At 45.3% G+C, this 144,179-nt stretch overlaps 1 protein-coding gene across 1 annotated transcript; it reads left to right on the forward strand.

Moving 5' to 3' along the window:
• The first annotated feature begins 9,768 nt into the window (after positions 1–9,768).
• On the forward strand, positions 9,769–66,998 carry LOC147993112 (uncharacterized). Its single transcript, XM_087539227.1, has 7 exons — positions 9,769–10,357; positions 10,547–10,593; positions 46,388–46,788; positions 46,870–47,389; positions 47,836–48,112; positions 48,190–48,359; positions 66,606–66,998. Exons 1-7 carry the CDS (start codon positions 9,769–9,771, stop codon positions 66,996–66,998), a joined length of 2,397 nt encoding a protein of 798 aa, XP_087395353.1.
• Positions 66,999–144,179: the final 77,181 nt, after the last annotated feature.

The following is a 144,179-nucleotide window of genomic DNA, read 5'->3' on the forward strand; positions in this document are numbered from 1 at the left end:
GTCATGAACCATATTGATTCGAATGTTAATGAATCTGAAGTTTGACATTCACATCTTTGTCACATTAGTTTCGGTGTTATGACGCGGCTAGCCAAGTTGGATTTAATCCCAAGTTTCACCTTAGCCAAAGGTTGTAAGTGCCTTTCATGTGTGCAAGCTAAGCAACCTCGAAAGCCTCACAAGGCCGCGGAGGAGAGACACTTGGCAGGATTAGAACTCATACATTCTAATCTTTGTGAGATGAATGGTGTGTTGACTAAAGGTGGAAAGAAATACTTCATGACATTGATAGATGACTCCACTAGATATTGCTATGTGTATCTGTTAAACACTAAAGGTGAGCCTCTACACTACTTTAAAATCTATAAGGCAGAAGTTGAGAAACAACTTGAAAAGAAAATTAAACGAGTCCGGTCAGATCGTGGTGGAGAGTACTTCTCGAGTGAGTTTGATTCTTTCTGTGCGGAACATGGCATTATTCATGAGAGGAAGCCTCCCTATTCACCCCAGTCAAACAGGGTTGCCGAGCGGAAAAACCGTACTCTAACTGATTTGGTTAACACGATGTTAGATACATCGGGTTTATCCAAGGCATGGTGGGGGGAGGCTATATTGACGGCATGTCATGTCCTGAATAAAGTTCCTACAAAGGATAATGAGATCAATCCCTATGAGAAATGGTCAAAGAGAAGGACAACACTCTCATACTTGCGTACTTGGGGCTGTTTGGCGAAAGTTAATGTGCCGATCCCCAAAAAGCGTAAGCTTGGACCAAAGACTATGGACTGCGTTAATTTGGGTTACGCTAAGAACAGCGTTGGCTATAGGTTTCTAGTAGTGAAATGTGAGGTACCTGACCAGAAGGTCGGTACAATTATGGAGTCTAAGGATGCTACATTCTTCGAGGATATTTTACCTATGAGAGATATGCAAAGCACTTCTAGACAGGAATCTGAGGAGACTCCTGAACCTGCCATTCCTATGGAATATTATGAACAAACACATTATGGAAATCCTGAGGAGGATGACGACGAAACCCTTGGTAGGGGCAAGAGACAAAGGACTGCAAAGACCTTTGGTGATGATTTCTTCGTGTACCTCGTGGATGATACTCCCACTTCTATTTCAGAAGCGTATGCCTCTCCAGAAGCTGACTACTGGAAGAATGCGGTCCGTAGCGAGATGGATTCCATCATGGCTAACGGGACATGGGAGATCACTGATGGTCCCTATGGTTGCAAACCACTAGGGTGTAAGTGGGTGTTCAAAAAGAAGCTTAGGCCTGATGGTACTATTGAAAAGTACAAGGCTAGGCTTGTGGCCAAGGGCTATGACCATCAAGAAGAGGAAGATTTCTTCGATACTTATTCACCTGTGGCTAGACTGACCACCATTCGAGTATTACTCTCGTTGGCAGCCTCGCACGGTCTTCTCGTCCATCAGATGGATGTTAAGATGGATTTTCTAAATGGAGAGCTAAGGGAGGAAATCTACATGCAACAGCCTAATGGCTTTGTGATAGATGGTCAGGAAAGAGAGGTGTGTAGGTTGATAAAATCTTTATATGGCCTGAAACAAGCACCTAACCAATGGCATGATAAGTTTAATACAATTCTGACATCTGTTGGTTTCGTTGTTAATGAGGCTGACAAATGTGTATACTATCGCCATGGTGGGGGCGAAGGAGTTATACTGTGCTTGTATGTTGATGACATACTGATATTCGGAACAAACCTCAAAGTCATTGAGGAGGTCAAATAGTTTCTATCTCAGAACTTTGAGATGAAAGACCTTGGTGTGGCTGATGTTATCTTGAACATCAAGCTACTGAGAGATAATGAGGGTGGAATTACACTTCTGCAATCCCACTATTTTGAGAAGGTGTTGAGTCGTTTTGGATATTCGGACTGCACGCCATCTCAAACACCATATGATCCTAGCGTGTTGATTCGAAAGTCCAAAGGCATGGCTAAAGATCAATTGAGATACTCTCAAATCATTGGTTCACTGATGTACCTAGCGAGCGCAACGAGGCCTGACATGGCGTTTGCTGCGAGCAAACTGAGCCGATTTGTTTCCAAACCGGGTGATGTACATTGGCATGCTGTTGAGAGAGTTATGCGCTATCTGAAAGGTACTATGAACTATGGACTTCACTATACCGGATACCCGTCGGTACTTGAAGGGTATAGTGATGCGAATTGGATCTCTGATGCTGATGAGATGAAGGCCATAACTGGGTATATGTTTACTCTTGGAGGTGGCGCTGTTTCCTGGAAGTCTTGCAAGCAAACGATCTTAACGAGATCGACAATGGAAACAGAATTAACAACAATAGACACATCTGGTGTTGAAGTGAGATGGCTTCGAGATCTTTTGATGGACTTGCCATTGGTTGATAAACCGGTTCCGGCTATCCTTATGAACTGTGACAATCAGACTGTCATCACCAAGGTGAAGAGTTCAAAGGACAACATGAAGTCCACCAAACACAAAAGAATGAGATTAAAAGCTGGTAGAAAATTAGGAAACTCCGAAGTGATAGCGTTGGACTATGTCCATACGGCTAAGAATCTGGCAGATCCCTTTACGAAAGGGCTATCACATGTTGTGATAGATAATGCATCGAGGGAGATGGGTATGAGACCCACATGAGTTTCCATGGTAGTAACCCAACCTATGTGATCGGAGATCCCATGAATTAGGACCTGGGAAAACAAGCCAGTGGTGAACTGAGGAGAGTAACTATACTAACCCACTCCGTTGGAGATGCAATACTCTCGATACTGTATGGTAGGATGACTATTATCTTAATATGTTCCAAAGCTTATGTAAGCAAGATGCTATCCTACAGAGAGATCTTTGGAGGAACACACCTATGTGAGCCCGACTGCTGGTCACAGTCTATGAGATTGGGGTGATCTCTAGTAAGCTCATGAATAGGCCAGGAGTGTGACTTATATGCTCCACCCGAGGGGTCAGCCTTCGGCAGCCTAGTACTAGTAAGACATGTAGTGAAACTTCTTTACGCCAAACTGACAATTCAAGTCATAGTCCATTGCTCAATTGTGAAGGAGTGTAACTACCTGCTCTAGGTGAAGTTCAACCTTAACAGGTCTTCACTGACACACTGGTATATCGAAACAGCAATTGGAACAGAGGACACAATGGGCCCTCGAGATCTGGTGGGGGATTGCTGAAATTTGAGATGGGCTCTAGGCCCATATAGCAATTTCTGAAAAATCTCTAAAGGCCCATGTGGGTTATATGGCACTAGGTGTAGTGGGAAGTTTAGTCCAACCCCGCTAGTGGAAGGAGAGTTGGAGTGGTTTATAAGGGTTTCTCTTCTACATTCTATTGGAGCTTGAGAAGAGAAGAGGCCCTCACGCACTCCTCCTCCGCCGCCCGCCTCGCCACGCCACGCCTCGTCACGACGCGCCGCGGGTTGCGGGATTGAGCCGAGCCGAGCTCACATCTACGCGCTTATTTTTGCCAGTCACTAACGGAGAGTTCTCTGATAGCTGGGCCACGATCTGAGACGTCGGATCATGGGCTGTCACGGACTCGGACGTGGGTCGAGCCCACGTCTCTCCACGCGGCTGCATCTATATAAGTGTGCGGTGTCTCCTAACCCTAGCCGCTACGAACAGATCACATCTGCTCCACGCGCACGCCCAGCGTCGTTCCCTTGCTGCTGCTGCCGCCGGTGACTCCATCCTGTCCGCCGCGTACACGGTCGACTGTAGAGCAGGTCTCCGAAACCATGCCCTTCTGGTTCATGTACGGGGTGAGGGGAGAATAGGTTTTTGGGCAGCGATTACGCGACTGCTCGCTTCCGATCGTCTACTTCCTCTACGTTCGTGTCGCCTTCATCATCACCATGTCCACCGACGCCGAACGTGCCGCCGCCGAGAAAGCTGAAGCCGACAAGAAGGCCGCCGAGGACGCTGATGCCGCCACCAAAGCTGCGGCCTCTGCATGGCCTACTGGAGGGTATAACTCGTTTATCCGGCTCCTACTGTTTTCTGTTTTAGCCATGCTAGCATTATACGTAGATCTTTCTGCAATTAGCGTAGTATGTGCTAGCTTAACGGAATATCAGTATGTGTTTATTTTTGTCAATGCCATGCTAGTGATTGACTCGTGGATTAATTTAATCGAGAAATTGCCTATTTACTCAACAGTCCAAAAAACTGTTATGTGTAGGAATTTTTTGGCAAGTGGCTTTGCCGCTGCACTGAAACCGGATAAGTTTACCGGTACATACTTTAAGAGTTGGCAGACTAAGACCACGTTATGGCTCACGGCTATGAACGTGTTCTGGGTCATTAGTGTCTCCATGGGAACGATTGCTCCTGAACAGGAGAAGGCATTTAAGGAGGCTACCATTGTGTTTCTCGGAGCAGTTCTTAGCGTGATTGGAGATAAATTGGTCGATGCATATTTACATGTGCATGTCGCCAAGGACTTGTGGGAGGCACTCGAATCTAAATTCGGGGATGCCGATGTAGGGAGCGAGATGTATATTATAGAGCAGTTCCACGATTACAAGATGGTTGAAAACCGTCCTGTATTGGAGCAGGCTCATGAGATAATATGCATTGTTAAGGAGCTTCAACTTCTTAAGTGCGAGTTACCGGGCAAGTTTATCGCGGGCTGCATAATCGCTAAGCTCCCTAATTCCTGGAGGAACTTTGCCACCACTCTGAAACATCAGAGGCGTGAATTCTCTGTGGAGGATGTCATTGGCCATCTGAGTGTTGAGCAGAATTCAAGGGCAAAAGACTCGTATGGAAAAGGGACTTCTGTCGCCAACATGGTGAACCAGAGGAACCATAACTCCCACAAGCCCAAGGGAAAGAACGGTGTCCAACAGAATACCGACTTTAAGAAGAAGAGTAAGAAGACCTTCAAGAAGAAGAAGAAGGATGAGGGTTGCTTTACTTGTGGTTCGGTTGAACATTGGGCCAATAAGTGCCCAAACAAGTACAAGAAGCCAGGACAGGACTCCAAGTCTGTCAACATGATTGTGGGCAACAATGAGAATGGTGCATCTGGGTACGGTAATTCATTTACTGTTTTTTCAGTGTTTCAACCCAACGATTGGTGGGTGGACACAGGTGCAGGTGTTCATGTGTGTGCTAACATTTCATTGTTCACTTCTTACCAGGCCACAGGCCACGGGTCCGTATTGATGGGGAATGGCGCGAGTGCTTCTGTTCATGGTGTTGGCACGGTCGATCTGAAGTTTACTTCGGGAAGGATCATGCAGCTGAAGAACGTGCAGCATGTCCCCGCCATCAAGAAGAACCTCGTTAGTGGCTCCCTTCTATGTAGAGAAGGGTTTAAGTTGGTTTTCAGGTCTAATAAATTAGTTGTTACGAAATATGGACTCTTGGTTGGAAAAGGGTATGAGAGCGGAGGGATGTTCCGCCTTTCCCTCGCAGATTTTTGTAATAAAGTCGTGAACCATATTCATTCGAATGTTAATGAATCTGAAGTTTGGCATTCACGTCTTTGTCGCATTAGTTTTGGTGTTATGACGTGGCTAGCCAAGTTGGATTTAATCCCGAGTTTCACCTTAGCCAAAGGTTCCCAGTGCCTTTCATGTGTGCAAGCTAAGCAACCTCGCAAGCCTCACAAGGACGCGGAGGAGAGACACTTGGCACCATTAGAACTCATACATTCTGATCTTTGTGAGATGAATGGTGTGTTGACTAAAGGTGGAAAGAAATACTTCATGACATTGATAGATGAATCCACTAGATATTGCTATGTGTATCTGTTAAACACTAAAGATGAGGCTCTACACTACTTTAAAATCTATAAGGCAGAAGTTGAGAAACAACTTGAAAAGAAAATTAAACGAGTCCGGCCAGATCATGGTGGAGAGTACTTCTCGAGTGAGTTTGATTCTTTCTGTGCAGAACATGGCATTATTCATGAGAGGACGCCTCCCTATTCACCACAGTCAAACGGGGTTGCTGAGCGGAAAAACCGTACTCTAACTGATTTGGTTAACACGATGTTAGATACATCGGGTTTATCCAAGGCATGGTGGGGGGAGGCTATATTGACGGCATGTCATGTCCTGAATAAAGTTCCGACAAAGGATAATGAGATCACTCCCTATGAGAAATGGGCAAAGAGAAGGAAAACACTCTCGTACTTGCGTACTTGGGGCTGTTTGGCGAAAGTCAATGTGCCAATCCCCAAAAAGCGTAAGCTTGGACCAAAGACTGTGGACTGCGTTAATTTGGGTTACGCTAAGAACAGCGTTGGCTATAGGTTTCTAGTAGTGAAATCTGAGGTACCTGACCAGAAGGTCCGTACAATTATGGAGTCTAAGGATGCTACATTCTTCAAGGATATTTTACCTATGAGAGATATGCAAAGCACTTCTTGACAGGAATCTGAGGAGACTCCTGAACCTGCCATTCCTATGGAATATTATGAACAAACACATTATGGAAATCCTGAGGAGGATGACGACGAAACCCATGGTAGGGGCAAGAGACAAAGGACTGCAAAGACCTTTGGTGATGATTTCTTCGTGTACCTCGTGGATGATACTCCCACTTCTATTTCAGAAGCGTATGCCTCTCCAGAAGCTGACTACTGGAAGGATGCAGTCCGTAGCGAGATGGATTCCATCATGGCTAACGGGACATGTGAGATCACTGATCGTCCCTATGGTGCAAACCACTGGGGTGTAAGTGGGTGTTCAAAAAGAAGCTTAGGCCCGATTGTACTATTGAAAAGTACAAGGCTAGGCTTGTGGTCAAGGGGTATGACCATCAAGAAGAGGAAGATTTCTTCGATGCTTATTCACCTATGGCTAGACTGACCACCATTCGAGTATTACTCTCGTTGGCGGCCTCGCACGGTCTTCTCGTCCATCAGATGATGCTAAGACGGCTTTTCTAAATGGAGAGCTAAGGGAGGAAATCTACATGCAACAGCCTGATGGCTTTGTGATAGATGGTCAGGAAAGAAAGGTGTGTAGGTTGATAAAATCTTTATATGGCCTGAAACAAGCACCTAACCAATGGCATGATAAGTTTAATACAACTCTGACATCTGTTGGTTTCGTTGTTAATGAGGCTGACAAATGTGTATACTATCGCCATGGTGGGGGCGAAGGAGTTATACTGTGCTTGTATGTTGATGACATACTGATATTCGGAACAAACCTCAAAGTCATTGAGGAGGTCAAATAGTTTCTATCTCAGAACTTTGAGATGAAAGACCTTGGTGTGGCTGATGTTATCTTGAACATCAAGCTACTGAGAGATAATGAGGGTGGAATTACACTTCTGCAATCCCACTATTTTGAGAAGGCATTGAGTCCTTTTGGATATTCGGACTGCACGCCATCTCAATCACCATATGATCCTAGCGTGTTGATTCGAAAGTCCAAAGGCATGGCTAAAGATCAATTGAGATACTCTCAAATCATTGGTTCACTGAGGTACCTAGCGAGCGCAACGAGGCCTGACATCGCGTTTGCTGCGAGCAAACTGAGCCGATTTGTTTCCAAACCGGGTGATGTACATTGGCATGCTGTTGAGAGAGTTATGCGCTATCTGAAAGGTACCATGAACTATGGACTTCACTATACCGGATACCCGTCGGTACTTGAAGGGTATAGTGATGCGAATTGGATCTCTGATGCTGATGAGATGAAGGCCACAACTGGGTATATGTTTACTCTTGGAGGTGGCGCTGTTTCCTGGAAGTCTTGCAAGCAAACGATCTTAACGAGATCGACAATGGAAACAGAATTAACAACATTAGACACATCTAGTGTTGAAGCGAGATGGCTTCGAGATCTTTTGATGGACTTGCCATTGGTTGATAAACCGGTTCCGGCTATCCTTATGAACTGTGACAATCAGACTGTCATCACCAAGGTGAAGAGTACAAAGGACAACATGAAGTCCACCAAACACAAAAGAATGAGATTAAAAGCTGGAAGAAAATTAGGAAACTCCGAAGTGATAGCGTTGGACTATGTCCATACGGCTAAGAATCTGGCAGATCCCTTTACGAAAGGGCTATCACGTGTTGTGATAGATAATGCATCGAGGGAGATGGGTATGAGACCCTCATGAGTTTCCATGGTAGTAACCCAACCTATGTGATCGGAGATCCCATGAATTAGGACCTGGGAAAACAAGCCAGTGGTGAACTGAGGAGAGTAACTATACTAACCCACTCCGTTGGAGATGCAATACTCTCGATACTGTATGGTAGGATGACTATTGTCTTAATATGTTCCAAAGCTTATGTAAGCAAGATGCTATCCTACAGAGAGATCTTTGGAGGAACACACCTATGTGAGCCCGACTGCTGGTCACAGTCTATGAGATTGGGGTGATCTCTAGTAAGCTCATGAATAGGCCAGGAGTGTGACTTATATGCTCCACCCGAGGGGTCGGCCTTCGGCAGCCTAGTACTAGTAAGACATGTAGTGAAACTTCTTTACGCCAAACTGACAATTCAAGTCATAGTCCATTGTTCAATTGTGAAGGAGTGTAACTACCTGCTCTAGGTGAAGTTCAACCTTAACAGGTCTTCACTGACACACTGGTATATCGAAACAGCAATTGGAACAGAGGACACAATGGGCCCTCGAGATCTGGTGGGGGATTGCTGAAATTTGAGATGGGCTCTAGGCCCATATAGCAATTTCTGAAAAATCGCTAAGGTCCCATGTGGGTTATATGGCACTAGGTGTAGTGGGAAGTTTAGTCCAACCCCGCTAGTGGAAGGAGAGTTGGAGTGGTTTATAAGGGTTTCTCTTCTACATGCTATTGGAGCTTGAGAAGAGAAGAGGCCCTCACGCACTCCTCCTCCGCCGCCCGCCTCGCCACGCCACGCCTCGTCACGATGTGCCGCGGGTTGCGGGATTGAGCCGAGCCGAGCTCACATCTACGCGCTTATTTTTGCCAGTCACTAACGGAGAGTTCTCTGATAGCTGGGCCACGATCTGAGACGTCGGATCGTGGGCTGTCACGGACTCGGACGTGGGTCGAGCCGACGTCTCTCCACGCGGCTGCATCAATATAAGTGTGCGGTGTCTCCTAACTCTAGCTGCCACGAACAGATCACATCTGCTCCACGCGCACGCCCACCGTCGTTCCCTTGCTGCTGCTGCCGCCGGTGACTCCATCCTGTCCGCCGCGTACACGGTCGACTGTAGAGCAGGTCTCCGAAACCATGCCCTTCTGGTTCATGTACGGGGTGAGGGGCGAATAGGTTTTTGGGCAGCGATTACGCGACTGCTCGCTTCCGATCGTCTACTTCCTCTACGTTCGTGTCGCCTTCATCATCACCATGTCCACCGACGCCGAACGTGCCGCCGCCGAGAAAGCTGAAGCCGACAAGAAGGCCGCCGAGGACGCCGATGCCGCCACCAAAGCTGCGGCCTCTGCATGGCCTACTGGAGGGTATAACTCGTTTATCCGGCTCCTACTGTTTTCTGTTTTAGCCATGCTAGCATTATACGTAGATCTTTCTGCAATTAGCGTAGTATGTGCTAGCTTCACGGAATATCAGTATGTGTTTATTTTTGTCAATGCCATGCTAGTGATTGACTCATGGATTAATTTAATCGAGAAATTGCCTATTTACTCAACAGTCCAAAAAACTGTTATGTGTAGGAATTTTTTGGCAAGTGGCTTTGCCGCTGCACTGAAACCGGATAAGTTTACCGGTACATACTTTAAGAGTTGGCAGACTAAGACCACGTTATGGCTCACGGCTATGAACGTGTTCTGGGTCATCAGTGTCTCCACGGGAACGATTGCTCCTGAACAGGAGAAGGCATTTAAGGAGGCTACCATTGTGTTTCTCGGAGCAGTTCTTAGCGTGATCGGAGATAAACTGGTCGATGCATATTTACATGTGCATGTCGCCAAGGACTTGTGGGAGGCACTCGAATCTAAATTCGGGGATGCCGATGTAGGGAGCGAGATGTATATTATAGAGCAGTTCCACGATTACAAGATGGTTGAAAACCGTCCTGTATTGGAGCAGGCTCATGAGATAATATGCATTGTTAAGGAGCTTGAACTTCTTAAGTGCGAGTTACCGGGCAAGTTTGTCGCGGGCTGCATAATCGCTAAGCTCCCTAATTCCTGGAGGAACTTTGCCACCACTCTGAAACATCAGAGGCGTGAATTCTCTGTGGAGGATGTCATTGGCCATCTGAGTGTTGAGCAGAATTCAAGGGCAAAAGACTCGTATGGAAAAGGGACTTCTGTCGCCAACATGGTGAACCAGAGGAACCATAACTCCGACAAGCCCAAGGGAAAGAACGGTGTCCAACAGAATACCGACTTTAAGAAGAAGAGTAAGAAGACCTTCAAGAAGAAGAAGAAGGATGAGGGTTGCTTTACTTGTGGTTCGGTTGAACATTGGGCCAATAAGTGCCCAAACAAGTACAAGAAGCCAGGACAGGACTCCAAGTCTGTCAACATGATTGTGGGCAACAATGAGAATGGTGCATCTGGGTACGGTAATTCATTTACTGTTTTTTCAGTGTTTCAACCCAACGATTGGTGGGTGGACACAGGTGCAGGTGTTCATGTGTGTGCTAACATTTCATTGTTCACTTCTTACCAGGCCACAGGCCACGGGTCCGTATTGATGGGGAATGGCGCGAGTGCTTCTGTTCATGGTGTTGGCACGGTCGATCTGAAGTTTACTTCGGGAAGGATCATGCAGCTGAAGAACGTGCAGCATGTCCCCGCCATCAAGAAGAACCTCGTTAGTGGCTCCCTTCTATGTAGAGAAGGGTTTAAGTTGGTTTTCAGGTCTAATAAATTAGTTGTTACGAAATATGGACTCTTGGTTGGAAAAGGGTATGAGAGCGGAGGGATGTTCCGCCTTTCCCTCGCAGATTTTTGTAATAAAGTCGTGAACCATATTCATTCGAATGTTAATGAATCTGAAGTTTGGCATTCACGTCTTTGTCGCATTAGTTTTGGTGTTATGACGCGGCTAGCCAAGTTGGATTTAATCCCGAGTTTCACCTTAGCCAAAGGTTCCAAGTGCCTTTCATGTGTGCAGGCTAAGCAACCTCGCAAGCCTCACAAGGCCGCGGAGGAGAGACACTTGGCACCATTAGAACTGATACATTCTGATCTTTGGGAGATGAATGGTGTGTTGACTAAAGCTGGAAAGAAATACTTCATGACATTGATAGATGACTCCACTAGATATTGCTATGTGTATCTGTTAAACACTAAAGATGAGGCTCTACACTACTTTAAAATCTATAAGGCAGAAGTTGAGAAACAACTTGAAAAGAAAATTAAACGAGTCCAGCCAGATCGTGGTGGAGAGTACTTCTCGAGTGAGTTTGATTCTTTCTGTGCAGAACATGGCATTATTCATGAGAGGACGCCTCCCTATTCACCCCAGTCAAACGGGGTTGCGGAGCGGAAAAACCGTACTCCAACTGATTTGGTTAACACGATGTTAGATACATCGGGTTTATCCAAGGCATGGTGGGGGGAGGCTATATTGACGGCATGTCATGTCCTGAATAAAGTTCCGACAAAGGATAATGAGATCACTCCCTATGAGAAATGGGCAAAGAGAAGGAAAACACTCTCGTACTTGCGTACTTGGGGCTGTTTGTCGAAAGTCAATGTGCCAATCCCCAAAAAGCGTAAGCTTGGACCAAAGACTGTGGACCGCGTTAATTTGGGTTACGCTAAGAACAGCGTTGGCTATAGGTTTCTAGTAGTGAAATCTGAGGTACCTGACGAGAAGGTCGGTACAATTATGGAGTCTAAGGATGCTACATTCTTCGCGAATATTTTTCCTATGAGAGATATGCAAAGCACTTCTAGACAGGAATCTGAGGAGACTCCTGAACCTGCCATTCCTATGGCATATTATGAACAAACACATTATGGAAATCCTGAGGAGGATGACGAGGAAACCCTTGGTAGGGGCAAGAGACAAAGGACTGCAAAGACCTTTGGTGCTGATTTCTTCATGTACCTCGTGGATGATACTCCCACTTCTATTTCAGAAGCGTATGCCTCTCCAGAAGATGACTACTGGAAGAATGCGGTCCGTAGCGAGATGGATTCCATCATGGCTAACGGGACATGGGAGATCACTGATGGTCCCTATGGTCACAGTCTGCTGGTCACAGTCTATGAGATTGGGGTGATCTCTAGTAAGCTCATGAATAGGCCAGGAGTGTGACTTATATGCTCCACCCGAGGGGTCAGCCTTCGGCATCCTAGTACTAGTAAGACATGTAGTGAAACTTCTTTACGCCAAACTGACAATTCAAGGCATAGTCCATTGTTCAGTTGTGAAGGAGTGTAGCTACCTGCTCTAGGTGAAGTTCAACCTTAACAGGTCTTCACTGACACACTGGTATATCAAAACAGCAATTGGAACAGAGGACACAATGGGCCCTCGAGATCTGGTGGGGGATTGCTGAAATTTGAGATGGGCTCTAGGCCCATATAGCAATTTCTGAAAAATGTCTAAGGTCCCATGTGGGTTATATGGCACTAGGTGTGGTGGGAAGTTTAGTCCCACCCCGCTAGTGGAAGGAGAGTTGGAATGGTTTATAAGGGTTTCTCTTCTACATGCTATTGGAGCTTGAGAAGAGAAGAGGCCCTCGCGCACTCCTCTTCCGCCGCCCGCCTCGCCACGCCACGCCTCGTCACGACGCGACGCGACGCGGGTTGCGGGATTGAGCCGAGCCGAGCTCACATCTACGCACTTATTTTTGCCAGTCACTAACGGAGAGTTCTCTGACAGCTGGGCCACGATCTGAGATGTTGGATCGTGGGCTTTCACGGACCCGGACGTGGGCCGAGCCCACGTCTCTCCACGCGACTGCATCTATATAAGTGTGCGGTGTCTCCTAACCCTAGCCGCCACGAACAGATCACTTCTGCTCCACGCGCACGCCCACCGCCGTTCCCTTGCTGCTGCTGCTGCTGGTGACTCCATCCTGTCCGCCGCGTACACGGTCGACGGGAGAGAAGGTCTCCGAAACCACGCTCTTCTGGTTCCCGTACGGGGTGAGGGGCGAATAGGTTTTTGGGCAGCGGTTACGCGACTGCTCGCTTCCGATCGTCTACTTCCTCTACGTTCGCGTCGCCTTCATCATCACCATGTCCACCGACGCCGAACATGCCACCGCCGAGAAAGCTGAAGCTGACAAGAAGGCCGCCGAGGAAACCAATGCCGCCACCAAAGCCGCGGCCTCTGCATGGCCTACTGGAGGGTATAACTCGTTTATCCCCCTCCTACTGTTTTCTGTTTTAGCCACGCTAGCGTTATACGTAGATCTTTCTGCAATTAGCGTAGTATGTGCTAGCTTGACTGAATATCAGTATGTGTTTATTTGTGTCAATGCCGTGCTAGTGATTTACTCGTGGATTAATTTAATCGAGAAATTGCCTATTTACTCAACAACCCTTGCCTTCGCTCGGCCTCAATCTTCTGGACTCCGCTTCCGTCATGGTTTTCAGCCTGCCGCCGAGCTGCCCGAGCCGACTCCGCTTCCACCACGAACCGCCTGGATCCACCACCGGTGCGGAGCTCAGCCGCCCACCGTCAAACGAGCCGCCGGCGCAACCATGACCCGCCTCTTGCCTTCGCCGCGGACGCGGCTGAAGCCCACCTGAGAGCCGTCCCGATCCGGCCTCGCTGAGCCACCAGCCTCCGCCGACGCGCCCCCGCTGTGGCCGGCCTCACCCTCCGCTGATCGCCCTCACCGGCGCGTCCTTGAGTCGCCTCCTTCACCGAGCCGCCGCCTCATTTCAAGACGCACTGAAACCAAATCGCAGAGGTGCTTCTACGGTTCTGGGTCAATAGACCACCACCGCGGGCATACAAACCTGCATTTTCTATGAAGTTTTGATCAGTTGAGGGAGTAACAGGGGATTCACGGATGCTACGATCATCTGTCGTCTGAACAAAAATACGAGGTGTTGTTTTTCCTATGTATTTTATCAGTATATGTTAAATCATCCAACAACAATTACTTGGTCTTGTAATATTTTCGCAGGACCTATAAAAAGGTGTTACCTAAGGGGTCCGCGTCAACATCACTTTTTCACTAGTGCTTGTCCGTGCTATGATGCTCGACGGATACACGTGCAAGTCGCCGCCCCGGTGCTCGGATTACATCCGTCCGCGCCTGCGGCTGATTCGTGCATCTGCACTGGTTAAACAACATCACGTTTGACTCGCCGTCCGCGCTTCTTTACAATGTCACGGCCGACTCATCGGTGGTCCGGGCGAATCAGGACGACTATTAAAACTAAAAGGGGTGGTATTATACCGTGGAGGCACGTTCGGCTATGCCGCGCAGCTTCGCGAACACGCGTATCACGGTCCGGTTTACATCAACGCACTGGCCGACTCGCCCGTCCGTGCCACCTTACAACGCCACAGACGACTCGTCTGTCCGCCATTGCCGCCGGTTCATGCGTCCGCGCCAATTTACAATGCGGAGGACAACTTTCTCGTCTGCGTCGTTTAAAACGCCGTGGCCGATTCATCCGTCTGCTCGCATGGCCGACTCGCCCGTGATTGATTTCAGTTTCACCGTGGTGATCATCAACTCCGCGGTGGATATTTTCTGGCTTAAACATATCAGGTGAAATCCATCCATTGTATTTTCATATTATATATTGCTTTCTTTAAAAGAGCAATTACTCTGGCTTGCAAGTTCTTCAATGCAGGACAAGTTATATTACTTGGTCGTTGAATGACTCATACCGGTTTACATCACGGTTAAATATGGAGAATCTCAAGCCAACTCCTCGAGTCGTCTTGAGACTCAGGGGCTACAATGACATGACTCGGGAACTCCGGGTCATTGGAGAGAATGATAACCCAGTTCCGGAGGCCACCGTCATATTGATGAAAATTTAAAGGCCGTCAGAATTTTGCCGGTTCAAAATAAAGATTCCGGTTTAAAATCCGGTTCAAGAGGCACCTCTCTCCCGCAAAGCTTTGAAGCTCTCAAATCCGGCTCAAGGTAAATTTGTCTCTTACAAAGCTTTGAAACTCTCAATATCATGTTTAAAAGTTTCCGGCTCAAAAAGAATTCATCTCTCGCAAGTTCGAGTTCTCAGAAAAATTAAAGGTTGCCAAAGAGAAGTTGCTGCCGTGATGCGCGGTTCAAACATGGGCATCCTGCCTTATTGATTTATCATATTATTGATCACTTGGGGTTTCCTGATCAAACATAGGTGTATTCACCAAAGAGAACATAGCGTTACTACCCTCTTGATCCGGCTATCAAGCCAATATTACATAAGAGCACAACTCTGGTTACTTCGGTAATCCAGCTATCAAGCTAATATTATCATAAGGGGCCAAAGAGAGTCTGTCGCACAGCACAACCCAAACATGGGTATCCCTTGAGCATAACTCATAATATCACTTGGGGGCTATGTTCGAACCATAGTCACACCTCTTGATTGGCGTAAGGCCACCAGGGAAATCACTTGGGGGCTTGGTCGTATTCGAACCATAGCTACACCTCTTGATCGGCGTAAGGCCACCAGGGAAGTTACTTGGGGGCTCTTTGCTTCGCAACGAACTAAGAGTCTGCACCCTTGTAATAGGCTATCAAGCCAGGCTTGGAAGCCAGGTGTACGCACCTAAAACCCCGGATTAACCTGCCTTATTTAAGTAAGTCACTCCGCCCAGGTAAACCTGGTACGACCCGCGAATGTTTGACAGTCAATCTCATAGACCCTGAACTTGTCAAAGTTAAAACGTGATTGGTTAAAGATTGAGGTCCATCTTAAGAGGCTTTGTGAAATGGTTAATTCAGTGGCCTGGCAGCCCATGAAAAGCCTCAATTTGGAGCCTGGCAGCTCGTAAAAAGCCTCGCATGTTCTTTTTTGAGTTCTATTTGCCAAGTTTTTTCGCCTTTGTTGAGGTTCATAATATCTGCTGATAAATCGGCGTCCTTGACCTGGCTTGGCTTTCAACTACAAGTTGTCAGTACATGATCAGTTATAAACCGATGTTCATTGACCTGGTCTGGTTTTGACTAACAAGTCGCCAGTGTTATAAGGAAAATCCGGTGTTTATTATATCCCGGTACAGTTTATTATCATAATTTGGCAAATTAAGGAAGGAGTTCTCAAATACCCAAGATTGGGTTTACCACCCTCACTACAAGAATTGGTTAAACCAACGAGGTGATTCAATGTCACAAGTATCATCTATGTCATATTTGATTATGTTCAATTACAGCTTTGGTTATAAACCCTGGCTATTTATATGGGCATTATGACCCGCCCTGCGGTAAACCGCCAAGGATTCTTGTGATCTACTTGTGTGCAAGATAAGAATGCATTCGGGTGGCTACTGACCCTGGCTTTCGATGTTAAGTCGCCAGGGCATATGTTATTTACACTTTTGTGCAGGATTTGGAGAATTATGACATATAAATTCAAGCTCATCATCCTAATTGATACATCAAAAGGGTTATCCATTTTGGATTTTCTCAAAAGCTATCATGCGTCGGGTTATAAAAATTCCGTCTTACAATGAATGCGCATTAAGTCCCCATCGGCCAAGTGCCGCCGAGTATTTAAACTCTGGATTTACTTATCACCTGGTAAGATATTCATATCTTTCATAGCCAAAATTGGTTGGATTTTCATGATGATATTGAATGATTGAGGTTTTAAAACCGGATTATATTATTCAAATCTTCAAATAGCCAAACATGGCTGATTTTTTATGGTTATCAATAACCAGTATTATGATTGAGGTTTTCAAAGTCGCTTTAAGCGCAATGGCTATTATCTTATAAATCTATCTATATCTATCTATCTATCTATCTATCTATACCTATACTAATTACAGACTGCCTAAAAATTACCATGTTAATTAGAAATTAGGAGCCGTTAATCTGTGATGGGACCAAATTATTACGGTGTAGATCTATCGATCTATGATTTACGTTAATCTTGCTGGGACAAAAAAAACCCTCACCCAAATCGGTTTTGCATTGCATCCGGTCAAGAGAGTCTGCTTCATTCACGGCTCCTAGGTAGCGATCTAAAATCTATATCTATCTATCTATCTATATCTATATCTATCTATCTATCTATACCTCTATACTAATTACAGACTCCCTAAAAATTACCACGTTAATTAGAAATTAGGAGCCGTTAATCTATGATGACCTATCGACATATGATTTACGTTAATCTTGCTGGGAGAAAAAAAACCCTCACCCAAATCGGTTTTGCATTGCATCCGGTCAAGAGAGTCTGCTTCATTCACGGCTCCTAGGTAGCGATCTAAAATATAAAGGAGTACATACGTATTGTACTTCAAAGACAAGAAAACCTACAGATTAGATGCAAAGGAAGAGGCCGTCTCCCTCTCTCCATCTCTCCCCGAACCTCTTCTGCCCATTGGCTCGTGCTCCTCCTCCGTCTCCTTCGTCTCGCTACTGCCCCGACTCTCCATGGCCTATTCTAATGTAATCAATTTTTCTTTGTTAGAGTTGAAGTGGACAATCTATTAGGAATAAGGATACTGTATACGTGCATCTACAGGTCAATCGAGTCAGTTTTCCTCCAACGCCTCTTTTCTCTCCCACAATCTAATGAGATTTTTTGTTTTGGTTTTTGGTCGATTTGAAGTGCACGTTCGATCAGGAGGCTGTATCCCGGATGTTGAGGGCAATCGAGCCAGCGTTCTTGCTCTTTTCTCGCCACGATCTAATGGAATTATTTAAGAGTTCAAGTGCAGGTTAGATCTGAAGGATGTGTACGTGCATGTTCAGGACCTTCAGGCTTCGGCTCAATTGATCATGCTATCTACGTGTGCATCTCATCGAGGAACTACGTGCTAGCGCGTCAGGAAGGAATCAATCCAACTTGCGCCATCGTGCCGTTACTGCCGCTCTGCCAGTGGTGTGCAACCAGTGCAACTCGGGGTATATTAGCTTCACCGGTGCAAGAACCTATGAGGCTGTCGGCGACCATGTTCCTTTAATCTTGATTGAGGCCGCCGCTCCATCTTGGCTGATGCATGCGACTACCTGACTCACACTCCAAACCCTATTCAAGTTCATCTCCTGACCTAGACCTAAGAAGTCAGCTTGATCCATAATGTTTTATCAAGAAAAACTAGCTTTTTCCATGTCTATCTTTCAGCACTTCTCTTTATCAGATTACATGTTTTGGGGAGTGGAGGAGAACCAGCTAGGAGCTCGGCATTGCCTATAGTGGCACGCATGCAGTAAGTTTTTGTTAAACTGCATCTACATCAACCAGCCATGAGCCCGTTTACGTACATTGTTTATAAGAAGCTTTACGCAGATGTCTTCCAATGCTACCCGTTTTGTTAGTCAAAACAGTTAGTTGACCGTTCCTATGGAGAGATTTTTGATTTTTTATGTTATTTCCTCTGAGTAAACGCTAATTGTTAGATTATCTGCATGGTACCATGGTATATATATTATACAATTCTGTCTTTCAGTTCTAAAAGCGGGATGCTTACATTTAAGTTTTACAAACTTAACAAATTTCTCAAAATTAATACAGTGCATAATCTTTTGGTAGATCAGTAGTAAGATTCTAAAACTGTTGCCCATGCAAAAATTAAACTAACGTTTTATCAAGAAAAACTAGCTTTTCCATGTCTATCTTTCAACACTTCTTTTCTCTTTATCAGATTATATGTTTTGGGGAGTGGAGGAGAAATAGCTAGGAGCTCGGCATCGCCTAAAGTGGTACCCATGCAGCAAGTTTTTTTTAAACTGCATCTACAAACTTAACAAATTTCTCAAAATTATTTCTAATACAGTGCATAATCTTTCATTGGTAGATCAGTAGTAAGATTCTAAAACTGTTACCCATGCAAAAATTAAACTAAATGTATGGCGTATTTAGTTATACAAGTACATGCACACAAGACGTACATTTATTGTACTCGAAAGAGGATCCAGATGTATGTTTTTGTAGTATTAAACATTGATCATCCCAAAGTTTCCGGCAATTATAATCATTAAATTCATATTCCCTAGGATTGTTATGCATGACCTTTTCTCTGCAATTACAGTGTTCAGATTTTAGAGATGCTAGCTTTGTTAACATATTTTTAGCTATGATATCAGCATGCCCATTTAGTGAATTCGGTATTTGATATGGGGAGCTATGTGCATTGATAATCATCCAATATTGTCAGCTAACTATGTTTTTACGAAATTGGCAGATTAATGTGTTCCACTGTGCGCAGCTAAATGCTTACAGTACATGCATGGCACTATATCTACTTCTGAAGACAGTATTCCAGACTAGGAACCGTAAAAACTATCATGTGACCAAACTTAAACACTCCATACTATTTGTAATTAAGTAGATTGCAAATATGATGTATAATCCTCATCTAAAATTTTCAAGTGATTTTATCGACATCCAATTTCAGGATGGTCGCTTTATTGATCACAATTTTTTTGGGGAAAACCAATCTATATATCTGTTGTTTCTCTGTGCGATGCACATGCTCTTATGTTTGTTTTTGGACTGATTCTACATTGTTTTCTTGCAATACTTACAAACTCAAGTATACTTATTTGAAATTATCCAGTACATCTTTTATATGTCCTCTTGCATATATAGTGGATTAATCCAGAACCTAAACTGATGACTAATATGGAACCTATATTGGGCTATTTCTCTAAAGAAGGCTAGGCGACCTGAACTTTTAGCTTGGGTTCCAAAGAAGTTACTGAATGATCTTTCAGTTTCATACCAAGCTGAAATAATGTAGCACTATGACAATAATACTCTGCAGATTTCTACCATACAACATGATTAAATTTAGTCTGTTACTACTACATACATGTAAGCACTATATTGTTTTCTGTATGTAAATGACATGTACAGATGTCGTTGTGACTAAACCATCCATTTCCACATTACCAGCCCGAGGCTTCCATCGTAACACTCTATAGGTATCCATCTACTGTCCTATATCTACACACAAGCTCCTCTAATAGATTGACTCCACTGGCTGTGACCAATCATGTTTGTGGCCATGATGCAGACATTTTCTCTCACAAGAGCTCTTCTCAATTCCTTTATATGATACATTTAGATGCTACTTTTCTTATAGATGTATTGGTTTCTGCAGCTTCCATTGACTGCTGCCTTACAGAGATCTGATGGTTCGGTGGCTTGAGTCGCTTATTTTGGAACGGAGGGAGTAGTTCATGAAAATCAAACTTATAATTACATAAATTTATATCTAATACATTGGTGCCCCTATATGTTTCCTTGACAGTTTCAATACAAATTTGTTTCCTACATACATGGAGATTCATCATTGCCGCTTGCTGGAAATAGTAGCACAAACCTCATGTAACCAGTCACCATCAAGATATTTACAAATTATGTACGTAGTTATTTATGGATGATAATGGCGATTGACATATTTCAGGCAGTTAGTGGATACCTCACACTATGTCGAATATTTTTCTACAGATGGTCTTCTCCGGATGAAGCAATCTCTTTTAGGAGGCCGGGCGCTGTATGGCTAGAGGCATAATCCATACATAGAAGAGAAGACGCCATCCACCGGTGATGGCATAAACACGTGTGGTGTCAAAAGCGCCCCTGCAAGGAGGATCTGGCGGCAGATCGTCAGGCACAGATGCTAGCTAAGCGAGGATATCCAAAACCCCAGAACCTTGGCTTCTCGATAGCTTGCAACAGAAGTAGCGATCTAGGAGAGCTTCCTGAACATACAGGAGGAAGGAGCAAAGGCCTGCTCGTGGGATAAGGAGATGGTTACCTAAGATCTGATGGTATCTTTTTTTTCGTGCTTCTTAAAGACAACCACGTTGTCCATCAGATCTTTCTCTTTCCCTCCATAATACTCGATGTGGTTGATCATTTGTTAAGTGATCTAAATGGATTAATTGATTAGAAGTAGAACCTATATGGCGTTCTCATATCTGAGTCATGTTTCAGATCATGTATTTTAAGCTGGCACATGCCACCTCATGCTTGCAAATATTAAATTCTATAGCATTTTCATGCAATAAAGCAGATTCAGAAGAAACAAGGTATATGATATTAATATACATATATTATTAACAACTTCCAAATTTATATTAGGGATCTTGGCCAGTTCAATACTGGATGGTGTATTGTTATTTTGTATTCCCGTTTTGTCAGTTAAATGTAATAACTTGCAAATTTATATCTGGGAACATGTGGCTCATGGACCGTTCAGTAGTAGATCATGGATGGTTGTTTCATATGCCTACTATGTCACTTAAATATTATGAAAATCGGCTCACATTACATATGATTGAAATTGAAGCATGCATGCATGGGTCTCTATTTCTACATCCTCCCTCGGTCTCAAAAGATAGCATATGAACTCATTTAAAAGTCAACTGTTTTGATGTTTGACCAAGTATTTTATGAAAATAGAAAATTTTAGCATTGTCCCTCTTACCTCCCCTTTTGACACGAGAGATAAGAGTACATACTAGATCCAAACCATTGATTTGATTATGTAGTGGTCTGATTTACTTTTACCTTCTTACCTCCCATGTGAAAAGAGGGGATATGAGAGAGCATGTTAAAATTACTCTATGAAAATATAAGCAACTACAATATTGAATAAATATATTATGAAAATATATCTACTGATGAATATATTGATATTGTTTATCTTCATATTTTTCTGTAAACACTTGGTCAAACATGACCTTTTATAGGTTGTCACGTGTCAAGTTGAGTACTGGATCAAAGAAATAAAACTATCAATATTAGAATGTAAGAATTAAGAAGTTCCATTGTAAAAGCACATGTGACTTAAAACCTAATCATAAGTACATAGTTTGATCTATTGTATTTGCCTGAACCCCTTTAGAGAATATTAGTAAGTTTCTACCGAAGTGCACTATATATTTTGATAATCAATTGTTGATATTGGCCATTCCTCTTCTTAGCTGCAAACATTTTGGAGGATCTAAGTAATTTTCTTATATTTTCCATTCCTTTGCTTAGATGTAATGGTCTAATATAACGTGTTATTTTGAAATAGTATATGAATCATCACGATATACTTATTCAACATGCTAGCCCGTGCAAGTGCACGGGTTGACGACTAGTAGATATAATTTATTCTACAATTGAAAGAATAGTCCCGAGTCGTTGCAGGCTTACGACCCGACACTTGGGGGCTACACTATTCAAGTTAAGATTACATTAAATATACAAGTCTCATGTCGCTGCAAGCATGCACCATGACACTTGGGGGCTAATGTAAAGTCATTATTTGCTCACCTTATTGAAGACCCGACTCATCACATTGTAATGAGCCGGCCCTTGGGGGCTACCAATTGCTCCTATCAGTGATTCAAGGTACACAAGTCTTAATCCGTTATATTCAAGGGCCCACTGCTCAGTTGGTAAAACATAAAGCTCTTAACCTTGTGGACATGGGTTCAAGACCCATGGTGGAGTTACATCATATGTTGTTATTTTCAATGAAGCATGATTATATTTATAAAGTCCCTGCTCATTATTGCATAATGACCCGGCCCTTGGGGGCTACACTGGTTGAAGTTTTGTGAGCATCAGGCAATTACAAGTCCCAGGTTGCTGCAAGCATGACAACCCGGCACTTGGGGGCTACATAATATGGAGTATTCAATTTTTACTAAGTGACTGGGATGAACAACATGGATTTCTTCTTAAGAGGCAATATTTATATTGAAGCAAGTCGTAAGCCATTACTTTGTTCTTCTCAAGACTTGGGGGCTACAGGTAATATGGATATAAGGGAGAAAAATCTTCAAATTCTCAGTTTTGAATAAACTAGATGGACCCGGTGTCTGCAACAATCATAATCCGGTGCATCAATAATCATGAACCGGCGTTGGCAACAATCATGACCCAGAATTATCAGTTTTTATAACCCGCCGATTTGGGAAATTATAGCTTGGCAAGTGCTACATTTTCAAGCCGGCTGAATATCAGTTGAATATTTGAAGACCAATATTTTTGTCAAGTCAGAGCATTGAAGGCCGACTCAAATGGATTCTTTATTTACAATATTTATTTTACAAGCAAATTGATTATGAAGCTGGTCTATTGACTCGGATTTTCTAGAAGGAGGAAATGACAAGGACTTGTGGATGATCAGGTGCCGGTTTACGAGAATTCTTAACCCGGAGCACAACTTGTCAAATTTGTTCTTGTATTTATTTTGCAGCATAAGTTTACCATGGATAAATCCAAGCTAAACTTGGGGGCTAATGTCGGGGATATACCCCGCGGCGTAAACCGATCGGAAGTATAACCCGGTCAGACTTAGCATTTTCATTGATAACCCGCCGGAGTGGCGACTCACGGATGGCCCTAACGGCGGGTCAGATAGAATACTAGGCCCAAGGCCCAGAAGACCGACTCATGTTATGGTGGGCCGGTTTACGAGGAGAGGCATAAGGAATATTCTCCCACCAAGGAAGCAAGACTAGGACTCCACTTGTAATAGAGCAATCCTAATCCTACTAGGATTAGTCATGTAACCCTGCCCTTCAACATATATAAGGAGGGGCAGGGCTCCCCAAAGAGGGGGAAGGAAGAAGAAACAATCTCTAGGGCTAGACATAGAGAGCCGGTTTACCGACGACTTCTTCATGATCATAATGAGATCTAGCCACAAACAACATGTAGGGCTATTACCGGATGATGTTTCCCGGGGCCCCAAGCTGTCTAAATCCTTGTCTTATGTTGCGTCTCTCGATTCCGCCCAACCCCTCTCAAGCTACCACATAGATGCGTTGGCCTCGCGACTAAGTCCTCACACTACGGACATCTGCCGTGACAACTCCACGACAGTCGGTCATAATCTTCTTGTCTTGTGTTGCAATTTTTAGTGTGAAACAATCATTGCATCTCCTGCCACTAAACATATCTAATAGGAAATGTAAATGTTTTTCACACATGAAAATAAGGCATAGTTTTTCACTAGTAGAAAAAGGGTCAAACATGAAGCACATTAGTGCCGGTTTGAATTTGAGCCGGCACTAATGTGTACATTAGTGCCGGTTCCAACGGCTAGCCGGGCCGCTCTCATTAGTACCGGTTCGTGGCGAACCTTTAGCATCGGTTCGTGCCACGAACCGGTACTAAAGTGAGTGGTGGCAGGATGTTGTCTGTCCGGGGCCCCTCCAGCACCTTTAGTACCGGGTCGTATCACGAACCGGTACTAAAGGTCGTCCTACATAGACCCTTCGTCCACCTGAGCTCGCTCTGTTCTTCCCCTTTCCCCTCTCCTCTCTGTTCTTTTCCCTCTTCCTCTCAAGCTCATCACAAATTTTGCCCAAGATTTGAAGTCCCCCATCCAATCAAATGATCACAAAGGTTAGCAACTCTTTCCTTTCATCTCTCATTGCTAGATTAGCTCGTGCAATGCTTTATATAGTGATTGCTTTTTGAGTTTAGTAATTTGGGAGGAATTATATATATGTGCTAGTATTTGATTTATATGCAATTTGAGGTCAAAAATAACACTTAGTTTTGCATATGTAGGTGTGGTTTACTTAGTACCTTCTAAATCTCCGTCATAACCACCATCGATCGCTTGCAACGTCCCGTCGCCGGCACCACCTTGTGGTGAGCCTCTTGTTCATGAAGTTTTATATAAAAAATTGATGTTTGTGTGATTTGGATATATAGTTACTCGTATAATTATCTTACCCATATGTTGTTTGTTATGCATAGTGCCATGGTTTTGATATCCGTCCCCGTCGGCCCTCGTCCAGGTTATGATTCGGATGTGGTATATTCTCTTTTAAAACTATCCATTGCATTTCGTGTTTATGACAAATTATGCCCATCAAGTTGACATAGACATTTCTATGTAGGAGGTAGTTGAACCCGAAATTCCAACCGACCCTATTGTCGAGAGGTTAAATTTAGTTGAAAGAGAAAACGAGGATTTGAAGAAAAATTTGAAAAGAATTGAGGGGGAGAAGATGGAATTGGAGTTGCATGTTGCCGATGTCGTCGCTGATCACAAGATTAAGATGGAGAAAATGCGCTTGAAGATTAGAAAGATTAGAAAATATGCCATTCATAGTGAGGCTTGGTATCATTATGCTGTTGGATCAATTGTTACCTTAGTTGCGATCTTGATCGCATTTGTTGTTGCATTTAAATTCTTTAGCTAGAGAGTTATTTTTTTGTTGCATTGAAATGTTGTATGCTCTTTATGCATGAACTTTATGTATGAACTTTATGTATTGTATTAATTTGATGTTTTCGGTGCTGTGTATTGAAGATGAGCCGGCAATGGATGTACGATGACCGATGCTCTCCCGAGTTCATTAATGGCGTGTGTACTTTTCTGCTTGCGGCTGAGGCAAACAAGCGAGCGGATGGTTTTATGCATTGTCCATGTGCTGACTATAAGAAAGGTCACAATTACTCTACGTCAAGAACCATTCACGTCCACCTGTTTGAGTCCGGTTTCATGCCCCACTATAATGTTTGGACCAAGCATGGACAAAGAGGGGTTATGATGGAAGACAATGAAGAAGAAGAGGACGACGACAGCTATCCTGGCCATGGGTTCCCTGAATACGATGATACAACAATGAGGGAAGAAGCTGAGCCGGTAATGCGGGAAGAAGTTGAGCCGGCAATGCGGGAAGAAGCTGAAGAAGAGGCATCGGATAAGCCCGTTGATGATCTAGGTCGGGCCATTGCTCAAGAAAGACCAAGTACGTAGTGATTGTATTCTAGATCAACCGATATGATTAACCCATTTATTTTTCATGTTCATCTCCAATGAGTTGTGCTCAATCTGCAATCTAAGTAATTTGGAGCTATTATACTATGTATAACACACTTACCATTTTATCACGATAATTCTATGTGCATTATTTTGAGAATGTTATGCCATTTCAGTTTAGAAGATATTTTCTATCGTTTATAAGTACTAGCATTTTGTTCTATTGTGCTTTATATTATGGTATCTTATGAATGCATAACATGATTTTTATCGGGTATCTTCTCTGCCTAGAGCTGCCGACATCGACTGGAGGAGCGATAGACTATGCACTGATTCGAGGATTGCCGCTCCGGTAACGGATTGTTCAGCGGCCGCCATGACTGAGGGAGTCCCCATTGCAAAATACAGTTGTTTAGTTTTTCTTCCACCGGCGCAATCCACTCCCAATCTTGAATTACGTTTGTGAAGAACATCCGGATGGTTACTTCTGCTCACTCATCAAAATGTCCTCTTGTTTCAGGTGTAGATGTCGTGCGGTATTCATAGCTCAAGGAGATCTCAAACAACTTCCGGATGGAGGGCTTGACGATGTCGCGGCGGTTTGTCATTTAGAATAGTTTTCACCCATCTGAAATGTGTTCTACTCTGTCTAGCTTGTTGTTGAAGATAAGAATAGTTGTGACCTCTGAAAGGCAGGAAGGCAGTCAGTTATTCCAACCTAGTTCTCAGCAGGCCGGCAAACTCCTCATTTGACCATTAGTTGTTGCGATTGAAACTATATCATGTGGCCGGTCATAATCTTCTTGTCTTGTGCTGCAATTTTTAGTGTGAAACAATCATTGCATCTCCTGCCATTAAACATATCTAATAGGAAATGTAAATGTTTTTCACACATGAAAATAAGGCATAGTTTTTGTACATTCTTTTGTATCATATTCTACCGGAATTACTATACAATAAGACCTGCTCAACAGAAACCAAGTACGTAGTGATTGTATTCTTGATCAACCGATATGATTAACCCATTTCTTTTTCATGTTCATCACAAATGAATTGTTCTCAATCTGCAATCTAAGTAATTTGGAGCTATTATACTATGTATAACACACTTACCATTTTCTCACGATAATTCTATTTGCATTATTTTGAGAACGTTATGCCATTTCAGTTTAGAAGATATTTTCTATCATTTATAAGTACTAGCTTTTCGTTCTACTGTGCTTTATATTATGGTAGCTTATAAATGCATAACATGATTTTTGTCGGGTATCTTCTCTACCTTGAGCTGTCAACATCGACTGGAGGAGCGATAGACCGTGCACTGATTAGAGGATTGTCGCTCCGGTAACCGATTGTTCAGCGGCCACCATGTCCTAGGGAGTCCCCATTGCAAAATACAGTTGGTGTGTTTTTTCTTCCACCGACGCAATCCGTTCCAAATCTTGAATTCAGTTTGTGAAGACCATCTAGATGCTTACTTCTGCTCACTGATCAATATGTCCTCTTGTTTCAGGTGTAGTTGTCGTGTGGTATTCATGGATCAAGGAGATCTCGAACAACTTCCGAATGAAGGGCATGCCAATGTCGCGGCGGTTCGTCATCTAGAACCTACATGCATAATCCAGCAACAATTGTTACCCATCTGAATGGCATTCCGCTCCTTCTAGCTTGTTGCTGTAGATAACAACATTTGTAACCTCCGAAAGGCTAGCAGGTAGTAATTTAGTCCAACCTAGTTCTCAGCAGGCTAGCAAACTCTTCTCTTCACCATTAGTTGTTGCAGTTGATATTATCTCATGTAGTCGGTTATAATCTTCTTGTCTTGCGTTGCAATTTTTGTGTGAAACAATCATTGCATCTCCTACCAGTAAACCTATCTAGTAGGAAACATGTGTAACACCCCGGATGTAATTTTCCATATTTGCAAGCCGACTCTTATCCCTTTCTTATTCAGTACATGGGATGTGTAAAGATTACCCCTCTTGCAACATGCCTACCATGCGGCTATGCCTCTAAGTCGTGCCCCGACACGTGGGAGATATAGCCGCATTGTGGGTGTTACAACATGTAAATGTTTTTCACACATGAAAATAAGGAAGATTTTTGTACATTCTTTTATACCATATTCGGCGGGAATTACTCTACAATAAGATACGCTCAATGCAAACTAACTACACAGTTATTGTATTCTAGATCAACCAATATGATTAACCCGTTTCTATTTCATGTTAATCACAAATGTGTTGTGCTCCATCTGCTTTCTAAGCAATTTGGAGCTATTATACTATGTATAACACACTTAACATTTTAGTACGATAATTCTATGTGCATTAAGTTGAGAATCTTATGCCAGTTCAGTCTAGAACATATTTTTCTATCGTTATAAGTACTAGCATTTTGTTCTATTACGCTTCATATTATGGTATCTTATAAAGGCATAACCTGATTTTTATCGGGTATCTGCTCAGCCTGGAGCTGTCGACACATCGACTGGAGGAGCGATAAACCATGCGCCGACTCGAGGATTGCCGCTCAAGCAACCAATGGTTCAACGTCCGCCATGACTGTGGGAGTCCCCATTCCAAAATAAAGTAGTTGAGTTTTTTTCTTCCACCGACGCAATCCGCTCCCAATCTTGAATTACGTTTGTGAAGAACATCTAGATGCTTACTTCTGCTCACTAATCAAAATGTCCTATTGTCTCAAGTGGACTTCTTGCGTGGTATTCATGGCTCAAGGAGATCTCAGACAACTTCCAGAAGAATGGCATGCTGATGTCACGACGGTTCATCGTCTAGAACCTGCATGCATGATCCAACAACAGTTGTTACCCAATTGAATGGCGTTCCGCTCCATCTAGCTTGTCGATGTAGATAACAAAAGTTGTAACCTCCGAAAGGCAGGCAGGCAGGCAGGCAGTCAGTTAGTTCAACCCAGATCTTGGCAGGCTGGCAAACTCTTCTTTTCACCATTAGTTCTTGCAGTTGAAACTATCTCATGTGGTCGGTCATTATTTTCTTGTCTTGCGTTGCAGTGTTTTTAGTGTGAAACAATCATTGCATCTCCTGCCACTAAACATATCTAATAGGAAACACGTAAATGTTTTTCACACATGAAATAAGGCATAGTTTTTGTACATTCTATTGTATCATATTCGGCCAGAATTACTTTCCAATAAGATGCGCTGAACGCAAACTAAATACGTAGTTACCGTATTCTAGATCAACTGTTATGATTAACACGTTTCTATTTTGTGTCCATCACAAATGTGTTGTGCTCAATCTAAAATAGAAGCAATTTGGAGCTATTATACTAGGTACAACACACGTACCAATTTAGTACGATAATTCTATGTGCATTAACTTGAAAATGTTATGCCAGTTCAGTTTAGAAGATATTTGCTATCGTTTATAAGTGGTAGCATTTTTTCTATTGTGATTTATATTATGGTATCTTATAAATTCATAACATGATTTTATCGGGTATCCGCTCTGCCTGGAGCTGTCGACATCGACTGGAAGAACGATAGACCATGCATTGACTTGAGGATTGCCTCTCCGATAACCGATGGTTCAGCGGACGCCATGACTGAGGGAGTCCCCATTCCAAAATACAACTAGTGAGATTTTCTTCCACCAACACAATCCGCTCCCAATCTTGAAATCAGTTCGTGAAGAACATCTGGATGCTTACTTCTGCTCACTGATCAAAATTTCGTCTTGTTTCCGGTGTAGTTCTCACGTGCTATTCATGGCTCAAGGAGATCACGAACAACCTGCAAATGAAGGGCATTCCGATGTCGCGGCGGTTCATTGTCTAGAACCTTCTTCCATGATTCAACAACTGTTGTTACCCATCTGATTGGCATTCCACTCCATCTAGCTTGTTGTTGTAGATAACAACAGTTGTAACCTCCGAAAGGCAGGCAGGAAGTCCATTAGTCCAAGCTAGCTCTCAGTAGGATAGCAATCTGTTCTTTTCACCATTAGTTGTTGTGGTTGAAACTATCTCATGTGGTCGGTCATAATCTTCTTGTCTTGCGTTGAAATTTTTAGTGCGAAACAATCATTGCATCTCCTGCCACCAAACATATCTAATAGGGAACATATAAATGTTTTTCACACATGAAAATAAGGCACCATTTTTGTACATTCTTTTGCATCATATTCGTCCGGAATTACTCTACAATAAGATGCGCTCAACGCAAACTAAGTATGTAGTTATTGTATTCTAGATCAACCGATATGATTTACCCGTTTCTATTTCATGTTCAGCACAAACGTGTTGTGCTCAATCTGCAATGGAAGCAATTTGGAGCTATTATACTATGTATAACACACTTACCATTTAGTATCATAATTCTACGTCCATTAAGTTGACAATGTTATGCCACTTCACTTTAGAAGATATTTTCTATCTTTTATTAGTACTAGCATTTCGTTATATTGTGCTTTATATTATGGTATCCTATAAATGCTAACATGATTTTTGTTGGGTATCTGCTATGCGTGGAGCGGTCAACATCGACTGGAGAAGCAATAGACCCTGCACTGACTCAAGGATTGCCTCTTCGGTAACCCATGGTTCAGCTCCAATAGACCCTGAACTGACCCTTCACTAAGCGAGTCCCCATTCCAATATTCAATTGGTGAGTTTTTTCTTCCACCGATGCAATCCGCTCCAAATCTTGAATGCAGTGTGTGAAGAACATCTGGATGCTTACTTCTGCGCACTGATTCAAATATACTCTAGTAATTAGGTGTAGTTGTCGCACGGTATTCATGGCTCAAGGAGATCTCGAACTACTTCCAGATGAAGGGTATGCCGATCTCGTGGCGGTTTGTCGTCTAGAACCTGCGTGCATGACCCAACAACAGTTGAAACCTCCAAAAGGCAGGCAGGCAGTTAGTCCAACCTAGCTCTCAGCAGGCTAGCAAAATCTTCTTTCACCATTAGTTGGTGCGGTTGAAACTGTCTCATGTGGTCTATCATAATCTTCTTGTGTTGCGTTGTAATTTTAGTTTGAAACAAACATTGCATCTCCTGCCACTAAACATATCTAATGGGAAACATGTAAATGCTTTTTACACATGAAAATAAGAGACAATTTTTTTACATTATTTTGTATCATATTCGGATGGAATTACTCTACAATAACATGTGCTAAATGCAAACTAAGTATGTAGTTATTGTATTCTAGTTCAACCTCAATGATTAACCTGTTTCTATTTCATGTTCATCACAAATGTGTTATGATCAATTTGCTATTATACTATGCATGACACACTTACCAATTTAGTACGATAATTCTATGTGCACTAAGTTGTGAATGTTATGCCAGTTCACTTTAAAAATATTTTCTATCATTTTGTCAGGACCCCGATTGTAAGTCACACCGATCTAGACTGTAACACCTCATATCACTTTGCGGCCTCACGCACGGTATTCCCACGGGTGTCGCCTTACCATGGCCCGGGACCGTTTGCACCTTTTGGCTCACGTATATGATAGTGTCGCTAGCATCCATATGACAGGGAACCCGGGCCGACATGACTAGTCGTGAACCCAAAGTGGCACTAACTTATGGGGACAGGCATACATGAATCAACATCGAGCATGTCGGTCAGTAGCGTGCGAATCCGGGCTGTAGCACTGGGCTAACAGGACTCTAGTGAACCGGGTTGTAGCAGGCTAGGTAGGACTCCAGATGTCACCGCATGACATTTCCCCGAAGGGACAGACACAGGAACAAACTGAATGACATGCCGGCCAGTCAAGTGTTCCGGAGCAGTAGTGTTGGGCTAGCAGGACTCCGGTGAACCGGGCTGTAGCGTACTACTACTACATTTCCCCATAAGAGAGGCTACCAAGGATAAACAACTAGGTTGTCGGATCCCACACATACCAAGCATTTCAATCATACACACAATATGCTCGATATGTGTAAATACAACATGGCATCACAACATAACTCTACGACTCAAGTATTTATTCATTAGGCTCCAAGGAGCGAGATATTACAAACATGGGTCTCATGACCCAACATTTAGAGCATACAAGCAACAAGCACATGCGGAAGCTTAACATGTCTGAGTACAGACATCTATAAATGAAAAAGGCTGAGAAGCCTGACTATCTTCCAGATCCTGCCGAGGGCACAAGACCGTAGCTGAGGTAACAAGCTAAACGTCGAAGTCCGCACAGAACTACTAGCGAGACAAATGTACCTAGCAAGACTTACATCAGAACTATCTACATATGCATCGGTATCAATAAAGGGGGTGGTGGAGTTTAACTGCAGCAAGCCAGCTTTGACTCAGTGGCTAACCTGAACTACGACTGCAAGTAACTCTTTTGAGGTGGTGCACACGAGTCCACATATTCACCATATCAATACTCCACTATGGATCCGCTCCCATCTCCATACGAGAACGCCATCCATCGCACTCACGCTTATCTGGCGCATTTTAGAGTATCCACCTTCACTTGTCTATGAACTATGCAAGGGGTCCAAGTTTCCATATCCGAGGAATCCGGCTATTCGAATAGATAATGATAACCCTGTAGGGGTGTACTTCTTCACACACGCTCTCGCCACTTATCGCCCTGTACACGTCATGTACCTCGGCAACCTTCAAGCGGAAACCGGGCGAGGGAGTCGGCCACGACCTGACTAACCAACAAGTCTCTAGTCTAGGTGTATCGCCTATTCGGGTTCCATCCGCAAGGAGATCCGGCCGGGGTGTCGCTCACGGCCCCAAACGATGTGTGCAGGGTTCCCAAGCCCACCATCTGGGTGCCACTTGGTACACCGTGCCACTGTGCCTAGTCTGTCCAAAGCCCACCTGTACCGGGTGCCACTTGGTAGAGTACTAACACTACCTACAAACACCAGCAACTAGTTGCAATTCCTGGCACTGGTAGAAAAAGGGCTTGTTGTCCCGGTTCATAAGGGCCTTTACTCCCGGTTCTGGAACCGGGACTAAAGGGTCGGTACTAATGCCTATCCCTTTAGTCCCGGTTCTGGATTGAAGGACCGGGACTAAAGGGCGCGGCCACGTGGAGCTCCACCTTTAGTCCCGGTTGGTGTTTTTATGATTTTTTTTGAAATTTTTTTTGAAATTTTTTTTGATTTTCAAATTTCTGAATTATTTTAACCTATAGTCTGTAATCACCACCCCTCATCACTTCTCAATTTATCCTCTAATCACCCCTCATCATTCCAAATCATCTAACTTTCCGAACGGTCACCCATCCTCCCACTCCCCCAGCCTGAGCACGCTTAACTTCCGGGTTCTATTCTCCCTCGCTCCAAGTCTGCACTTGTTGTTTTCCTGACAATACTAAGATGTCGATCCTATTAACCTTCAGGAATTTTGCTTTAGCATGAAGTGACACATTTCATAGTTTTATTTTGAAACTATTGTTTTAAAATACAATAATTATTTAGAAACACTAATATTTCTTGAATAATTAGTTTGACCATTGTTTGACCACAGTTTGACCACAGTTTGACCAGATTTGACCAAAATTGAATAACGGAAATAATTATTTAGTAACACTAATATTCTAGAATAATTAGTTTGACCATTGTTTGACCACAGTTTGCCCACTGTTTGAATTTTTTTCGATTTTTTCACTCTAGGTCTTAAAAGGCCCGTAACTTTTTTCTATTAGGTTTTTGAGGATTTTGGAAATGTTTAACGGGGTTCGCCCGATTAAATTCGGATGTAACTTTTCGAGTAGATGATTTTTCATATAAAAAACTTTTTCATCCGAGTTAGTATGCAAAAGTTATGCCCATTTTTACAAATTTCAGAGAGATTTTGTAAATAAAGTCAAAATTCACATTTGCAAATTTTCCCAACAACTAGACCACATATCACATGGGAAACTTATTTTCTTTTATTTTTTTGACATTTCCATCATTTTCTTTTATTTTTTTAAAACTGAAAAGGCGATCCACGGTGTGGGGGTGGGGGTGGGGGTGGGGGGTAGAGTTTGAAAATGGGACCTTTAGTACCGGTTCGTGGCACGAACCGGGACTAAAGGTCTCAACCCCATTAGTTCCGGTTCGTGCCTCAAACCGGGACTAAAGGTCTAATCTTTAGTCCCGGTTTGAGGCACGAACCGGGACCAATGGTTGTAGGCCAGGAGCGAGGCCCATTGGTCCCGGTTCATCCCACCAACCGGGACCAAAAGGTCCAGATGAACCGGGACCAATGGCCCACATGGCCCGGCCGGCCCCCTGGGCTCACGAACCGGGACCAATGCCCCCATTGGTCCCGGTTCTAGACTGAACCGGGACTAATGGGCTGACCCGGCCTGGACCAAAGCCCTGTTTTCTACTAGTGTGTACAGAGATCGAGTTGATTAATAAGCCGAGAGGGGTCGAGTTACCGGAACCCAATGTGTGGTAGTAACTGTTCATGGATCACAAACACAGAACTCAGTTCCTAAGGACGGCTGCAATGAGACAACCCACCATGTAGTCCTACATGGCCTCTCACCGCTACCTTTACCAAATCGTGTTCACACACTTAGCTCTCAACAGTAGGACATGTTCACCATATTCCAATTCATCCCCGATGAATCAGACCTGAATCAACTCTAAGCAGTAGCAGGCATGACAGACAAACATGAATGAGTAGGCACATCAGGGCTCAAACAACTCCTACTCATGCTAGTGGGTTTCATCTATTTACTGTGGCAATGATAGGTCATGCAGAGGAAAGGGGTTCAGCTACCGCAGAATTTAACAGTTGAATCGTTGTTGTCCTAATGCAGTAAAAGAGAGCAATAGCGAGAGAGTGGGTTTGTATCAGAATGAACAAGGGTGTTTAGCTTGCCTGGCACTTCTGAAGATAATATAGTTGTTCATCGGTGCCATCGATCACATCGTCGGAACCACGTCTAGGGGGGGGGGAACAATCACCGGCAACACAGAAAGAATATAATCAATGCAATGCACGATATGATGCATGATCATGACATGTCAATATGCTGTGATTTGTACTAATGCATCTAGCAACAATTTAAATGAAGTCCATATGAACCAAGGGTTCATATGCAAACTCCATAAGGGGTATTTAAAATGCCATTATCATGTTTTCACTTATACAGGGGGTATAAGTTGGTTTAACATGCATGAAAGTAGCATAAATGGATAGATTGAATTTTTCTGATAATTGTTCATATATAAATTATTTCATTTGGAGTTACGGTTGATTTTCTATGATTTTTAGAAGTTTTAACTATTTTCTGGAATTTCTAAATCATTTCTGAATAAGAAAACCAAAAAATAATTTACTACGTCAACATGACGTCGGTGTGACGTCAGCAAGTCAACATGACCGTTCCTGGTCAAATCTGACAAGTGGGTCCCGCGTGTCACTGTCTAGGCTAATTAACAAAGTTAGTTAACACTAAACTAATCCTAAACCCAGATTAATTAGGGGCCTGGGCCCACCTATTAGTGACTCAGGAGGAAGTCAACCAGGGTCAACCCGGGTCAAACTCGCCGGAGTTGACCCGGCGCTCGTCGCCGGCAAGGCCAGAGACGGCGGAGGGGCTCTGGATTCCTCCTCCGGCGACCAAACGGCCGGCGGAGGGCATCTACGCGGAGTTGGGACTCGCCCGCATCCATCTGTGCAAATGGCAGGGGCTGAGGTGGCCCGAGCTCGTTGGAGGCAAGCTCGCAGCGGTGGCCGGAGTTCGGGCCAGCACGGGCGCGGGGCTACACTGGGCGAGCGAGCGAGCCGATAGGCCGGGCGGGCTCCTGGGAGATCCGCGAGCTCGTGTTTGTGCTCAGACGCGAGTTCGGTGACCTGCATTGACGGCGGCGACAGGCGCGGCGGCGGCGAGCTTTGGCCGCGGTGGCCAGGGGGGCTAGAGGAGGGATTCGATGGCGGGGAGAGAGGGGTTGGGAGCAGGAGCTCACATGGAGGCGGCGCAGTAGGTCAGTGGGCTCGGGGACGTCCTTGACGGCGCTAATCGACGGCGAGGGGCTCGGGTGCCCGAGGTTGAAGATGACCGTGATGACGATAAAGCAGGGCCTCCCGGCGTCCTGTAGCTTGATTGGGAGGACGAGGAGGACGCGACGGTGCTTCTGGGCTGCTCGAGGGGACGAGGGAGAGGCGATGGCCGCGGTGATGCTCATTGGTGGTGGCGGGCGTGTTCGGTGAGGAGAACAGAGGAGGGGGAGGGTGTTCGGGGGAGAGAGGGAGAGAGAGGGCGGGGGTGGGGGGGGTCAGCGGGTTCCAGACGGCCACGGGGTGGCGATCCCCAGCATCGCGCTCGCCAGGGAGGGCCAGGCAGGCAGCTGTGTGCTGGCCCGCGCGGGCGCCGTGCTCGGCCTTGCCTCTCCTAGTAGGCAGAGGTTGAAGACTGGTATGCCCCTGGTGGGCTGGGCCGAAACTGCTAGGCCACCAGGTAAGTGGGCCTCAGGTAAGTCTCTGCTTTCTACCTTTTATTTCTATTTTCTATTTTCTGACATTTGTTTCTGATTTAGTAAAAATACTAAATCAATTTTAAACTTCATGAAAATAATTGTGTCAACTAAGTGGACTTATACAAAGCCACACAACAATTTTCAGAATTATTGAACATATATTTATATATATAATAAATATAAATCCAATTCAAATAGTTATTGAATTAATTCCAAATGCCCAAAATAAATATTTCTGAGACTCCAAAAATATTGGTTTGGGTTTTACCTCTTGCTAATATTTTTATAGCTTGACAGGAACATTTTCTTGGGTTTATTTGAGACAATTTTTAATGTTGATCATTTTTGTAAAAGACTTCTGAGGCTTTCCAGTTTCCCCAATTCAACTTTCAATAAAATTTAAACATGATGCAACAAGATCAAGCAAGGACAACAGGGGCTGAGCTAGGGCTGTGACAACTCACCCCCGCTAAACAAGAATCTTGTCTCGAGATTCAAGACGTGAGGTAAGAAGACAGAGTGGTCATAAAGCTAACACGATCTTCATGATCCGATTGCCCTCATCGAAGATGTTGATTCATTGCTTCAAATTGATCTTGTCTGCCTTCTGGATCTTCATCGAACATGATGACGACAGAAGAAACTCTATAGGAATCGATCTTCCCGAAGATCGAACAACTCACGATCAACTTATGGGGTGAGACGTGGGAACATCTCTTGAGCTGAGACACAAAACACATATCGAGAGGGGAGGAAAGAAACAAATGACGAGGTTTCAATTTGGCAGGCTACAATTCCCCACTCGAATAAGATGGAGCATGAATTTCAATGTAGCAAGGAGATATTTGCCATGATTTCGTAATGTGATACCTCGGGGAAGGTGACTCGTAGAATTATTCCCTTAAGTGGCAAAAATAATTACTTTTGATACAAAGATCATTGAAACTCTTTATACCAGCCTAAGGTAATCACAATCGATCATTTGAAGGAGTTCAAAACAATGACATACTCGGACTAGAATGGATGATGTGGACTCCCTTGTTGAAGACAATGCAATGGATGATTTTTCTTATCATCGGAAATGGATGGGACCCATGGTAAGTCCACTTTTGAAGATGATCCTGAACAACAACTACTGAGGTGCAAGCTGGGAACAAAATGCGAATGTTGGGAATGATTCTGGTAACTGGGGAAGAACTCAACAGTCGAGAGTGAGTCCACTGTTTGAAAAGGTTATAACATAACCGAGGAAACTGGAAGCAAATCCTAGTTAACGCCAACGGTAAAACCTAGTGCTTGCGCGTGCTCTCAAGAACTTGAGCATCTCCATATTCATCAAGGTTTTACCAATATCCGTGTCAAGGATCCTGGCAACACAACATACCACCGTGATGGATGATGCAGATGCAAAGGAAGATAACACTTTCTCAGATTTCACCTTAGCGAGGCCAAGGGGATAAAAACTGGATAATCGATTGAGAGACATTTAGCACTCCGCTTCTAATGTTCTCCTTGATGTGCTAGCACAACCCATTTATTAAAATGGTTTGGTACCTAAGACATCAAGTAAAAGGTCGGACTTCGGAAGCACAAAAATCCATAAGGAACAATTATTGGAGTAATCCCTACGAAATCCTTATGGGGAGGTGGCCAACTTCTTCAATCAAGATACTACAATAATAGGTCTTCCGGCTGGGTGTGTCAGCCACAACATCCACTTTACCAGGTTATAGAGGGACCAATATTATAGCTCTTGGAAGACGGTCCAACCATCATATCTGCCTGAGATTCAGATCTAGTTGGTAACAGGATATTCCAGATTCACCGAGACTAGAAGAAAATGAAAGTTTGCAACACAAATCGACAAGACGATGTTGCGAGATTCTTGGGAAATGAACTATGATAGTAAGCTCCAAAACATGAGCTGGTTCTGCTACACACATGTGAACACGTTGTCCAAGACAAGAATGGCTACATAGTAGTCTTATAATAAAACACTATCAAGTTCAGGTGGGGAACCATCATCGAGGATATCAAAGTCCTTGCATAAGGCATGCTCTTAAGAAGGAACTCCTTCTCCTTGAACAATTTAATCAGTGGCTTGGTGTGCTAGGAATACATATAGAATGAGGGTTGCAAGTCTCCAGACCACAAAATACTTTGCACATATGCATGATTGACTTGGGATGGTTCCAGAGGAAGCAAAACAAACCTTTCTCAAATTCATGGCGGCAACTTGCATCAAGTGCACGTGAATTAGGGGAAGTATCTTCTTTCATCCAAACATATACCTCATGAACGGGACACGAGGGCAACGCTTCCAAAGTTTCCAACACTAGCTTAATGTTCAACATAACTCATGGAAAGGATAAGGATGTTGTCGATGGGCTCAACAACAATTCATCCATGTTTCCATATATATGGAATCCCCCAACTATGTGAACAAGATGATAGCATTGGTCAGACCCAAAAGATATAATGGCGTATGCTCGAGGGATCAACCACGAGTAAGACAACATTATGAACATCGTTGGTTCTGATTTGATTTGATGATAGCCCATACTCCAATCAAAGTTTTGATATGAAAATAGGTCCAACAACTGATCACAAGGACCAATCGATGAAGATATCATCTATCTTCAACACACGCAAATATATCCCTTGAGATGAACTAAGCTGCCAAGCTTTTATATTCCAAATCTCCAAGTTATTGTTTAGCTTAACCAACTAGCTCAGGGGGGTAACCGACACAGATTCTTGGAGAATGGCTGGTTTCCAAGAAACCAACTTGATCACGAACTCCACATAGCGGTCAGGTGACAACCTGGTAATACTTCCGAGAAGATATTCGAAAAATCACGAACCACCGACGTGATACTAAGCTCGAGATCAATCTTGCTTTTCAAGGCAAGACGATATGATCAAAAGAGCAAGGGTTTCACAAAATCCTAACCCGTTGATCAAAGAGTGCACCAGGAAATAAGGACTAGGTAGCACGATCAACCTTAGGGTGATGATTCAATAATCAGCACACTAAGAATGATATTAATGTCCATTAACTACCAAGCAAAGGGTTGCTAGGAGTATTGATTTCACACATCACAATTCACTTATCGGCATTCCGGTTACAATAACACGGAAACCGAGGAATGAACAATGATGGCAAGAAGTATCACTGCAACAAGAATTTATAAGAGTTTGTGCAATTATCATGACATTCCTAGCATTAAGAGGGCAATACTTCAGGGTCGAACATAATCAAAAGCTGGATTGGCATTTTGATCTGCGGAATACAACTGCTTTGACCCAATCCTAGATATGGATGAGGTACTGGAGTTTGTTTCTCCTAGTCATTCTGAAATAGAACGGCTCGACGGACCACAAGAATAACAGGCACCAATGAACGAATGCTCACATACTCTTGACTATCAATTGATAGATGAAGGTCAGAATATAACTTAAGGGGGACAACTCAAAGGAACATATAACTTTCTGAGTTGTGGATGCATAGATTAGTATGTCGAACGAGTTCAACATATTTCTTCTGGATAACCCATGCAGAAAGGTAGAGCTGGCAGAATCATAATTATGAATGGAGAACTCCTCAGGAGTACTCTAATGGTGATCTTTTTGTTCAAAGAACTTTTGCCTTAATGATTCATGGTATTTGGAAGAAGGAAATACCACGGACCTCGAGGACTATCGCAAAGGTTACTAATATCCTAAAGGAACTAGCAACAATATCAACTCGAAGTGAACAGCGTGATACTTGGGTCAAGAACACAGGAGTCGAATACCTACTACTAAATGGCATCACGGGATGCTTTCAAGAATGATGGCCAGAATCATCACACTGGGGATACGAAAACATTGCTAAATTCTCGAGGACACCTAGGGTCATAATACTAACTCCAACACACACGTCAAGGCAACGGAGTACCTCAACACACAAATTAGTGTGCTTAATCTGGCCCAAAATACAACGGAACATGGAGGAAAAATTTGCAAGTGCATCAGACTATTTAGAAACCTGGGATGACTCGGACAGCATAACGGCTGTAAATGCTCAAAATGATTTGAGACATCCTGCAAAAATGGTGGCATGACCACTCAACATCACAATATCATGGTTCTGAGGCCAGCTATGAACATATGGAAGTAGTAGGAACTGAACTGAGGCTTGAACTCAAAAATCCTAGGCAACTACAGTTTAGTAACACGTCATCCTGAGAGATAGAAGAGAAGCCTAGTTCTTAACCCCGTAGAAAAGACAAGATGACTCGGATCAGAAGGTCATGAGGATAAGGAGTAAAAAGAGCCTTACGTCCCCATCCACAATTAATTCCCTTATATAACTAAAGCATTTCTAGACACGACTTCGACCAGTTTGGCTTGGTAATCCTACAGGCAGTCAGGCTCTAATACCAAAGCTGTCACGACCCCGATTCTAAGTCACACCGATCTAGCCTGTAACACCTCATATCACTTTGCGGCCTCACGCACGGTATTCCCACGGGTGTCTCCTTACCATCGCCTGGGACCGTTTCGCCTTTTCGCTCACATATATGATAGTGTCGCTAGCATCCATATGACAGGGAACCCGGGCCGACATGACTAGTCGTGAACCCAAAGTAGCACTAACTTACGGGGATAGGCATACATGAATCAACATCGAGCATGTTGGTCAGCAGCGTGCGAATCTGGGCTGTAGCACTGGGCTAACAGGACTCCGGTGAACCGGGCTATAGCAGGCTAGGCAGGACTCCGGATGTCACCGCGTGACATTTCCCCGAAGGGACAGACACAGGAACGAAGTGAATCACATGCCGGCCAGTCAAGTGTTCCGGAGCAGTAGTGCTGGGCTAGCAGGACTCCGGTGAACCGGGATGTAGCGGACTACTATGGCTCATGGAATCACAAGACTACATTTCCCCATAAGAGAGGCTACCAAGGATAAAAAACTAGGTTGTCGGATCCCACACATACCAAGCATTTCAATCATACACACAATATGCTCGATATGTGTAAATACAACATGGCATCACAACATAACTCTACGACTCAAGTATTTATTCATTAGGCTCCAAGGAGCGAGATATTAAAAACATGGGTCTCATGACCCAACATTCAGAGCATACAAGCAACAAGCACATGCGGAAGCTTAACATGTCTGAGTACAGACATCTATAAATGAAAAAGGCTAAGAAGCCTGACTATCTACCAGATCCTGCCGAGGGCACAAGACCGTAGCTGAGGTAACAAGCTAAACGTCGAAGTCCACACGGAACTACTAGCGAGACTGACGTCTCTCTGCAAAACATAAAATAGGCAAACGTGAGTACAAATGTACACAGCAAGACTTACATCAGAACTATCTACATATTCATCGGTATCAATAAAGGGGGTGGTGGAGTTTAACTGCAGCAAGCCAGCTTTGACTCAGTGGCTAACCTGAACTACGACTGCAAGTAACTCTTTTGAGGTGGCGCACACGAGTCCACATATTCACCATATCAATACTCCACTATGGATCCGCTCCCGTCTCCATACGAGAACGCCATCCATAGCACTCATGCTTATCTTGCGCATTTTAGAGTATCCACTTTCATTTGTCTATGAACTATGCAAGGGGTCCAAGTTTCCATATCCGAGGAATCCGTCTATTCGAATAGATAATGATAACACTGCAGGGGTGTGCTTCTTCACACATGCTCTCGCCACTTATCGCCCTGTACACGTCATGTACCTCGGCAACCTTCAAGCGGAAGCCGGGCGAGGGAGTCGGCCATGACCTGACTACCCAACAAGTCTCTAGTCCGTGTTTATCACCTATTCGGGTTCCATCCGCAAGGAGATCCGGCCGAGATGTCTCTCACGGCCCCAAACGATGTGTGCAGGGTTCCCAAGCCCACCATCCGGGTGCCACTTGGTACACCGTGCCACTGTGCCTAGTCTGTCCCAAGCCCACCTGTACCGGGTGCCACTTGGTAGACTACTAACACTACCTACAAACACTAGAAACTAGTTGCAACTCCTGGACAGAGATCAAGTTGATTAATAAGCCGAGAGGGGTCGAGTTACCGGAACCCAATGTGTGGTAGTAACTGTTCATGGATCACAGACACAGAACTCAGTTCCTAAGGATGGCTGCAATGAGACAACCCACCATGTACTCCTACATGGCCTCTCACCGCTACCTTTACCAAATCGTGTTCACACACTTAGCTCTCAACAGTAGGACATGTTCACCACATTCCAATTCATCCCTGATGAATCAGACCTAAATCAACTCTATGCAATAGCAGGCATGACAGACAAACATGAATGAGTACGCACATCAAGGCTCAAACAACTCCTACTCATGCTAGTGGGTTTCATCTATTTACTGTGGCAATGACAGGTCATGCAGAGGAAAGGGGTTCAGCTACCGCAGCATGTAACAGTTGAAACGTTGTTGTCCTAATGCAGTAAAAGAGAGTAGGAGAGAGAGAATGGGTTTGTATCGGAATGAACAAGGGGGTTTTGCTTGCCTGGCACTTCTGAAGATAATATAGTTCTTCATCGGTGTCATCGATCACATCGTCGGAACCACGTCTATCGGGGGGGAGGGGGGACAATCACTGGCAACATAGAAACAATTAATCAATGCAATGCACGATATGATGCATGATCATGACATGTCAATATGCTGGGATTTGTACTAATGCATCTAGGAACAATTTAAATGAAGTCCATATGAACCAAGGGTTCATATGCAAACTCCATAAGGGGTATTTAAAATGCCATTATCATGTTTTCACTTATATAGGGGGTATAAGTTGGTTGAACATGCATGAAAGTAGCATAAATGGATAGATTGAATTTTTCTGATAATTGTTCATATATAAATTATTTCATTTGGAGTTACGGTTGATTTTTTATGATTTTTAGAAGTTTTAACTATTTTCTAGAATTTCTAAATCATTTCTGAATAAGAAAAACCAGAAAATCATTTACTACGTCAGCATGACATCGGTGTGACGTCAGCAAGTCAACATGACTGTTTCTGGTCAAATCTGACCAGTGGGTCCCACGTGTCACTGTCTAGGATAATTAACAAAGTTAGTTAACACTAAACTAATCCTAAACCCAGGTTAATTAGGGGCCTGGGCCCACCTGTTAGTGACTCAGGAGGAAGTCAACCAGGGTCAACCCGGATCAAACTCGCCGGAGTTGACCCGGCGCTCGTCGCCGGCAAGGCAAGAGACGGCAGAGGGGCTTGGGATTCCTCCTCCGGCGACCAAATGGCCGGCGGAGGGCATCTACGCGGAGCTGGGACTCGCCCGCATCCATCTGTGCAAACGGCAGGGGCTGAGGTGGCCCGAGCTCGCCGGAGGCAAGCTCGCAGTGGTGGCCGGAGTTCGGGCCAGCACGGGCGCGGGGCTACGCTGGGCGAGCGAGCGAGCTGATAGGCCGGGCGGGCTCCTGGGAGATCCGCGAGCTTGTGTTTGTGCTCGGACGCGAGTTCGGTGACCTGCAACGACGGCAGCGAGCTTCGGCCGCGGTGGCCAGGGGGGCTAGAGGAGGGATTCGACGGCGGGGAGAGAGGGGTTGTGTCGTGGGTTTGTCACGGCAGATGTCCTCGTGAAAGGACTTAGTCGTGGAGCCATCGCAACGGGTTAGCTTAAAGGGGTTAAACCGGACAGGGGGACACGGGAGTTTATACTAGTTCGGCCCCTTCGATGAAGGTAAAAGCCTACGTCTAGTTGTGATCGGTATTGCTACGGTCTCGAAGGCCAGGGAGCGAATCCGCTTTGTCTGGCTCTCGAGTTGTTGTTGTCCCTAAACCATGGCCGGGTCGTCCCTTTATATACATAGGTTGACGCCCGCCGGGCTAGAGAGTCCCGAAACCGGTTTATAAACGTATCCGGTTCGGCCTCTCTCTTTCTATCTTACTATACAAGTTACATGACTAGGCCGGTTTACATTTATAGACTGTAACCCGCCGTGACGTCATACTTCAAAATTACAATAAACCGTCCGGACGTCATCCATCCGTTGATGTTGGATATTTCTTTCATTTAATATATATCCAGTCATCGAGGCGACACCTTTATTAACTTATCCATTTTTTGGGCTCCTCAATTCCCGTACTTGCCATTTTTTCACTTCGCCTTATAAATAGGACCGAGGGGTCATTTTCACTGTTTTCCCCCCGTGCCTCTTTGCGTCGTCTTCCTCGCGCCGCTCAGCCTCTGGAACTCCGCCGCCACCGTCGACCGTCATCTCTGCTCCGACCTTGGCCGCTGCATCGCCCTGAACGCGCCAGAAAACTACGGCGCCCTTCCACTTCCTCACCAGCTCCGGTAAGTTCTCTGCTTTTTCCACCATAGATCTGTTCTAGGGTTTCGACATTCTTCGCAGTTCTTCCGAAGTTCATCAGTGCTATTCTTCCCTGTTCTTCCTTTAATAGATGGACACTTCATGCTTGATGCATCTCTTGCCGTAGCTTACCTACCATGGTCATCACAAATCCTTATGCACAAAGAACTGATCAAATCTGTCAAAAATTGCTTCAGTTCTGCACCCCTTCAAGATCCAATTATTTTTGCTTTCCTGTCTTATCTTTAGATCCAAAAGTTTTATACATCACTGTGAGATCTGTTTCTATGTTCCTGTGTGATCCGTTTCTCTTCGCACCAATATAAGCGGTTTATCATTGTATAAATAGTCTGTGCCAATAGCCCTCTGATAAACCGGAAGAGCATGTTACCTCCATAATTATGGTCCAGTTTAACAATGTCTGATCAATCCTGCGCTAGCATTACCTTTCTTTCTCATTATACTTGTCTCCGGGTTGTACCATTTATCATATCAGTATGTTTCTTACTCCCTTGTCTCTTGTGTATAATCATGCATAATTTATAAACCGGCCTTTCATTTTCAGTTTGTTCGCTTTGCAATGGCCAAACAATTCACTGCCTGCAACTAGGCTCGTTCCCGGGTTACTGAGGCTCAATTGAATGAGATGGTTAGCATCGGCTCTCTGCCTAAGAAAACTGAGATCAAATGGCGAGTTCCAGGAACTGAGAATCCTCCAACCCCAAGACAAGGCGAAGTGGTAATCTTTGTTGACCAAATAGGCTGTGGTTTCAAACCGCCAGGGTCAAAATTTTATCGAGATGTGCTTGCCAGCTTCCAACTGCATCCACAAGATATTGGTCCCAACTTAGTCTCCAACTTATGCAATTTCCAAGTCTTTTGTGAAGTCTATTTACAAGAAGAACCAACTGCAGAACTGTTCCGGGATTTCTTTCACTTAAACCGGCGCACGGAGTTTGTGAATGGCCCGAACACAGAACTTGGTGGTGTCTCGATTCAAAAGCGGAAAGAAGTGGAATTTCCTCATGCCAAACATCATAGCCACCCAAAGGAATGGAACCAAACATGGCTCTATTGCAGAGATACTTCACCTGAGGATGAAAATCCCCTCCCTGGCTTCCGTGATCATAGATTATCCAATACTCACCCAATGCCACAACGCCCGAGCTCTTCAGAAAGGGCAAAATACGCTCCTCAAATCGCCAAGCTCTAGGCCTTTATGGCAAACGGTTTAACATGTGTGGATTTTGTGCGCTGTTGGATATCCTGGAGTATCTTGCCGCTAAGCTGGCATCCTGGTTTAATGTGCGAATATACCGATGAAGTTGACGATCCTCAACGCCACTGCAACATCCAATTATCTGAGGAAGAAGTTACTGAAGGGGTAAAGAAAATTCTGAATGAATCGGAACTGGTCTGTAGTCAAACCGGTCTGAATCCCTTCTACACCAAGAACAAACCGCCTGCTGTAAGCATTACACTTCCTCTTCATCTCTAATATCTTTGACTTATACAAGCTGTAACCCTTCTTCTTTATATGTATAGGGTGATGACCCTTTCTGGAAACGGAAATCCATAGAGAAAGCGGCAAAGCCAACTGGAGATAAAGTGGTCAAACCAACCCGCCCGAAGACCAAAGCCGTAAAACGGACGTCAAAGCGGAAAATGGCTGACCGGATTACTTTGGAACTTGATGATGATACTGATGACCCAGAAGTTGAGGTAGAACTTGACTCACTTGGCTCTCTTTTTATGCATCTTGTTAACAATGATCTTCCTTAGGAGCAGGCAGAAGCTAGTCAGGCTGAGGACGTAGAGGTAATTACCCTTTCCTCCGGTTCAGACTCTGTGCCAACACAAAAAACTCACCAAACAATCCGAAAAGTAAGCTTTTCTCATCCTCTTACTCACTTGGATCCAACATTTATTTTGAAGACTCAACAACATGAAGCTCGTCGGATAACCCGGCACAGTGGCCAACAGGTCACCTCTACCGGTTTACCCGATAGTCCGATTCGGAAGCGCCGGTCTGAGGTCTCTCCTACTTCTGACCATTCTTACCCCAAGGCAGGTTATTTCAGACAGCCTCTTAATCCGTCCGATTCAAATTATCAGGTGACACCTCCTTCCTCTTCTGGTGAATCAACAAGAACTCAACTCCCCCCTTTGAAAACTGTGGCCGGGTGAGTGATGAAAAACCATTCCATTCAATGCGCCCTACATCTTTTGAACAGGATATTAATCCTTTTTTATTCTGTTTGCAGGGCCAAAGCCAGACCCAGCAAGAAAGCTCGGGTGAACAATCCGCCAGAAGACCCTTTTGCCGAAGAAGAAGAACCCAGAGGTGAACCGGAGCAGACTGGTGAACCGGAAGGCCTCCATCCTGAAACAACTTTTGATGATCCGCCCCTTGACGGCCAACATACTGACGAACCAACAGATGCTGAGCCTGCCGCCCCTGATACTGAACCGGCAGAACCAAACCGGGCTAATCCAATGAAAGACACTGAAATTCCATTATCATCCACCAAAAATCCTGAAGGCCAAGGTGACGACGTTATTATTACTGGAGCAGGCCACAGCTCTCCTGGTCATCCCGTCATTTTGGCTCAGCATAGTGCCAAAGAAGAGCAAATTGCCAGGGATAAAGGTACATGGAGCAGCGACTTATCAAACTATGCTCATCTTAACACTGATGAGCTTCATTCCGGCTTCTTGAACCGTCTGCACTCAAACCGGGATTATGAAGCCGGTTTGGTGAATTTGATGAAAGAACGATATGAGGTAAATGCTTCTCCCTTGCACATTGATTTATAGCTGAAATACTATTCCATGTAGCCGCCAAGAGCCATTTTATGATTGTCAATCATAAACCGGGTCTTTGTAACACTTTAAGCATCCCATCATTGATCCTTGCCAAGGCGTGTCCTCAATCATAGATAAGACTCACGTTTGAAAAATTAGATAACGTTCTACTGGATAGCCCCCAAAGGCCTATTTAACTTGGCAAGTTAATCCGGTTTTTAATCCACACCGCCAGTTTAGAACAAACGTACATTAGCCTCCAAGTGTTAAGGATAATGCTTGCATTGTTCTGGAGACATGCATACAGGGTAGTATTTGAGAGCAAATAGGCATTAGCCCCCAAGTATGAAGTGGATAACTTGTTATATGCTTTATACTTAGTGCATAAATATGTTGTTTTGTTGAATATACCTTCAATGTTGCAGGCTGAACTGAGAAGCAAAGATGCCCAAAACTCTGACTTGCAAGAAAATGTGAAGTCTCAACAAGCCGAAGCTGCAAAAGCTAAAGAGGAGCTAACGCAGGCCCTGGCCGGAATGGAAAAATTGAAAGAATCCTTTAATCAAGATCGTGCTGAATGGGAAACCGAAAAAGCAGGTTTGACCAAAAGAGCTATAGATGCTGAGGAAGCCCTGAAACCGGTGGTTGAAGAACTAGCCGGTTTGAAGCGCCAAATTAATGCTATGACCTTTGCTATCTTTGGTAAGTATCTGCTTATGTATGTTGCACCTGTCAGTGAATCTTAAAACTGACCAAAATGTTGTTAAAATCTTTGGCAGGAACTCGGATCACCCATCTTGGTGCAGATATGCAGATGAAGCTCAAAGCGGCATATACATTGGTTGAGCAGCTATACTCTGGATCTCAGCAAGCCATTAGTAAAGCGGCTTATAACAAACTAGCGCCAACATTGATTAAAGAGACCCTTGAGAAGCTGAGCATGTTACCGGCGCGTATTGTTGAGTTGAAAAGAGCCGCTGCGAGAGCAGGAGCATTAACCGCCCTTATTCGAGCCAAGGCCTGGATTCTAGACCTTGAAGCAGAGGATATCATTAAAGGATATCCATGCATTAAAGAAGACGGTTCAAACTTTGACAATGATGATCTTTGGCGGCTGACCAAACAGATGCGGCCAGCGGCCAGCAAATTGGCTGAGGACACCGATTTGTCCCATTTTCAACCGTTTTATGATGCAGAAGGGAGAAGACAGCCGGCCGAGATCCTTGAAGTCGAAGAACTTGTGCCTCCGATTCGTAAGCACACTCATGCCCCTGATATTAACCCTTCTGATCTTATCCATGAGGAAGCAGCGTTCCAAGCTTTAACCGGAATCGATTGGTCAACGGCTTATTTCTAGTGGCTGGGGAGGGATGAAGAAGTGCCTACACCAACTGATTCGCAACTGTCAAACCATCGTGATGAAGAGTCCTGATCCGGTCGCCGGTTTACATGGCTACTTTCAAAAACAATGGCACTCTTTGAGCCACTTTGAAGCTTCATGTAATAGGATAGCTGAAACTTTGTTTATCTGCCATGCCATCGAGCATGTTTGATAACACTTTGTGACAATCTGTGCCGCCCTTCAGGATATATTTTATGCATAGCCTATGATGACTTGCCTTCCTGGGTCCAAAAAAACTTAAAAAGTGTCTAGCGGTTTATTGCTAAACATGTCATAATATCCAATAAGTATATAGTACTTGAGCTGAGTAATCAAGTGTTTGTACAAAAAATAATGTACAGAACATACCTCATTGATTGACCAAACGTGTATACAGCAAAGGTGTTTAACACCAACCCGATACGTTTGATAATTTCATCTTCATAATGCTGGTCCATCTATTAAATCGGACCGGTATAACTACCGGATTTTCTTCATAACACTGGTGATTTAGTCAAACCAGACCGGGTCAATGACCATCGGTTTATAATTGATCATGTGCCAACAACTGGTGGTTGGAAAGCAAGCCGGGTCAAGGACGCTGATTTACCAAAAAATACTTATGATTGTCAACAAACAAAATTCAAATAGGAAAATATGCGAGGCTTTTTACGAGCTGCTAGGCTCCAAATCCAGGCTTTTCATGGGCTGCCAGGCCTCTGAGTTAAACCATTTAACAAAGCCTTTTAAGATGGGCCTCCAATTAACCTATCATCATTTTAACTATGACAAGTTCAGGGTCTGTAAAGATTGACTTGTCAAACGTTCGATGGGTCATGCCAGGATTACCTGGATAGGAGTGGCTTACTTGATGAAGGCAGGTTAACCCGGGGTTTTAGGTGAATACACTAGGCTTCCAAGCCGTGGCTTGATAGACAATTACGAGGGTCCTTTCAAACTCTTTGTTGCTTTGCAAAAAAGAGCCCCCAAGTGACTTTGTGAGCGGTGCTCAGCGTGTGCCTATGTTTGAGTTTGTACTGTGTACAATACTCTCTTTGGCTCCACAAATTTTTCCTTGTGTGGCTGAAATGCCTATCAAGAGGTGTAGCTGTGGTACAAACATGACCAAGCCCCCTAGTGATTTTCCTTATCTTTATGCAGCTGCTAAAGCCGGTTTAACAAAGACTCCGCTTTGACCGTTAACTTGGAAAAGCACACACATGATATAAGAAAGAACAGATACCCCACTTATAACGGAGGCTCCGGTTTATTATATGGTATATACACTGTCATAAATATGTACAGGTGAAGAGCCTATGGCTTCAAGTATAGTAAGGACGAAGGAGAGCTATGTTCCATGGCCGCTTTGTCTCCTCCTCCGATTGACATGAGTCTTCATGCTCTTGAACATCAATGAGGTAGTAGGATCCGTTGTGCGGATTTTTGCTGACCACAAAGGGTCCTTCCCAAGGGGGGGGGATAACTTGTGCATATCAGTCTGATCCTGGATGAGCCGGAGCACCAAATCACCTTCTTGAAAGGTTCTAGTTTCAACCCGGCGGCTGTGATAACGTCAAAGATCTTGTTGATAAATCGCCGAACGTGCTGCTGCAAGATCCCGCTCTTCATCCAACAGGTCCAGAGAATCCTGACGTGCCTTCTCATTATCAGCTTCAACATAAGCTGCCACACGGGGCGAATCGTGATGGATGTCACTAGGAAGAACCGCCTCCGCTCCATAAACCATGAAGAAAGGCGTGTAACCCATAGACCTATTAGGTGTGGTGTTGATGCTCCATAACACAGAAGGTAGCTCCTCGACCCAACAACCCGGCGTCCGCTTTAAGGGAACCATAAGCCTTGGTTTGATACCCCGTAGAATTTCTTGATTTGCCCTTTCCGCTTGACCATTAGATTGGGGGTGAGCCACTGATGCTAGATCAAGCTGGATGTGCTCAAGTTGACAGAATTGTTCCATCTCTCCTTTTGACAAGTTAGTGCCAATGTCTGTTATAATGCTATGTGGAAAGCCAAACCGGAATATCACCTTTTTGATGAATTGAACCGCCGTGGCTGCATCACACTTGTTGATTGGCTCTGCCTCTACCCATTTAGTGAATTTATCAACTGCTACTAACAGATGGGTCTTCTTGTCCTTGGAGCGCTTGAAGGGTCCAACCATATCCAGCCCCCAAGTTGCAAACGGCCACGTAATTGGAATCATCCGTAACTCTTGAGCTGGAACGTGCGCACGGCGGGCAAACTTTTGACATCCATCACATCTTTTGACTAAATCCTCCACATCAGCATGCGCCGTCAACCAGTAAGAACCGTGGCGAAAAGCTTTAGCAACCAATGACTTTGAACCGGCATGGTGACCGCAATCCCCTTCATGAATTTCTCGCAAAATATCACAACCTTCTTGAGGAGAAACACATCGCTGAATTGCTCCTGAAACACTGTAACGATGTAACTCCCCATTGAGTATGGTCATGGACTTGGAACGTCGGATTATCTATCGAGCCAATGTTTCCTCAGCTGGTAACTCGCCCCGGTTCATGTAATCCAGATATGGGATCGTCCAATCCGGTATGGCATGCAGAGCTGCCACCAAATGAGCCTTCGTATCAGGAATAGCCAAATCATCTTCGGTTGGTATTTTGACTGACGGATTGTGCAATACATCAAGAAAGACATTGGGCGGAACCGGTTTACGTTGGGAACCAAGACGACTTAAAGCGTCCGCCGGTCTATATGGTCCACCTGATAACCTTTAAAGTGACCAGCCACTGCGTCCACCTCTCACCGATATGCAGCCATGAGTGGGTCCTTAGAATCCCAAGTGCCAGACACTTGCTGAGCCACTAGATCTGAATCGCCGAAGCACTTAACCTGGCTCAAATTCATCTCTTTTTCCATCCGAAGACCGTGGAGTAAAGCCTCATATTCAGATGCATTGTTAGTACAAGGGAACATTAAACGGAGGACATAACAAAACTTCTCACCTCGTGGGGAAGTTAATACGACTCCAGCCCCCGAACCCTCTAACTGTCTGGACCCATCAAAATGAATAGTCCAATATGTATTTTCTGGTTTCTCCTCAGGTGCCTGTAACTCAGTCCAATCGTTGATGAAATCTACGAGTGCCTGGGACTTGATCGCCATGCGGGGTATATATTTGAGCCCGTGGGGTCCGAGCTCAATGGCCCACTTGGCAATCCGGCCTGTTGCCTCTCTGTTTTGAATGATGTCGCCCAAGGAGCTGAACTGACCACTGTGATAGGATGGCCCTGAAAATAGTGTTTGAGCTTCCGACTTGCCATAAACACCCCATACACCAGTTTCTGCCAATGCGGATACCTCTACTTTGACTCAATGAGCACCTCACTGATATAATAAACCGGCCGTTGAACCGGATACTCTTTGCCAGTCTCCTTGCGCTCTACCACAATGGCTACACTGACAGCCCGGGCATTATCAGCCACATATAATAATAATGGCTCTTTATCGATCGGTGCTGCCAGCACAGGCGGTTCCACGAGCTTCCTCTTCAGATCTTCAAACGCCTTATCAGCTGCCTCACTCCAGACAAATTTATCCGTTTTCTTGAGCATCTGATATAAGGGGATGGCCTTCTCTCCAAGGCGGCTGATGAACCGGCTCAAGGCTGAAATCCGGCCGGCCAGACGTTGCACATCGTTAATACACGCCGGTTTAGCCAAGGACGTAATTGCTGCAATCTTTTCCAGATTAGCATCAATGCCTCTGTTTACAACCAGAAAACCTAAGAGCTTGCCTGTCGGGACACCGAAAACACACTTCTCCAGATTGAGCATCATCTTGTAAACCCGGAGATTGTCAAAGGTTTCCTGTAGATCATCTATCAAAGTCTCCTCCTTTCTAGATTTGACCACAATATCATCTACATACGCATGAACATTATGCCCAATTTGCTTATGAAGGCAATTCTGAACACATCGCTGGTAAGTTGCCTGGGCACTCTTGAGTCCAAAGGGCATGGAAACATAGCAGAAGGCTCCAAAGGGAGTAATAAAGGCTGTCTTCTCCTGGTCCTTAACTGCCATTTTGATCTGATGATAACCAGAGTAAGGATCCAAAAAACACAAACGGTCACAACCCGTCGTAGCATCAATTATCTGATCAATGTGAGGGAGAGCAAAGGGGTCTGCAGGGCAAGCCTTGCTTAAATCTGTGTAGTCCACACACATGCGCCAAGTGCCGTTTTTCTTAAGAACCAGCACCGGATTGGCTAACCACTCTGGACGAAAAACCTCAACAATAAACCCAGCAGCCAACAAACAGGCGACCTCTTCACATAGCCTTGCGTCTTTCCTCATTTAAACGGCGGAGGAACTGTCGGACTGGTTTGAATATAGGATCAATGTTGAGTGTGTGCTCAGCGAGTTCTCTCGGTACACCTGGCATGTCAGAAGGTTTCCATGCAAAGATGTCCCGATTCTCATGGATGAACTCGATGAGCGTGCTTTCCTATTTGGGATCCAGGTTAGCGCTGATGCTGAACTATTTGGATGAATCGCCAGGGACAAAGTCAGTCATCTTAGTGTCTATAGCTGATTTGAACTTCAATGCTAGATCATGTTCCGTAGTTGGCTTTTTTAAGGAGGTCATGTCTGCCAGATCAACTTGCTCCTTATAGAATTTTAACTCCTCCGTGGCACAAACCGACTCAGCATAAGCCGCATCGCCTTCTTGACAATCCAAAGCAATCTTTCTACTTCCATGTACTATGATAGTCCCCTTATGACCTGGCATTTTAAGCTGTAGGTAAGCATAACATGGCCTTGCCATAAACTTAGCATAAACCGGCCTCCCAAACAAGGTGTGGTACGGACTTTTGATCTTCACCACCTCAAATGTCAATGTTTCTGACCTTGAATCGTAGTCATCTCCAAAAGCTACCTCCAAAGCTATCTTACCAACGGGATATGCAGACTTACCAGGCACCACACCATGAAATACCGTATTTGACGGTTTAAGATCCTTATCTGTCAACCCCATACGACGGAATGTATCATAATACAAAATATTGATACTACTTCCCCCATCCATGAGCACTTTAGTGAACTTGTATCCCCCAACTTGAGGGGCTACCACCAAGGCCAAATGACCTGGATTATAAAGCCGGGGCGGGTGATCCTCTCTGCTCCACAAAATAGGTTGCTCCGACCAGTGTAAATACTGAGGTACGTACTACCAGCTCAACAGAGTTGACTGCCCTTTTGTGAAGCTTCTGATCACGTTTGCACAAACTAGTAGTGAAGACATGATATTGCCCGCTGTTCAGCTGTTTGGGATTGCTCTGATAACCCGACTGCTGCTGCTGACTCCCCTGATAGTTGTAACCTCCAGGGTTGCCTTGGTGTGCTTGATTGACGTGTCCAGTTTGATTGCCTGGAAACCCTGAACCGGAATCACTGCCTCCGTAACCCGGCCCGTGGAAACCTCCTCCTGAACGGCCGGGCGGGCCGTTTTCATATTGGAACATATTGGAATTCTTGAAATCGCGCATGATATAACAATCTTTCTAGAGATGTGATGCCGATTTCTCCTTCGATCCATGCTTTGGACAGGGCTGATTTAACAAACGCTCCAAATTGTTGCCTGGACCTCCACCCCTCTGGGGCTGCTTGCCTTTACGGCGCTGGCCATTCTCCTGCGCGTTCGTATTTGAGACAAAGTCATCGGCCTTGCACTTACCAGAGTTTCCATGGCCTGCCGGATTGTGTTGTTGGCCTTTGGCGTTGCCGGTCTTCTTACCCTTCTCCGGTTTGTCCTCCTCTGAATCCGGATCCTTGGTATTATCTGAATCGGCATATTTAACCATAGCGGCCATGAGTGTTGACATGTCGTTGCAGTGACGTTCGAGCCTTCCCAACTTCTGTTTCAACGGTTTGAAACGGCAATTGCCCTCTAATGTTAACACTGTGGTGTCTGCATTGATACGATCTGATGAATGCAAAATCGCCGAGAACCGTTTGACCCAATGGGTCGTGGACTCCCCTTCCTCTTGGACACATGCGGCCAGATCTACAATTGACATTGGCTGCTTACACGTATCCTTGAAGTTCTGGATAAACCGGTGCTTCAATTCGGCCCATGATCCAATAAAGTTGGTCGGCAACCTCTTCAACCAAGTGCGAGCTGTTCCTTCCAACATCATGGTGAAATATTTAGCACACACCGCCTTATCCACATCTAACATCTCCATTGCCATCTCATAGCTCTCCACCCACGCCTCTGGCTGCAAATCGGTGGTATAATTTCGTACCTTACGAGGTCCCTTGAAATCCTTGGGTAGTCGCACATTACGCAAAGCAGGAGTTAAACACGGTACCCCTAAGGAACTAAACATCGCCCCTGGCTCCACGGAGGCGGTGGGGTGAACCGGAGTACACTATCGTGCTTCGTGTTGAGCTGTCAACTCGGCCTCTCGACGTGCGTGGCCATGGTCCACAACATCTTGCGCATTAGCACCTCCCCCAGCCGGGTTGTTCCCTAGTGGCGAATTTTGGCGGCGTGCACTACTGGACATGGCCGGTTCGTCTTCCACGTGTCTGCTATAACTCCAGCTTGGACGGGGAGTGGAATGAATCCTCTCATGGCTGTGTGAATATGCTTGCTGTTGATTTAGTGCTGTCTGAAGGAGATCCCTGGCCCGACGTGCTTCCACTGCAACTGGTGACTCGCCATCGGTTGGGAGGGCCGCCAGGCGTGAAGCGGCAACCACAATGTTGTCCAACGGGTTGGAATAATGCCCGGGCGGCGTTGATGGTACAACGTTGTTCTGGCGAGGCAGGTCCGTCGTGCGCGGCTGAACCGGCGATCCTGCTCCCGGCGCCCCCACCCGGTTTAGCATGGGTTGGTTACCAGCTCCTGCACCTGGCGTGTTGAAAAGATTCTGCGGCTCATAAACCGACGGGAGACATGATGGGTACCTTCTTCCCATGAATTCCTCTGAAGCATTCTGATCCAGTCTAATCCGGTAAGCCTGTGCTTCCAACTCGGCCCGCTCCGTAGCCATCCTGGCGTTCTCTGCTGCCAGGTCCGCTTTAGCCTGTGCTATCTGATCTTTCACTTTTGCAATCTCCGCATCGTGCTGATCCCTGGCTCCTGCGTCTACCTCCGCGGACATCAATGTTGCCAGAGCGTCGAACAAATCAGACAAGACTTGGGCCGGAGGTGGCGCCGAGCTTCCTTCCCCTGCTGGTGTGGCCGTCGTTGAACCAGAGAGCATTGCTGCGGCGGTAGATGAATGAGGCGCCGATTGTGTGCCGGCCATGAAGATGGCCGCCCGGTTTGGCAGACCGGGGGAATTCGGAATACTGTTGCTCTCGGATCCTCCCTCAATTCGGCCGTCCTGCAACTGGTACAGCGATTCAGTTTCTCCAGAAGACTCGTCATCAGAGCAGACTACGGTTTCTCCATCGGACACCGGTCTGTCCTCGTACCCTGATCCATGGACGACACCTATGAAAACATGCCTTGCCTCAGGCTGAACTGGCGAAGAACTTGCACACCAAGCCATTTCGTTTATTTCGGTGCAGATGTCCGACTCGGGGGCCGGTTCGCCGATCTTGCCGATGAAGACGTGAATCCCACCAAAGGGGACCCGGTACCCGTATTCGATTGAATCGGCCTCGGGACCCCATCCTGTGTTGTCGATGTAGAGCTTGCCGTGGCGACTCTTCGTCATCCGGCCTACAGTGTATCCCTTGAGTCCATCGAAGCTGCCCTTCAAGAACTCAAAACCATCATGCGATAGCCCCACGGTGGGTGCCAACTGTTGTGGGTTTGTCACGACAGATGTCCTCGTGAAAGGACTTAGTCGTGGAGCCATCGCAACGGGTTAGCTTAAAGGGGTTAAACCGGATAAGGGGACACGGGAGTTTATACTAGTTCGGCCCCTTCGATGAAGGTAAAAGCCTACGTCTAGTTGTGATTGGTATTGCTAGGGTCTCGAAGGCTAGGGAGCGAATCCGCTTTGTCTGGCTCTCGAGTTGTTGTTGTCCCTAAACCCCGCCCGGGTCATCCCTTTATATACATAGGTTAACGCCCGCCGGGCTACAGAGTCCCGAAACCGGTTTATAAACGTATCCGATTCGGCCTCTCTCTTTCTATCTTACTATAAAAGTTATATGACTAGGCCGGTTTACATTTACAGACTGTAACCCGCCTTTGGGCCCTCCGTAAAGTGCCATCATCTTTATATATTCATGGGCTTCTAATCTTCAAAGAGTCAACCCGGCTACATAAGGCCGGTTTACCTCCAGTAGTAATATCCGAACAGGTTGGGAGCAGGAGCTCACAAGGAGGCGGCGCAGTAGGTCAGTGGGCTCGGGGACGTCCTTGACGGTGCCAATCGACGGCGAGGGGCTCGGGTGCCCGAGGTTGAAGATGATTGTGATGACGATGAAGCAGGGCCTCCCGGCGTCCCGTAGCTCGATTTGGAGGAAGAGGAGGACGCGGCGGTGCTTCTGGGCCGCTCGAGGGGACGAGGGAGAGGCGATGGCCGCAGTGATGCTCATCGGCGGCGGTAGGCACGTTTGGTGAGGAGAACAGAGGAGGGGGAGGGCGTTCGGGGGAGAGAGGGAGAGAGAGGGCGAGGGGGGTCAGCGGGTTCCAGACGGCCATGGGGTGGCGATCCCCAGCATCGCGCTGGCCAGGGAGGGCCAGGCAGGCAGCTGCGTGCCGGCCCGCGTAGGCGCCATGCTCGGCCTCGCCCCTACCAGTAGGCAGAGGTTGAAGTTAGATATGCCCCTGGTGGGCTGGGCCGAAACCGCTGGGCCACCAGGTAAATGGGCCTCAGGTAAGTCTCTGCTTTCTGCCTTTTATTTCTATTTTCTATTTTCTGACATTTGTTTCTGATTTAGTAAAATACTAAATCAATTTTAGACTTCATGAAAATAATTGTGTCAACTAAGTGGACTTATACAAAGCCACACAACAATTGTTAGAATTATTGAACATATATTTAAATATATAATAAATATAAATCCAATTCAAATAGTTATTGAATTAATTCCAAATGCCCAAAATAAATATGTCTGAGAGTCCGAAAATATTGGTTTGAGTTTTACCTCTTGCAAATATTTTTATAGCTTGACAGCAACATTTTCTTGGGTTTATATGAGACAATTTTTAATTTTGATCATTTTTGTAAAAGACTTCTGAGGCTTTCCAGTTTCCCCAATTCAACTTTCAATAAAATTTGAACATGATGCAAGAAGATCAAGCAAGGACAACAGGGGCTGAGCTAGGGATGTGACACGTTTACATGTACTAGCATTTTGTTCTATTGTGCTTTATACTATGGTATCTTACAAAGGCATAACATGATTTTTATCGGGTATCTGATGTGCCTGGAGCTGTCGACATGGACTGGTGGTCAAGCAAGTTTACCGTGTTAAAAGAGATGGTCGTAAGAGTGCAATTTCAGATTTGATCTCAAATGAAAAAGAGCCAATTAAAGTGTTGACATTGGCTACCAAAGGCAATGAGGCAAAGCAGCCAATTATTGAGAGTCAAAGTGCCAAATCTGAAGAAGAGAAGTTGAGAGTGCATAAGGCCAAAAAGGAATTGCCATTTTTCAAAACAAAATCATAGCCGAGATGCCCACTCGGCTTAACATATTGGCAAAAGAAGGAATTACAAAATCTTAGTGCACAAGAGCTGAGATAGAAGAAAATGGCATGGGTTCCCAAGAGGATCATTCATAACAAAAATGATGTGCATGCTTCTATTGCAACAAGTACAATGAATTAAAGAAAGAGAGGAATGGAAGCAACAAACAATTAAGCCGAAGGTGTGTATCACAACATCAAAGTCTTTGGTTAGCACATCATCCTTATTCGTCAAACAAGCCATTCATGTATTTGCCATGGAATTCATCCCCAGGTATGATTGGTTACCCTCCATGGGCCTATTTTGATCCATGGATGCAATATAATTTTTATGTCATGAAAGGGTATAACCAAATCATTATACATATGATTAGCTACAAGTTTGTTGCTGATCTAAAGGGCCGAAATACTTGATTTGTTATTTCACTTATTTATTTTTGGCTATACGTGCTTTGGTGGATGAGGTTTACGTGGACCTTATGTTAATGGCTGACACTTAACTATCGCCCTAAGAAATTATTTAATCATGGCCGGTGTGGAATTCTAACATCATTCTTAGTTTGATTGAAGAAGGAGACAACTACTATGGAGATTATGTTTTGATAGTTGAATTCATAACAATGGACGCAATGTTGGTGTTAGTTGTATATCTCCATGTAGTCTTGTTCTCTGAAGACTCGTGTGCCTCTTAAAATATATATGCACAAAATGATCAAAGTCGAATATGCATTGTTATTTGGATTGGATCTTTGACTTGCTATAGGTAATATAAATATTGAGGCTTTCGGTGTTTCGTTATGAGTAGTGCAACAAATATCCAAGGGTTATCAATGTTTTGACGAATCACTTATAGTTTATCTTGGAGTATGTCTAGATGCAAAATTTACCTTGAGCTGCTTTAAAATTGTTCATATATCTAGACATGACAATTGTTGAAAGTTGGCCTAGCAAAAATCCGGCTACCATGTCCGTCATGTTGCACATCTATCAATAGCCGATGATTATTCTTGCCAACATAGGTAAGGCCGAATTGGAGCTCACCACCTCGTCCACTAATGAAATTTTATGCAAGCGAAGTAAGGGTTGGAGAAAGTTCATTCTTGATTATCTGCAAAATGCTAGCGAATGGGTGAACAATATGGTTCGGAGGCGGGTTTCGCTATGAACCTTATCACCGTATTGTTATTGAAGTTGAGAAGTTTTCACCCAAGTTTGCATCAAGAGGTTCAAACAAGCAATGGCCAATATATACTTATCGTCATAAGAACAGGCAAAATGGCCGATGGAGTGTTGACATAGTCCTTAGAACAAGCTATGTGCAATTTTTTTTTCAGCATCCAAGTTTTGCCGAAAAACACGGGGGCAGGTGATATGGCGCGAGGTACCAGACACATGTCTAATGGGTCGTGCGAGTTATTCGGCCTTTGCCGGCTGAATGAAGCTTGCCGGGATGAAGACCTTGCCAGCGTGGAAAGCTTGCCGGGACCTTGCCGGTGTGAAAGCTTGCGGGGTAGAGACCTTGCCGGCGTGGAAGCTTGCCGGTGTGAAGCTTGCCGGGGTAGAAACCTTGCCGAGGAGGAACCCTTGCCGGGGTAGAAACCTTGCCGGGGTAAAACCATGCCGACGTGAAAGCTTGCCGGGTAGAAACCTTGCCGGTGTGTGTAACACCCCCGGTAGTCATGCTACAGTAAACTCCTACTAATGACTGCCAAGTCATCAAGATTATTTTGCTAATCATCACTTTGTGCCAAATCAAACTCAAACTCAATTCCAATTGCATGTAAAATTATTTTCTTCAAAATTTAAAATATAAAAATGTTCGTTGGATTGCAATTCTTCACTAACTAATTATCATGTAGAACGCAACATCACTTGACTCACCACTTAATCCCTAGGAAAATATAAAGTGGCCCAACTGCATCTAAAATATCCTTTTCAAAATAAACAAATGGTTATATATTTCCAAACGACCCCAAACGTTGGGTGCTATTTCAAAATGTGGCATTTGATTTATTTACCAAGTTACAATGTGAACAAAATTCAATTGCTATAAAAAGAAAATGCAAAGTAGTAAATAAAAAGAAAAGAAGAAAAACTGCTACTGCTGCACTGGGCCCTAGTGGCCATAGTACAACCCAACGCACTAGGCCACGACCTTTCTTCCATCTCTCGCTAGAGAGAGGCAGAGGAGAGCCGTGGCATGCATCCAGCTGCCATGGCTATGGATGGCCACCACATGCCCTCCCCAGCCCTATGAATACACCCACGCGAAACCCTAACTCGCCCTCTTGCATTCCCACTCTTCCCCACATCGCCCCTGAGGGAGTCCTGGATTAGGGGGTCTCTGGACAGCCGGACTATATCCTTGGGCCGGACTATTAGACTATGAAGATAAAAGATTCAAGACTTCGTCTCGTGTCCGGATGGGACTCTACTTGGCGTAGAAGGCAAGCTAGGCAATATGGATATGTGTATCTCCTCCTTTGTAACCGACCTTATGTAACCCTAACCCTCTCCGGCGTCTATATAAACCGAAGGGTTTTAGTCCGTAGGACAACATACAATCATACCATAGGCTAGCTTCTAGGGTTTAGCCTCTCTGATCTCGTGGTAGATCTACTCTTGTACTACCCATATCATCAATATTAATCAAGCAGGACGTAGAGTTTTACCTCCATCAAGAGGGCCCGAACCTTGGTAAAACATCGTGTCCCCTGCCTCCTGTTACCATCCGCCTTAGCCACACAGTTCGGGACCCCCTACCCGAGATCCGCCGGTTTTGACACCGACATTGGTGCTTTCATTGAGAGTTCCTCTGTGTCGTCGCTGTTAGGCCTGATGGCTCCTTCTATCATCAATAGCGATGCAGTCCAGGGAGAGACTTTTCTCCCCGGACAGATCTTTGTGTTCGGCGGCTTCGCACTGCGGGCCAACTCGCTTGGCCATCTGGAGCAGATCGAAAGTTACTCCCCGTCAGGAGATCACACTGGCAGCCGCTCCGAGCTTCAATTCGGAGCCAGTTGCGCCATCCATGGACGGGTGGATAGACCCCGTCACGGAGGCCGTATCCTCAGCGGCGATCGAGCCGAATATCGACCTTACCCTTCACAAGAGCCGTGTTGTTAAACTGCCGGATACTTCTCCTGCCACGGACTCCGAACCACCTGCGCCCATTCCTATCGAATCCGGCTGGGCGCCGATCATGGAGTTTACCTCCGCGGATATCTTTCAGCACTCGCCCTTTGGCGACATACTGAATTCATTAAAGTCTCTCTCCTTGTCAGGAGAGTCCTCGCTGAACTATGCCCGGCAGGATTGGGATGCGGATGATGAAGAAATTCGCTGCCCACCCACCACCCACTTAGTAGACACTGTCGATGACTTAACCGACATGCTCGACTCTGACTCCGAAAACATCAACGGTATGGACAACAATGCAGGAGACGAACAGGAACCACTGCCCACAGGGCACTGGACGCCCACTTCACCACATGACGTATACATGGTGGACACACCAAAAGAAAATGACGACGAGGAACGGAAGGACGCAACGAAGGGTTGTCCCTCAAGAAGCAGTCAAAGCGGCGGCGTAAGCGCTGCCCCAAATCCCGCCTCGGTAGAAACAACGATCATACAGACCCAGCATTAGGGCAGGGTGAACCATTGTCGGACCACGACAACACGGAGAATCAAACCGAACAAACCGACTCTGTGAAAGATAATAGTCCAGACGACATCACACCGGACAGACACCCGGAGCAACAGAATGCCCATCAAAGGCTTGTTGCCACCACGAGGAGTCTAAAAAAGCAGAAGCAAAGGCTCAAGGCTGCGCAAGACACACTCCAAATCAGATGGAGTAAAGTACTCAACACAGCAGCAAAGTACGGCGGTAATCGCCCCACCAAGAGCTACCCGAAGCGGAAGTTGCTACCTAAATTCGACGAGGAGGCCTTAGATCCCCCACAACCAAAAATTAAAACTGCCATCTGGCCAGATAAACGACCTCACGGCCAACATAGAGCGGCAAACAACGCCGCACATAAGCCAATACGCGATCCATGCGAGGGATCGCATCAAAAGGACGGCGAAGCCAAATCCATCTATGGACCACGCAAGCATGCTCCAGCATATGATGCAACACAACAAACATCCGAACAACGCAGTACACCCAGATACAGGGGTGCCGCACACCCCCTATGTTTCACCGATGAGGTGCTGGACCATGAATTTCCAGAGGGATTCAAACCCGTAAACATAGAGGCATACGATGGAACAACAGACCCTGCGGTCTGGATTGAGGACTATATCCTCCATATCCATATGGCTCGAGGAGATGATCTCCACACCATTAAGTATTTACCCCTCAAACTCGAAGGGCCAGCTCGTCACTGGCTTAAAAGCCTCCCTGAAAGCTCCATTGGAAGCTGGGAAGAGCTCGAAGACGCTTTTCGGGCAAATTTTTATGGGACTTATGTCCGACCTCCAGCGGAGGACGATCTGAGTCATATAACTCAACAGCCCGGATAGTCAGCCCGAAAGCTTTGGAACAGGTTTCTTACTAAAAAGAACCAAATAGTCGACTATCCGGACAGCGAAGCCTTGGCAGCTTTTAAGCATAGCGTCCGTGACGAATGGCTTGCCAGACACCTCGGCCAAGAAAGGCCGAGAACAATGGCAGCATTAACAACCCTCATGACCCGCTTTTGCGCGGGTGAGGATAGCTGGCTAGCCAGATGCAGCACCAGCAACCCCAGTACATCCGAAGTTAGAGATGGAAACGGGAAATCACGGCGCATCAACAATAATAAATGCCGGAATAAAGAAGACAGCCCGAAGAGCACGGCAGTAAACGCCGGATTTAGAAGCTCTCGGCCAGGTCAGCAAAAGTCTCCCTCTAAAGGCGCCAGAGATGAACTGTCCAGCCTAAACAAAATTCTGGACCAAATATGTCAGATCCATAGCACCCCTGGTAAACCTGCTAATCGTACCCACAGAGAATGTTGGGTCTTCAAGCAGTCCCGCAAGCTCAACACCGTACAAAAGGGGGAGGATACGCCAAGCGAAGACGAGGATGAGCCTCTCAAGCAAAACACTGGGGAACAAAAGAAATTTCCACCAGAAGTCAAAAAAGTAAACGTGTTACACGTGATCAAGGGGAGAACACAAAGCGGCACTCCCAGAGAAATATTCCCAAGGGCCTATCACCACGGAGTCCTGCCACTGGTCGTCTCAACCGATCACTTTCGACCATCGGGATTACTCAGCAAGTATCCGGAGTGTAGGATGGGCTGCCTTGGTATTCGACCCAATAATTGACGGATACCACTTCACACGAGTCCTGATGGACGGTGGCAGCAGTCTAAACCTGATATACCAGGGCATAATCCGCAAAATGGGGATAGACCCAACGAAAATTTGCCATAGCAATACTACCTTTAATGGAGTAACGCCAGGCCCAGGGGCTCATTGCACGGGTTCCCTGCTACTAGAGGTTATATTCGGCTTCCCCAATAACTTCCGTAGCAAACATTTAACCTTCCACATTGATCTGTTCCAAATTGGCTAGCAAGCACTACTTGGACGTGAAGCTTTCACTCGCTTTAATGCAATACCGCATTACGCTTCCCTCACCCTCAAGATGCCCGGTCCACGTGGCATCATTACAGTGAATGGAAATGTTGAGCGATCTTTGCGCGCCGAAGAGAGTGCGACTGCCTTGGCAGCCGCACACTAAAAACGGCCTCACCAACTAAAGCATCTGATAGGTCATCAAGACCACGGGCACGGTTAGACGAGTCCGGTGCAGCTATATGTAATTCATACAGGATTGATGGCCACACCCCTATTACAAATACAAGGGGCTCAACGCGCGCAGACAAGTGGCAATTTTTACTCATCTTGAATTATACATGGTTTCTTTAAAATTACCTTTTTGCATGACAACTTTTCACCTAAGTTCCTCTCTTTTACAGATAACCATCGTCCTACACCCGTCCAGGATATGGCACAACGGAGACACAGGCGCAGACGTGCAACAAAGACCCGTTCCAAGGATTCTTTTTAGATTAAGACCCTGCGTAAACCTTTTTTACTGTCTCTTGTTGTTACACATCCCTCGGATTCTCAGTACAATTGAGAAGGATGCTGACGTCTTGGCATGTGGCCACGTCAGAATAATGCACGTACCTGGACACAAGGGGCTTCTTACAAAGGGCACTATTTAGGCCCGGTTTATACCATAAAGACCGAATACCTTAGGGAGTGTTCAGCATCACGAGTTTGGCCTTATATGCATCAGCTCCGAATCATGTCTTTGGTCAAATGTTGGGTTTGCCCGGCTCCTGTGTTTTGGTGCCTTACGTTCCGCTCTATCGGCTAAGGTAGCACCAGGAGAACTACTGCGATTGTGCCCTGGTTCATCCGGACGAGCACCTCAGTAGAGAAAGCTGAAAACTGACTGTCATGATATAGCGCGAGACTGGTCAACCACTCGATGACCTATCGGAATGTGAGAATTCCTCTGCTTTAACGAAGGGCCGTTTCCCGGCCAGGCATATACGCACCCCGAGTTCGGGAGAGTGCGGAGCCACCAGGGGCTATATAGTAGCCCAACCGTCAAACTCCTATGGCTAAGTGAAAGTGTTAAAGCGTTATAGTCCGGTTACCTCATTCGCTGTGCTATCACCTCCTTAATAGAACCAAGACATTGGGTTAAGTGTGAACACGCATTTTCTGCGAGCACCTCCGCATTATATGCGTGGGGGTTGAAGCCAACGACTGCAATCTTTTAGGTTATATACATAAACGGCCGCACATGAGGCATCATATTACTTTCAGGCAAAAGTATAAATACAACCTTAATACATTTCATAAAAACATTGTGTTTACAATGGGAATACATGTCACTCAAACATAATATTCTTCGAGCACTGGGCCTCTATCAAACAAGCACCCTCAAGAACTTCTTCAAAATAGTGCTCGGCAGCCACTCGGCCTATGGCCGAACCCTGCGCCGCAACAGTGGTAGCATCCATCTCTGCCCAGTATGCCTTGACACATGGAAAGGCCATCCGCGAGCCTTCTATGCACGCCGACCTCTTCATCGCATTGATGCACAACACCGCACCAAGGAACTGCTGCACTAAGCTGAAATAGCTGTTCGACTTCGGCTTCTCCGGCCACAGATGATCTACGATGGACCTCATGGCAAGTCTGGAAAATCTATTAAGTTCGGCCCATTCGGTTAGCTGATCAGTCAAGGGAAGCGGACACTCTGGAACATTAAATTGCGACCAGAACAACTTGTCCCCTTCACGATCTGTCTGATCTCGGAAGTATTCGACTGCATCGACAACGCTCGCTGCCAAGTCCATATATGCGTCTGCCGAACTCCACAGCCGATCCAAAGGGGCATACCATGGATCTCCGAACTTCCTCTGCAGCAGAAAGAGCTTCCCATCCGCAATATTCCCGGCTTCACGCAGCTCCTCCATCTTCGCCCTCATAGCAGAGCGGGTGTCTTTGGTCGCCATCGTGGCCTTTTCAAGGTCTGCTGCCTTCACTCGGTTCTCTTCTTCAAGGAACTGGCAACGGTCGGCAGTGTATTTTAATTTTACAGCCATCTTGGTCATATTCTCTTTGCTTTAGCAATGTGCGGCCTTCTCGGCTCTTAACTCTTCGGCCGCCTTCAAAGCAGCCGCATTGCTAATTCTGGCTTGTTCCTTGGCTCGGGCAAGTTCCGCCCGAAGGGTCTCCACGGTGGCAGCTCCGTCTACAGTCACAACATATTAAAGATACTGGCATCATGCTGCTCTTACTATGTGACATTCACCAGAACACATTACTTACCCTGTGACTCGTCAAGCCGCTTGTTAACAAGCTCGATGTCGGCATTTGCCGCATCCAGTTGCCGCTTTAGTTCGGCAAACTCATTAGTCAGGCTAGCCACCGGAGCTTCCACCACCTGCACATAAAGGCAGTCTGGTTATTACTTGGGACTATGATCCTCTATTCGCCGCCGTTATCGATGACAACCAGAGTCTCAGGGGCTACTATCTACACAGGGCACACCTAAACATGTGCGGTATGTCATTTCACTTACCTCAAAGCCCGTCAGTAGACTCATAAAGGCTTCATGTAATCCGAACAGGAGAAGGCGTTCAAGGAGGCTACCATTGTGTTTCTCGGAGCAGTTCTTAGAGTGATCGGAGATAAACTGGTCGATGCATATTTACATGTGCATGTCGCCAAGGACTTGTGGGTGGCGCTCGAATCTAAATTCGGGGCCGCCGATGCAGGGAGCGAGATGTATATTATAGAGCAGTTCCACGATTACAAGATGGTTGAAAACCGTCCTGTATTGGAGCAGGCTCATGAGATAATATGCATTGTTAAGGAGCTTGAACTTCTTAAGTGCAAGTTACCGGGCAAGTTTGTCGTGGGCTACAAAATCGCTAAGCTCCCTAATTCCTGGAGGAACTTTGCCACCACTCTGAAACATCAGAGGCGTGAATTCTCTATGGAGGATGTCATTGGCATCTGAGTGTTGAGAAGAATTCAAGGGAAAAAGACTCGCATGGAAAAGGGACTTCTGTCGCAAACATGGTGAACCAGAGGAACCATAACTCCCACAAGCCCAAGGGAAAGAACGGTGTCCAACAGAATACCGACTTTACGAAGAAGAGTAAGAAGACCTTCAAAAAGAACAAGAAGGATGAGGGCTGCTTTACTTGTGGTTCGGTTGAACATTGGGCCAATAAGTGCCCAAACAAGTACAAGAAGCCAGGACAGGACTCCAAGTCTGTCAACATGATTGTGGGCAACAATGAGAATGGTGCATCTGGGTACGGTAATTCATTTACTGTTTTTTCAGTGTTTCAACCCAACGATTGGTGGGTGGACACAGGTGCAGGTGTTCATGTGTGTGCTAACATTTCATTGTTCACTTCTTACCAGGCCACAGGACACGGGTCCGTAATGATGGGGAATGGCGCGAGTGCTTCTGTTCATGGTGTTGGCACGGTCGATCTGAAGTTTACTTCGGGAAGGATCATGCAGCTGAAGAACGTGCAGCATGTCCCCGCCAGCAAGAAGAACCTCGTTAGTGGCTCCCTTCTATGTAGAGAAGGGTTTAAGTTGGTTTTCAAGTCTAATAAATTAGTTGTTACGAAATATGGACTCTTTGTTGGAAAAGTTTATGAGAGCGGAGGGATGTTCCGCCTTTCCCTCGCAGATTTTTGTAGTAAATTCGTGAACCATATTCATTCGAATGTTAATGAATCTGAAGTTTGGCATTCACATCTTTGTCACATTAGTTTTGGTGTTATGACGCGGCTAGCCAAGTTGGATTTAATCCCAAGTTTCACCTTAGCCAAAGGTTCTAAGTGCCTTTCATGTGTGCAAGCTAAGCAACCTCGAAAGCCTCACAAGGCCGCGGAGGAGAGACACTTGGCACGATTAGAACTCATACATTCTGATCTTTGTGAGATGAATGGTGTGTTGACTAAAGGTGGAATGAAATACTTCATGACATTGATAGATGACTCCACTATATTGACGGCATGTCATGTCCTGAATAAAGTTCCTACAAAGGATAATGAGATCACTCCCTATGAGAAATGGGCAAAGAGAAGGACAACACTCTCGTACTTGCGTACTCGGGGCTGTTTGGCGAAAGTCAATGTGCCGATCCTCAAAAAGCGTAAGCTTGGACCAAAGACTGTGGACTGCGTTAATTTGGGTTACGCTAAGAACAGCGTTGGCTATAGGTTTCTAGTAGTGAAATCTGAGGTACCTGACCAAAAGGTCGGTACAATTATGGAGTCTAAGGATGCTACATTCTTCGAGGATATTTTACCTATGAGAGATATGCAAAGCACTTCTAGACAGGAATCTGAGGAGACTCCTGAACCTGCCATTCCTATGGAATATTATGAACAAACACATTATGGAAATCCTGAGGAGGATGACGACGAAACCCTTGGTAGGGGCAAGAGACAAAGGACTGCAAAGACCTTTGGTGATGATTTCTTCGTGTACCTCGTGGATGATACTCCCACTTCTATTTCAGAAGCATATGCCTCTCCAGAAGCTGACTACTGGAAGGATGCGGTCCGTAGCGAGATGAATTCCATCATGGCTAACGGGACATGGGAGATCACTGATCGTCCCTATGGTTGCAAACCACTGGGGTGTAAGTGGGTGTTCAAAAAGAAGCTTAGGCCCGATGGTACTATTGAAAAGTACAAGGCTAGGCTTGTGGTCAAGGGCTATGACCATCAAGAAGAGGAAGATTTCTTCGATGCTTATTCACCTGTGGCTAGACTGACCACCATTCGAGTATTACTCTCGTTGGCGGCCTCGCACGGTCTTCTCATCCATCAGATGGATGTTAAGACGGCTTTTCTAAATGGAGAGCTAAGGGAGGAAATCTACATGCAACAGCCTGATGGCTTTGTGATAGATGGTCAGGAAAGAAAGGTGTGTACGTTGATAAAATCTTTATATGGCCTGAAACAAGCACCTAACCAATGGCATGATAAGTTTAATACAACTCTGACATCTGTTGGTTTCGTTGTTAATGAGGCTGACAAATGTGTATACTATCGCCATGGTGGGGGCGAAGGAGTTATACTGTGCTTGTATGTTGATGACATACTGATATTCGGAACAAACCTCAAAGTCATTGAGGAGGTCAAATAGTTTCTATCTCAGAACTTTGAGATGAAAGACCTTGGTGTGGCTGATGTTATCTTGAACATCAAGCTACTGAGAGATAATGAGGGTGGAATTACACTTTTGCAATCCCACTATTTTGAGAAGGTGTTGAGTCGTTTTGGATATTCGGACTGCACGCCATCTCAAACACCATATGATCCTAGCGTGTTGATTCGAAAGTCCAAAGGCATGGCTAAAGATCAATTGAGATACTCTCAAATCATTGGTTCACTGATGTACCTAGCGAGCGCAACGAGGCCTGACATCGCGTTTGCTGCGAGCAAACTGAGCCGATTTGTTTCCAAACCGGGTGATGTACATTGGCATGCTGTTGAGAGAGTTATGCGCTATCTGAAAGGTACTATGAACTATGGACTTCACTATACCGGATACCCGTCGGTACTTGAAGGGTATAGTGATGCGAATTGGATCTCTGATGCTGATGAGATGAAGGCCACAACTGGGTATATGTTTACTCTTGGAGGTGGCGCTGTTTCCTGGAAGTCTTGCAAGCAAACGATCTTAACGAGATCGACAATGGAAACAGAATTAACAACATTAGACACATCTGGTGTTGAAGCGAGATGGCTTCGAGATCTTTTGATGGACTTGCCATTGGTTGATAAACCGGTTCCGGCTATCCTTATGAACTGTGACAATCAGACTGTCATCACCAAGGTGAAGAGTTCAAAGGACAACATGAAGTCCACCAAACACAAAAGAATGAGATTAAAAGCTGGTAGAAAATTAGGAAACTCCGAAGTGATAGCGTTGGACTATGTCCATACGGCTAAGAATCTGGCAGATCCCTTTACGAAAGGGCTATCACGTGTTGTGATAGATAATGCATCGAGGGAGATGGGTATGAGACCCACATGAGTTTCCATGGTAGTAACCCAACCTATGTGATCGGAGATCCCATGAATTAGGACCTGGGAAAACAAGCCAGTGGTGAACTGAGGAGAGTAACTATACTAACCCACTCCGTTGGAGATGCAATACTCTCGATACTATATGGTAGGATGACTATTGTCTTAATATGTTCCAAAGCTTATGTAAGCAAGATGCTATCCTACAGAGAGATCTTTGGAGGAACACACCTATGTGAGCCCGACTGCTGGTCACAGTCTATGAGATTGGGGTGATCTCTAGTAAGCTCATGAATAGGCCAGGAGTGTGACTTATATGCTCCACCCGAGGGGTCAGCCTTCGGCAGCCTAGTACTAGTAAGACATGTAGTGAAACTTCTTTACGCCAAACTGACAATTCAAGTCATAGTCCATTGTTCAGTTGTGAAGGAGTGTAGCTACCTGCTCTAGGTGAAGTTCGACCTTAACAGGTCTTCACTGACACACTGGTATATCGAAACAGCAATTGGAACAGAGGACACAATGGGCCCTCGAGATCTGGTGGGGGATTGCTGAAATTTGAGATGGGCTCTAGGCCCATATAGCAATTTCTGAAAAATCTCTAAGGGCCCATGTGGGTTATATGGCACTAGGTGTAGTGGGAAGTTTAGTCCAACCCCGCTAGTGGAAGGAGAGTTGGAGTGGTTTATAAGGGTTTCTCTTCTACATGCTATTGGAGCCTGAGAAGAGAAAAGGCCCTCACGCACTCCTCCTCCGCCGCCCGCCTCGCCACGCCACGCCTCGTCACGACGCGCCGCGGGTTGCGGGATTGAGCCGAGCCGAGCTCACATCTACGCGCTTATTTTTGACAGTCACTAACGGAGAGTTCTCTGATAGCTGGGCCACGATCTGAGACGTCGGATCGTGGACTGTCACGGACTCGGACGTGGGTCGAGCCCACGTCTCTTCACGCGGCTGCATCTATATAAGTGTGCGGTGTCTCCTAACCCTAGCCGCCACGAACAGATCACATCTGCTCCACGCGCACGCCCACCGTCGTTCCCTTGCTGCTGCTGCCGTCGGTGACTCCATCCTGTCCGCCGCGTACACGGTCGACGGGAGAGCAGGTCTCCGAAACCACGCCCTTCTGGTTCCTGTACGGGGTGAGGGGCGAATAGGTTTTTGGGCAGCGATTACGCGACTACTCGCTTCCGATCGTCTACTTCCTCTACGTTCGTGTCGCCTTCATCATCACCATGTCCACCGACGCCGAACGTGCCGCCGCCGAGAAAGCTGAAGCCGACAAGAAGGCCGCCGAGGACGCCGATGCCGCCACCAAAGCCGCGGCCTCTGCATGGCCTACTGGAGGGTATAACTCGTTTATCCGGCTCCTACTGTTTTCTGTTTTAGCCATGCTAGCTTTATACGTAGATCTTTCTGCAATTAGCGTAGTATGTGCTAGCTTGACGGAATATCAGTATGTGTTTATTTGTGTCAATGCCGTGCTAGTGATTTACTCATGGATTAATTTAATCGAGAAATTGCCTATTTACTCAACAGTCCAAAAAACTGTTATGTGTAGGAATTTTTTGGCAAGTGGCTTTGCCGCTGCACTGAAACCGGATAAGTTTACCGGTACATACTTTAAGAGTTGGCAGACTAAGACCACGTTATGGCTCACGGCTATGAACGTGTTCTGGGTCACCGGTGTCTCCACGGGAACAATTGCTCCTGAACAGGAGAAGGCATTTAAGGAGGCTACCATTGTGTTTCTCGGAGCAGTTCTTAGCGTGATCGGAGATAAACTGGTCGATGCATATTTACATGTGCATGTCGCCAAGGACTTGTGGGAGGCACTCGAATCTAAATTCGGGGCTGCCGATGCAGGGAGCGAGATGTATATTATAGAGTAGTTCCACGATTACAGGATGGTTGAAAACCGTCCTGTATTGGAGCAGGTTCATGAGATAATAGGCATTGTTAAGGAGCTTGAACTTCTTAAGTGCGATTTACCGGGCAAGTTTGTCGCGCGCTGCATAATCGCTAAGCTCCCTAATTCCTGGAGGAACTTTGCCACCACTTTGAAACATCAGAGGCGTGAATTCTCTGTGGAGGATGTCATTGGCCATCTGAGTGTTGAGCAGAATTCAAGGGCAAAAGACTCGTATGGAAAAGGGACTTCTGTCGCTAACATGGTGAACCAGAGGAACCATAACTTCCACAAGCCCAAGGGAAAGAACGGTGTCCAACAGAATACCGACTTTAAGAAGAAGAGTAAGGAGACCTTCAAGAAGAACAAGAAGGATGAGGGCTGCTTTACTTGTGGTTCGGTTGAACATTGGGCCAATAAGTGCCCAAACAAGTACAAGAAGCCAGGACAGGACTCCAAGTCTGTCAACATGATTGTGGGCAACAATGAGAATGGTGCATCTGGGTACGGTAATTCATTTACTATTTTTTCAGTGTTTCAACCCAACGATTGGTGGGTGGACATAGGTGCAGGTGTTCATGTGTGTGCTAACATTTCATTGTTCACTTCTTACCAGGCCACAGGTCACGGGTCCGTATTGATGGGGAATGGCGCGAGTGCTTCTATTCATGGTGTTGGCACGGTCGATCTGAAGTTTAATTCGGGAAGGATCATGCAGCTGAAGAACGTGCAGCATGTCCCCGCCATCAAGAAGAACCTCGTTAGTGGCTCCCTTCTATGTAGAGAAGGGTTTAATTTGGTTTTCAAGTCTAATAAATTAGTTGTTACGAAATATGGACTCTTTGTTGGAAAAGGTTATGAGAGCGGAGGGATGTTCCGCCTTTCCCTCGTAGATTTTTGTAATAAAGTCGTGAACCATATTCATTCGAATGTTAATGAATCTGAAGTTTGGCATTCACATCTTTGTTACATTAGTTTCAGTGTTATGAAGCGGCTAGCCAAGTTGGATTTAATCCCAAGTTTCACCTTAGCAAAAGGTTCTAAGTGCCTTTCATGTGTGCAAGCTAAGCAACCTCGCAAGCCTCACAAGGCCGCGGAGGAGAGACACTTGGCACGATTAGAACTCATACATTCTGATCTTTGTGAAATGAATGGTGTGTTGACTAAAGGTGGAAAGAAATACTTCATGACATTGATAGATGACTCCACTAGATATTGCTATGTGTATCGGTTAAACACTAAAGGTGAGGCTCTACACTACTTTAAAATATATAAGGCAGAAGTTGAGAAACAACTTGAAAAGAAAATTAAACGAGTCCGGTCAGATCGTGGTGGAGAGTACTTCTCGAGTGAGTTTGATTCTTTCTGTGCGGAACATGGCATTATTCATGAGAGGACGCCTCCCTATTCACCCCAGTCAAACAGGGTTGCCGAGCGGAAAAACCATTCTCTAACTGATTTGGTTAACACGATGTTAGATACATCGGGTTTATCCCAGGCATGGTGGGGGGAGGCTATATTGACGGCATGTCATGTCCTGAATAAAGATCCGACAAAGGATAATGAGATCACTCCCTATGAGAAATGGGCAAAGAGAAGGAAAACACTCTCGTACTTGCGTACATGGGGCTGTTTGGCGAAAGTCAATGTGCCGATCCCCAAAAAGCGTAAGCTTGGACCAAAGACTGTGGACTGCGTTAATTTGGGTTACGCTAAGAACAGCGTTGGCTATAGGTTTCTAGTAGTGAAATCTGAGGTACCTGACCAGAAGGTCGGTACAATTATGGAGTCTAAGGATGCTACATTCTTCGAGGATATTTTCCCTATGTGAGATATGCAAAGCACTTCTAGACAGGAATCTGAGGAGACTCCTGAACCTTCCATTCCTATGGAATATAATGAACAAACACATTATGGAAATCCTGAGGAGGATGACGACGAAACCCTTGGTAGGGACAAGAGACAAAGGACTGCAAAGACCTTTGTGATGATTTCTTCGTGTACCTCGTGGATGATACTCCCACTTCTATTTCAGAAGCTTATGCCTCTCCAGAAGCTGACTACTGGAAGGATGAGGTCCGTAGCGAGATGGATTCCATCATGGCTAACGGGACATGGAAGATCACTGATCGTCCCTATGGTTGCAAACCACTGGGGTGTGAGTGGGTGTTCAAAAAGAAGCTTAGGCCCGATGGTACTATTGAAAAGTACAAGGCTAGGCTTGTGGTCAAGGGCTATGACCATCAAGAAGAGGAAGATTTCTTCGATGCTTATTCACCTGTGGCTAGACTGACCACCATTCGAGTATTACTCTCGTTGGCGGCCTCGCACGGTCTTCTCGTCCATCAGATGGATGTTAAGACGGCTTTTCTAAATGGAGAGCTAAGGGAGGAAATCTACATGCAACAGCCTGATGTCTTTGTGATAGATGGTCAGGAAAGAAAGGTGTGTAGGTTGATAAAATCTTTATATGGCCTGAAACAAGCACCTAACCAATGGCATGATAAGTTTAGTACAACTCTGACATCTGTTGGTTTCGTTGTTAATGAGGCTGACAAATGTGTATACTATCGCCATGGTGGGGGCGAAGGAGTTATACTGTGCTTGTATGTTGATGACATACTGATATTCGGAACAAACCTCAAAGTCATTGAGGAGGTCAAATAGTTTCTATCTCAAAACTTTGAGATGAAAGACCTTGGTGTGGCTGATGTTATCTTGAACATCAAGCTACTGAGAGATAATGAGGGTGGAATTACACTTCTGGAATCCCACTATTTTGAGAAGGTGTTGAGTCGTTTTGGATATTCGGACTGCACGCTATCTCAAACACCATATGATCCTAGCGTGTTGATTCGAAAGTCCAAAGGCATGGCTAAAGATCAATTGAGATACTCTCAAATCATTGGTTCACTGATGTACCTAGCGAGCGCAACGAGGCCTGACATCGCGTTTGCTGCGAGCAAACTGAGCCGATTGGTTTCCAAACCGGGTGATGTACGTTGGCATGCTGTTGAGAGAGTTATGCGCTATCTGAAAGGTACTATGAACTATGGACTTCACTATACCGGATACCCATCGGTACTTGAAGGGTATAGTGATGCGAATTGGATCTCTGATGCTGATGAGATGAAGGCCACAACTGGGTATATGTTTACTCTAGGAGGTGGCGCTATTTCCTGGAAGTCTTGCAAGCAAACGATCTTAACGAGATCGACAATGGAAACAGAATTAACAACATTAGACACATCTGGTGTTGAAGCGAGATGGCTTCGAGATCTTTTGATGGACTTGCCATTGGTTGATAAACCGGTTCGGCTATCCTTATGAACTATGACAATAAGACTGTCATCACCAAGGTGAAGAGTTCAAAGGACAACATGAAGTCCACCAAACAGAAAAGAATGAGATTAAAAGCTAGTAGAAAATTAGGAAACTCCGAAGTGATAGCGTTGAACTATGTCCATACGGCTAAGAATCTGGCAGATCCCTTTACGAAAGGGTTATCACGTGTTGTGATAGTAAATGCATCGAGGGAGATGGGTATGAGACCCACATGAGTTTCCATGGTAGTAACCCAACCTATGTGATCGGAGATCCCATGAATTAGGACCTGGGAAAACAAGCCAGTGGTGAACTGAGGAGAGTAACTATACTAACCCACTCCATTGGAGATGCAATACTCTCGATACTGTATGGTAGGATGACTATTATCTAAATATGTTCCAAAGCTTATGTAAGCAAGATGCTATCCTACAGAGAGATCTTTGGAGGAACACACCTATGTGAGCCCGACTGCTGGTCACAGTCTATGAGATTGGGGTGATCTCTAGTAAGCTCATGAATAGGCCAGGAGTGTGACTTATATGCTCCACCCGAGGGGTCAGCCTTCGGCAGCCTAGTACTAGTAAGACATGTAGTGAAACTTCTTTACGCCAAACTGACAATTCAAGTCATAGTCCATTCTTCAGTTGTGAAGGAGTGTAGCTACCTGCTCTAGGTGAAGTTCAACCTTAACAGGTCTTCACTGACACACTGGTATATCGAAACAACAATTGGAACAGAGGACACAATGGGCCCTCGAGATCTGGTGGGGGATTGCTGAAATTTGAGATGGGCTCTAGGCCCATATAGCAATTTCTGAAAAATCTCTAAGGGCCCATGTGGGTTATATGGCACTAGGTGTAGTGGGAAGTTTAGTCCAACCCCGCTAGTGGAAGGAGAGTTGGAGTGGTTTATAAGGGTTTCTCTTCTACATGCTATTGGAGCTTGAGAAGAGAAGAGGCCCTCACGCACTCCTCCGCCGCCGCCCACCTCGCCACGCCACGCCTCGTCACGACACGTCGCAGGTTGCGGGATTGAGCCGAGCCGAGCTCACATCTACACGCTTATTTTTGCCAGTGACTAACGAAGAGTTCTCTGATAGCTGGGCCACGATCTGAGACGTCGGATCGTGGGCTGTCACGGACTCGGACGTGGGTCGAGCCCACGTCTCTCCACGCGGCTGCATCTATATAAGTGTGCGGTGTCTCCTAACCCTAGCCGCCACGAACAGATCACATCTGCTCCACGCGCACGCCCACCGTCGTTCCCTTGCTGCTGCTGCCGTCGGTGACTCCATCCTGTCCGCCGCGTACACGGTCGACGGGAGAGCAGGTCTCCGAAACCATTCCCTTCTGGTTCATGTACGGGGTGAGGGGTGAATAGGTTTTTGGGTAGCGATTAGGCGACTGCTCGCTTCCGATCGTCTACTTCCTCTACGTTCGTGTCTCCTTCATCATCACCATGTCCACCGACGCCGAACGTGCCGCCGCCGAGAAAGCTGAAGCCGACAAGAAGGCCGCCGAGGACGCCGATGCCGCCACCAAAGCCGCGGCCTCTACATGGCCTACTGGAGGGTATAACTCGTTTATCCGGCTCCTACTGTTTTCTGTTTTAGCCATGCTAGCTTTATACGTAGATCTTTCTGCAATTAGCGTAGTATGTGCTAGCTTGACGGAATATCAGTATGTGTTTATTTGTGTCAATGCCGTGCTAGTGATTTACTCATGGATTAATTTAATCGAGAAATTGCCTATTTACTCAACAGTCCAAAAAACTGTTATGTGTAGGAATTTTTTGGCAAGTGGCTTTGCCGCTGCACTGAAACCGGATAAGTTTACCGGTACATACTTTAAGAGTTGGCAGACTAAGACCACGTTATGGCTCACGGCTATGAACGTGTTCTGGGTCACCGGTGTCTCCACGGGAACGATTGCTCCTGAACAGGAGAAGGCATTTAAGGAGGCTACCATTGTGTTTCTCGGAGCAGTTCTTAGCGTGATCGGAGAGAAACTGGTCGATGCATATTTACATGTGCATGTCGCCAAGGACTTGTGGGAGGCACTCGAATCTAAATTCAGGGCCGCCGATGCAGGGAGCGAGATGTATATTATAGAGCAGTTCCACGATTACAAGATGGTTGAAAACCGTCCTGTATTGGAGCAGGCTCATGAGATAATATGCATTGTTAAGGAGCTTGAACTTCTTAAGTGCGAGTTACCGGGCAAGTTTGTCGCGGACTGCATAATCGCTAAGCTCCCTAATTCCTGGAGGAACTTTGCCACCACTCTGAAACATCAGAGGCGTGAATTCTCTGTGGAGGATGTCATTGGACATCTGAGTGTTGAGCAGAATTCAAGGGCAAAAGACTCGTATGGCAAAGGGACCGAAGGGACTTCTGTCGCCATCATGGTGAACCAGAGGAACCATAACTCCCACAAGCCCAAGGGAAAGAACGGTGTCCAACAAAATACTGACTTTAAGAAGAAGGGAAAGAAGACCTTCAAGAAGAACAAGAAGGATGAGGGCTGCTTTACTTGTGGTTCGGTTGAACATTGGGCCAATAAGTGCCCAAACAAGTACAAGAAGCCAAGACAGGACTCCAAGTCTGTCAACATGATTGTGGGCAACATTGAGAATGGTGCATCTGGGTACGGTAATTTATTTACTGTTTTTTCAGTGTTTCAACCCAACGATTGGTGGGTGGACACAGGCGCAGGTGTTCATGTGTGTGCTGACATTTCATTGTTCACTTCTTACCAGGCCACAGGTCACGGGTCCGTATTGATGGCGAATTGCGCGAGTGCTTCTGGTCATGGTGTTGGCACGGTCGATCTGAAGTTTACTTCGTGAAGGATCGTGCAGCTGAAGAACGTGCAGCATGTCCCCGCCATCAAGAAGAACCTCGTTAGTGGCTCCCTTCTATGTAGAGAAGGGTTTAAGTTGGTTTTCGAGTCTAATAAATTAGTTGTTACGAAATATGGACTCTTGGTTGGAAAAGGTTATGAGAGCGGAGGGATGTTCTGCCTTTCCCTCGCAGATTTTTGTAATAAAGTCGTGAACCATATTCATTCGAATGTTAATGAATCTGAAGTTTGGCATTCACGTCTTTGTCGCATTAGTTTTGGTGTTATGACGCGGCTAGCCAAGTTGGATTTAATCCCGAGTTTCACCTTAGCCAAAGGTACCAAGTGCCTTTCATGTGTGCAAGCTAAGCAACCTCGCAAGCCTCACAAGGTTGCGGAGGAGAGACACTTGGCACCATTAGAACTGATACATTCTGATCTTTGTGAGATGTATGGTGCGTTGACTTAAGGTGGAAAGAAATACTCCATGACATTGATAGATGACTCCACTAGATATTGCTATGTGTATCTGTTAAACACTAAAGATGAGGCTCTACACTACTTTAAAATCTATAAGGCAGAAGTTGAGAAACAACTTGAAAAGAAAATTAAACGAGTCCAGCCAGATCGTGGTGGAGAGTACTTCTCGAGTGAGTTTGATTCTTTCTGTGCAGAACATGGCATTATTCATAAGAGGACGCCTCCCTATTCACCCCAGTCAAACGGGATTGCTGAGCGGAAAAACCATACTCTAACTGATTTGGTTAACGCCATGTTAGATACATCGGGTTTATCCAAGGCATGGTGGGGGGAGGCTATATTGACGGCATGTCATGTCCTGAATAAAGTTCCGATAAAGGATAATGAGATCACTCCCTATGAGAAATGGGCAAAGAGAAGGACAACACTCTCGTACTTGCGTACTTGGGGCTGTTTGGCGAAAGTCAATGTGCCGATCCCCAAAAAGCGTAAGCTTGGACCAAAGACTGTGGACTGCGTTAATTTGGGTTACGCTAAGAACAGCGTTGGCTATAGGTTTCTAGTACTGAAATCTGAGGTACCTGACCAGAAGGTCGGTACAATTATGGAGTCTAAGGATGCTACATTCTTCGAGGATATTTTCCCTATGTGAGATATGCAAAGCACTTCTAGACAGGAATCTGAGGAGACTCCTGAACCTGCCATTCCTATGGAATATTCTGAACGAACACATTATGGAAATCCAGAGGAGGATGACGAGGAAACCCTTGGTAGGGGCAAGAGACAAAGGACTGCAAAGACCTTTCGTGATGATTTCTTCGTGTACCTCGTGGATGATACTCCCACTTCTATTTCAAAAGTGTATGCCTCTCCAGAAGCTGACTACTAGAAGGATGCGGTCCGTAGAGAGATGGATTCCATCATGGCTAACGGGACATGGGAGATCACTGATCGTCCCTATGGTTGCAAACCACCGGGATGTAAGTGGGTGTTCAAACATAAGCTTAGGCCCGATGGTACTATTGAAAAGTACAAGGCTAGGCTTGTGGCCAAGGGCTATGACCAGCAAGAAGAGGAAGATTTCTTCGATACTATTCACCTGTGGCTAGACTGACCACCATTCGAGTATTACTCTCGTTGGCGGCCTCGCACGGTCTTCTCGTCCATTAGATGGATGTTAATCAGACTGTCATCACCAAGGTGAAGAGTTCAAAGGATAACATGAAGTCCACCAAACACATAAGAATGAGATTAAAAGCTGTCAGAAAATTAAGAAACTCCGGAATGATAGCGTTGGACTATGTCCATACGGCTAAGAATCTGGCAGATCCCTTTACGAATGGGCTATCACGTGTTGTGATAGATAATGCATCGAGGGAGATGGGTATGAGACCCACATGAGTTGCCATGGTAGTAACCAATCTTATGTGATCGGAGATCCCGTGAATTAGGACCTGGGAAAACAAGCCAGTGGTGAACCGAGGAGAGTAACTATACTAACCCACTCTGTTGGAGATGCAATACTCTCGATACTGTATGGTAGGATGACTATTGTCTTAATGTGTTCCAAAGCTTATGTAAGCAAGATGCTATCCTACAGAGCGATCTTTGGAGGAACACACCTATGTGAGCCCGACTGCTGGCCACAGTCTATGAGATTGGGGTGATATCTAGTAAGCTCATGAATAGCCCAGGAGTGTGACTTATATGCTCCACCCGAGGGGTCAGCCTTCGGCAGCCTAGTACTAGTAAAACATGTAGTGAAACTTCTTTACGCCAAACTGACAATTCAAGGCATAGTCCATTGTTCAGTTGTGAAGGAGTGTAGCTACCTGCTCTAGGTGAAGTTCAACCTTAACAGGTCTCCATTGAAACACTGGTATATCGAAACAGCAATTGGAACAGAGGACACAATGGGCCCTCGAGATCTGGTGGGGGATTGCTGAAATTTGAGATGGGCTCTAGGCCCATATAGCAATTTCTGAAAAATCTCTAAGGGCCCATGTGGGTTATATGGCAGTTGGTGTAGTGGGAAGTTTAGTCCCACCCCGATAGTGGAAGGAGAGTTGGAGTGGTTTATACGGGTTTCTCTTCTACATGCTATTGGAGCTTGAGAAGAGAAGAGGCCCTCGCGCACTCCTCCTCCGCCGCTCGCCTCGCCATGCCACGCCACGCCTCGTCATGACGCACCGCAGGTTGCGGGATTGAGCCGAGTCGAGCTCACATCTACGCGCTTATTTTTGCCAGTCACTAACGGAGAGTTCTCTGACAGCTGGGCCATGATCTGAGACGTTGGATCGTGGGCTGTCACGGACTCGGACGTGGGTCGAGCCCACGTCTCTCCACGCGGCTGCATCTATATAAGTGTGCGGTGTCGTCTAAACCTAGCCGCCACGAACAGATCACATCTGCTCCACGCGCACGCCCACCGTCGTTCCCTTGCTGCTGCTGCCGCCGGTGACTCCATCCCGTCCACCGCGTACATGGTCGACGGGAGAGCAGGTCTCCGAAACAACGCCCTTTTGGTTCTTGTACGGGGTGAGGCGCGAATAGGTTTTTGGGCAGCGATTACACGACTGCTCGCTTCCGATCGTCTATTTCCTCTACGTTCGCGTCGCCTTCATCATCACCATGTCCACCGACGCCGAACGTGCCGCCGCCGAGAAAGCTGAAGCCGAAAATAAGGCCGCCGAGGACGCCGATGCCGCACCAAAGACGCGGCCTCTGCATGGCCTACTGGAGGGTATAACTCGTTTATCCCGCTCTTACTGTTTTCTGTTTTAGCCATGCTAGCGTTATACGTAGATCTTTCTGCAATTAGCGTAGTATGTGCTAGCTTGACTGAATATCAGTATGTGTTTATTTGTGTCAATGCCGTGCTAGTGATTTACTCATGGATTAATTTAATCGAGAAATTGCCTATTTACTCAACCATCCAAAAACCTATTATGTGTAGGAATTTTTTGGCAAGTGGCTTTGCCGCTGCACTGAAACCGGATAAGTTTACCGGTACATACTTTAAGCGTTCGCAGACTAAGACCATGTTATGGTTCACGGCTATGAACGTGTTCTGCGTCACCGGTGTCTCCATGGGAACGATTGCTCCTGAACAGGAGAAGGTGTTCAAGGAGGCTACCGTTCTGTTTCTGGGAGCAGTTCTTAGCGTGATCGGAGATAAACTGGTCGATGCATATTTACATGTGCATGTCGCCAAGTACTTGTGGGAGGCGCTCAAATCTAAATTCGGGGCCGCCGATGCATGGAGCGAGATGTATATTATAGAGCAGTTCCACGATTACAAGATGGTTGAAAACCGTCCTGTATTGGAGCAGGCTCATGAGATAATATGCATTGTTAAGGAACTTGAACTTCTTAAGTGCGATTTACCGGGCAAGTTTGTCGCGGGCTGCATAATCGCTAAGCTCCCTAATTCCAGGAGGAACTTTACCACCACTCGGAAACATCAGAGGCGTGAATTCTCTGTGGAGGATGTCATTGGCCATCTGAGTGTTGAGCAGAATTCAAGGGCAAAAGACTCGCATGGAAAAGGGACCGAAGGGACTTCTGTCGCCAACATGGTGAACCAAAGGAACCATAACTCCCACAAGCCCAAGGGAAAGAATGGTGTTCAACAGAATACCGACTTTAAGAAGAAGGGTAAGAAGACCTTCAAGAAGAACAAGAAGGATGAGGGCTGCTTTACTTGTGGCTCCGTTGAACATTGGGCCAATAAGTGCCCAAACAAGTACAAGAAGCCAGGATAGGACTCCAAGTCTGTCAACATGATTGTGGGCAACAATGAGAATGGTGCATCTGGGTACGGTAATTTATTTACTGTTTTTTCAGTGTTTCAACCCAACGATTGGTGGGTGGACACAGGTGCAGGTGTTCATGTCTGTGCTGACATTTCATTGTTCACTTCTTACCAGGCCACAGGTCATGGGTCCGTATTGATGGGGAATGGCGCGAGTGCTTCTGTTCGTGGTGTTGGCACGGTCGATCTGAAGTTTACTTCGGGAAGGATCGTGCAGCTGAAGAACGCGCAGCATGTCCCCGCCATCAAGAAGAACCTCGTTAGTGGCTCCCTTCTATGTAGAGAAGGGTTTAAGTTGGTTTTCAAGTCTAATAAATTAGTTGTTACGAAATATGGACTCTTTGTTGGAAAAGGTTATGAGAGCGGAGGGATGTTCCGCCTTTCCCTCGTAGATTTTTGTAATAAAGTCGTGAACCATATTCATTCGAATGTTAATAAATCCGAAGTTTGGCATTCACGTTTTTATCACATTAGTTTCGGTGTTATGACGCGGCTAGCCAAGTTGGATTTAATCTCGAGTTTCACCTTAGCCAAAGGTTCTAAGTGCCTTTCATGTGTGCAAGCTAAGCAACCTCGCAAGCCTCACAAGGCCGCGGAGGAGAGACACTTGGCACCATTAGAACTCATACATTCTGATCTTTGTGAGATGAATGGTGTGTTGACTAAAGGTGGAAAGAAATACTTCATGACATTGATTGATGACTCCACTAGATATTGCTATGTGTATCTGTTAAACACTAAAGATGAGGCTCTACTCTACTTTAAAATCTATAACGCAGAAGTTGAGAAACAACTTGAAAAGAAAATTAAACGAGTCCGATCAGATCGTGGTGGAGAGTAATTCTCGAGTGAGTTTGATTCTTTCTGTGCGGAACATGGCATTATTCATGAGAGGACACCTCGCTATTCACCCCAGTCAAACGGGGTTGTCGAGCGGAAAAACCATACTCTAACTGATTTGGTTAACGCCATGTTAGATACATCGGGTTTATCCAAGGTATGGTGGGGGAGGCTATATTAACGGCATGTCATGTCCTGAATAAAGTTCCGACAAAGGATAATGAGATCACTCCCAATGAGAAATGGGTAAAGAGAAGGACAACACTCTCGTACTTGCGTACTTGGGGCTGTTTGGCGAAAGTCAATGTGCCGATCCCCAAAAAGCGTAAGCTTGGACCAAAGACTATGGACCGCGTTAATTTGGGTTACGCTAAGAACAGCGTTGGCTATAGGTTTCTAGTAGTGAAATCTGAGGTACCTGACCAGAAGGTCGGTACGATTATGGAGTCTAAGGATGCTACATTCTTCGAGGATATTTTTCCTATGAGAGATATGCAAAGCACTTCTAGACAGGAATCTGTGGAGACTCCTGAACCTGCCATTCCTATGGAATATTATGAACAAACACATTATGGAAATCCTGAGGAGGATGACGACGAAACCCTTGGCAGGGGCAAGAGACAAAGGACTGCAAAGACCTTTGGTGCTGATTTCTTCATGTACCTCGTGGATGATACTCCCACTTCTATTTCAGAAGCGTATGCCTCTCCAGAAGCTGACTACTGGAAGAATGCGGTCCGTAGCGAGATGGATTCCATCATGGCTAACGGGACATGGGAGATCACTGATGGTCCCTATGGTTGCAAACCACTAGGGTGTAAGTGGGTGTTCAAAAAGAAGCTTAGGCCTGATGGTACTATTGAAAAGTACAAGGCTAGGCTTGTGGCCAAGGGCTATGACCATCAAGAAGAGGAAGATTTCTTCGATACTTATTCACCTATGGCTAGACTGACCACCATTCGACTATTACTCTCGTTGGCAGCCTCGCACGGTCTTCTCGTCCATCAGATGGATTTTCTAAATGGAGAGCTAAGGGAGGAAATCTACATGCAACAGCCTAATGGCTTTGTGATAGATGGTCAGGAAAGAGAGGTGTGTAGGTTGATAAAATCTTTATATGGCTTGAAACAAGCACCTAAGCAATGGCATGATAAGTTTAATAGAACTCTGACATCTGTTGGTTTCGTTGTTAATGAGGCTGACAAATGTGTATACTATCGCCATGGTGGCGGCGAAGGAGTTATACTGTGCTTGTATGTTGATGACATACTGATATTCGGAACAAACCTCAAAGTCATTGAGGAGGTCAAATCGTTTCTATCTCAGAACTTTGAGATGAAAGACCTTGGTGGGGCTGATGTTATCTTGAACATCAAGCTACTGAGAGATAATGAGGGTGGAATTACACTTCTGCAATCCCACTATGTTGAGAAGGTGTTGAGCTGTTTTGGATATTCGGACTGCACGCCATCTCAAACACCATATGATCCTAGCACGTTGATTCGAAAGTCCAAAGGCATGGCTAAACATCAATTGAGATACTCTCAAATCATTGGTTCACTGATGTACCTAGCGAGCGCAACGAGGCCTGACATTGCGTTTGTTGTGAGCAAACTGAGCCAGTTTGTTTCCAAATCGGGTGATGTAGATTGGCATGCTGTTGAGAGAGTTATGCGCTATCTAAAAGGTACTATGGACTATGGACTTCACTATACGGGATACCCGTCGGTACTTGAAGGGTATAGTGATGCGAATTGGATCTCTGATGCTGATGAGATGAAGGCCACAACTGGGTATATGTTTACTCTTGGAGGTGGCGCTGTTTCCTGGAAGTCTTGCAAGAAAACGATCTTAACGAGATCGACAATGGAAGCAGAATTAACAGCATTAGACACATCTGGTGTTGAAGCGAGATGGCTTCGAGATCTTTTGATGGACTTGCCATTGGTTGATAAACCGGTTCCGGCTATCCTTATGAACAGTGACAATCAGACTGTCATCTCCAAGGTGAAGAGTTCAAAGGACAACATGAAGTCCAATAACACATAAGAATGAGATTAAAAGCTGTCAGAAAATTAAGAAACTCTCGAGTGATAGCGTTGGACTATGTCCATACGGCTAAGAATCTGGCAGATCCCTTTACGAAAGGGCTATGACGTGTTGTGATAGATAATGCATCGAGGGAGATGGGTATGAGACCCACATGAGTTGCCATGGTAGTAACCCAACCTATGTGATCGGAGATCCCGTGAATTAGGACCTGGGAAAACAAGCCAGTGGTGAACTGAGGAGAGTAACTATACTAACCCACTCCGTTGGAGATGCAATACTCTCGATACTGTATGGTAGGATGACTATTGTCTTAATATGTTCCAAAGCTTATGTAAGCAAGATGCTATCCTACAGAGAGATCTTTGGAGGAACACACCTATGTGAGCCCGACTGCTGGTCACAGTGTATGAGATTGGGGTGATCTCTAGTAAGCTCATGAATAGGCCAGGAGTGTGACTTATATGCTCCACCCGAGGGGTCAGCCTTCGGCAGCCTAGTACTAGTAAGACATGTAGTGAAACTTCTTTACACCAAACTGACAATTCAAGGCATAGTCCATTGTTCAGTTGTGAAGGAGTGTAGGTACCTGCTCTAGGTGAAGTTCAACCTTAACAGGTCTTCACTGACACACTGGTATATGAAACAGCAATTGGAACAAAGGACACAATGGGCCCTCGAGATCTGGTGGGGGATTGCTGAAATTTGAGATGGGCTCTAGGCCCATATAGCAATTTCTGAAAAATGTCTAAGGTCCCATGTGGGTTATATGGCACTAGGTGTGGTGGGAAGTTTAGTCCCACCCCGCTAGTGGAAGGAAAGTTGGAGTGGTTTATAAGAGTTTCTCTTCTACATGCTATTGGAGCTTGAGAAGAGAAGAGGCCCTTGCGCACTCCTCTTCCGCCGCCCGCCTCGCCACGCCACGCCTTGTCACGACGCGACGCGACGCGGGTTGCGGGATTGAGCCGAGCCGAGCTCACATCTACGCACTTATTTTTGCCAGTCACTAACGGAGAGTTCTCTGACAGCTGGGCCACGATCGGAGACGTTGGATCGTGGGCTTTCACGGACTCGGACGTGGGTCGAGCCCACGTCTCTCCACGTGACTGCATCTATATAAGTGTGCGGTGTCTCCTAACCCTAGCCGCCACGAACAGATCACATCTGCTCCACGCGCACGCCCACCGCCGTTCCCTTGCTGCTGCTGCTGCCGGTGACTCCATCCCGTCCGCCGCGTACATGGTCGACGGGAGAGCAGGTCTCCGAAACCACGCCCTTCTGGTTCCCGTACGGGGTGAGGGGCGAATAGGTTTTTGGGCAGCGATTACGCGACTGCTCGCTTCCGATCGTCTACTTCCTCTACGTTCGCGTCGCCTTCATCATCACCATGTCCACCGACGCCGAAAGTGCCGCCGCCGAGAAAGCTGAAGCTGACAAGAAGGCCACCGAGGACACCAATGCCGCCACCAAAGCCGCGGCCTCTGCATGGCCTACTGGAGGGTATAACTCGTTTATCCCACTCCTACTGTTTTCTGTTTTAACCATGCTAGCGTTATACGTAGATCTTTCTGCAATTAGCGTAGTATGTGCTAGCTTGACTGAATATCAGTATGTGTTTATTTGTGTCAATGCCGTGCTAGTGATTTACTCGTGGATTAATTTAATCAAGAAATTGCCTATTTACTCAACAGCCCTCGCCTCCGCTCGGCCTCAATCTTCTGGACTCCGCTTCCGTCATGGTTTTCAGCCTGCCGCCGAGCTGCCCGAGCCGACTCCGCTTCCACCACGAACCGCCTGGATCCACCACCGGTGTGGAGCTCAGCCGCCCACGCTGGCTGCTCGCGCGCCTCGCGCCTCTTCCTCGACCACCGTCAAACGAGCCGCCGGCGCAACCATGACCCGCCTCTTGCCTTCGCCGCGGACGCGGCTGAAGCCCACCTGAGAGCCATCCCGATCCGGCCTCGCTGAGCCACCAGCCTCCGCCGACGCGCCCCCGCTGTGGCCGGCCTCACCCTCCGCCGGTCGCCCTCACCGGCGCGTCCTTGAGTCGCCGCCTTCGCCGAGCCGCCGCCTCATTTCGAGACGCACTGAAACCAAATCGCAGACGTGCTTCTACGGTTCTGGGTCAATAGACCACCACCGCGGGCATACAAACCTGCATTTTCTATGAAGTTTTGATCAGTTGAGGGAGTAACAGGGGATTCACGGATGCTACGATCATCTGTCGTCTGAACAAAAATACGAGGTGTTGTTTTTCCTATGTATTTTATCAGTATATGTTAAATCATCCAACAACAATTACTTGGTCTTGTAATATTTTCGCAGGACCTATAAAAAGGTGTTACCTAAGGGGTCCGCGTCAACATCACTTTTTCACTAGTGCTTGTCCGTGCTATGATGCTCGACGGATACACGTGCAAGTCGCCGCCCCGGTGTTCGGATTACATCCGTCCGCGCCTGCGGCTGATTCGTGCATCTGCACTGGTTAAACAACATCACGTTTGACTCGCCGTCCGCGCTTCTTTACAATGTCACGGCCGACTCATCCGTGGTCCGGGCGAATCAGGATGACTATTAAAACTAAAAGGGGTGGTATTATACCGTGGAGGCACGTTCGGCTATGCCGCGCAGCTTCGCGAACACGTGTATCACGGTCCGGTTTACATCAACGCACTAGCCGACTCGCCCGTCCGTGCCACCTTACAACGCCACAGACGACTCGTCTGTCCGCCATTGCCGCCGGTTCATGTGTCTGCTCGCATGGCCGACTCGCCCGTGATTGATTTCAGTTTCACCGTGGTGATCATCAACTCCGCGGTGGATATTTTCTGGCTTAAACATATCAGGTGAAATCCATCCATTGTATTTTCATATTATATATTGCTTTCTTTAAAAGAGCAATTACTCTGACTTGCAAGTTCTTCAATGCAGGACAAGTTATATTACTTGGTTGTTGAATGACTCATACCGGTTTACATCACGGTTAAATATGGAGAATCTCAAGCCAACTCCTCGAGTCGTCTTGAGACTCAGGGGCTACAATGACATGACTCGGGAACTCCGGGTCATTGGAGAGAATGATAACCCAGTTCCGGAGGCCACCGTCATATTGATGAAAATTTAAAGGCCGTCAGAATTTTGCCGGTTCAAAATAAAGATTCCGGTATAAAATCCGGTTCAAGAGGCACCTCTCTCCCGCAAAGCTTTGAAGCTCTCAAATCCGGCTCAAGGTAAATTTGTCTCTTACAAAGCTTTGAAACTCTCAATATCATGTTTAAAAGTTTCCGGTTCACAAAGAATTCATCTCTCGCAAGTTTGAGTTCTCAGAAAAATTAAAGGTTGCCAAAGAGAAGTTGCTGCCGTGATGCACGGTTCAAACATGGGTATCCTGCCTTATTGATTTATCATATTATTGATCACTTGGGGTTTCCTGTTCAAACATAGGTGTATTCACCAAAAAGAACATAGCGTTACTACCCTCTTGATCCGGCTATCAAGCCAATATTACATAAGAGCACAACTCTAGTTACTTCGGTAATCCAGCTATCAAGCTAATATTATCATAAGGGGCCAAAGAGAGTCTGTCGCACAGCACAACCCAAACATGGGTATCCCTTGATCATAACTCATAATATCACTTGGGGGCTATGTTCGAACCATAGTCACACCTCTTGATCGGCGTAAGGCCACCAGGGAAATCACTTGGGGGCTTGGTCGTATTCGAACCATAGCTACACCTCTTGATCGGCGTAAGGCCACCAGGGAAGTTACTTGGGGGCTCTTTGCTTCGCAATGAACTAAGAGTCTGCACCCTTGTAATAGGCTATCAAGCCAGGCTTGGAAGCTATGTGTACGCACCTAAAACCCCGGATTAACCTGCCTTCTTTAAGTAAGTCACTCCGCCCAGGTAAACCTGGTACGACCCGCGAATGTTTGACAGTCAATCTCATAGACCCTGAACTTGTCAAAGTTAAAACGTGATTGGTTAAAGATTGAGGTCCATCTTAAGACGCTTTGTGAAATGGTTAATTCAGTGGCCTGGCAGCCATTGAAAAGCCTCGATTTGGAGCCTGGCAGCTCGTAAAAAGCCTCGCATGTTCTTTTTTGAGTTCTATTTGCCAAGTTTTTTCGCCTTTGTTGAGGTTCATAATATCCGCTGATAAATCGGCGTCCTTGACCTGGCTTGGCTTTCAACTACAAGTTGTCAGTACATGATCAGTTATAAACCGATGTTCATTAACCCGGTCTGGTTTTGACTAACAAGTCGCCAGTGTTATAAGGAAAATCCGGTGTTTATTATATCCCGGTACAGTTTATTATTATAATTTGGCAAATTAAGGAAGGAGTTCTCAAATACCCAAGATTGGGTTTACCACCCTCACTACAAGAATTGGTTAAACCAACGAGGTGATTCAATGTCACAGGTATCATCTATGTCATATTTGATTATCTTCAATTACAGCTTTGGTTATAAACCCTGGCTATTTATATAGGCATTATGACCCGCCCTGTGGTAAACCGCCAAGGATTCTTGTGATCTACTTGTGTGCAAGATAAGAATGCATTCGGGTGGCTACCGACCCTGGCTTTCGATGTTAAGTCGCCAGGGCATATGTTATTTACACTTTTGTGCAGGATTTGGAGAATTATGACATATAAATTCAAGCTCATCATCCTAATTGATGCTTCAAAAGGGTTATCCATTTTGGATTTTCTCAAAAGCTATCAGGCGTCGGGTTATAAAAATTCCGTCTTACAATGAATGCGCATTAAGTCCCCATCGGCCAAGTGCCGCCGAGTATTTAAACTCTGGATTTACTTATCAACTGGTAAGATATTCATATCTTTCATAGCCAAAATTGGTTGGATTTTCATGATGATATTGAATGATTGAGGTTTTAAAACCGGATTATATTATTCAAATCTTCAAATAGCCAAACATTGCTGATTTTTCATGGTTATCAATAACCAGTATTATGATTGAGGTTTTCAAAGTCGCTTTAAGCGCAATGGCTATTATCTTATAAATCTATCTATATCTATCTATCTATCTATCTATACCTATACTAATTACAGACTCCCTAAAAATTACCATGTTAATTAGAAATTAGGAGCCGTTAATCTGTGATGGGACCAAATTATTACGGTGTAGACCTATCGATCTATAATTTACGTTAATCTTGCTGGGAGAAAAAAAACCCTCACCCAAATCGGTTTTGCATTGCATCCGGTCAAGAGGTTCTGCTTCATTTACGGCTCCTAGGTAGCGATCTAAAATATCTATCTATCTATCTATCTATCTATCTATCTATCTATATCTATATCTATCTATCTATCTATCTATCTATCTATCTATCTATCTATCTATCTATCTATCTATCTATCTATACCTATACTAATTACAGACTCCCTAAAAATTACCACGTTAATTAGAAATTAGGAGCCGTTAATCTGTGATGATCTATCGACATATTATTTACGTTAATCTTGCTGGGACAAAAAAAAACCCTCACCCAAATCGGTTTTGCATTGCATCCGGTCAAGAGAGTCTGCTTCATTCACGGCTCCTAGGTAGCGATCTAAAATATAAAGGCATACATACGTATTGTACTTCAAAGACAAGAAAACCTACAGATTAGATGCAAAGGAAGAGGCCGTCTCCCTCTCTCCATCTCTCCCCGAACCTCTTCTGCCCATTGGCTCTTGCTCCTCCTCCGTCTCCTTCGTCTCGCTACTGCCCCGACTCTCCATGGCCTATTCTAATGTAATCGATTTTTCTTTGTTAGAGTTGAAGTGGACAATCTCTTAGGAATAAGGATACTGTATACGTGCATCTACAGGTCAATCGAGTCAGTTTTCCTCCAACGCCTCTTTTCTCTCCCACAATCTAATGAGATTTTTTGTTTTGGTTTTTGGTCGATTTGAAGTGCACGTTCGATTAGGAGGCTGTATCCCGGATGTTGAGGGCAATCGAGCCAGCGTTCTTGCTCTTTTCTCGCCACGATCTAATGGAATTATTTAAGAGTTCAAGTGCAGGTTAGATCTGAAGGATGTGTACGTGCATGTTCAGGACCTTCAGGCTTCGGCTCAATTGATCATGCTTTCTACGTGTGCATCTCATCGAGGAACTACGTGCTAGCGCGTCAGGAAGGAATCAATCCAACTTGCGCCATCGTGCCGTTACTGCCGCTCTGCCAGTGGTGTGCAACCAGTGCAACCCGGGGTATATTACCTTCACCGGTGCAAGAACCTACGAGGCTGTCGGTGACCATGTTCCTTTAATCTTGATTGAGGCCGCCGCTCCATCTTGGCTGACGCATGCGACTACCTGACTCACACTCCAAACCCTATTCAAGTTCATCTCCTGACCTAGACCTAAGAAGTCAGTTGATCCATAACGTTTTATCAAGAAAAACTAGCTTTTTCCATGTCTATCTTTCAGCACTTCTCTTTATCAGATTACATGTTTTGGGGAGTGGAGGAGAACCAGCTAGGAGCTCGGCATTGCCTATAGTGGCACGCATGCAGCAAGTTTTTGTTAAACTGCATCTACATCAACCAGCCATGAGCCCGTTTACGTACATTGTTTATAAGAAGCTTTACGCAGATGTCTTCCAATGCTACCCGTTTTGTTAGTCAAAACAGTTAGTTGACCGTTCCTATGGAGAGATTTTTGATTTTTGAGTAAACGCTAATTGTTAGATTATCTGCATGGTACCATGGTATATATATTATACAATTCTGTCTTTCAGTCCTAAAAGCGGGATGCTTACATTTAAGTTTTACAAACTTAACAAATTTCTCAAAATTAATACAGTGCATAATCTTTTGGTAGATCAGTAGTAAGATTCTAAAACTGTTGCCCATGCAAAAATTAAACTAACGTTTTATCAAGAAAAACTAGCTTTTCCATGTCTATCTTTCAACACTTCTTTTCTCTTTATCAGATTATATGTTTTGTGGAGTGGAGGAGAAACAGCTAGGAGCTCGGCATCGCCTAAAGTGGTACCCATGCAGCAAGTTTTTTTTAAACTGCATCTACAAACTTAACAAATTTCTCAAAATTATTTCTAATACAGTGTATAATCTTTCATTGGTAGATCAGTAGTAAGATTCTAAAACTGTTACCCATGCAAAAATTAAACTAAATGTATGGCGTATTTAGTTATACAAGTACATGCACACAAGACGTACATTTATTGTACTCGAAAGAGGATCCAGATGTATGTTTTTGTAGTATTAAACATTGATCATCCCAAAGTTTCCGGCAATTATAATCATTAAATTCATATTCCCTAGGATTGTTATGCATGACCTTTTCTCTGCAATTACAGTGTTCAGATTTTAGAGATGCTAGCTTTGTTAACATATTTTTAGCTATGATATCAGCATGCCCATTTAGTGAATTCGGTATTTGATATGGGGAGCTATGTGCATTGATAATCATCCAATATTGTCAGCTAACTATGTTTTTACGAAATTAGCAGATTAATGTGTTCCACTGTGTGCAGCTGAATGCTTACAGTACATGCATGGCACTATATCTACTTCTGAAGACAGTATTCCAGACTAGGAACCGTAAAAACTATCATGTGACCAAACTTAAACACTCCATACTATTTGTAATTAAGTAGATTGCAAATATGATGTATAATCCTCATCTAAAATTTTCAAGTGATTTTATCGACATCCAATTTCAGGATGGTCGCTTTATTGATCACAATTTTGGTTTATGTAGGTATGGAATCTATTCGCCTCTCTCCATAGGTTTCTACCTCTCTGAATGCCTCTTCCTATTTCCACATAATTAAATCATATTTTTTTTGGGGAAAACCAATCTATATATCTGTTGTTTCTCTGTGCGATGCACATGCTCTTATGTTTGTTTTTGGACTGATTCTACATTGTTTTCTTGCAATACTTACAAACTCAAGTATACTTATTTGAAATTATCCAGTACATCTTTTATATGTCCTCTTGCATATATAGTGGATTAATCCAGAACCTAAACTGGTGACTAATATGGAACCTATATTGGGCTATTTCTCTGAAGAAGGCTAGGCGACCTGAACTTTTAGCTTGGGTTCCAAAGAAGTTACTGAATGATCTTTCAGTTTCATACCAAGCTGAAATAATGTAGCACTATGACAATAATACTCTGCAGATTTCTACCATACAACATGATTAAATTTAGTCTGTTACTACTACATACATGTAAGCACTATATTGTTTTCTGTATGTAAATGACATGTACAGATGTCGTTGTGACTAAACCATCCATTTCCACATTACCAGCCCGAGGCTTCCATCGTAACACTCTATAGGTATCCATCTCCTGTCCTATATCTACACACAAGCTCCTCTAATAGATTGACTCCACTGACTGTGACCAATCATGTTTGTGGCCATGATGCAGACATTTTCTCTCACAAGAGCTCTTCTCAATTCCTTTATATGATACATTTAGATGCTACTTTTCTTATAGATGTATTGGTTTCTGCAGCTTCCATTGACTGCTGCCTTACAGAGATCTGATGGTTCGGTGGCTTGAGTCGCTTATTTTGGAACGGAGGGAGTAGTTCATGAAAATCAAACTTATAATTACATAAATTTATATCTAATACATTGGTGCCCCTATATGTTTCCTTGACAGTTTCAATACAAATTTGTTTCCTACATACATGGAGATTCATCATTGCCGCTTGCTGGAAATAGTAGCACAAACCTCATGTAACCAGTCACCATCAAGATATTTACAAATTATGTACGTAGTTATTTATGGATGATAATGGCGATTGACATATTTCAGGCAGTTAGTGGATACCTCACACTATGTCGAATATTTTTCTACAGATGGTCTTCTCCGGATGAAGCAATCTCTTTTAGGAGGCCGGGCGCTGTATGGCTAGAGGCATAATCCATACATAGAAGAGAAGACGCCATCCACCGGTGATGGCATAAACACGTGTGGTGTCAAAAGCGCCCCTGCAAGGAGGATCTGGCGGCAGATCGTCAGGCACAGATGCTAGCTAAGCAAGGATATCCAAAACCCTAGAACCTTGGCTTCTCGATAGCTTGCAACAGAAGTAGCGATCTAGGAGAGCTTCATGAACATACAGGAGGAAGGAGCAAAGGCCTGCTCGTGGGATAAGGAGATGGTTACCTAAGATCTGATGGTATCTTTTTTTTCGTGCTTCTTAAAGACAACCACGTTGTCCATCAGATCTTTCTCTTTCCCTCCATAATACTCGATGTGGTTGATCATTTGTTAAGTGATCTAAATGGATTAATTGATTAGAAGTAGAACCTATATGGCGTTCTCATATCTGAGTCATGTTTCAGATCATGTATTTTAAGCTGGCACATGCCACCTCATATCTGAGTCATGTTTCAGATCATATATGGCGTTCTATAGCATTTTCATGCAATAAAGCAGATTCAGAAGAAACAAGGTATATGATATTAATATACATATATTATTAACAACTTCCAAATTTATATTAGGGATCTTGGCCAGTTCAATACTGGATGGTGTATTGTTGTTTTGTATTCCCGTTTTGTCAGTTAAATGTAATAACTTGCAAATTTATATCTGGGAACATGTGGCTCATGGACCATTCAGTAGTAGATCATGGATGGTTGTTTCATATACCTACTATGTCACTTAAATATTATGATAATCGGCTCACATTACAAATGATTGAAATTGAAGCATGCATGCATGGGTCTCTATTTCTACATCCTCCCTCGGTCTCAAAAGATAGCATATGAACTCATTTAAAAGTCAACTGTTTTGATGTTTGACCAAGTATTTTATGAAAATAGAAAATTTTAGCATTGTCCCTCTTACCTCCCCTTTTGACACGAGAGATAAGAGTACATACTAGATCCGAACCATTGATTTGATTATGTAGTGGTCTGATTTACTTTTACCTTCTTACCTCCCATGTGAAAAGAGGGGATATGAGAGAGCATGTTAAAATTACTCTATGAAAATATATGCAACTACAATATTGAATAAATATATTATGAAAATATATCTACTGATGAATATATTGATATTGTTTATCTTCATATTTTTCTGTAAACACTTGGTCAAACATGACCTTTTATAGGTTGTCACGTGTCAAGTTGAGTACTGGATCAAAGAAATAAAACTATAAATATTAGAATGTTAGAATTAAGAAGTTCCATTGTAAAAGCACATGTGACTTAAAACCTAATCATAAGTACATAGTTTGATCTATTGTATTTGCCTGAACCCCTTTAGAGAATATTAGTAAGTTTCTACCGAAGTGCACTATATATTTTGATAATCAATTGTTGATATTGGCCATTCCTCTTCTTAGCTGCAAACATTTTGGAGGATCTAAGTAATTTTATTATATTTTCCATTCCTTTGCTTAGATGTAATGGTCTAATATAACGTGTTATTTTGAAATAGTATATGAATCATCACGATATACTTATTCAACATGCTAGCCCGTGCAAGTGCACGGGTTGACGACTAGTAGATATAATTTATTCTACAATTGAAAGAATAGTCCCGAGTCGTTGCAGGCTTACAACCCGACACTTGGGGGCTACACTATTCAAGTTAAGATTACATTAAATATACAAGTCTCATGTCGCTGCAAGCATGCACCATGACACTTGGGGGCTAATGTAAAGTCATTATTTGCTCACCTTATTGAAGACCCGACTCATCACATTGTAATGAGCCGGCCCTTGGGGGCTACCAATTGCTCCTATCAGTGATTCAAGGTACACAAGTCTTAATCCGTTATATTCAAGGGCCCACTGCTCAGTTGGTAAAACATAAAGCTCTTAACCTTGTGGACATGGGTTCAGGACCCATGGTGGAGTTACATCATATGATGTTATTTTCAATGAAGCATGATTATATTTATAAAGTCCCTGCTCATTATTGCATAATGACCCGGCCCTTGGGGGCTACACTGGTTGAAGTTTTGTGAGCATCAGGCAATTACAAGTCCCAGGTTGTTGCAAGCATGACAACCCCGCACTTGGGGGCTACATAATATGGAGTATTCAATTTTTACTAAGTGACTGGGATGAACAACATGGATTTCTTCTTAAGAGGCAATATTTATATTGAAGCAAGTCGTAAGCCATTACTTTGTTCTTCTCAAGACTTGGGGGCTACAGGTAATATGGATATAAGGGAGAAAAATCTTCAAATTCTTAGTTTTGAATAAACTAGATGGACCCGGTGTCTGCAACAATCATAATGCGGTGCATCAATAATCATGAACCGGCGTTGGCAACAATCATGAACCGGCGTTGGCAACAATCATGACCCAGAATTATCAGTTTTTATAACCCGCCGATTTGGGAAATTATAGCTTGGCAAGTGCTACATTTTCAAGCCGACTGAATATCAGTTGAATATTTGAAGAGCAATATTTTTGTCAAGTCAGAGCATTGAAGGCCAACTCAAATGGATTCTTTATTTACAATATTTATTTTACAAGCAAATTGATTATGAAGCTGGTCTATTGACTCGGATTTTCTAGAAGGAGGAAATGACAAGGACTTATGGATGATCAGGTGCCGGTTTACGAGAATTCTTAACCCAGAGCACAACTTGTCAAATTTGTTCTTGTATTTATTTTGCAGCATAAGTTTACCATGGATAAATCCAAGCTAAACTTGGGGGCTAATGTCGGGGATATACCCCGCGGCGTAAACCGATCGGAAGTATAACCCGGTCGGACTTAGCGTTTTCATTGATAACCCGCCGGAGTGGCGACTCACGGATGGCCCTAACGGCGGGTCAGATAGAATACTAGGCCCAAGGCCCAGAAGACCGACTCATGTTATGGTCGGCCGGTTTACGAGGAGAGGCATAAGGAATATTCTCCCACCAAGGAAGCAAGACTAGGACTCCACTTGTAATAGAGCAATCCTAATCCTACTAGGATTAGTCATGTAACCCTCCCCTTCAACATATATATGGAGGGGCAGGGCTCCCCAAAGAGGGGGAAGGAAGAAGAAACAATCTCTAGGGCTAGACATAGAGAGTCGGTTTACCGACGACTTCTTCATGATCATAATGAGATCTAGCCACAAACAACATGTAGGGCTATTACTGGATGATGTTTCCCGGGGCCCCAAGCTGTCTAAATCCTTGTCTTATGTTGCTTCTCTCGATTCCGCCCAACCCCTCTCAAGCTACCACATAGATGCGTTGGCCTCGCGACTAAGTCCTCACACTACGGACATCTGCCGTGACAACTCCACGACAGTCGGTCATAATCTTCTTGTCTTGTGTTGCAATTTTTAGTGTGAAACAATCATTGCATCTCCTGCCACTAAACATATCTAATAGGAAATGTAAATGTTTTTCACACATGAAAATAAGGCATAGTTTTTCACTAGTAGAAAAAGGGTCAAACGTGAAGCACATTAGTGCCGGTTTGAATTTGAGCCGGCACTAATGTGTACATTAGTGCCGGTTCCAACGGCTAGCCGGGCCGCTCTCATTAGTACCGGTTCGTGGCGAACCTTTAGCATCGGTTCGTGCCACGAACCGCTACTAAAGTGAGTGGTGGCAGGATGTTTTCTGTCCGGGGCCCCTCCAGCACCTTTAGTACCGGGTCGTATCACGAACCGGTACTAAAGGTCGTCCTACATAGACCCTTCGTCCACCCGAGCTCGCTCTGTTCTTCCCCTTTCCCCTCTCCTCTCTGTTCTTTTCCCTCTTCCTCTCAAGCTCATCACACATTTTGCCCAAGATTTGAAGGCCCCCATCCAATCAAATGATCACAAAGGTTAGCAACTCTTTCCTTTCATCTCTCATTGCTAGATTAGCTCGTGCAATGCTTTATATAGTGATTGCTTTTTGAGTTTAGTAATTTGGGAGGAATTATATATATGTGCTAGTATTTGATTTATATGCAATTCGAGGTCAAAAATAACACTTAGTTTTTTGCATACGTAGGTGTGGTTTACTTAGTACCTTCTAAATCTCCGTCATAACCACCGTCGATCGCTCGCAACGTCCCGTCGCCAGCACCACCTTGTGGTGAGCCTCTTGTTCATGAAGTTTTATATAAAAACTTAATGTTTGTGTGATTTGGATATATAGTTACTCGTATAATTATCTTACCCATATGTTGTTTGTTATGCATAGTGCCATGGTTTTGATATCCGTCCCCGTCGGCCCTCGTCCAGGTTATGATTCGGATGTGGTATATTCTCTTTTAGAACTATCCATTGCATTTCGTGTTTATGACAAATTATGCCCATCAAGTTGACATAGATATTTCTATGTAGGAGGTAGTTGAACCCGAAATTCCAACCGACCCTATTGTTGAGAGGTTAAATTTAGTTGAAAGAGAAAACGAGGATTTGAAGAAAAATTTGAAAAGAATTGAGGGGGAGAAGATGGAATTGGAGTTGCATGTTGCCGATGTCGTCGCTGATCACAAGATTAAGATGGAGAAAATGCGCTTGAAGATTAGAAAGATTAGAAAATATGCCATTCATAGTGAGGCTTGGTATCATTATGTTGTTCGATCAATTGTTACCTTAGTTGCGATCTTGATCGCATTTGTTGTTGCATTTAAATTCTTTAGCTAGAGAGTTATTTGTTTGTTGCATTGAAATGTTGTATGCTCTTTATGCATGAACTTTATGTATGAACTTTATGTATTGTATTAATTTGATGTTTTCGGTGCTGTGTATTGAAGATGAGCCGGCAATGGATGTACGATGACCGATGCTCTCCCGAGTTCATTAATGGCGTGCGTACTTTTCTGCTTGCGGCTGAGGCAAACAAGCGAGCGGATGGTTTTATGCATTGTCCATGTGCTGACTATAAGAATGGTCGCAATTACTCTACGTCAAGAACCATTCACGTCCACCTGTTTGAGTCCGGTTTCATGCCCCACTATAATGTTTGGACCAAGCATGGAGAAAGAGGGGTTATGATGGAAGACAATGAAGAAGAAGAGGACGACGACAGCTATCCTGGCCATGGGTTCCCTGAATATGATGATACAACAATGAGGGAAGAAGGTGAGCCGGTAATGCGGGAAGAAGCTGAGCCGGCAATGCGGGAAGAAGCTGAAGAAGAGGCATCGGATGAGCCCGTTGATGATCTAGGTCGGGCCATTGCTCAAGAAAGACCAAGTACGTAGTGATTGTATTCTAGATCAACCGATATGATTAACCCATTTCTTTTTCATGTTCATCACCAATGAGTTGTGCTCAATCTGCAATCTAAGTAATTTGGAGCTATTATACTATGTATAACACACTTACCATTTTATCACGATAATTCTATTGCATTATTTTGAGAATGTTATGCCATTTCAGTTTAGAAGATATTTTCTATCGTTTATAAGTACTAGCATTTTGTTCTATTGTGCTTTATATTATGGTATCTTATGAATGCATAACATGATTTTTATCGGGTATCTTCTCTGCCTAGAGATGCCGACATCGACTGGAGGAGCGATAGACCGTGCACTGATTCGAGGATTGCCGCTCCGGTAACGGATTGTTCAGCGGCCGCCATGACTGAGGGAGTCCCCATTGCAAAATACAGTTGTTTAGTTTTTCTTCCACCGGCGCAATCCACTCCCAATCTTGAATTACGTTTGTGAAGAACATCTGGATGGTTACTTGTGCTCACTCATCAAAATGTCCTCTTGTTTCAGGTGTAGATGTCGTGCGGTATTCATAGCTCAAGGAGATCTCAAACAACTTCCAGATGGAGGGCTTGACGATGTCGCGGCGGTTTGTCATTTAGAACCCGCATGCATGATCCAACAACAGTTTTCACCCATCTGAAATGTGTTCTACTCTGTCTAGCTTGTTGTTGAAGATAAGAACAGTTGTGACCTCTGAAAGGCACGAAGGCAGTCAGTTATTCCAACCTAGTTCTCAGCAGGCCGGCAAACTCTTCTTTTGACCATTAGTTGTTGCGATTGAAACTATATCATGTGGCCGGTCATAATCTTCTTGTCTTGTGCTACAATTTTTAGTGTGAAAAAATCATTGCATCTCCTGCCATTAAACATATCTAATAGGAAATGTAAATGTTTTTCACACATGAAAATAAGGCATAGTTTTTGTACATTCTTTTGTATCATATTCTACCAGAATTACTATACAATAAGACCTGCTCAACACAAACCAAGTACGTAGTGATTGTATTCTTGATCAACCGATATGATTAACCCATTTCTTTTTCATGTTAATCACAAATGAATTGTTCTCAATCTGCAATCTAAGTAATTTGGAGCTATTATACTATGTATAACACACTTACCATTTTCTCACGATAATTCTATGTGCATTATTTTGAGAACGTTATGCCATTTCAGTTTAGAAGATATTTTCTATCATTTATAAGTACTAGCTTTTCGTTCTACTGTGCTTTATATTATGGTAGCTTATAAATGCATAACATGATTTTTGTCGGGTATCTTCTCTACCTTGAGCTGTCAACATCGACTGGAGGAGCGATAGACCGTGCATTGATTAGAGGATTGTCGCTCCGGTAACCGATTGTTCAGCGGCCACCATGTCCTAGGGAGTCCCCATTGCAAAATACAGTTGGTGTGTTTTTTCTTCCACCGACGCAATCCGTTCCAAATCTTGAATTCAGTTTGTGAAGACCATCTGGATGCTTACTTCTGCTCACTGATCAATATGTCCTCTTGTTTCAGGTGTAGTTGTCGTGTGGTATTCATGGATCAAGGAGATCTCGAACAACTTCCGGATGAAGGGCATGCCAATGTCGCGGCGGTTCGTCATCTAGAACCTACATGCATAATCCAGCAACAATTGTTACCCATCTGAATGGCGTTCCGCTCCTTCTAGCTTGTTGCTGTAGATAACAACATTTGTAACCTCCGAAAGGCTAGCAGGTAGTAATTTAGTCCAACCTAGTTCTCAGCAGGCTAGCAAACTCTTCTCTTCACCATTAGTTGTTGCAATTGATATTATCTCATGTAGTCGGTTATAATCTTCTTGTCTTGCGTTGCAATTTTTGTGTGAAACAATCATTGCATCTCCTACCAGTAAACCTATCTAGTAGGAAACATGTGTAACACCCCGGATGTAATTTTCCATATTTGTAAGCCGACTCTTATCCCTTTCTTATTCAGTACATGGGATGTGTAAAGAGTACCCCTCCTGCAACATGCCTACCATGCGGCTATGCCTCTAAGTCGTGCCCCGACACGTGGGAGATATAGCCGCATTGTGGGTGTTACAACATGTAAATGTTTTTCACACATGAAAATAAGGAAGATTTTTGTACATTCTTTTATACCATATTCGGCGGGAATTACTCTACAATAAGATACGCTCAATGCAAACTAACTACGCAGTTATTGTATTCTAGATTAACCAATATGATTAACCCGTTTCTATTTCATGTTAATCACAAATGTGTTGTGCTCCATCTGCTTTCTAAGCAATTTGGAGCTATTATACTATGTATAACACACTTACCATTTTAGTACGATAATTCTATGTGCATTAAGTTGAGAATCTTATGCCAGTTTAGTCTAGAACATATTTTTCTATCGTTTATAAGTACTAGCATTTTGTTCTATTACGCTTCATATTATGGTATCTTATAAAGGCATAACCTGATTTTTATCGGGTATCTGCTCAGCCTGGAGCTGTCGACACATCGACTGGAGGAGCGATAAACCATGCGCCGACTCGAGGATTGCCGCTCAAGCAACCAATGGTTCAACGTCCGCCATGACTGAGGGAGTACCCATTCCAAAATAAAGTTGTTGAGTTTTTTTCTTCCACCGACGCAATCCACTCCCAATCTTGAATTACGTTTGTGAAGAACATCTAGATGCTTACTTCTGCTCACTAATCAAATTGTCCTATTGTCTCAAGTGGACTTCTTGCGTGGTATTCATGGCTCAAGGAGATCTCAGACAACTTCCAGAAGAATGGCATGCTGATGTCACGACGGTTCGTCGTCTAGAACCTGCATGCATGATCCAACAACAGTTGTTACCCAATTGAATGGCGTTCCGCTCCATCTAGCTTGTCGATGTAGATAACAAAAGTTGTAACCTCCGAAAGGCAGGCAGGTAGTCAGTTAGTTCAACCCAGATCTTGGCAGGCTGGCAAACTCTTCTTTTCACCATTAGTTCTTGCAGTTGAAACTATCTCATGTGGTCGGTCATTATTTTCTTGTCTTGCGTTGCAGTGTTTTTAGTGTGAAACAATCATTGCATCTCCTGCCACTAAACATATCTAATAGGAAACACGTAAATGTTTTTCACACATGAAATAAGGCATAGTTTTTGTACAATCTATTGTATCATATTCGGCCAGAATTACTTTCCAATAAGATGCGCTGAATGCAAACTAAATACGTAGTTACCGTATTCTAGTTCAACTGTTATGATTAACCCGCTTCTATTTTGTGTCCATCACAAATGTGTTGTGCTCAATCTAAAATAGAAGCAATTTGGAGCTATTATACTAGGTACAACACACATACCAATTTAGTACGATAATTCTATGTGCATTAACTTGAAAATGTTATGCCAGTTCAGTTTAGAAGATATTTGCTCTCGTTTGTAAGTGGTAGCATTTTTTCTATTGTGATTTATATTATGGTATCTTATAAATTCATAACATGATTTTATCGGGTATCTGTTCTTCCTGGAGCTGTCGACATCGACTGGAAGAACGATAGACCATGCATTGACTTGAGGATTGCCTCTCCAATAACCGATGGTTCAGCGGACGCCTGACTGAGGGAGTCCCCATTCCAAAATACAACTAGTGAGTTTTTCTTCCACCAACACAATCCGCTCCCAATCTTGAAATCAGTTCGTGAAGAACATCTGGATGCTTACTTCTGCTCACTGATCGAAATTTCGTCTTGTTTCGGGTGTAGTTCTCACGTGCTATTCATGGCTCAAGGAGATCACGAACAACTTGCAAATGAAGGGCATGCCGATGTCGCGGCGGTTCATTGTCTAGAACCTTCTTCCATGATTCAACAACTGTTGTTACCCATTCCACTGCATCTAGCTTGTTGCTGTAGATAACAACAGTTGTAACCTCCGAAAGGCAGGCAGGAAGTCCATTAGTCCAAGCTAGCTCTCAGTAGGCTAGCAATCTGTTCTTTTCACCATTAGTTGTTGTGGTTGAAACTATCTCATGTGGTCGGTCATAATCTTCTTGTCTTGCGTTGAAATTTTTAGTGCGAAACAATCATTGCATCTCCTGCCACCAAACATATCTAATAGGAAACATATAAATGTTTTTCACACATGAAAATAAGGCACCATTTTTGTACATTCTTTTGCATCATATTCGTCCGGAATTACTCTACAATAAGATGCGCTCAACGCAAACTAAGTATGTAGTTATTGTACTCTATATCAACCGATATGATTTACCCGTTTCTATTTCATGTTCAGCACAAACGTGTTGTGCTCAATCTGCAATGGAAGCAATTTGGAGCTATTATTCTATGTATAACACACTTACCATTTAGTATCATAATTCTACGCCCATTAAGTTGACAATGTTATGCCACTTCACTTTAGAAGATATTTTCTATCTTTTATTAGTACTAGCATTTCGTTATATTGTGCTTTATATTATGGTATCCTATAAATGCTAACATGATTTTTGTTGGGTATCTGCTATGCGTGGAGCGGTCAACATCGACTGGAGGAGCGATAGACCCTGCACTGACTCAAGGATTGCCGCTTCGGTAACCCATGGTTCAGCTCCAATAGACCCTGAACTGACCCTTCACTAAGCGAGTCCCCATTCCAATATTCAATTGGTGAGTTTTTTCTTCCACCGATGCAATCCGCTCCAAACCTTGAATTCAGTGTGTGAAGAACATCTGGATGCTTACTTCTGTGCACTGATTCAAATATACTCTAGTAATTAGGTGTAGTTGTCGCACGGTATTCATGGCTCAAGGAGATCTCGAACTACTTCCAGATGAAGGGTATGCCGATCTCGTGGTGGTTTGTCGTCTAGAACCTGCGTGCATGACCCAACAACAGTTGAAACCTCCAAAAGACAGGCAGGCATTTAGTCCAACCTAGCTCTCAGCAGGCTAGCAAACTCTTCTTTTCACCATTAGTTGGTGCGGTTGAAACTGTCTCATGTGGTCTATCATAATCTTCTTGTGTTGCGTTGTAATTTTTAGTTTGAAACAAACATTGCATCTCCTGCCACTAAACATATCTAATGGGAAACATGTAAATGCTTTTTACACATGAAAATAAGAGACAATTTTTTTACATTATTTTGTATCATATTCGGATGGAATTACTCTACAATAACATGTGCTAAATGCAAACTAAGTATGTAGTTATTGTATTCTAGTTCAACCTCATTGATTAACCTGTTTCTATTTCATGTTCATCACAAATGTGTTATGATCAATTTGCTATCTAAGCAATTTGAAGCTATTATACTATGCATAACACACTTACCAATTTAGTACGATAATTCTATGTGCACTAACTTGTGAATGTTATGCCAGTTCACTTTAAAAATATTTTCTATCATTTTGTCAGGACCCCGATTGTAAGTCACATCGATCTAGACTGTAACACATCATATCACTTTGCGGCCTCACGCACGGTATTCCCACGGGTGTCGCCTTACCATGGCCCGGGACCGTTTGCACCTTTTGGCTCACGTATATGATAGTGTCGCTAGCATCAATATGACAGGGAACCCGGGCCGACATGACTAGTCGTGAACCCAAAGTGCCACTAACTTATGGGGACAGGCATACATGAATCAACATCGAGCATGTCGGTCAGCAGCGTGCGAATCCGGGCTGTAGCACTGGGCTAACAGGACTCTAGTGAACCGGGTTGTAGCAGGCTAGGCAGGACTCCGGATGTCACCGCATGACATTTCCCCGAAGGGACAGACACAGGAACGAACTGAATGACATGCCGGCCAGTCAAGTGTTCCGGAGCAGTAGTGTTGGGCCAGCAGGACTCCGGTGAACCGGGCTGTAGCGGACTACTACTACATTTCCCCATATGAGAGGCTACCAAGGATAAACAAATAGGTTGTCGGATCCCACACATACCAAGAATTTCAATCATACACACAATATGCTCGATATGTGTAAATACAACATGGCATCACAACATAACTCTACGACTCAAGTATTTATTCATTAGGCTCCAAGGAGCGAGATATTACAAACATGGGTCTCATGACCCAACATTTAGAGCATACAAGCAACAAGCACATGCGGAAGCTTAACATGTCTGAGTACAGACATCTATAAATGAAAAAGGCTGAGAAGCCTGACTATCTTCCAGATCCTGCCGAGGGCACAAGACCGTAGCTGAGGTAACAAGCTAAACGTCGAAGTCCGCACAGAACTACTAGCAAGACTGACGTCTCTCCGCAAAACATAAAATAGGCAAACGTGAGTACAAATGTACCTAGCAAGACTTACATCAGAACTATCTACATATGCATCGGTATCAATAAAGGGGTTGGTGGAGTTTAACTGCAGCGAGCCAGCTTTGACTCAGTGGCTAACCTGAACTACAACTGCAAGTAACTCTTTTGAGGTGGCGCACACGAGTCCACATATTCACCATATCAATACTCCACTATGGATCCGCTCCCATCTCCATACGAGAACGCCATCCATAGCACTCACGCTTATCTTACGCATTTTAGAGTATCCACTTTCACTTGTCTATGAACTATGCAAGGGGTCCAAGTTTCCATATCCGAGGAATCCGGCTATTCAAATAGATAATGATAACCCTGTAGGGGTGTACTTCTTCACACACGCTCTCGCCACTTATCGCCATGTACACGTCATGTACCTCGGCAACCTTCATGCGGAAACCGGGCGAGGGAGTCGGCCACGACCTGACTAACCAACAAGTCTCTAGTCCAGGTGTATCGCCTATTCGGGTTCCATCCACAAGGAGATCCGGACGGGGTGTCGCTCACGGCCCCAAACGATGTGTGCAGGGTTCCCAAGCCCACTATCCGGGTGCCACTTGGTACACCGTGCCACTGTGCCTAGTCTGTCCCAAGCCCACCTGTACCGGGTGCCACTTGGTAGAGTACTAACACTACCTACAAACACCAGCAACTAGTTGCAATTCCTGGCACTGGTAGAAAAAGGGCTTGTTGTCCCGGTTCATAAGGGCCTTTAGTCCCGGTTCTGGAACCGGGACTAAAGGGTCGGTACTAATGCCTATCCCTTTAGTCCCGGTTCAATCCAGAACCGGGACTAAAGGGCGCGGCCACATGGAGCTCCACCTTTAGTCCCGGTTGGTAACACCAACCGGGACTAAAGGAAATTTTATGATTTTTTTTTTGAAATTTTTTTGATTTTTTTTTATTTTCAAATTTTTGAATTATTTTAACCTCTAGTCTGTAATCACCACCCCTCATCACTTCTCAATTTATCCTCTAATCACCCCTCATCATTCCAAATCATCTAACTTCCCGAATAGTAACCCATCCTCCCACTCCCCCAGCCTGAGCACGCTTAACTTCCGGGTTCTATCCTCCCTCGCTCCAAGTCTGCACTTGTTGTTTTCCTGACAATACTAAGATGTCGATCCTATTAACCTTCAGGAATTTTGCTTGAGCATGAAGTGACACATTTCATAGTTTTATTTTGAAACTATTGTTTTAAAAAACAATAATTATTTAGTAACACTAATATTTCTTGAATAATTAGTTTGACCATTGTTTGACCACAGTTTGACCACAGTTTGACCAGATTTGACCAAAATTGAAATAACGGAAATAATTATTTAGTAACACTAATATTCTAGAATAATTAGTTTGACCATTGTTTGACCACAGTTTGCCCACTGTTTGAATTTTTTTCGATTTTTTTCACTCTAGGTCTTAAAAGGCCCGTAACTTTTTTCTATTAGGTTTTTGAGGATTTTGGAAATGTTTAACGGGGTTCCCCTGATTAAATTCGGATGTAACTTTTCGAGTAGATGATTTTTCATATAAAAAACTTTTTCATCCGAGTTAGTATCCAAAAGTTATGACCATTTTTACAAATTTCAGAGGGATTTTGTAAATAAAGTCAAAATTCACATTTGCAAATTTTCCCAACAACTAGACCACATATCACATGGGAAACTTATTTTCTTTTATTTTTTTGACATTTCCATCATTTTCTTTTATTTTTTTTAAAACTGAAAAGGCGATCCACGGGGTGGGGGTGAGGGTGGGGGTGGGGGTAGAGTTTGAAAATGGGACCTTTAGTACCGGTTCGTGGCACGAACCGGGACTAAAGGTCTCAACCCCATTAGTTCCGGTTCGTGCCTCAAACCGGGACTGAAGGTCTAATCTTTAGTCCCGGTTGAGGCACGAACCGGGACCAATGGTTGTGGGCCAGGAGCGAGGCCCATTGGTCCCGGTTCATCCCACCAACCGGGACCAAAAGGTCCAGATGAACCGGGACCAATGGCCCACGTGGCCCGGCCGCCCCCCTGGGCTCACGAACCGGGACCAATGCCCCCATTGGTCCCGGTTCTGGACTGAACCAGGACTAATGGGCTGACCCGGCCTGGACCAAAGCCTTGTTTTCTACTAGTGTGGACAGAGATCGAGTTGATTAATAAGCCGAGAGGGGTCGAGTTACCGGAACCCAATGTGTGGTAGTAACTGTTCATGGATCACAAACACAGAACTCAGTTCCTAAGGACGGCTGCAATGAGACAACCCACCATGTACTCCTACATGGCCTCTCACCGCTACCTTTACCAAATCATGTTCACACACTTAGCTCTCAATAGTAGGACATGTTCACCATATTCCAATTCATCCCCGGTGAATCAGACCTGAATCAACTCTAAGCAGTAGCAGGCATGACAGACAAACATGAATGAGTAGGCACATCAGGGCTCAAACAACTCCTACTCATGCTAGTGGGTTTCATCTATTTACTGTGGTAAAGACAGGTCATGCAGAGGAAAGGGGTTCAGCTACCGCAGAATGTAACAGTTGAATCATTGTTGTCCTAATGCATTAAAAGAGAGCAAGAGAGAGAGAGAGAGGGTTTGTATCAGAATGAACAAGGGTGTTTAGCTTGCCTGGCACTTCTGAAGATAATATAGTTCTTCATCGGTGCCATCGATCACATCGTCGGAACCACGTCTATCGGGAGGGGGGGGGGGACAATCACCGGCAACATAGAAAGAATATAATCAATGCAATGCACGATATGATGCATGATCATGACATGTCAATATGCTGTGATTTGTACTAATGCATCTAGGAACAATTTAAATGAAGTCCATATGAACCAAGGGTTCATATGCAAACTCCATAAGGGGTATTTAAAATGCCATTATCATGTTTGCACTTATACAGGGGGTATAAGTTGGTTGAACATCCATGAAAGTAGCATAAATGGATAGATTGAATTTTTCTGATAATTGTTCATATATAAATTATTTCATTTGGAGTTACGGTTGATTTTCTATGATTTTTAGAAGTTTTAAATATTTTCTAGAATTTCTAAATCATTTCTGAATAAGAAAAACCAGAAAATCATTTGCTACGTCAGCATGACGTTGGTGTGACATCAGCAAGTCAACATGACCGTTCCTGGTCAAATCTGACCAGTGGGTCCCGCGTGTCATTGTCTAGGCTAATTAACAAAGTTAGTTAACACTAAACTAATCCTAAACCCAGATTAATTAGGGGCCTGGGCCCACCTATTAGTGACTCAGGAGGAAGTCAACCAGGGTCAACCCGGGTCAAACTCGCCGGAGTTGACCCGGCGCTCGTCGCCGGCAAGGCCAGAGACGGAGGAGGGGCTCTGGATTCCTCCTCCGGCAAACAAATGGCCGGCGGAGGGCATCTACGCGGAGTTGGGACTCGCCCGCATCCATCTGTGCAAACGGCAGGGGCCGAGGTGGCCCGAGCTCGCTGGAGGCAAGCTCGCAGCGGTGGCCGGAGTTCGGGCCAGCACGGGCGCGGGGCTACACTAGGCGAGCGAGCGAGCCGATAGGCTGGGCGGGCTCCTGGGAGATCCGCGAGCTCGTGTTTGTGCTCAGACGCGAGTTCGGTGACCCGCATTGACGGCGGCGACAGGCGCGGCGGCGGCGAGCTTTGGCCGCGGTGGCTAGGGGGGCTAGAGGAGGGATTCGATGGCGGGGAGAGAGGGGTTGGGAGCAGGAGCTCACATGGTGGCGGCGCAGTAGGTCAGTGGGCTCGGGGACATCCTTGACGGCGCTAATCGACGGCGAGGGGCTCGGGTGCCCGAGGTTGAAGATGACCGTGATGACGATAAAGCAGGGCCTCCCGGCGTCCTGTAGCTTGATTGGGAGGACGAGGAGGACGCGACGGTGCTTCTGGGCTGCTCGAGGGGACGAGGGAGAGGCGATCGCCGCGGTGATGCTCATTGGCGGCGGCGGGAGTGTTCGGTGAGGAGAACAGAGGAGGGGGAGGGTGTTCGGGGGAGAGAGGGAGAGAGAGGGCGAGGGGGGAGGGGATCAGCGGGTTCCAGATGGCCACGGGGTGGCGATCCCCACAATCGCGCTCGCCAGGGAGGGCCAGGCAGGCAGCTGTGTGCCGGCCCGCGCGGGCGCCGTGCTCGGCCTTGCCTCTCCTAGTAGGCAGAGGTTGAAGACAGGTATGCCCCTGGTGGGCTGGGCCGAAACTGCTAGGCCACCAGGTAAGTGGGCCTCAGGAAAGTCTCTGCTTTCTGCCTTTTATTTCTATTTTCTATTTTCTGACATTTGTTTCTGATTTAGTAAAAATACTAAATCAATTTTAAACTTCATGAAAATAATTGTGTCAACTAAGTGGACTTATACAGAGCCACACAACAATTTTCAGAATTATTGAACATATATTTATATATATAATAAATATAAATCCAATTCAAATAGTTATTGAATTAATTCCAAATGCCCAAAATAAATATTTCTGAGACTCCAAAAATATTGGTTTGAGTTTTACCTCTTGCTAATATTTTTATAGCTTGACAGGAACATTTTCTTGGGTTTATTTGAGACAATTTTTAATGTTGATCATTTTTGTAAAAGACTTCTGAGGCTTTCCAGTTTCCCCAATTCAACTTTCAATAAAATTTAAACATGGTGCAACAATATCAAGCAAGAACAACAGGGGCTGATCTAGGGCTGTGACAACTCACCCCCGCTAAACAAGAATCTCGTCTCGAGATTCAAGACGTGAGGTAAGAAGACAGAGGGGTCATAAAGCTAACACGATCTTCATGATCCGATTGCCCTCATCGAAGATGTTGATTCATTGCTTCAAATTGATCTTGTCTGCCTTCTGGATCTTCATCCAACATGATGACGACAGAAGAAACTCTGTAGGAATCGATCTTCTCGAAGATCGAACAACTCACGATCAACTTATGGGGTGAGACGTGGGAACATCTCTCGAGCTGAGACACAAAACACATATCGAGAGGGGAGGAAAGAAACAAATGACAAGGTTTCAATTTGGCAGGCTACAATTCCCCACTCGAATAAGATGGAGCATGAATTTCAATGTAGCAAGGAGATATTTGCCATGATTTCGTAATGTGATACCTCGGGGAAGGTGACTCGTAGAATTATTCCCTTAAGTGGCAAAAATAATTACTTTTGATACAAAGATCATTGAAACTCTTTATACCAGCCTAAGGTAATCACAATCGATCATTTGAAGGAGTTCAAAAGAATGACATACTCGGACTAGAATGGATGATGTGTACTCCCTTGTTGAAGACAACGCAATGGATGATTTTTCTTATCATCGGAAATGGATGGGACCCATGGTAAGTCCACTTTTGAAGATGATCCTGAACAACAACTACTGAGGTGCAAGCTGGGAACAAAATGCGAATGTTGGGAATGATTCTGGTAACTGGGAAAGAACTCAACAGTCGAGAGTGAGTCCACTGTTTGAAAAGGTTATAACATAACCGAGGAAACTGGAAGCAAATCCCAGTTAACGCCAACGGTAAAACCTAGTGCTTGCGCGTGCTCTCAAGAACTTGAGCATCTCCATATTCATCAAGGTTTTACCAATATCCATGTCAAGGATCCTGGCAACACAACATAGCACCGTGATGGATGATGCAGATGCAAAGGAAGATAACACTTTCTTAGATTTCACCTTAGCAAGGCCAAGGGGATAAAAACTGGATAATCGATTGAGAGACATTTAGCACTCCGCTTCTAATGTTCTCCTTGATGTGCTAGCACAACCCATTTATTAAAATGGTTTGGTACCTAAGACATCAAGTAAAAGGTCGGACTTCGGAAGCACAAAAATCCATAAGGAACAATTATTGGAGTAATCCCTACGAAATCCTTATGGGGAGGTGGCCAACTTCTTCAATCAAGATACTACAATAATAGGTCTTCCGGCTGGGTGTGTCAGCCACAACATCCACTTTACCGGGTTATAGAGGGACCAATATTATAGCTCTTGGAAGACGTTCCAACCATCATATCTGCCTGAGATTCAGATCTAGTTGGTAACAGGATATTCCAGATTCACCGAGACTAGAAGAAAATGAAAGTTTGCAACACAAATCGACAAGACGATGTTGCGAGATTCTTGGGAAAGGAACTACGATAGTAAGCTCCAAAACATGAGCTGGTTCTGCTACACACATGTGAACACGTTGTCCAAGACAAGAATGGCTACATAGTAGTCTTATAATAAAACACTATCAAGTTCAGGTGGGGAACCATCATCGAGGATATCAAAGTCCTTGCATAGGGCATGCTCTTAAGAAGGAACTCCTTCTCCTTGAACAATTTAATCAGTGGCTTGGTGTGCTAGGAATACATATAGAATGAGGGTTGCAAGTCTCCAGACCACAAAATACTTTGCACATATGCATGATTGACTTGGGATGGTTCCAGAGGAAGCAAAACAAACCTTTCTCAAATTCATGGCGGCAACTTGCATCAAGTGCACGTGAATTAGGGGAAGTATCTTCTTTCATCCAAACATATACCTCATGAACGGGACACGAGGGCAATGCTTCCAAAGTTTCCAACACTAGCTTAATGTTCAACATAACTCATGGAAAGGATAAGGATGTTGTCGATGGGCTCAACAACAATTCATCCATGTTTCCATATATATGGAATCCCCCAACTATGTGAACAAGATGATAGCATTGGTCAGACCCAAAAGATATAATGGCGTATGCTCGAGGGATCAACCACGAGTAAGACAACATTATGAACATCATTGGTTCTGATTTGATTTGATGATAGCCCATACTCCAACCAAAGTTTTGATACGAAAATAGGTCCAACAACTGATCACAAGTACCAATCGATGAAGATATCATCTATCTTCAACACACGCAAATATATCCCTTGAGATGAACTAAGCTGCCAAGCTTTTATATTCCAACTCTCCAAGTTATTGTTTAGCTTAACCAACTAGCTCAGGGGGGTAACCGACACAGATTCTTGGAGAATGGCTGGTTTGGAAGAAACCAACTTGATCACGAACTCCACATAGCGGTCAGGTGACAACCTGGTAATACTTACGAGAAGATATTCGAAAAATCACGAACCACCGACGTGATACTAAGCTCGAGATCAATCTTGCTTTTCAAGGAAAGACGATATGATCAAAAGAGCAAGGGTTTCACAAAATCCTAACCCGTGGATCAAAGAGTGCACCAGGAAATAAGGACTAGGTAGCACGATCAACCTTAGGGTGATGATTCAATAATCAGCACACTAAGAATGATATTAATGTCCATTAACTACCAAGCAAAGGGTTGCTAGGAGTATTGATTTCACACATCACAATTCACTTGTCGGCATTCCGGTTACAATAACACGGAAACCGAGGAATGAACAATGATGGCAAGAAGTATCACTGCAACAAGAATTTATAAGAGTTGGTGCAATTATCATGACATTCCTAGCATTAAGAGGGCAATACTTCAGGGTCGAACATAATCAAAAGCTGGATTGGCATTTTGATCTGCGGAATACAACTGCTTTGACCCAATCCTAGATATGGATGAGGTACTGGAGTTTGTTTCTCCTAGTCATTCTGAAATAGAACGGCTCGACGGACCACAAGAATAACAGGCACCGATGAACGAATGCTCACATACTCTTGACTATCAATTGATAGATGAAGGTCGGAATATAACTGAAGGGGGACAACTCAAAGGAACATATAACTTTCTGAGTTGTGGATGCATAGATTAGTATGTCGAACGAGTTCAACATATTTCTTCTGGATAACCCATGCAGAAAGGTAGAGCTGGCAGAATCATAATTATGAATGGAGAACTCCTCAGGAGTACTCTAATGGTGATCTTTTGGTTCAAAGAACTTTTGCCTTAATGATTCATGGTATTTGGAAGAAGGAAATACCACGGACCTCGAGGACTATGCAAAGGTTACTAATATCCTAAAGGAACTAGCAACAATATCAACTCGAAATGAACAGCGTGATACTTGGGTCAAGAACACAGGAGTAGAATACCTACTACTAAATGGCATCACGGGATGCTTTCAAGAATGATGGCCAGAATCATCACACTGGGGAGACGAAAACATTGCTAAATTCTCGAGGACACCTAGGGTCATAATACTAACTCCAACACACACGTCAAGGCAACGGAGTACCTGAACACACCAATTAGTGTGCTTAATCTGGCCCAAAATACAACGGAACATGGAGGAAAAATTTGCAAGTGCATCAGACTATTTAGAAACCTGGGATGACTCGGACAGCATAACGGCTGTAAATGCTCAAAATGATTTGAGACATCCTGCAAAAATGGCGGCATGACCACTCAACATCACAATATCATGGTTCTGAGGCCAGCTATGAACATATGGAAGTAGTAGGAACTGAACTGAGGCTTGAACTCAAAAATCCTAGACAACTACAGTTTAGTAACACGTCATCCTGAGAGATAGAAGAGAAGCCTAGTTCTTAACTCCGTAGAAAAGACAAGATGACTCGGATCAGAAGGTCATGAGGATAAGGAGTAAAAAGAGCCTTATGTCCCCATCCACAATCAATTCCCTTATATAACTAAAGCATTTCTAGACACGACTTCGACCAGTTTGGCTTGGTAATCCTACAGGCAGTCAGGCTCTAATACCAAAGCTGTCAGGACCCCGATTCTAAGTCACACCGATCTAGCCTGTAACACCTCATATCACTTTGCGGCCTGACGCACGGTATTCCCACGGGTGTCGCCTTACCATGGCCTGGGACCGTTTGCGCCTTTTCACTCACATATATGATAGTGTCGCTAGCATCCATATGACAGGGAACCCGGGCCGACATGACTAGTCGTGAAGCAAAAGTGGCACTAACTTACGGGGAAAGGCATACATGAATCAACATCGAGCATGTTGGTTAGCAGCGTGCGAATCTGGGCTTTAGCACTGGGCTAACAGGACTCCGGTGAACCGGGCTGTAGCAAGCTAGGAAGGACTCCGGATGTCACCGCGTGACATTTCCCCGAAGGGACAGACACAGGAACGAAGTGAATCACATGCCGGCCAGTCAAGTGTTCCGGAGCAGTAGTGCTGGGCTAGCAGGACTCCGGTGAACCGGGCTGTAGCGGACTACTATGGCTCCTGGAATCACAAGACTACATTTCCCCACAAGAGAGGCTACCAAGGATAAACAACTAGGTTGTCAGATCCCACACATACCAAGCATTTCAATCATACACACAATATGCTCGATATGTGTAAATACAACATGGCATCACAACATAACTCTACGACTCAAGTATTTATTCATTAGGCTCCAAGGAGCGAGATATTAAAAACATGGGTCTCATGACCAAAAATTCAGAGCATACAAGCAACAAGCACATGCGGAAGCTTAACATGTCTGAGTACAGACATCTATAAATGAAAAAGGCTGAGAAGCCTGAGTATCTACCAGATCCTGCCGAGGGCACAAGACCGTAGCTGAGGTAACAAGCTAAACGTCGAAGTCCACACGGAACTACTAGCGAGACTGACGTCTCTCTGCAAAACATAAAATAGGCAAACGTGAGTACAAATGTACACGTCAAGACTTACATCAGAACTATCTACATATTCATCGGTATCAATAAAGGGGGTGGTGGAGTTTAACTGCAGCAAGCCAGCTTTGACTCAGTGGCTAACCTGAACTACGACTGCAAGTAACTCTTTTGAGGTGGCGCACACGAGTCCACAAATTCACCATATCAATACTCCACTATGGATCCGCTCCCGTCTCAATACGGGAACGCCATCCATAGCACTCACGCTTATCTTGCGCATTTTAGAGTATCCACTTTCATTTGTCTATGAACTATGCAAGGGGTCCAAGTTTCCATATCCGAGGAATCCGTCTATTCGAATAGATAATGATAACACTACAGGGGTGTGCTTCTTCACACATGCTCTCGCCACTTACCGCCCTGTACACGTCATGTACCTCGGCAACCTTCAAGCGGAAGCCGGGCGAGGGAGTCGGCCATGACCTGACTACCCAACAAGTCTCTAGTCCGTGTTTATCGCCTATTCGGGTTCTATCCGCAAGGAGATCCGGCCGGGATGTCTCTCACGGCCCCAAACGATGTGTGCAGGGTTCCCAAGCCCACCATCCGGGTGCCACTTGGTACACCGTGCCACTGTGCCTAGTCTGTCCCAAGCCCACCTGTACCGGGTGCCACTTGGTAGACTACTAACACTACCTACAAACACTAGAAACTAGTTGCAACTCCTGGACAGAGATCAAGTTGATTAATAAGCCGAGAGGGGTCGAGTTACCGGAACCCAATGTGTGGTAGTAACTGTTCATGGATCACAAACACAGAACTCAGTTCCTAAGGATGGCTGCAATGAGACAACCCACCATGTACTCCTACATGGCCTCTCACCGCTACCTTTACCAAATCGTGTTCACACACTTAGCTCTCAACAGTAGGACATGTTCACCACATTCCAATTCATCCCTGATGAATCAGACCTAAATCAACTCTAAGCAATAGCAGGCATGACAGACAAACATGAATGAGTACGCACATCAGGGCTCAAACAACTCCTACTCATGCTAGTGGGTTTATCTATTTACTGTGGCAATGACAGGTCATGCAGAGGAAAGGGGTTCAGCTACCGCAGCATGTAACAGTTGAAACGTTGTTGTCCTAATGCAGTAAAAGAGAGCAGGAGCGAGAGAATGGGTTTGTATCGGAATGAACAAGGGGGTTTTGCTTGCCTGGCACTTCTGAAGATAATATAGTTCTTCATCGGTGTCATCGATCACATCGTTGGAACTACGTCTATCGGGGGGGGGGGGGACAATCCCTGGCAACATAGAAACAATATAATCAATGCAATGCACGATATGATGCATGATCATGACATGTCAATATGCTGGGATTTGTACTAATGCATCTAGGAACAATTTAAATGAAGTCCATATGAACCAAGGGTTCATATGCAAACTCCATAAGGGGTATTTGAAATGCCATTATCATGTTTTCACTTATACAGGGGGTATAAGTTGGTTGAACATGCATGAAAGTAGCATAAATGGATAGATTGAATTTTTCTAATAATTGTTCGTATATAAATTATTTCATTTGGAGTTACGGTTGATTTTCTATGATTTTTAGAAGTATTAACTATTTTCTAGAATTTCTAAATCATTTCTGAATAAGAAAAACCAGAAAATCATTTACTACGTCAGCATGATGTCGGTGTGACGTCAGCAAGTCAACATGACCGTTCCTGGTCAAATATGACCAGTGGGTCCCGCGTGTCACTGTCTAGGCTAATTAACAAAGTTAGTTAACACTAAACTAATCCTAAACCCAGGTTAATTAGGGGCCTGGGCCCACCTGTTAGTGACTCAGGAGGAAGTCAACCAGGGTCAACCCAGATCAAACTCGCCGGAGTTGACCCGGCGCTCGTCGCCGGCAAGGCTAGAGACGACAGAGGGGCTTGGGATTCCTCCTCCGGTGACCAAATGGCCGGCGGAGGGCATCTACGCGAGCTGGGACTCGCCCGCATCCATCTTGCAAATGGCAGGGGCTGAGGTGGCCCGAGCTCGCCGGAGGCAAGCTCGCAGTGGTGGCCGGAGTTCGGGCCAGCACGGGCGCGGTGCTACGTTGGGCGAGCGAGCGAGCTGATAGGCCGGGCGGGCTCCTGGGAGATCTGCGAGCTCGTGTTTGTGCTCGGACGCGAGTTCGGTGACCTGCAACGACGGCGGCGAGCTTCGACCGCGGTGGCCAGGGGGGCTAGAGGAGGGATTCGACGGCGGGGAGAGAGGGGTTGTGTCGTGGGTTTGTCAGGGCAGATGTCCTCGTGAAAGGACTTAGTCGTGGAGCCATCGCAACGGGTTGGCTCAAAGGGGTTAAACCGGACAGGGGGACACGGGAGTTTATACTAGTTCGGCCCCTTCGATGAAGGTAAAAGCCTACGTCTAGTTGTGATCGGTATTGCTAGGGTCTCGAAGGCCAGGGAGTGAATCCGCTTTGTCTGGCTCTCGAGTTGATGTTGTCCCTAAACCACGGCCGGGTCATCCCTTTATATACATAGGTTGACGCCCGCCGGGCTAGAGAGTCCCGAAACCGGTTTATAAACGTATCCGGTTCGGCCTCTCTCTTTCTATCTTACTATACAAGTTACATGACTAGGCCGGTTTACATTTATAGACTGTAACCCGCCGTGACGTTATACTTCAAAATTACAATAAACCGTCCTGACGTCATCCATCCGTTGATGTTGGATATTTCTTTCATTTAATATATATCCAGTCATCGAGGCGACACCTTTATTAACTTATCCATTTTTGGGGCTCCTCAATTCCCATACTTGCCATTTTTTCACTTCGCCTTATAAATAGGACCGAGGGGTCATTTTCACTGTTTCCCCCCGTGCCTCTTCGCGTTGTCTTCCTCGCGCCGCTCAGCCTCTAGAACTCCGCTGCCACCATCGACCGTCATCTCTGCTCCGACCTTGCCCGCTGCATCGCCCTGAACGCGCCAGAAAACTGCGGCGCCCTTCCGCTTCCTCACCAGCTCCGGTAAGTTCTCCGCTTTTTCCACCATAGATCTATTCTAGGGTTTCGACATTCTTCGCAGTTCTTCCGTAGTTCATCAGTGCTATTCTTCCTTGTTCTTCCTTTAATAGATGGACACTTCATGCTTGATGCATCTCTTGCCGTAGCTTACCTACCATGGTCATCACAAATCCTTATGCACAAAGAACTGATCAAATCTGTCAAAAATTGCTTCAGTTCTGCACCCCTTCAAGATCCAATTATTTTTTCTTTTCTGTCTTATCTTTAGATCCGAAAGTTTTATACATCACTGTGAGATCTGTTTCTATGTTCCTGTGTGATCCGTTTCTCTTCGCACCAATATAAGCGGTTTATCATTGTATAAATAGTCTATGCCATTAGCCCTCTGATAAACCGGAAGAGCATGTTACCTTCATAATTATGGTCCGGTTTAACAATGTCTGATCAATCCTGCGCTAGCATTACCTTTCTTTCTCATTATACTAGTCTCCGGGTTGTACCATTTATCATATCAGTATGTTTCTTACTCCCTTGTCTCTTGTGTATAATCATGCATAATTTATAAACCGGCCTTTCATTTTTAGTTTGTTCGCTTTGCAATGGCCAAACAATTCACTGCCTGCAACTAGGCTCGTTCCCGGGTTACTGAGGCTCAATTGAATGAGATGGTTAGCATCGGCTCTCTGCCTAAGAAAACTGAGATCAAATGGCGAGTTCCAAGAACTGAGAATCCTCCAACCCCAAGACAAGGCGAAGTGGTAATCTTTGTTGACCAAATGGGCTGTGGTTTCAAACCGCCAGGGTCAAAATTTTATCGAGATGTGCTTGCCAGCTTCCAACTGCATCCACAAGATATTGGTCCCAACTCAGTCTCCAACTTATGCAATTTCCAAGTCTTTTGTGAAGTCTATTTACAAGAAGAACCAACTGCAGAACTGTTCTGGGATTTCTTTCACTTAAACCGGCGCACAGAGTTTGTGAATGGCCCGAACACAGAGCTTGGTGGTGTCTCGATTCAAAAGTAGAAAGAAGTGGAATTTCCTCATGCCAAACATCATAGCCACCGAAAGGAATGGAACCAAACATGGTTCTATTGCAGAGATACTTCACCTGAGGATGAAAATCCCCTCCCCGGCTTCCGTGATCATAGATTATCCAATACTCACCCAATGCCACAACGCCTGAGCTCTTCAGAAATGGCAAAATATGCTCCTCAAATCGCCAAGATCCGGGCCTTTATGGCAAACGGTTTAACATGTGTGGATTTTGTGCGATGTTGGATATCCTGGAGTATCTTGCCGCTAAGCTGGCATCCCGGTTTAATGTGCGAATATACCGATGAAGTTGACGATCCTCAACGCCACTGCAACATCCAATTATCTGAGGAAGAAGTTACGGAAGGGGTAAAGAAAATTCTGAATGAATTGGAACTGGTCTGTAGTCAAACCGGTCTGAATCCCTTCTACACCAAGAACAAACCGCCTGCTGTAAGCATTACACTTCCTCCTCATCTCTAATATCTTTGACTTATACAAGCTGTAACCCTTCTTCTTTATATGTATAGGGTGATGACCCTTTCTGGAAACGGAAATCCATAGAGAAAGCGGCAAAGCCAACTGGAGATAAAGTGGTCAAACCAACCCGCCCGAAGACCAAAGCCGTAAAACGGACGTCAAAGCGGAAAACGGCTGACCGGATTACTTTGGAACTTGATGATGATACTGATGACCCAGAAGTTGAGGTAGAACTTGACTCACTTGGCTCTCTTTTTATGCATCTTGTTAACAATGATCTTCCTCAGGAGGAGGCAGAAGCTAGTCAGGCTGAGGACGTAGAGGTAATTACCCTTTCCTCCGGTTCAGACTCTGTGCCAACACAAAAAACTCACCAAACAATCTGAAAAGTAAGCTTTTCTCATCCTCTTGCTCACTTGGATCCAACATTTATTTTGAAGACTCAACAACACGAAGCTCGTCGGATAACCCGGCACAGTGGCCAACTGGTCACCTCTACCGGTTTACCTGATAGTCCGATTCGGAAGCGCCGGTCTGAGGTCTCTCCTACTTCTGACCATTCTTACCCCAAGGCAGGTTATTTCAGACAGCCTCTTAATCCGTCCGATTCAAATTATCAGGTGACACCTCCTTCCTCTTCTAGTGAATCAACAAGAACTCAACTCCCCCCTTTGAAAACTGTGGCCGGGTGAGTTATGAAAAACCTTTCCATTCAATGCGCCCTACATCTTTTGAACAGGATATTAATCCTTTTTTATTCTGTTTGCAGGGACAAAGCCAGACCCAGCAAGAAAGCTCGGGTGAACAATCCGCCAGAAGACCCTGTTGCCGAAGAAGAAGAACCCAGAGGTGAACCGGAGCAGACTGGTGAACCGGAAGGCCTCCATCCTGAAACAACTTTTGATGATCCGCCCCTTGACGGCCAACATACTGATGAACCAACAGATGTTGAGCCTGCCGCCCCTGATACTGAACCGGTAGAACCAAACCAGGCTAATCCAATGAAAGACACTGAAATTCCATTATCATCCACCAAAAATCCTGAAGGCCAAGGTGACGACGTTATTATTACTGGAGCAGGCCACAGCTCTCCTGGTCATCCCGTCATTTTGGCTCAGCATAGTGCCAAAGAAGAGCAAATTGCCAGGGATAAAGGTAAATGGAGCAGCGACTTATCAAACTATGCTCATCTTATCACTGATGAGCTTCATTCCGGCTTCTTGAACCGTCTGCACTCAAACCGGGATTATGAAGCCGGTTTGGTGAATTTGATGAAAGAACGATATGAGGTAAATGCTTCTCCCTTGCACATTGATTTATAGCTGAAATACTATTCCATGTAGCCGCCAAGAGCCGTTTTATGATTGTCAATCATAAACCGGGTCTTTGTAACACTTTAAGCATCCCATCATTGATCCTTGCCAAGGCGTGTCCTCAATCATAGATAAGACTCACATTTGAAAAATTAGATAACGTTCTGCTGGATAGCCCCCAAAGGCCGGTTTAACTTGGCAAGTTAATCCGGTTTTTAATCCACACCGCCAGTTTAGAACAAACGTACATTAGCCTCCAAGTGTTAAGGATAATGCTTGCATTGTTCTGGAGACTTGCATACAGGGTAGTATTTGAGAGCAAATAGGCATTATCCCCCAAGTATGAAGTGGATAACTTGTTATATGCTTTATACTTAGTGCATAAATATGTTGTTTTGTTGAATATACCTTCAATGTTGCAGGCTGAACTGAGAAGCAAAGAAGCCCAAAACTCTGACTTGCAAGAAAATGTGAAGTCTCAACAAGCCGAAGCTGCAAAAGCTAGGAGGAGCTAACGCAGGCCCTGGCCGGAATGGAAAAATTGAAAGAATCCTTTAATCAAGATCGTGCTGAATGGGAAACCGAAAAAGCCGGTTTGACCAAAAGAGCTATAGATGCCGAGGAAGCCCTGAAACCGGTGGTTGAAGAACTAGCCGGTTTGAAGCGCCAAATTAATGCTATGACCTCTGCTATCTTTGGTAAGTATCTGCTTATGTATGTTGCACCTGTCAATGAATCTTAAAACTAACCAAAATGTTGTTAAAATCTTTGGCAGGAACTCGGATCACCCATCTTGGTGCAGATATGCAGATGAAGCTCAAAGCGGCATATACATTGGTTGAGCAGCTATACTCTGGATCTCAGCGAACCATTAGTAAAGCGGCTTATAAGAAACCAGCGCCAACGCTGATTAAAGAGACCCTTGAGAAGCTGAGCATGTTACCGGCGCATATTGTTGAGTTGAAAAGAGCCGCTGCGAGAGCAGGAGCATTAACCGCCCTTATTCGAGCCAAGGCCTGGATTCTAGACCTTGAAGCAGAGGATATCATTAAATGATATCCAGGCATTAAAGAAGACGGTTCAAACTTTGACAATGATGATCTTTGGCGGCTGACCAAACAGATGCGGCCAGCGGCCAGCAAATTGGCTGAGGACACCGATTTGTCCCATTTTCAACCGTTTTATGATGCAGAAGGGAGAAGACAGCCGGCCGAGATCCATGAAGTTGAAGAACTTGTGCCTCCGATTCGTAAGCACACTTATGCCCCTGATATTAACCCTTCTGATCTTATCCATGAGGAAGCAGTGTTCCAAGCTTTAACCGGAATCGATTGGTCAACGGCTTATTTCCAGTGGCTGGGGAGGGATGAAGAAGTGCCTACACCAACTGATTCGCAACCGTCAAACCATCGTGATGAAGAGTCCTGATCCGGTCGCCGGTTTACATGGCTACTTTGAAAAACAATGGCACTCTTTGAGCCACTTTGAAGCTTCATGTAATAGGATAGCTGAAACTTTGTTTATCTGCCATGCCATCGAGCATGTTTCATAACACTTTGTGACAATCTGTGCCGCCCTTCATGATATATTTTATGCATAGCCTATGATGACTTGCCTTCTTGGGTCCAAAAAAACTTAAAAAGTGTCTAGCGGTTTATCGCTAAACATTTCATAATATCCAAGAAGTATATAGTACTTGAGCTGAGTAATCAAGTGTTTGTACAAAAAATAATGTACAGAACATACCTCATTGATTGACCAAACGTGCATACAGCAAAGGTGTTTAACACCAACCCGATACGTTTGATAATTTCATCTTCATAATGCTGGTCTATCTATTAAACCGGACCGGTATAACTACCGGATTTTCTTCATAACACTGGTGATTTAGTCAAACCAGACTGGGTCAATGACCATCGGTTTATAATTGATCATGTGCCAACAACTGGTGGTTGGAAAGCAAGCCGGGTCAAGGACGCCGATTTACCAAAAAATACTTATGATTGTCAACAAACAAAATTCAAATAGGAAAATATGCGAGGCTTTTTACGAGCTGCCAGGCTCCAAATCAAGGCTTTTCATGGGCTGCCAGGCCTCTGAGTTAAACCATTTAACAAAGCCTTTTAAGATGGGCCTCCAATTAACCTATCATCGTTTTAACTGTGACAAGTTCAGGGTCTGTAAAGATTGACTTGTCAAACGTTCGATGGGTCATGCCAGGATTACCTGGATAGGAGTGGCTTACTTGATGAAGGCAGGTTAACCCGGGGTTTTAGGTGAATACACTAGGCTTCCAAGCCGTGGCTTGATAGACAATTACGAGGGTCCTTTCAAACTCTTTATTGCTTTGCAAAAAAGAGCCCCCAAGTAACTTTGTGAGCGGTGCTCAGCGTGTGCCTATGTTTGAGTTTGTACTGTGTACAATACTCTCTTTGACTCCACAAATTTTTCCTTGTGTGGCTGAAATGCCTATCAAGAGGTGTAGCTGTGGTACAAACATGACCAAGCCCCCTAGTGATTTTCCTTATCTTTATGCAGCTGCTAAAGCCGGTTTAACAAAGACTCCGCTTTGACCGTTAACTTGGAAAAGCACACACATGATATAAGAAAGAACAGATACCCCACTTATAACGGAGGCTCCGGTTTATTATATGGTATATACACTGTCATAAATATGTACAGGTGAAGAGCCTATGGCTTCAAGGATAGTAAGGCCGAAGGAGAGCTATGTTCCATGGCCGCTTTGTCTCCTCCTCCGATTGACATGAGTCTTCATGCTCTCGAACATCAATGAGGTAGTAGGATCCGTTGTGCAGATTTTTGCTGACCACAAAGGGTCCTTCCCAAGGGGGGGGATAAGTTGTGCATATCAATCTGATCCTGGATGAGCCGGAGCACCAAATCACCTTCTTGAAAGGTTCTAGTTTTAACCCGGCGGCTGTGATAACGTCAAAGATCTTGTTGATAAATCGCCGAACGTGCTACTGCAAGATCCCGCTCTTCATCCAACAGGTCCAGAGAATCCTGACGTGCCTTCTCATTATCAGCTTCAACATAAGCTGCCACACGGGGCGAATCGTGACGGATGTCACTAGGAAGAACCGCCTCCGCTCCATAAACCATGAAGAAAGGCGTGTAACCCATAGACCTATTAGGTGTGGTGTTGATGCTCCATAACACAGAAGGTAGCTCCTCGACCCAACAACCCGGCGTCCGCTTTAAGGGAACAATAAGCCTTGGTTTGATACCCCGTAGAATTTCTTGATTTGCCCTTTCCGCTTGACCATTAGATTGGGGGTGAGCCACTGATGTTAGATCAAGCTGGATGTGCTCAAGTTGACAGAATTGTTCCATCTCTCCTTTTGACAAGTTAGTGCAATCTCTGTTATAATGCTATGTGGAAAGCCAAACCGGAACCTTTTTGATGAATTGAACCGCCGTGGCTGCATCACACTTGTTGATTGGCTCTGCCTCTACCCATTTAGTGAATTTATCAACTGCTACTAACAGATGGGTCTTCTTGTCCTTGGAGCGCTTGAAGGGTCCAACCATATCCAGCCCCCAAGTTGCAAACGGCCACGTAATTGGAATCATCCGCAACTCTTGAGCTGGAACGTGTGCACGGCGGGCAAACTTTTGACATCCATCACATCTTTTGACTAAATCCTCTGCATCAGCATGCGCCGTCAACCAGTAAAAACCGTGGCGAAAAGCTTTAGCAACCAATGACTTTGAACCGGCGTGGTGACCGCAATCCCCTTCATGAATTTCTCGCAAAATATCACAACCTTCTTGAGGAGAAACACATCGCTGAATTGCTCCTGAAACACTGTAACGATGTAACTCCCCGTTGAGTATGGTCATGGACTTGGAACGCCGGATTATCTGTCGAGCCAATGTTTCCTCAGCTAGTAACTCGCCCCGGTTCATGTATTCCAGATATGGGATCATCCAATCCGGTATGGCATGCAGAGCTGCCACCAAATGAGCCTTCGGATCAGGAATAGCCAAATCTTCTTCGGTTGGTATTTTGACTGACGGATTGTGCAATACATCAAGAAAGACATTGGGCGGAACCGGTTTACGTTGGGAACCAAGACGACTTAAAGCGTCCGCCGGTCTATATGGTCCACCTGATAACCTTTAAAGTGACCAGCCACTGCGTCCACCTCTCACCGATATGCAGCCATGAGTGGGTCCTTAGAATCCCAAGTGCCAGACACTTGCTGAGCCACTAGATCTGAATCGCCGAAGCACTTAACCTGGCTCAAATTCATCTCTTTTGCCATCCGAAGACCGTGGAGTAAAGCCTCATATTCAGATGCATTGTTAGTACAAGGGAACATTAAACAGAGGACATAACAAAACTTCTCACCTCGTGGGGAAGTTAATACGACTCCAGCCCCCGAACCCTCTAACTGTCTGGACCCATCAAAATGAATAGTCCAATATGTATTATCTGGTTTCTCCTCAGGTGCCTGTAACTCAGTCCAATCGTTGATGAAATCTACGAGTGCCTGGGACTTGATCGCCATGCGGGGTATATATTTGAGCCCGTGGGGTCCGAGCTCAATGGCCCACTTGGCAATCCGGCCAGTTGCCTCTCTGTTTTGAATGATGTCGCCCAAGGAGCTGAACTGACCACTGTGTTAGGATGGCCCTGAAAATAGTGTTTGAGCTTCCGGCTTGCCATAAACACCCCATACACCAGTTTTTGCCAATGCGGATACCTCTACTTTGACTCAATGAGCACCTCACTGATATAATAAACCGGCCGTTGAACCGGATACTCTTTGCCAGTCTCCTTGCGCTCTACCACAATGGCTACACTGACAGCCCGGGCATTATCAGCCACATATAATAATAATGGCTGTTTATCGATCGGTGCTGCCAGCACAGGCGGTTCCACGAGCTTCCTCTTCAGATCTTCAAACGCCTTATCAGCTGCCTCACTCCAGACAAAGTTATCTGTTTTCTTGAGCATCTGATATAAGGGGATGGCCTTCTCTCCAAGGCGGCTGATAAACCGGCTCAAGGCTGTAATCCGGCCGGCCAGACGTTGCACAACGTTAATACACGCTGGTTTAGCCAAGGACGTAATTGCTGCAATCTTTTCCAGATTAGCATCAATGCCTTTGTTTAAAACTAGAAATCCTAAGAGCTTGCCTGTCGGGACACCGAAAACACACTTCTCCAGATTGAGCATCATCTTGTAAACCCGGAGATTGTCAAAGGTTTCCTGTAGATCATCTATCAAAGTCTCCTCCTTTCTGGATTTGACCACAATATCATCTACATACGCATGAACGTTGTGCCCAATTTGCTTATGAAGGCAATTCTGAACACATCGCTGGTAAGTTTCCTGGGCACTCTTGAGTCCAAAGGGCATGGAAACATAGCAGAAGGCTCCAAAGGGAGTAATAAAGGCTGTCTTCTCCTGGTCCTTAACTGCCATTTTGATCTGATGATAACCAGAGTAAGCATCCAAAAAACACAAACGGTCACAACCCGTTGTAGCATCAATTATCTGATCAATGCGAGGGAGAGCAAAGGGGTCTGCAGGGCAAGCCTTGTTTAAATCTGTGTAGTCCACACACATGCGCCAAGTGCCGTTTTTCTTAAGAACCAGCACCGGATTGGCTAACCACTCTGGAAGAAAAACTTCAACAATAAACCCAGCAGCCAACAAACGGGCGACCTCTTCACATAGCCTTGCATCTTTCCTCATTTAAACGGCAGAGGAACTGTCGGACTGGTTTGAATTTAGGATCAATGTTGAGTGTGTGCTCAGCGAGTTCTCTCGGTACACCTGGCATGTCAGAAGGTTTCCATGCAAAGATGTCCCGATTCTCATGGATGAACTCGATGAGCGCGCTTTCCTATTTGGGATCCAGGTTAGCGCTGATGCTGAACTGTTTGGATGAATCGCTAGGGACAAAGTCAGTCATCTTAGTGTCTATAGCTGATTTGAACTTCAATGCTAGGTCATGTTCCATAGTTGGCTTTTTTAAGGAGGTCATGTCTGCCGGATCAACTTGCTCCTTATAGAATTTTAACTCCTTCGTGGCACAAACCGACTCAGCATAAGCCGCATCGCCTTCTTCACAATCCAAAGCAATCTTTCTACTTCCATGTACTATGATAGTCCCCTTATGACCTGGCATTTTAAGCTGTAGGTAAGCATAACATGGCCTTGCCATAAACTTAGCATAAACCGGCCGCCCAAACAAGGCGTGGTACGGACTTTTGATCTTCACCACCTCAAATGTCAATGTTTCTGACCTTGAATCGTAGTCATCTCCAAAAGCTACCTCCAAAGCTATCTTACCAACGGGATATGCAGACTTACCAGGCACCACACCATGAAATACCGTGTTTGACGGTTTAAGATCCTTATCTGTCAACCCCATACGACGGAATGTATCATAATACAAAATATTGATACTACTTCCCCCATCCATGAGCACTTTAGTGAACTTGTATCCCCCAACTTGAGGGGCTACCACCAAGGCCAAATGACCTGGATTATCAACCCGGGGCGGGTGATCCTCTCTACTCCACAAAATAGGTTGCTCCGACCAGCGTAAATACTGAGGTACGTACTGCCGGCTCAACAGAGTTGACTGCCCTTTTGTGAAGCTTCTAATCACGTTTGCACAAACTAGTAGTGAAGACATGATATTGCCCGCTGTTCAGCTGTTTGGGATTGCTCTGATAACCCGACTGCTGCTGCTGACTCCCCTGATAGTTGTAACCTCCCGGGTTGCCTTGGTGTCCTTGATTGACGTGTCCGGTTTGATTGCCTGGAAACCCTGAACCGGAATCACCGCCTCCGTAACCCGGCCCGTGGAAACCTCCTCCTGAACCGCCGGGCGGGCCGTTGTCATATTGGAACATATTGGAATTCTTGAAATTCCGCATGATATAACAATCTTTCTAGAGATGTGATGCCGGTTTCTCCTTCGATCCATGCTTTGGGCAGGGCTGATTTAACAAACGCTCCAAATTGTTGCCTGGACCTCCACCCCTCTGGGGCTGCTTGCCTTTACGGCGCTGGCCATTCTCCTGCGCGTTCATATTTGAGACAAAGTCCAAACTACTATCAGCCTTGCAGTTACCAGAGTTTGGCGTTGGCCTTTGGCGTTGCCGGTCTTCTTACCCTTCTCCGGTTTGTCCTCCTCTGAATCCGGATCCTTGGTATTATCTGAATCGGCATATTTAACCAAAGCGGCCATGAGTGTTGACATGTCGTTGCAGTGACGTTCGAGCCTTCCCAACTTCTGTTTCAACGGTTTGAAACGGCAATTGCCCTCTAATGTTAACACTGTGGTGTCTGCATTGATACGATCTGATGAATGCAAAATCGCCGAGACCTGTTTGACCCAATGGGTCATGGACTCCCCTTCCTCTTGGACACATGCGGCCAGATCTACAATTGACATCGGCTGCTTACACGTATCCTTGAAGTTCTGGATAAACCGGTGCTTCAATTCGGCCCATGATGCAATAAAGTTGGTCGTTAAGCTCATCAACAAAGTGCGAGCTGTTCCTTCCAACATCATGGTGAAATATTTAGCACACACCGCCTTATCCACATCTAACATCTCCATTGCCATCTCATAGCTCTCCACCCACGCCTCTGGCTGTAAATCGGTGGTATAATTTGGTACCTTACGAGGTCCCTTGAAATCCTTGGGTAGTCGCACATTACGCAAAGCAGGAGTTAAACACGGTACCCCTAAGGAACTAAACATCGCCCCTGGCTCCACGGAGGCGGTGGGTGAACCGGAGTACGCTATCATGCTTCGTGTTGAGCTGTCAACTTGGCCTCTCGACTTGCGCGGCCATGGTCCACAACATCTTGCGCATTAGCACCTCCCCCAGCCGGGATGTTCCCTAGTGGCAAATTTTGGCGGCGTACACTACTGGACATGGCCGGTTCGTCTTCCACGTGTCTGCTATAACTCCAGCTTGGACGGGGAGTGGAATGAATCCTCTCACAGTTGTGTGAATATGCTTGCTGTTGATTTAGTGCTGTCTGAAGGAGATCCCTGGCCCGACGTGCTTCCACTGCGACTGGTGACTCACCATCGGTTGGGAGGGCCTCCAGGTGTGAAGCGGCGGCCACAATGTTGTCCAACGGGTTGGAATAATGCCCGGGCGGCGTTGATGGTACAACGTTGTTCTGGCGAGGCAGGTCCGTCGTGCGTGGCTGAACCGGCGATCCTGCTCCCGGCGCCCCCACCCGGTTTAGCATGGGTTGGTTACCAGCTCCTGCACCTGGCGTGTTGAAAAGATTCTGCGGCTCATAAACCGACGGGAGACATGATCGGTACCTTCTTCTCATGAATTCCTCTAAAGCATTCTGATCCAGTCTAATCCGGTAAGCCTGTGCTTCCAACTCGGCCCGCTCCGTAGCCATCCTGGCGTTCTCTGCTGCCAGGTCCGCTTTAGCCTGGGCTATCTGATCTTTCACTTTTGCAATCTCCGCATCGTGCTGATCCCTGGCTCCTGCGTCTACCTCCGCGGACATCAATGTTGCCAGAGCGTCGAACAAATCAGACAAGACTTGGGCCAGAGGTGGCGCCGAGCTTCCTTCCCCTGCTGGTGTGGCCGTCGTTGAACCAGAGAGCATTGCTGCGGCGGTAGATGAATGAGGCGCCGATTTTGTGCCGGCCATGAAGATGGCCGCCCGGTTTGGCAGACCGGGGGAATCCGGAATACTGTTGCCCTCGGATCCTCCCTCAATTCGGCCGTCCTGCAACTGGTACAGCGATTCAGTTTCTCCAGAAGACTCGTCATCAGAGCAGACTACGGTTTCTCCATCGGACACCGGTCTGTCCTCGTACCCTGATCCATGGACGACACCTACGAAAACATGCCTTGCCTCAGGCTGAACCGGCGAAGAACTTGCACACCAAGCCATTTCGATGATGTCGGTGCAGATGTCCGGCTCGGGGACCGGTTCGCCGATCTTGCCGATGAAGACGTGAATCCCACCAAAGGGGACCCGGTACCCGTATTCGATTGAATCGGCCTCGGGACCCCATCCTGTGTTGTCGATGTAGAGCTTGCCGCGGTGACTCTTCGTCATCCGGCCTATAGTGTATCCATTGAGTGCATCGAAGCTGCCCTTCAAGAACTCAAAACCATCGTGCGATAGCCCCACGGTGGGTGCCAACTGTTGTGGGTTTGTCACGACAGATGTCCTCGTGAAAGGACTTAGTCGTGGAGCCATCGCAACGGGTTAGCTTAAAGGGTTAAACCGGATAAGGGGACACGGGAGTTTATACTAGTTCGGCCCCTTCGATGAAGGTAAAAGCCTACGTCTAGTTGTGATTGGTATTGCTAGGGTCTCGAAGGCTAGGGAGCGAATCCGCTTTGTCTGGCTCTCGAGTTGTTGTTGTCCCTAAACCCCGCCCGGGTCGTCCCTTTATATACATAGGTTGACGCCCGCCGGGCTACAGAGTCCCGAAACCGGTTTATAAACGTATCCGGTTCGGCCTCTCTCTTTCTATCTTACTATAAAAGTTACATGACTAGGCCGGTTTACATTTACAGACTGCAACCCGCCTTTGGGCCCTCCGTAAAGTGCCATCATCTTTACATATTCATGGGCTTCTAATCTTCAAAGAGTCAACCCGGCTACATAAGGCCGGTTTACCTCCAGTAGTAATATCCCAACAGGTTGGGAGCAGGAGCTCACAGGGAGGCGGCGCAGTAGGTCAGTGGGCTCGGGGACGTCCTTGATGGCGCCAATCGACGGCGAGGGGCTCGGGTGCCCGAGGTTGAAGATGATCGTGATGACGATGAAGCAGGGCCTCCCGGCGTCCCGTAGCTCGATTTGGAGGAAGAGGAGGACGCGGCGGTGCTTCTGGGCTGCTCGAGGGGACGAGGGAGAGGCGATGGCCGCAGTGATGCTCATTGGCGGCGGCAGGCACGTTCGGTGAGGAGAACAGAGGAGGGGGAGGGCGTTCGGGGGAGAGAGGGAGAGAGAGGGCGAGGGGGTCAGCGGGTTCCAGACGGCCATGGGGTGGCGATCCCCAGCATCGCGCTAGCCAGGGAGGGCCAGGCAGGCAGCTGCGTGCCGGCCCTCGCAGGCGCCATGCTCGGCCTCGCCTCTGCCAGTAGGCAGAGGTTGAAGACAGGTATGCCCCTGGTGGGCTGGGCCGAAACCGCTGGGCCACCAGGTAAGTGGGCCTCAGGTAAGTCTCTGCTTTCTGCCTTTTATTTCTATTTTCTATTTTCTGACATTTGTTTCTGATTTAGTAAAATACTAAATCAATTGTAGACTTCATGAAAATAATTGTGTCAACTAAGTGGACTTATACAAAGCCACACAACAATTGTTAGAATTATTGAACATATATTTAAATATATAATAAATATAAATCCAATTCAAATAGTTATTGAATTAATTCCAAATGCCCAAAATAAATATGTCTGAGAGTCCAAAAGTATTGGTTTGAGTTTTACCTCTTGCAAATATTTTTATAGCTTGACAGGAACATTTTCTTGGGTTTATATGAGACAATTTTTAATTTTGATCATTTTTGTAAAAGACTTCTGAGGCTTTCCAGTTTCCCCAATTCAACTTTCAATAAAATTTGAACATGATGCAAGAAGATCAAGCAAGGACAACTGGGGCTGAGCTAGCGATGTGAAACGTTTACATGTACTAGCATTTTGTTCTATTGTGCTTTATACTATGGTATCTTACAAAGGCATAACATGATTTTTATCGGGTATCTGATGTGCCTGGAGCTGTCGACATGGACCGGTGGTCAAGCAAGTTTACCGTGTTAAAGGAGATGGTCGTAAGAGTGAAATTTCAGATTTGATCTCAAATGAAAAAGAGCCAACTAAGTGTTGACATTGGCTACCAAAGGCAATGAGGCAAAGCAGCCAATTATTGAGAGTCAAAGTGCCAAATCTGAAGAAGAGAAGTTGAGAGTGCATAAGGCCAAAAAGGAATTGCCATTTTTCAAAACAAAATCATAGCCGAGATGCCCACTCGGCTTAACATATTGGCAAAAGAAGGAATTACAAAATCTTAGTGCACAAGAGCTGAGATAGAAGAACATGGCATGGTTTCCCAAGAGGACCATTCATAACAAAAATGATGTGCATGCTTCTATTGCAACAAGTACAATGAATTAAAGAAAGAGAAGAATGGAAGCAACAAACAATTAAGCCGAAGGTGTGTATCACAACATCAAAATCTTTGGTTAGCACATCATCCTTATTCGTCAAACAAGCCATTCATGTATTTGCCATGGAATTCATCCCCAGGTATGATTGGTTACCCTCCATGGGCCTATTTTGATCCATGGATGCAATATAATTTTTATGTCATGAAAGGGTATAACCAAATCATTATACATATGATTAGCTACAAGTTTGTTGCTGATCTAAAGGGCCGAAATACTTGATTTGTTATTTCACTTATTTATTTTTGGCTATACGTGCTTTGGTGGATGAGGTTTGTGTGGACCTTATGTTAATGGCTGACACTTAACTATCACCCTAAGAAATTATTTAATCATGGCCGGTGTGGAATTCTAACATCATTCTTAGTTTGATTGAAGAAGGAGACAACTACTATGGAGATTATGTTTTGATAGTTGAATTCATAACAATGGCCGCAATATTGGTGTTATTTGTATATCTCCATGTAGTCTTGTTCTCTGAAGACTCGTGTGCCTCTTAAAATATATATGCACAAAATGATCAAAGTCGAATATGCATTGTTATTCAGATTGGATCTTTGACTTGCTATAGGTACTATAAATCTTGAGGCTTTCGGTGTTTCATTATGAGTAGTGCAACAAATATCCAAGGGTTATCAATGTTTTGACGAATCACTTATAGTTTATCTTGGAGTATGTCTAGATGCAAAATTTACCTTGAGCTACTTTAAAATTGTTCATATATCTAGACATGACAATTGTTTAGAGTTGGCCTAGCAAACATCCGGCTACCATGTCCGTCATGTTGCACATCTATCAATAGCCGATGCTTATTCTTGTCAACATAGGTAAGGCCGAATTGGAGCTCACCACCTCGTCCACTAATGAAATTTTATGCAAGCGAAGTAAGGGTTGGAGAAAGTTCATTCTTGATTATCTGCAAAATGCTAGCGAAACGGTGAACAATATGGTTCGGAGGAGGGTTTCGCTATGAACCTTATCACCGTATTGTTATTGAAGTTGAGAAGTTTTCACCCAAGTTTGCATCAAGAGGTTCAAACAAGCAATGGCCGATATATACTTATCGTCATAAGAACAGGCAAAATGGCCGATGGAGTGTTGACATAGTCCTTAGAACAAGCTATGTGCAAATTTTTTTTCAGCATCCAAGTTTTGCCGAAAACACGGGGGCATGTGTTTACACCTGATTTTTGCAAGATACAAATTGCAATGATATGGCGCGAGGTACCATACACATGTCTAATGGGTCGTGCGAGTTATTCGGCCTTTGCCGGCTGAATGAAGCTTGCCGGGATGAAGAACTTGCCAGCGTGGAAAGCTTGCCGGGACCTTGCCGGTGTGAAAGCTTGCGGGGTAGAGACCTTGCCGGCGTGGAAGCTTGCCGGTGTGAAGCTTGCCGGGGTAGAAACCTTGCCGACGTGAAAGCTTGCCGGGTAGAAACCTTGCCGGTGTGTAACACCCCCGGTAGTCATGCTACAGTAAACTCCTACTAATGACTGCCAAGTCATCAAGATTATTTTTCTAATCATCACTTTGTGCCAAATCAAACTCAAACTCAATTCCAGTTGCATGTAAAATTATTTTCTTCAAAATTTAAAATACAAAAATGTTCGTTGGGTTGCAATTCTTCACTAACTAATTATCATGTAGAACGCAACATTACTTGACTCACCACTTAATTCCTAGGAAAATATAAAGTGGCCCAACTGCATCTAAAATATCCTTTTCAAAATAAACAAACGGTTATATGTTTCCAAACGACCCCAAACGTTGGGTGCTATTTCAAAATGTGGCATTTGATTTATGTACCAAGTTACAATGTGAACAAAATTCAATTGCTATAAAAAGAAAATGCAAAGTAGTAAATAAAAAGAAAAGAAGAAAAACTGCTACTATTGCATTGGGCCCTAGTGGCCATAGTACAACCCAACGCACTAGGCCACGACCTTTCTTCCATCTCTCGCTAGGGAGAGGCAGAGGAGAGCCGTGGCATGCATCCAGCTGCCATGGCTATGGATGGCCACCACATGCCCTCCCCAGCCCTATGAATACACCCACGCGAAACCCTAACTCGCCCTCTTGCATTCCCCACTCTTCCCCACATCGCCCCTGAGGGAGTCCTGGATTAGGGGGTCTCTGGACAGCCGGACTATATCCTTTGGCCGGACTATTAGACTATGAAGATAAAAGATTCAAGACTTCGTCTCGTGTCCGGATGGGACTCTACTTGGCATAGAAGGCAAGCTAGGCAATACGGATATGTGTATATCCTCCTTTGTAACCGACCTTATGTAACCCTAACGCTCTCCGGCGTCTATATAAACCGGAGGGTTTTAGTCCGTAGGACAACATACAATCATACCATAGGCTAGCTTCTAGGGTTTAGCCTCTCTGATCTCGTGGTAGATCTACTCTTGAACTACCCATATCATCAATATTAATCAAGAAGGACGTAGGGTTTTACCTCCATCAAGAGGGCCCGAACCTTGGTAAAACATCGTGTCCCCTGCCTCCTGTTACCATCCGCTTTAGCCGCACAGTTTGGGACCCCCTACCCGAGATCCGCCGGTTTTGACACCGACATTGGTGCTTTCATTGAGAGTTCCTCTGTGTCGTCGCTGTTAGGCCTGATGGCTCCTTCTATCATCAATAGCGATGCAGTCCAGGGTGAGACTTTTCTCCCCGGACAGATCTTTGTGTTCGGCGGCTTCGCACTGCGGGCCAACTCGCTTGGCCATCTGGAGCAGATCGAAAGTTACTCCCCTGGCCGTTAGGTCAGGTTTGGAAGCTTAAATTACATGGCCAATATCCGCGAAGACTTGATCTTCGACGGATTCGAGCCTCTGCCTTGTGCGCCACACGGTCATGATGAGTACGATTTAGCTCTACCATCGGACCGTATTTAGGAGATCGCACTGGCAGCCGCTCCGAGGTTCAATTCGGAGCCAGTTGCGCCATCCATGGACGGGTGGATAGACCCCGTCACGGAGGCCGTATCCTCAGCGGCGATCGAGCCGAATATCGACCTTACCCTTCACAAGAGCCGTGTTGTTAAACTGCCGGATACTGCTCCTGCCACGGACTCCGAACCACCTGCGCCCGTTCCTATCGAATCCGGCTGGGCGCCGATCATGGAATTTACCTCCGCGGATATCTTTCAGCACTCGCCCTTTGGCGACATACTGAATTCATTAAAGTCTCTCTCCTTGTCAGGAGAGTCCTCGCCGAACTATGCCCGGCAGGATTGGGATGCAGATGATGAAGAAATTCGCCGCCCACCCACCACCCACTTAGTAGACACTATCGATGACTTAACCGACATGCTCGACTCCGACTCCGAAAACATCGACGGTATGGATGACGATGCAGGAGACGAACAGGAACCATTGCCCACAGGGCACTAGACGCCAACCTCACCACATGACGTATACATGGTGGACACACCAAAAGAAAATGATGACGAGGAACGGAAGGACGCAACGAAGGGTTGTCCCTCAAGAAGCAGTCAAAGCGGCGGCGTAAGCGCCGCCCCAAATCCCGCCTCGGTAGAAACAACGATCATACAGACCCAGCATTAGGGCAGGGTGAACCATTGTCGGACCACGACAACACGGAGAATCAAACTGAACAAACCGACTCTGTGAAAGATAATAGTCCAGACGACATCACACCGGACAGACACCCGGAGCAACAGAATGCCCATCAAAGGCTCGTTGCCACCACGAGGAGTCTAAAAAAGCAGAAGCAAAGGCTCAAGGTTGCGCAAGACACACTCCAAATCAGATGGAGTAAAGTACTCAACACAGCAGCAAAGTTGCTACCTGAATTCGACGAGGAGGCCTTAGATCCCCCACAACCAAAACTTAAAACTGCCATCTGGCCAGATAGACGACCTCACGGCCAAGATAGAGCGGCAAACAACGCCGCACATAAGCCAATATGCGATCCATGCGAGGGCTCGCATCAAAAGGACACCGAAGCCAGATCCATCTATGGACCATGCAAGCGTGCTCCAGCATATGATGCAACACAACAAACATCCAAACAACGTGGTACACCCAGATACAGGGGTGCCGCACACCCCCTATGTTTCACCGATGAGGTGCTGGACCATGAATTTCCAGAGGGATTCAAACCCGTAAACATAGAGGCATACGATGGAACAACAGACCCTGGGGTCTGGATTGAGGACTATATCCTCCATATCCATATGGCTCGAGGAGATGATCTCCACACCATTAAGTATTTACCCCTCAAACTCGAAGGGCCAGCTCGTCACTAGCTTAAAAGCCTCCCTGAAAGCTCCATTGGAAGCTGGGAAGAGCTCGAAGATGCTTTTCGGGCAAATTTTTATGGGACTTATGTCCGACCTCCAGCGGAGGACGATCTGAGTCATATAACTCAACAGCCCGGATAGTCAGCCTGAAAGCTTTGGAACAGGTTTCTTACTAAAAAGAACCAAATAGTCGACTGTCCGGACAGCGAAGCCTTGGCAGCTTTTAAGCATAGCGTCCGTGACGAATGGCTTGCCAGACACCTCGGCCAAGAAAGGTCGAGAACAATGGCAGCATTAACAACCCTCATGACCCGCTTTTGCGCGGGTGAGGATAGCTGGCTAGCCAGATGGAGCACCAGCAACCCCAGTACATCCGAAGTTAGAGATGGAAACGGGAAATCACGGCGCATCAACAATAATAAATGCCAGAATAAAGAAGACAGCCCGAAGAGCACGGCAGTAAACGCCGGATTCAGAAGCTCTCGGCCAGGTCAGCAAAAGTCTCCCTCTAAAGGCGCCAGAGATGAACTGTCTAGCCTAAACAAAATTCTGGACCAAATATGTCAGATCCATAGCACCCCTGGTAAACCTGCTAATCATACCCACAGAGAATGTTGGGTCTTCAAGCAGTCCCGCAAGCTCAACACCGTACAAAAGGGGGAGGATACGCCAAGCGAAGACGAGGATGAGCCTCTCAAGCAAAACACTGGGGAACAAAAGAAATTTCCACCAGAAGTCAAAACAGTAAATGTGTTACACGTGATCAAGGGGAGAACACAAAGCGGCACTCCCAGAGAAATATTCCCAAGGGCCTATCACCGCGGAGTCCTGCCACTGGTCGTCTCAACCGATCACTTTCGACCATCGGGATTACTCAGCAAGTATCCGGAGTGCAGGATGGGCTGCCTTGGTATTCGACCCAATAATTGACGGATACCACTTCACACGAGTCCTGATGGACGGTGGCAGCAGCCTAAACCTGATATACCAGGGCACAATCCACAAAATGGGGATAGACCCAACAAAAATTTGCCATAGCAATACTACCTTTAAAGGAGTAACGCCAGGCCCAGGGGCTCATTGCACGGGTTCCCTACTACTAGAGGTTATATTCGGCTTCCCCGATAACTTCCATAGCAAACATTTAACCTTCCACATTGATCTGTTCCAAAGTGGCTAGCAAGCACTACTTGGACATGAAGCTTTCGCTCGCTTTAATGCAATACCGCATTACGCTTCCCTCACGCTCAAGATGCCCGGTCCACGTGGCATCATTACAGTGAATGGAAATGTTGAGCGATCTTTGCGCGCCGAAGAGAGCGCGACTGCCTTGGCAGCCGCACACTAAAAACGGCCTCACCAACTAAAGCATCTGATAGGTCGTAGAGACCACGGGCACGGTTAGACGAGTCCGGCGCAGCTATATGTAATTCATACAGGATTGATGGCCACACCCCTATTACAAATACAAGGGGCTCAATGCGCGCAGACAAGTGGCAATTTTTACTCATCTTGAATTATACATGGTTTCTTTAAAATTACCTTTTTGCATGACAACTTTTCACCTAAGTTCCTCTCTTTTACAGATAACCATCATCCTACACCCGTCCAGCATATGGCACAACGAAGACACAGGCGCAGACGTGCAACAGAGACCCGTTCCAAGGATTCTTTTTAGATTAAGACCCTGCATAAACCTTTTTTACTGCCTCTTGTTGTTACACATCCCTCGGATTCTCAGTACAATTGAGAAGGATGCTAACGTCTTGGCATGTGGCCACGTCAGAATAATGCACGTACCTGGACACAAGGGGCTTCTTACAAAGGGCACTATTTAGGCCCAGTTTATACCATAAAGACCGAATACCTTAGGGAGTGTTCAGCGTCGCGAGTTTGGCCTTATATGCATCAGCTCCGAATCATGTCTTTGGTCAACCGTTGGGTTTGCCCGGCTCCTGTGTTTTGGTGCCTTAGGTTCCGCTCTATCGGCTAAGGCAGCACCAGGAGAACTACTGCGATTATGCCCTGGTTCATCCGGACGAGCACCTCGGTAGAGAAAGCTGAAAACTGACTGTCATGATATAGCGCGAGACTGGTCAACCACTCGATGACCTATCGGAATGTGAGAATTCCTCCGCTTTAACGAAGGGCCGTTTCCCGGCCAGGCATATACGCACCCCGAGTTCGGGAGAGTGCGGAGCCACCAGGGGCTATATAGTAGCCCCACCGTCAAACTCCTATGGCTAAGTGAAAGTGTTAAAGCGTTATAGTCTGGTTGCCTCGTTCGCTGCGCTATCACCTCCTTAATAGAACCAAGACGTTGGGTTAAGTGTGAACACGCATTTTCTGCGAGCACCTCCGCATTATATGCATGGGGGTTGAAGCCAACGACTGCAATCTTTTAGGTTATATACATATATACATAAACGGCCGCACATGAGGCATCATATTACTTTCAGGCAAAAGTATAAATACAACCTTAAAACATTTCATAAAAACATTGTGTTTACAATGGGAATACATGTCACTCAAACATAATATTCTTCGAGCACTGGGCCTCTATCAAACGAGCACCCTCAACAACTTCTTCAAAATAGTGCTCGGCAGCCACTCGGCCTATGGCCGAACCCTGCGCCGCAACAGTGGTAGCATCCATCTCCGCCCAGTATGCCTTGACACATGCAAAGGCCATCCGCGAGCCTTCTATGCACGCCGACCTCTTCATCGCATTGATGCACAACACCGCACCAAGGAACTGCTGCACTAAGCTGAAATAGCTGTTCGACTTCGGCTTCTCCGGCCACAGATGATCTACGACGGACCTCATGGCAAGTATGGAAAATTTATTAAGTTCGGCCCATTCGGTTAGCTGATCAGTCAAGGGAAGCGGACACTCTGGAACATTAAATTGCAACCAGAACAACTTGTCCCCTTCACGATCTGTCTGATCTCGGAAGTATTCGACTGCATCGACAACGCTTGCTGCCAAGTCCATATATGCGTCTGCCGAACTCCACAGCCGATCCAAAGGGGCATACCATGGATCTCCGAACTTCCTCTGCAGCAGAAAGAGCTTCCCATCCGCAATATTCCCGGCTTCACGCAGCTCCTCCATCTTCGCCCTCATAGCAGAGCGGGTGTCTTTGGTCGCTATCGTGGCCTTTTCAAGGTCCGCTGCCTTCACTCGGTTCTCTTCTTCAAGGAACTGGCAACGGTCGGCAGTGTATTTTAATTTTACAGCCATCTTGGTCATATTCTCTTTGCTTTAGCAATGTGCGGCCTTCTCGGCTCTTAACTCTTCGGCCGCCTTCAAAGCAGCCGCATTGCTAATTCTGGCTTGTTCCTTAGCTCGGGCAAGTTCCGCCCGAAGGGTCTCCACGGTGGTAGCTCCGTCTACAGTCACAACATATTAAAGATACTGGCATCATGCTGCTCTTACTATGTGACATTCACCAGAAAACATTACTTACCCTGTGACTCATCAAGCCGCTTGTTAACAAGCTCGATGTCGGCATTTGCCGCATCCAGTTGCCGCTTTAGTTCGGCAAACTCATTAGTCAGGATAGCCACCGGAGCTTCCACCACCTGCACATAAAGGCAGTCTGGTTATTACTTGGGACTATGATCCTCTATTCGCCGCCGTTATCGATGACAACCAGAGTCTCAGGGGCTACTATCTACACAGGGCACACCTAAACATGTGCGGTATGTCATTTCACTTACCTCATAGCCCGTCAGTAGACTCATAAAGGCTTCATGTAATCCGCTTTCGGCAGACGAAATTCTTTCCATCACCGTACCCATCAATGTACGGTGTTCTTCTGAGATGGCCGCTCGCTCCAACAGCTCCCTCTATACGTCCGACCACATACCAGATGGTGCCGGACTCTTTTGTTTGCTCTCTGCGAGAGCCGGACGCTGGGGACTTCGGCTGACTATAGGATTATCTTCTGGCCTCACCGGATCCGGAGAGGCCCTCCGGGATGACACTTCGAGGTCGCCCACTTCTTGAGCGGGGGAGTCCGGGGGAGGCGTTTCACTCTCCATCATCTCCGGAAGAAGATCCCCTGAAGACGAGCTCTACTGAGAAGGGCTAAGATCCGAACTGCAAGATATATGCTTCAGTTATTTTCCTCAGAGGTAAGGTAGTATATCTTCACTATTAAAGTATTTTTGATCACTTACGGTTCGTTAGAGGGCTGATCCCCGTGCGGACTTTGTGCGGCAAGAGCACCCCCCAAGGCAGGACCCTCTGTTGGAGACTTCTTCTCCCGTTTGGAAGCTTCGGTTTCCGGATCTTCAGAGGCAGTCCTCTTCCTCCCCCGTAGCGAGAGAAGGTTAGAATCTTCCCCTTGGTTATCCTCCCTCATTGAGGCGCTCATTCCCTCGGTTGGAATTGGCAGTGATGGGGGCCCGCTTTTCCCCGCATTATTCCCCCGTTTATCTTCCTTCGAGGGCTCCGGGCAAGGTGCGAGCTCGAGCATCTTTTCTAGTACCGGATTTTCCAAACCCTCAGGGAGGGGGGCCGAACACCGAATCATCTTCGCCTTTGGTAGCGAGTCCTGGTCAAAGGGAATGTCTCAGAATGACGTCATAATAATTGAAAGACAGTGTGTTCAGCTAGAGGATTACTTACTTGGTCGGCGGCGCGGTTGCTGCTCAGGCCCACGTCCTCAGTAGTATCCAAACACTCTGTTTGAGGTCCGAGGAATGACTTGTACATGTCCTCATGTGTCATGCCGAGGAAACTTTAAATAGCGCGCGGTCCTTCTGGGTTGAACTCCCACAAGCGAAGGGGCCGGTGTTTGCAAGGCTGGACTCGACGAACCAGCATGACTTGCATTACCATAACCAAATTAAAATCTCCCTCGAAGAGATATTGAATGTGGCTTTGTAGTATAGGCATGTCCTTGCCCGGACCCCAGGTCAGCCCTCTACTAATCCATGACATCAGTTGTGGTGGGGGGCCCGAGCGGAAAGTGGGGGCAGCCACCCACTTGGCACTTCTGGGAGCTGTGATGTAAAACCACTCCCGTTGCCACAATACGGACACCTCTGGAAAGGAACCTTTTGGCCATGGTGCTCCTGCAATCTTGCTTATTAATATAAAAAACTTTTTGAGTAGATGATTTTTCATATAAAAAACTTTTTCATCCGAGTTAGTATGCAAAAGTTATGCCCATTTTTACAAATTTCAGAGAGATTTTGCAAATAAAGTCAAAATTCACATTTGCAAATTTTCCCACCAACTAGACCACATATCACATGGGAAACTTATTTTCTTTTATTTTTTTGACATTTCCATCATTTTCTTTTATTTTTTTTAAAACTGAAAAGGCGATCCACTAGGGGGGTAGAGATTGAAAATGGGACCTTTAGTACCGGTTCGTGGCACGAACCGGGACTAAAGGTCTCAACCCCGTTAGTCCCGGTTCGTGCCTCAAACCGGGACTAAAGGTCTAATCTTTAGTCCCGGTTAGAGGCACGAACCGGGACCAATGGTTGTGGGCCAGGAGCGAGGCCCATTGGTCCCGGTTCATCCCACCAACCGGGACCAAAAGGTCCAGATGAACCGGGACCAATGGCCCACATGGCCCGGCCGGCCCCTTGGGCTCACGAACCGGGACCAATGCCCCCATTGGTCCCGGTTCTGGAATGAACCGGGACTAATGGGCTGACCCGGCCTTGACCATAGCCCTCTTTTCTACTAGTCTGGACAGAGATCGAGTTGATTAATAAGCCGAGAGGGGTCGAGTTACTGGAACCCAATGTGTGGTAGTAACTGTTCATGGATCACAAACACAGAACTCAGTTCCTAAGGACGGCTGCAATGAGACAACCCACCATGTACTCCTACATGGCCTCTCACCGCTACCTTTACCAAATCATGTTCACACGCTTAGCTCTCAATAGTAGGACATTTTCACCATATTCCAATTCATCCCCGATGAATCAGACCTGAATCAACTCTAAGCAGTAGCAGGAATGATAGACAAACATGAATGAGTAGGCACATTAGGGCTCAAACAACTCCTAGTCATGCTAGTGGGTTTTATCTATTTACTGTGGCAATGACAGGTCATGCAGAGGAAAGGGGTTCAGCTACCGCAGAATGTAACAGTTGAATCGTTGTTGTCCTAATGAAGTAAAAGAGAGCAAGAGCGAGCAAGTGGGTTTGTATCGGAATGAACAAGGGTGTTTTGCTTGCCTGGCACTTCTGAAGATAATATAGTTCTTCATCGGTGTCATCGATCACATCGTCGGAACCACGTCTATCGGGGGGGACAATCACCGGCAACACAAAAAGAATATAATCAATGCAATGCACGATATGATGCATGATCATGACATGTCAATATGCTGTGATTTGTACTAATGCATCTAGGAACAATTTAAATGAAGTCCATATGATCCAAGGGTTCATATGCAAACTCCATAAGGGGTATTTAAAATGCCATTATCATGTTTTCACTTATACAGGGGGTATAACTTGGTTGAACATGCATGAAAGTAGCATAAATGGATAGATTTAATTTTTCTGATAATTTTTCATATATAAATTATTTCATTTGGAGTTACGGTTGATTTTCTATGATTTTTAGAAGTTTTAACTATTTTCTGGAATTTCTAAATCATTTCTGAATAAGAAAACCAGAAAATCATTTACTACGTCAGCATGACGTCGGTGTGACGTCAGCAAGTCAACATGACCGTTCCTGGTCAAATCTGACCAATGGGTCCCGCGTGTCACTGTTAGGCTAATTACCAAAGTTAGTTAACACTAAACTAATCCTAAACCTAGGTTAATTAGGGGCCTGGGCCCACCTGTTAGTGACTCAGGAGGAAGTCAACCAGGGTCAACCCGGGTCAAACTCGCCGGAGTTGACGCGGCGCTCGTTGCCGGCAAGGCCACAGACGACGGAGGGGCTCTGGATTCCTCCTCCGGCGACCAAATGGCCGGCGGAGGGCATCTACGCGGAGCTGGGACTCGCCCGCATCCATCTGTGCAAACGGCAGGGGCTGAGGTGGCCCGAGCTCGTTGGAGAAAAGCTCGAAGCGGTGGCCGGAGTTCGGGCCAGCACGGGCGCGGGGCTACGCTGGGCGAGCGAGCGAGCCGATAGGCCGGGTGGGCTCCTGGGAGATCCGCGAGCTCGTGTTTGTGCTCGGACACGAGTTCGGTGACCTGCAGCGATGGCGGCGACAGGCGCGGCGGCGGCGAGCTTTAGCCGCGGTGGCCAGGGGGGCTAGAGGAGGGATTCGATGGCGGGGAGAGAGGGGTTGGGAGCAGGAGCTCACAGGGAGGCGGCGCAGTAGGTCAATGGGCTCGGGGACGTCCTTGATGGCGCTAATCGATGGCGAGGGGCTTGGGTGCCCGAGGTTGAAGATGACCGTGATGACGATAAAGCAGGGCCTCCCGGCGTCCCGTAGCTTGATTGGGAGGACGAGGAGGGCGCGACGGTGCTTCTGGGCTGCTCGAGGGGACGAGGGAGAGGCGATGGCCGCGGTGATGCTCATTGG

The sequence above is a fragment of the Triticum urartu genome, chromosome 1A, assembly GCF_056163025.1.
Source record: "Triticum urartu cultivar PI428250 chromosome 1A, HENAU_Tu73, whole genome shotgun sequence".
Taxonomy (NCBI): Eukaryota; Viridiplantae; Streptophyta; class Magnoliopsida; order Poales; family Poaceae; genus Triticum; species Triticum urartu.

Excerpts from the sequence above, each read along its gene's own strand:
- LOC147993112 (XM_087539227.1), top strand. The coding sequence starts at position 9,769 with ATGAACGTGTTCTGGGTCATCAGTGTCTCCACGGGAACGATTGCTCCT. Across the intron at positions 46,789-46,869 it reads CCTTTGAAAACTGTGGCCGG|GGCCAAAGCCAGACCCAGCA; the intron begins GTGAGTGATGAA and ends TTCTGTTTGCAG. Across the intron at positions 48,113-48,189 it reads TATGACCTTTGCTATCTTTG|GAACTCGGATCACCCATCTT; the intron begins GTAAGTATCTGC and ends AATCTTTGGCAG.